The 144,179-nt window shown below is 37.1% G+C and overlaps 3 protein-coding genes across 6 annotated transcripts in view; 1 reads left to right on the forward strand and 2 right to left on the reverse strand.

Annotated features, from left to right (window-relative positions):
• exosc10 (exosome component 10) overlaps positions 1–3,014 on the reverse strand; it is an 8,657-nt gene extending 5,643 nt beyond the window's left edge. Inside the window, exons 1-6 of the mRNA XM_077717690.1 lie at positions 2,839–3,014; positions 2,167–2,303; positions 1,105–1,228; positions 911–1,015; positions 681–840; positions 406–514 (exon numbers count right to left, since the gene is read on the reverse strand). Of these exons, the coding sequence (XP_077573816.1) occupies positions 406–514; positions 681–840; positions 911–1,015; positions 1,105–1,228; positions 2,167–2,303; positions 2,839–2,937 (734 nt within the window). The 5' untranslated portion in view covers positions 2,938–3,014. The remainder of the gene's footprint in view (positions 1–405; positions 515–680; positions 841–910; positions 1,016–1,104; positions 1,229–2,166; positions 2,304–2,838) is intronic.
• A 6,711-nt stretch (positions 3,015–9,725) lies between these two features.
• LOC144202570 (contactin-3-like) lies at positions 9,726–46,103 on the reverse strand. Its single transcript, XM_077725404.1, has 23 exons — positions 45,614–46,103; positions 40,609–40,745; positions 38,811–38,946; positions 33,759–33,934; positions 31,318–31,413; positions 31,030–31,233; positions 29,895–29,997; positions 29,469–29,653; positions 27,297–27,433; positions 24,840–24,969; positions 24,034–24,184; positions 23,602–23,729; positions 22,712–22,881; positions 21,587–21,704; positions 19,991–20,149; positions 18,340–18,489; positions 18,008–18,078; positions 16,964–17,198; positions 16,080–16,189; positions 15,017–15,203; positions 14,481–14,593; positions 13,446–13,614; positions 9,726–10,576 (listed from the first exon to the last, which is right to left on the reverse strand). The coding sequence occupies exons 2-23, from the start codon at positions 40,661–40,663 to the stop codon at positions 10,479–10,481; spliced, it is 3,081 nt and encodes a 1,026-aa protein (XP_077581530.1). The 5' UTR covers positions 40,664–40,745; positions 45,614–46,103; the 3' UTR covers positions 9,726–10,478.
• Positions 46,104–60,890: 14,787 nt separating this feature from the next.
• On the forward strand, positions 60,891–116,428 carry LOC144203487 (neural cell adhesion molecule L1-like protein). 4 transcript variants are annotated; one of them, XM_077726960.1, is made up of 32 exons: positions 60,891–61,054; positions 71,527–71,710; positions 74,203–74,375; positions 76,103–76,211; positions 76,307–76,500; positions 76,602–76,724; positions 79,288–79,458; positions 79,798–79,836; positions 80,030–80,135; positions 80,230–80,411; positions 80,531–80,665; positions 81,918–82,058; positions 82,861–82,972; positions 84,617–84,783; positions 84,962–85,127; positions 85,197–85,321; positions 86,280–86,384; positions 87,152–87,349; positions 87,555–87,625; positions 87,694–87,916; positions 88,981–89,016; positions 89,514–89,629; positions 91,811–92,015; positions 92,774–92,896; positions 94,715–94,897; positions 101,136–101,159; positions 101,931–101,996; positions 102,390–102,503; positions 103,499–103,660; positions 104,625–104,801; positions 107,051–107,123; positions 115,996–116,428. In XM_077726960.1, exons 3-32 carry the CDS (start codon positions 74,294–74,296, stop codon positions 116,204–116,206), a joined length of 3,939 nt encoding a protein of 1,312 aa, XP_077583086.1. In that variant the 5' UTR covers positions 60,891–61,054; positions 71,527–71,710; positions 74,203–74,293; the 3' UTR covers positions 116,207–116,428. The 4 variants fall into 4 exon arrangements, with proteins under 4 accessions (XP_077583086.1, XP_077583104.1, XP_077583113.1 ...); XM_077726969.1 differs by lacking the exon at positions 60,891–61,054 and having other exon boundaries at positions 71,487–71,710; XM_077726978.1 differs by lacking the exons at positions 88,981–89,016; positions 101,136–101,159; positions 101,931–101,996; positions 102,390–102,503; positions 103,499–103,660.
• The last annotated feature ends 27,751 nt before the right edge of the window (positions 116,429–144,179 follow it).

Genomic DNA, 144,179 nt, shown 5'->3' on the forward strand with positions numbered 1-144,179 from the left:
CCGACTTTCAGTTTTAGGATCAAATTTAAATGAAGAGTAAAGATGTATATTACCATTTCCTAATTTTCCCCCTTTTAAATCACTAATTGTAATTTTTTTAAATCTATTTTTCTGTGTTTTTAGTTCAAAAATCATTTTGTAAAATCTAAAAATAAATTTCAAAAAAGCTAAAATAAACATTGTTTTAGATCTATAAAAAATGAATATTCAGGGCTTTTAATCCAGTTATATTAATCCATTTACAAAAACACTAGCTAAGTAAATCTAAAAATGTCCGGCCCACATGAAATTGAGTTGACGTTAACGCAGCCCGCGAACCAACCCGAGTCTAACCCCTCTGCTTTAGAGTAACATTGTCATAAGGCAGAAAAAATATATGTAATTTGATGAATTTTAAGTCCTCACATGTCCACTTTATGTTCTTGTGTGCGCTGCTGATGAATTAAGTCGGCCAGCGCGGCTGGGACATCGAGATCTTCTGGTCTCTCTTTCCGGAGGTGTTGCGTAGTAAAATCTATTTTCAAACAGTAAAAAGTGCAAGTAAGACCTTGAGAAAAGGTAGGACTATGAAATTTTTACAGATACAATGTCACCCCACATCAACAGTGCTATAAACAAGAAATATGTTCTCCCAAGGTTCTACAATATGATTATATAGTAATATTTTGACAGAATCTTACATGAAGGAAGTGGTTTCAGTGCATTGGGCTTGATGAAAATCTTGGGAATAAACGGTGTGTTACTGTTGTCAATTTTATCTTTGAATTTCAGCTGTGGCCTTTGAATATTCTTGGCTTGGAGCAGTCTGAACGTCTCAGCGCGACCACCAGAGCCTGAACCCTGGAACATACAAGCACCATTTTAGTTTGGGGAGAGACAGCATCTTGTATCGGGAGGATATGAGGCCAACCTTGCGATTCCAGCTGGAAACGACAATCTTTGGAGGCTGATAGCCTGTGGGCATAACAGGTTGCTGGCTCCTGTTCACACCATCAGCTTCATCCAGAAGAATTCCCTGAAAATTAGGTATCAATTATCAAACTGTTTGTATAGCATAAAAATGCATGTCACAAAAATCAACCCAAAAAAAATTGTAGCACATACCACTTTTTCCAAGATCACATCATTAGAGTCCACAACCAGATCAAAGCTCTCCTCCAATCCAGTGAGCTTATCGCGGTCTCTCATCAGAGAACGGCAATTGTGATGTTGCATGATTTGGCTCATGCTAGACAGAGAAACATGTCAGGTTACTTTTACATGAAAGTCTATATCAAACATGGGCAAACTACGGCCCGCGAGCCACATCCGGCCCGTTAGGCTTTTTAATCCGACCCGCCGATGTTGTCCAATTTTTTTTTAATTTTATAATTTTTCCCAAGATGGCGCCATCACGCGGAAGCCAGTGGCAGTAGTTCTGTCTACTCTTATTTGTTTTTCGTGTTTTGCAGCCCTTCTATCTTTTTTTTAAAAATTACATTTAAATATTTCTTAATACTACATACTATATGAATTCCTTTTTACTTTACACTGTTTATTTAATGATGAGTGATGAGTATGTTAATACTTTAGTCCTTTTTTTCTGTTTATGTTTCATATGTACTGTTAACGGGTGCAGTTTTTTTTATATGCATCGTATCTAGTGCTAACTCGGCCCGTCTGTCAAAAAGTTTGCCCAACCATGGTCTATAGCCTGACTTAAACCCCGTAGACATGTATTTTACCTGCTGATGAGCATTATGAGAAAGGAAGACCTTACAACAAATACAGTGTAACTGAGACAATAGATATGAAAAAGCACAAAAAAACGAAGACTGAATTTTGGGATGTGAATGTGGGTAAGCCTGTTATTAAAAACAAATGTATTACTACGAAATATCAATTTAACTGTATTTTCTTCAATCTGTAGCTTTTCTCACTCAATTGATGCTGTATTTATACATAAAAAATGTTAAATGCCTGTGAAAAGATGAAAATATTCACATTGCTCATAGTAAATTAAAATAATTGGTCTTGGTGTATACTTTTGAAGAAGAGAATACATCAAAATAGGTAACGTCTCTTATTTTGTCTTGTCCCCTCCTGTACTTTACAGCAGACAGCTGTGCCTAGACAGGTGGACCTTGATTTCTTCAAAGGAAGCACGATCATACTTGATAAACTCACCAGATCAGGAGCTTATCCCCTTGAACTTGGCAGAAATCCTGGAAACCAGGGAAGGTGCGATAGAAATCAAATTCGTCCCCAATTTGAGGTAAGCTGCCAGATGCTTTGGTGGCCAAAAACACGGAACCCAAGCCATGCTGCAAAGAAGAGATATTACTTGGACACTGTAGTAGAATGACGTCACTTTAAATGGGTATTACTAAGGCACAAGAAAATACACATGTACAACAACTATGATATCAAATGAGAATCAGCTAAACAATCATTTTATGAATAAAAAATAAATAAAACATATACTTAAAATGATTGAAAAGTTTAAAGTCTGCTTTAGATAATGTATAAATGACAACTTGTCCAATTGCAGGTTTATCTCAACACGTTGTTGTTGTTTTCCCCCTAATATGTTGAATGTATTAGTTATAAATATTTAGGGTATGCCACCAAAATTCTGAACACTTAGCAATTTGCAGTCCTGGGATTAAATATCAAAATAAAGATGTAAATTGTAGTAGCGTCCCTCAGTACCAACAACTACGGTTATAACAATTTATATTTGATTTGATAGAGGAGTAAGGATATGTTTGTTGAAGTTTAGAACGAGCTAACGTGTAAACACGTTGCTAATCTTGACTCGGAACCTGTTCCATTAAGAGCAAATGAATAAAAACGTACTTTGACAAAAGCATCCACGTCTTTGTAACCGGGGCAAAACTCCTTGGACACATCGTTTTGGAGTTTAAGATCATCGTTTCGTGAGTTTGAAGAGTCCATCGCAGAATGTGATTTCCATAAAATACATGTGCAACAATGGGCTACAAATACTGACGACTTCCTCCTTGTTTTCTTCTTCTACACTTTCTACTTTGCATTTCCAGTAGACTCAACATCCGTTAGCACTGATAGCGGTGTGGCATGTAACTACATTAAAACACAACTGGAGTTGGATGCACAAAAATCGTCTGAAGTGATTAAAAAATAAATCTACTGGCCTATATATGGATATTTTAGTATTCCAATTTCAATATTTTCTTTGTCTATAACGATTTAGGAAGCATTTTAATTTGACATGAACAGGTCTCACCTTTGACTGCAGTAAGATTATGGGTCCGCAGGGTGGCAGTGTTTACGTTTAATATCTGTTACTAAAACGTATGCACAGTACACGCGCTTTATCCTCACTTAGGTCGCGGGAGGTGCTGGATCATATCCCAGCTGACTTCGGGCCAACGGCGGGGGAAACCCTGAATCGGTGACCAGCCTAGCACAGTGCACAAGCAGAAGGACAGCCATTCAAACGCATACCTCGGGGCAAACCAGAATACCCAGAGAAAACCCATGCAGGCCTGGGTACAACATGCAAACTCCACACAGGTGAATTGACCTGGATTTGAACCCAGGACCTCAGAGATGTGAGTCCAACGTTCTAACCACTCAGTCGCCGGGTCCGTTTAATACCTCTTACTAGTAAATTATGCACATTACACTGGGCGCGCCGTCCTCTGAATGTTAAATTTAAAATATCAGCTCTTGCGTGAACTTTAAATGTTCTCTAAGGTATTTACGGGTAGGGTTAGGGCAAGCTTATGAAATTCAACAAAGCCTTCATAAATTCGAAAGCAGTTGCAGGGATTTATGACGTAGTCTTATCTGTTGACCTAACATTTAGGCAGCAGGTCCTAAACTCTTCTTTAAATCAATGGCCTATATCTTATTTTTTTGCCTTTCTGGCTTTATGAGAGACGAACAATATTGTTTTCAACTCTCTTTGATTGGAGTTGCAAGATAATCCTTACAGGTAGGTGGAACTTTTCTTTGGACCGTATTTTCGAAGATATCCGCCACAGGTTTTCAATTCAGTTGAAATTTGGGATATTTGCAGACCATTGCATTGATGGGATGCTTTTTTTCCTCCATAAATGCTATCAGGTATTTTTATTTATTTATTTTTGATGTAAGAGAGGATGCTTCGTCATTTTGAAAAAATATTTCATGATCCCCAAACATGTTTTCAATTAAATGGATAAGAAAGTAAGTCTTTTTTCAAAAATGTCTAATTGAATGGTCGCCTAAGAATGGTCTCTATGGTCACAATCCAGAATTCCAAAACAATACAATAAACAAAAATTCAACAAAAAAAATCCTGGACTATCGAAGCCACTCCACTTTTTCATGCTGTCTGTACTGCAAAGAAAGTTTCAGTTTCCTTCCATAGTGATGCTGTGGTCAATACAAGGTGAAGAACCATTGCTAAGTATTGACATAGCTGCTCGTTATGGATGATCTGTGGTGTGTGGGGAGAAACCTCTATTTTCCTGACTTCCTTTCATTGATCTCTCTACAGGGTCCTTGCCTTCTTATTATCTTAAAAGCATCTCTGCAACACTGCCTGAATCGATATTTCTCAGTAACTTTATATGTCATACTGTTGTTTTAGTCATAACTATGTGTATCCATAAATTTTGTGCTTTCAAAATATTGTAGATTTGTACTTAGACCATACATGGGCAAACTACGGCCCGCGGGACACTTAGGGCCTGTTAAGCTTTTTAATCCGGCGCGTCGACGTTGTAATATTGTTTTTTTTTCCCAAGATGGCGTCATCACGTGGAAGCCAGTGGCAGTAGCTCTGTCCACTCTTATTTGCTTTTTGTGTTTTACAGCCCCTCTGTCTTTTTTTAAATGACATTTTAATATTTCTTAATACTTTCCTTTTTACTTTACTTTGTACTTTTTACTTTAATGATGAGTGACAAGTATGTTAATACCTTATTCCTTTTTTTCTGTTTATATTTCATATGTACTGTTAACGGATGCACTTTTTTATATGTTATCGTATCTTGTGCTGGCCCGACCCATCTGCCAAATTTTTAAAGTCAATGTGGCCCCCATGCCGAAAAGTTTGCCCACCCCTGGCCTAGACCTTATATTCATGGAATGGGCTACACGTTTTGAAAATTTGGTATTGAGCCAAAATAGGTTTGCTAAAGCAGAAGAGAATGTCCTCAATTATTTGCCTGGTACAAGCCAGAACCAGTCAGTTTTATATTATACAATATTAAGGACTTCATATCTTCTGTGGTATTACTTAAAAAAAACATTTCCTGAAGTAAAAGATAATAAAACTGATCATGCTGAAAATGACAATGTCAAATAATACTTCATGTATGGTGTGTTATAATTCCTTATTCAAAGAAACCACTTGATTTTGTGTTTTTATTAACTGCCTCATTTAGAAAACACAAATGCACCAAACAATATTATACATGCACAGCTTCAGCATATCAAGATCAGCTAATGACTTTTCAATGTGAAAATGCTACTGCCACAATCTCTCAGAGATCATTTGAATGGCAAAAATACACGAGTCAACAAAAAGGCCAAGCATTGTTGAGCAACTTATCATTTTGTTGCATTACAAACAGTTCACCACCAATTGAAAATAAAATTAATTGAAAGGGTTATTTTTACTCACTTACAGTATGTTTCAGGTATAACTGAAAATAATTTGAGATTTTTTTTGTCTCTCCTTTGCTTCTTGAAATTTGAACACATTTTGCTGTCACATAGTTGTAAATAAAACATAGTTTTTGAAAGCAACACTTGACCTTTGTGCAGAATAGTTGAAGAAAACCAAAATCTAAACAATCAAAGCCATATTTAAAAAGTGCAAGAGCTTTTTCAGCACTCACAAGTAAACCCATTAAAACATCGCCACAATACTGCTACTTTACAAAAACAAAAAAATGGCATCATTGCTTTGCTGTACTGAAAAAACACCTTAAAATTTAATTATTTCACCCTTCCATATAGAATTATAAAAAACAGAGATGTTTACATCAGTAAACATTGGTAAAATAATATTCCTTAATGCAATATAATGTACACAAAAGAATAGCATATAAAGGTGAAAAAGCAACAAAAGTGAAATATGTTAAAAAGCATTACAGTTTGCAAACACCATTGCCTTCAAATGTGTACCAATTGCTCTTGAGAATAATTGTTTGAGATAAACATGCTATTCCATCTACCATAGTAGCGTTCATGTGTTCATTTCCTATGCAAATCACCCCCCCCCCCACACACACACACATTAATGTTGGTTGATGTATTACTTCCTAAGTCTTAACAAATATGACCTGTGCTTGATTACTTATTTTCATGCCAGATAATTGTATTACCGTATTTTCACAACTATAAGGCGCACCGCATTATAAGACGCACCCTCAATGAATGACATTTTTTCCATATATAAGGCGCACTGTATTATAAGGCGCACTGTCTATTTTGGAGAAAATGTAAGACTTTTAAGTGTGCCTTATAGTCGTGAAAATACGGTAATTGCTATTGACTTCCAGGTATGAAGCACTCACTACATAGTCACCTCTAAAGCCAGCCATTGTTGATGTTTTGGATTTTTTTTGTATAAAATCTTGCAGTGGGGGAAGAACTATATTATGGAAGATTTTGTAAACTAAGATGGCATCTGCATATTTAACAGTATTGTTTCAGTTCAGGCGTATGTGTTTTTTTCATATCCGACAGTAGTGGTTTTTCGTTTATGGTTTTCTGTTTTTTCCATATATAAGGCGCACTGGATTATGAGGCGCCCTGTCAATTTTGGAGAAAATTTAAGACTTTTAAGTGCGCCTTATAGTCGTGAAAATACGGTAAGCTAATTTCACATCTGTTAAAGATCCTTCATTCATCAGTTCAGTGTATAAAATGAGTCACATGTTTTAATGTTATGTCGTATAGCTGACCTTAACTCCTTGGCTATCAAAAAGACATTCAAAAAATGAAATTAGAAGTGATTGGCTTAAATACAAGAAATAATGACAATAAATACCGCACCAAAAGAAGCCAATTCAACTGACAACACAACGAACGGACTGATTCACAAAGTGATAAACACAGCAGACACATTTATCTTGCCAAAAAAAAAAAAACGTTAGCGGTGAGATTACGATGATCAGACTGGCATTTTTGTTTTGTTGGCAGTGCTTGAAAGTTCTCTGGCTGAGTACAAACACTATAAAAGCGCAACTGAGTCGCTAAGCAACTGCGTCGTTCGTCCAGATGGATTTCAATACTGATTCATCTTTTCAGTGAAAGTCTTAATAATTGGACACAATGCTATTAAGTACAACCGATAAGGCTCATGTTAGTTTTCCCCAGAACTCAAAGTGACATTTTCAAATTGCTTTGGCAAATCGACGGTCAAAACTCAGGGATAATGAAATTCAGCCATTAAACCTGAGTTAGACAACTGACGATGTTTGAAAAAGTGGATTTTTATACTGGGATCGTGGGTATACCCTTCACTTGTATCTTCTATTCAATGTTTTTCTACACTTTACTACACGTTACTTAGTCCCCGCCCCAAAGGTTTAGAGGTATTAATTGGATATTATCCATGTATAGGGGATGTCAAAGTTTCTTACTCATAACTAGCAACAAGTCAAATTCTATTCAATTAAAGGTTTTGTCACCAATTATGTTCATAACTTTTCTGGATGGAATGTTTGGGTGCAAGTGAGGAGATGAAGGGTTTCAGTTTGGTGGCTTCAGTACAGTGTTCCCTCGCTACTTTGCGGTTCAGACACCACGGATTCAGAGCTTCGCGTTTTTTGGGGGAAAAAATATAAAAATACAAATACAAATATTACAGTGAGACAACATATTTTACAGTTTTTTTTGTTATAACATGAATTTCACTTTCTCTACCCATATTCTATATGGTGTACTGTATACAGGGGGGGGTAAAACATATATAAATAAATAAATAAATTAATTAATTAATTTTTTTTAAAAAATTAAATTCAAATTAAGTATTTTTGAAGGGGCATACCTACTTCGCGGAAATTCACTTATCGCGGGTGGTCCCAGTCCCCATTAACCGCAATAACCGAGGGAACACTGTATAGTTGTTGTCAAAGTTTCTTACTCATAGCTAGCAACAAGTCAAATACTATTCAACTAAAGGTTTTGTCACCAATTATGTTCATAACTTTGGACAGAATGTCAGGGTGCAAGTGAGGAGATGAAGGGTTTTAGTTTGGTGGCTTCAGTAATGGATATGTTTTTATTTTTGCAGATGATGTGGGTCTGCCAGAAGAGAGGGCCCAGGCATCTGACTAGGATGCATATTGGATTATTGTTTGATGAGGTGTTCAGGGCACAGCCCACTGATAGGGGCCATTGGGGACAATACCTGGCCTTCCTGGTGAAGCATCTCGCAATACATTATATGCTTGAAGCTAGTAATTTTGGGCTAATTCAATCAGAATACACTTCTTAACGTGTGACACTTAAATGCAGAATTAAGTCTTAGAATGCTATCTTGTTCTATTCTTTAGAAATAATAACATTACATTATAAATCATTAAATCCAATAAGAACCTAATGTATATCGGAATGTAGTAAGTAAATGTTATCCCAAATTGATAGAGCTGTCATCTATTATTTTGGTGCTTTATTATTAATTTTTTTTATGTGGAAAAAGATTGAGAATATTTCTCCTAACTCTCTTGAGTACTCTGAAAAGTATCATGAAACTTTACAAAAGAATCATGCGGCATTAAGTTGCCTCAAGGCTTAATTTTTTTGTTGTAATGAATGAAAAAGGTTAGGTTAGATAAGTTCAAGTAAGTCTGCTTTTTTTTGTTGAAAATCCACAGCCAGAATGCTTCAATGCAGACAAAAAAAAAGCTCTTAACACACAAAAGTACATTTAAGAGCAGATTTGCAACAGATGATGATGACTTTTTTTGTGTTTATGTTGTGATTTTATATATTAAACTAAAGATGTAATTTGTAGTTTGAAAAAGGCAACGTAAGACAAGCAAAAAAGGACTAACGTGTATTGATAATTTATAGAATACTGTACCATTACTGTAGGTTGGTTAAAACATATGATTATACTGAAAGAGAAAACATGCTATTAGCATTAGCATCAGTTGACTGACAGCCGCCAATCAGACAAACCATTTTAAAAGACTTATTACATCTACTCATTATTTTTTTTATTAATTCAAATTTGTCAAAAGTTTTTACTTCTGCCTAATCCAACAATTTATTCATTTTATTATAACCTTACAGGAACTCTAAAGTAAAATTGGGGTCAACAAAAGTTACTAGGAGTGTTTTAGTAGACTTGAAATAGTGATAATGCGTGTTAATGTTTTTGTTGTTGTTGTTGCTAGTAATGTAAAAAAGAAACTGTATAAAGGGAAAAGGGAAATTGCATATTAGGGGTCCAACTGTTTCAGTACTGGCGAATAACTATAACTCTCTGACCCAATCTCCCTACAGATTCTGTCTTGGTAAATGCAAAGTAAAAATCCAATCCATCAGTTTATAGAAAAGCACAAGGACTGCTATGATGTATAAAAACCTTGCGGAGTTAAACCAGGGGTGTCAAACATACGGCCCGTGGGCCGAATCCGGCCCATCTGGTGGTTTGGTACGGCCCGGGGAAGAAAGCTGCATTGTATAAAAAAATATATGAATTTTCTTTTTTTTAAAATTGTAGTTCTTGTATTATCCGCTGGAGGCGCAGTGTTTTAGTACGTGCAGACAACATGAAAGCAACGCTGCAGCTTATTTATGTTCTTATGTTATTCTCTTGTTCATAATTTATTGTTCATAATGTAAAAGGAAAATTCTGTTAATAAACATTTTGATAATTTACTCATCCTTTGCATTAATTATTAGTATTAGTGACTAATACAAAGGAAGAAAGTGGGCTTATTGTTAGTTCTATGTAATTTTGCAATGAGTTTACTGGTCCGGCCCGCTTGATCTCAAATTAAGCTGTATTCGGCCCGCAGACCAAAGGGAGTTTGACACCCCTGAGTTAAACGGTGAGCTCCATAATCAAATCATATAAGGTAAATTGACTTTTATGAGTTGGAACCTGGGGAGGTACAGCATGTCAAAATAAAGATGCCTGAAGTGTTGCTCTCTTCTCTCAATGAGTTTGAAACTGAAAAACATTGGCACATGTCTAGTATTGTGCTCATGCTTGCCAATTAGTGGAAGGAAAACTCCTAAAATATTATTTCTCACTGAGGTTTTATGAAATTCATGAAGATTTTCATTAATAAAAGTCTTAGGATTGGACGGTAGTGAAAAGCAAGGCAGGGACCACTGTTGTACATGAATAAAAGTAAGGCATCTTCATCATTCTAGAGTAGTGGAAAAAAAGAAAAGGCTGAAATAGAGAAAGGGGTGGGCTTCCACTCCTCTTTCCCATACCCAGAACACTAACACACCTGACACTGTTACTTAAGAAGAAAACCAAAGCAAATGCATCACAGTGTCGACCTGATTGTTGATATTGCAATGGCAAAGAAGAGGGAGGACAAGGACCCTTCCGCATTCAAGGCTCTTGAGCCACGAGCACTCATACCTGTAACACACATAAAGGAAGAAATAAATGTACGGAAAATAAAGAATAAAAAATAAAGTAAGTTTTTTAAAAATATGAAATCCAAGGCAACTCTATGATGAAACAACTGATTAGTAACACAAATGAGAATAGGGCTTTTTGAGCATTTAAAATGTGTCTTGTCTGGTATACTTTCAATGTGCTAAATGCAAGACAATTGGTCTTGAGAAAATGGGAATGCTTCTCTCTAGTAGGACTAGCTCAGGGGTGGGCAAACTTTTTGGCCCGGGGGCCACATTGACTTTAAAAATTTGACAGATGGGCTGGGTCAGCACAAGATATGATACATATAAAAAAGTGCATCCGTTAATAGTACATATGAAACATAAACAGAAAAAAAGGACTAAAGCATTAACATACTCATCACTCATCACTAAGGTAAAAAGTATAAAGTACAAAGTAAAGTAAAAAGGAATGCATTAAGAAATATCAAAATCTAATTTAAAAAAGGATAGAGGGGCTGTAAAACACGAAAAGCAAATAAGACTGGACAGAGCTACTGCCACTGGCTTCCGCGTGACGGCGCCATCTTGGGGAAAAAAAACATAATTTGGACAACGTCAGCGGGCCGGATTAAAAAGCCCAAAGCCGTATGTGGCCCGTGGGCCGTAGTTTCCCCATGATTGGACTAGCTGCACAGAGTTACAACATTATTAAAATTCCCACCAAGTGTTTCCATGTTAAATTAAACATTTTAAAACTTAAATAAAACCTTCTGGTGCAGCTTTACGTGCCTCGATTTTAGATGTGTATATACTGGTTCCATGTTCAGAATGATGATATAAATTATATTTTGCTCTTATCTTGGTCAGTCGTTGATGGAAAAGACATCCAGATTGATTTTCACATCAATATTAAGATATTATGTACTGTTTTTCTGATCAATTGTCACAAAAGTATTCTGAATACTGAAAAATCCAAGTTTTGAAATAGTTAGGTGTTTCTCCTAAAATAAGTTGAAGGCATTCAGAAACTTGTCTGAGTTTGGCTGACTTTAGCAGCTTTGCACATCATGAATGCATCTGTGAGACACTTTGTCTCTTGAGCTCTCCTGGAATGAGTGGGTGTATAAGAAGCACAAAATAGATAGGAATTGTATAACTCCCAGCTTGACACCACAATATCACCAATTTAATATCTACCCATTTGCAAAAAGGAATGACTTACAAAAGCAGTTACAATCAAATCACATGTTCATTTTGACCTATGTAATGAATACATTTAACAGTTAGGGGTGAAGATCCTATTAAGCACTTTATTTGATAGCTGAATATCTGAATAGCTTGGATTTGAACTGCCTCCCACACTCACATTTTTTTTGCATAGCTTCCACCTTTCATCAGTATATAGTATATTTTACCTGAGGATACGCCAAAGGTTCTCTACAGGGTTCATTGTCAGAAGAGTATGGGGGCCACCTAGGAATTTCTTTACTTTGATGGCCATGGCAGCCTATTGCGCACATGTACAGTATTTCTTGAGGCATAACACGGTGCGATACAGTGTTCCCCCGTTACTTCGCGGTTCAGCTATCGTGGACTCAGACCATCGCAGATTTTTTGGGGGGAAAATATACAAATACTACATTGAAACAACATATTTTACAGTTTTTTTTTGTTATAACATGAATTTCACTCTTTCTACTCGTATTCTGTATGGTGTACTGTATACAGGGGGTAAAAAAATAAAATAAATTGGGAATTTAATTCAAATTAAGCATTTTTGAAGGGGAATCCCTACTTCGCAGAAATGCACTTATCGCGGGTGGTCCCGGTCATTATGTGTAACTTGGCTGTAGAAAGCTTTGTCACTTCGCACTATGAAAGAAAGTGGTCAGGTAAAAATTCCTAAAACATAACTCCTCTTCTACTTATTTTACCCGGCATGGTAGTCATTTCAATCAACTATTTTCACTCTTTAATATTCAGTTGCAATTTTATGGATATACTTTTATACAGTGTTCCCTCGCTTATCACAGTTAATGGGGACCGGGACCACCTGTGATTAGTGCATTTCCACGAAGTAGGGATTCCCCTTCAAAAATGCTTAATTTGAATCTAATTCCAATTTTTTTTACCCCCCTGTATACAGTACACCATATAGAATACGAGTAGAGAGAGTGAAATTCATGTTATAACAAAAAACGCCTGTAAAATATGTTGTTTCAATGTAATATTTGTATTTTTTTTTCCAAAAAAAAATCTGCGAACCTCTAAGTCCGCGATGGCTGAACCGCAAAGTAGCGGGGGAACACTGTATATATCTATACTTTCTGTGAATCATTTGTGTAGACTGAAAGTTTCCTTCTCTTCTGTGAACACAGAAATGTGAACGATAAATATGTTCCATAAAAGTTATTGATGCATGAGGTTTTTATGACGGTATTATTTATTTATTTAGTATTATTAGTATAACTCTCTCAACTGCAGTTTTTGAAGGCGGGAACATAAAAAGCAGCTTAATATGCAAGTCCCGTGTATAGTCATATAGGATAGTCATTTTATGGGCTATAGAGTAAACCCACGAAAAACAGACAACTTGTGAGGCAATCTTCAGCCAAATTCAAACTGGTTTGAGCAGGATGAAGACTCAATTCAAGCTGTGAGTATGAGCGCAGGGTAAAATGTTACTCTATCAATAAGGAGGGAGGGATTTCATTTTGAAAGCAACAGGATAAACTGACAAACTTACCCTGATGTCATGGTCAACCCGCTCAGTGTTAAGAACCACAAAAGATTGCAATTTTTTTTGTGGGCGAATAAAAATACTGCAATAAATGTTTCCCTTTCATGCAAGAGAAAAGTCTACTTCATATAAAGAAAGTGCTTACTAATCTGGTGGACTCGAATGGCATCTGAAGCAGGGCCCAGGCCTCCTTCACTCAGGGACTGAATGTAAATGACGTATTCGTCATCGACCTCAAGGAGAGTCAGTTCAGCTGTTGAATTGGTTGTTGTGAAGGTATTAACATATTTGTGTTGACTTCTCCTGTATGAAAGCTGAATAAGAAAAAAAGGTGGATGAAATTAACATGTCCAATATACTGTATGCATACATCGTTCAAAGGTAAGAATGTCAACAATGAAACGAGGTAAATAATGTCAAAATGTAAGCCACAATTCATGTCACCTACATCCTAGAAAGGGAAGACAACATGGGGTCTAGTTTTCTTACATTTTCCTCTTATAGTTTCGATTTAGCTATAGCTCAGAAATACTTGATAATTATGAATGTTTAAAATAGTAGTCAAAGTTGGCACAAAAACAGGCTGCTGCTGCTAAGAGGAAAATAAGAAAAAAGAAAAGAACCAGACCTTGTGCTCCCAATCTGCGTTTTTCCATTAGCATTAAGTGAGTCAACATGGTTAGAGACATAAACCTTGCATTTAATATATATAAATATATAAAAAGCTAATTTATGCAAGTTTATTTTTGAACATTAAGTACTTATTTTGCTACTACCATGCAACTGTGATTAAAAACATTGTATATACAAGGTTAAGGTATTACATTAGCTGTATTTTCAATTGAAATGTATAACTATAATTTGAATCAGATATTTGTTATATTTTTGGGCTGTTTTGTGCTTTGCATTTTCAAAAGAATCAAAGAATATTGAATATGTCTCTTAGTATTACTTGATTGCAAATGTTTTATAGTTTTAATTGTATGCTGGGAAGGTTATATTTATTACATTTTTTTACTTAATATAATTTGGATTTTTACTAAGTAATTTCAAATTTATAATTTGGATTTTTATTAAATAATTTCACATAATTTCATGTCATTTCACGTAATTTCAAATGCATGTTTTCAGAGTCGTCAGTTTTGATATAAACTCTATAAAACAGTATGTAGTAACTCACTTGGTAACCTATAACTTCTGACTCGGATTCCAGTGCAACCACTGGTTCCCAATAAAGAGAAAGTTGGGATCCAATTAGGGTCCATTCAACATCCATTGGTGGTTGAGAAGGTGCTGTGGAAAAATATATTTTCAAAATTAGTGATGCAAAGAAAAAACATTACAATTACTATCATTCAAAATAAAAAAAATTACAAATTTGTCAATCAAGCGCACAAATGTAACATATAAGGATGTGAAGGAAGATGTAGCCTAAACGCTAAAAGGGTGAATACACAAGGTACAGAAGACAGAAGGAACATTTCAGCCAATTATCATCAACTCGTAGCCAAATAAAGATTAGGCTTTTCTTGCACAGGGAATGCAATAAACAGTCAATATTTGACTTTGGCTTTCTCTGACATAGCCAAGCACATCAAAGACAAAACGAAGGGACAAACAGTACACAAAAAATCCTCCACAGTTTGCATCTCAAGATAATCATCCCCGTGTAAACAAAATCAGGCAGAAGAACAGCAGGGTGTCTCAAAGACTTACGGGGTTTTTTTGTGGTTACATTGATTGCAGGAAGGAAGGGGCCAGTGCCTGCTGTGTTAAAGGCGCTGACAGTCAGAAAATACTGTGTTACCCCTGCTAAGCCACTAACTGTAATAGAGGTGTGGTTCCACGGTACCCGAACCTTCCCCATGGTCTCTGGTTTAGTGTCATCTTCCCAGTACACCACCTAAGTCGGACATAAATTGACATTGAGTGAGTCAAATTGGACGACTTGTACTCGCAGGAAAATATAATGGTTGAAACCATCTTGTTTTAAACACGACACAAAGCCATTAGGACTGTTTTGGAGTTGTTGGTGTGTGGCATTGTTAAACGACAACCACCGACTCTATTCTTTGAAGGCAGATCACAGCCTTGTAGTTATCTAGCAGCTTGTTTGATCTGTCATACTTCATTTTACTTCACTTGGAAGAACTTATTTGGTCAGCTAAGAAAAGAGCAGCATGTCTGAACAGAAAGCGAACATTTGAAATATGCTGTGTACAGGGATTGTTTGATTTCTTGACTTATTAAAACACAAAAACATGTTATACCTTTGGTCTAAAGATCAGACAGTGATACTACCAACAGATACCAAGATTATGGTGTGCTTCTGTTTGTTTATGTTGAGACTTAACGTTTTTCATTTACGTTTTTAAGATTTGTTGGTAGGAAATCAATCTGCTATATCTGTTTAGATTGTTTTTGAATTCAAAACCTTTGTGTGTAAGCAGTTTTGTTTTCGTAATGGCGCCTCTTGAGATTTTTACAGGAGAGCCAGATATTATAAAGCCACAGACGGTTTTACCTTAATTGACAACCAATGAGAAAAAGTCCAGGCAGGCAAATTTCTTTTGTTCTGGAGCAAACAGGCTCTAGTACTATAGCCAGTCGCGATATTAACCATCACTATACAAATTCAGTTATAGCGACAGCACAATGGATTCAATTGTTTCCATGGGAATGCAGTTTTGAAGCAAATAACCTGGTTGATGACCATAATTTAAATTGCATTGCATGCAATATCATTTCTGTTTTTCCAACTAAAATGAATAAAATTTACCTCATAGCCAAGAACCCTTTCAGGGGAGAAAGAGAGGGCCTGCCAATTCACCTCAATCTCATAGGCTGAGACACTTCTGGCCCAAACCCCTACTGGCAAACCACTTGGCTCTGAAACAGACAAGAGGAGGCCGACTGAAAAACTACTGTCTTCTTATATATCAGCACAAAGAATAAGAAGTTGTATTGTGAATAGCATCAGTAGTATCCCAAATACTAGGCAGAAATAATACAATAACATTAATGTTTTGAAGAGCCTTAGTTAAATTTGCGTGTTAAGTATCGTGACCGGACGTTTGGTCGCCGGTCAAATGTACTTAGATATTAAACAGTTCTTAGATATTAAACTCTCTCTCTTAGATATTAAACTCTCTCTCTTAGATATTAAACTCTCTCTCTTAGATATTAAACTATCTCTCTTAGATATTAAACTCTCTCTCTTAGATATTAAACTCACTCTCTCTCTCTTAGATGTTAAACTCTATCGCATGAATATAATTTTGAGAGCTGGCTTCAACAGTAAACTTTCTGTCACCATTTGACCAGCGACCAAAAGGGACCAAAAGACCGGTGACCAAAAGACCGGCAACCAAAAGACCAGCGACCAAAAGACCGGCGACCAAAAGACCGGCGACCAAAAGACCGGCGACCAAAAGACCGGCGACCAAAAGACCGGCGACCAAAAGACCGGCGATCAAACGTTTGAGGACTGTTAAGTATGACTTTACATTTCCAGGCAATTTTCTTTGCATTTAAAAATGTACAAACCCTCAATTTACATATCAGTCTGTGCATCAACTTCATGTTTTGCTTTCATGATGTTTGTTTTCTCCCGGCATTTAGAAATTGATCGATAAAGTTTTTTTTGGGTTAACATTGGCTTACCAATCTCTGCGGAGTAGATAGTGATCACAGGGCTGAAGGGACCCTGGCCTTTGCTGTTATATGTGCCAACCTTGACGTGGAATGGGGAGAAGGGTGCAATGCTTTCATTGCGATACACATAACGGGAGGCGCCAGGGGCAGAAGTAGCCACGTGGGTCCAGGTGACTTCTCCAAAAGCTCGGAAAGCGATGATGTAACCAAAGCTTTCACCATTCTGTAGTTCTTCGGGGACAGGCTGAGATTGAAACACAAAACTATAGTGATATTAAAACATATACAAACAACTCACGTCAATCCAGTCGATGTGATCAGATAGTGTGACCTTCAAATTGCTTTTGAGACCCACCTGACAATATGGAATAAAGAAATAGCTTTGAACCTGTCAAGTGCACAGTAGTGTGTCTTCTCAAATGAAAACATTGTTTCTGGCTAGATAAGGGGGCTTAAGAAGTTTAGGAGACTTAACATCATAAAATAAGTAGAAAGATATCGAAAGTTTAAGAGGAATGAGACATTTCTTGATGGATTTGTCAATTGGAGTCTTTCATATGTTCGTATAAAGTTTCAGTAGATTAGTTACATGTACATATCAGCAAAACAAAACAACAACTCTAGTGTTTTTACATCTTGTCATGTAACAGCAGACCTGTATTTATGCAAATTACACATTTGCATGACCATTTATTTCTCTACAGAATTGATAAGGCTCAACATAATTGAATGATAAGATGCAGATGGAGCTATGCATCTAGTAAGTATCGATTTAATAACATACGGTAGTTTTGCTTCAATCCATTGTTTAACATAAAAAAAACTAAATCAATATGAGTGCTTAGTAGTAGCTTTTCAAATGAGTTGTAGCTTCAATACAATATTGCTAAGTAAGCTTTTTGTGCTATTGAACTGCAACATACTTTGCATAGTGCTGTTAACTGAAAATTAGCAAAGAGACCACCAAAGCCTTGATGTTCATCATACCATTATTGTCACACTTCAGGGATTTACAAGTTGTTAAGAAGAAACAATATAAGATGGACGATTTACCTCCCATGTGATGACTAACTCTGACCTGCTTCCGCCCCCTCCTCCCACGTCACCTGGTGCTGCATCAGGCACTACAAAACAGATAAGTCATCACCACCTCCGCATAGGAACAAGAAAAAGACAAGAAGCAGTGGCACCTGTTTAGGCTTTAAGATTTTGACAATTGACAATTTTCTCCCAATTAAAAGGGAATGTAACAATTTTAGTTAGAAGACTAGTTAACTCTTTAGGAAGTATTTGTTTTCAAGGCATCCCACATGAGAGGAATGTTCCACGTTTTCCTCTTGTTGTAAAATGCCATTTTTTTTAATCCTGGAAATTACTTCATGTACCTGAATCTTCTGTCCTTGTCTTGACTGACACAGGGCTGGGTTCTCCAACTCCGACATTGTTTCTTGCCAGTACCCGAAACTCATACTCCACCCATGCGTTGAGATCCACCACAGTGGCCGTCAGTGTGCTACCATCAATTATTTCTGGGACTGAAAACAACAGAAAACGCATGAAGAGGACAATACAATCACAGAAATTCATAGGAAAACTCAACCACAGTGATATACAAGAACCCTGAAATTCCCACTACATAAGGAGGGTCGACTTCACCACACCATAACTTTAATAGTAGTAATATAAGGAGGGCAAATTAATTAAGCTTGACATTATTATTATTACATATAACTTGAGTTAGTTAATTCAGAGAACATTATAGCTGATCAAGGAGATCAGAAAAATAATTACACAAAGGCGTAGTTAACTGTGATCGAAGGGGGGTGCTCGGACGTTTGGTCGCCGGACGTTTGGTCGCCGGTCTTTTGGTCGCCGGTCTTTTGGTCGCCGGTCTTTTGGTCGCCGGTCTCTTGGTCGCCGTTTTTTTGGTCGCCGGTCTTTTGGTCGCCGGTCGTTTGGTCGCCGGTCGTTTGGTCGCCGGTCGTTTGGTCGCCGGTCAAATGGTGACAGAGAGTTTATTGTTGAAGCCAGCTCTCAAAATTATATTCATGGGAGATAGTTTAATATCTAAGAGAGAGAGATTAATATCTAAGTACAATTTAATATCTAAGTACAATTTAATATCTAAGTACAATTTAATATCTAAGTACAATTTAATATCTAAGTACAATTTAATATCTAAGTACAATTTAATATCTAAGTACAATTTAATATCTAAGTACAATTTAATATCTAAGTACAATTTAATATCTAAGTACAATTTAATATCTAAGTACAATTTAATATCTAAGTACAATTTAAGATCTAAGTACAATTTAAGATCTAAGTACAATTTAATATCTAAGTACAATTTAATATCTAAGTACAATTTAATATCTAAGTACAATTTAATATCTAAGTACAATTTAATATCTAAGTACAATTTAATATCTAAGTACAATTTAATATCTAAGTACAATTTAATATCTAAGTACAATTTAATATCTAAGTACAATTTAATCTCTAAGTACAATTTAATCTCTAAGTACAATTTAATATCTAAGTACAATTTAATATCTAAGTACATTTGTCCGGCGACCAAAAGGGACCAAAAGACCGGCCACCAAAAGACCGGCGACCAAAGGACCGTCGACCAAAGGACCGTCGACCAAAGGACCATCGACCAAAAGACCGGCGACCAAAAGACCGGCGACAAAAAGACCGTCGACCAAAAGACCGTCGACCAAAAGACCGGCGACCAAAAGACCGGCGACCAAAAGGCCGGCGACCAAAAGACCGGCGACCAAACGTCCGGTCACGCGAAGGGGAGGGCACATTTTGAGCATTATTGTAGTTGTCAAAATTGGCTTCTTACACAAGGAAGCAATATCCTTAAGAAAATGAAATGACATTGGTGACTTTCACACACGTGTTAAGTGCTTCTTGCTGACCACTCCATTGAATCACATAGTATCTCCAATAGCCTGAGGGTTACCTCACATGAGATGTCTGAGAAGGTGTGCAATTAAATATAGCTTTCTTTAAAACCTTTCCTACCTGTGTTAACCTTTTGCCAGCCCACAGTGAAAAGTGTCCTTGTTTGAATGATATAATTGATGAGGGGACTTCCATTGTCCTTTCCAGGGCTCCATGTTAGCTGGGCGCTATTGTCTGTCACCTCCTCCACTGTCACAATGTCTGGTGGGTTGGGCGGGCCTGGATCAATCACGAAAGACACATTAAGAGACACACACACACACACACACACACACTCACACAACCAAAGGCAAGCCTACTCAACATGGCTATGCAGATGTGTACTGACACAACTCTAAAGGTGTGGGCATGAATAAAATATATTTCCCAGTTATTGTCAGCCCATACCTGAAAGCATTAACACCTTTAAATCAATAGTAGCCAAGGGAAATATGTATTAAGTTTTGAGTTTGGGGACAGTTGATGCCCTTCAGATGAATTAAATTCACTCAAAATGCTATTCTTCCCATTTATTGTGCTCCTGGTAATTGATCGATGAAACAACAGATGCAAATAGATGCCAGGAGTCACAAAAAATAATTTAAAAAGATGTTAGAGATGAAAAAAGGCTTTCATTGTAGAGTAGGATCTACATTAAATCATTTAATTCTATTACTACACATTTTGAGAAGTGTTTCAGCCTCTTCTACTCTTTCCTGTTCTAATGAAGGTGTCAGCTCATCAGAAATAATAGACCACTAGAGAGCTACGAGGTTCACCGCAGAATTACAATTAAATTATACAAATAAAAGAAAAAACGCATACACCAAAGTGGCTCTTAAAGAGAAGCTAATTGTATGCTCAGTATTAAAGGCTATCAATCTTTTTTGGGGGATTTAACAACAGATTTTGTGGCATAGTTACTCAAATTATAAATTATATAGGAAAATGCATACTGAACAGATAGTATTTCAGTATCAACCATTGTTTTCCAGCCTAGTGACATAGTACACTTTGATTTAAAATGGCTACACTTTACCAACGCGGCAATTCGTCACTCCTACATTAAGAATTACTATTTTAGGGCCTCAAAACAGATTTGAATCTATTACCTTTGAATTGCTAGGAGGTCCGTTAAACAGGCTTTTAGTGTTACCCCAGTTTTCTTATTGCTATAATTGGTATTAGCTATAGGTTTAAAAGTAGTAAAAAGTTTTCCACATTGAATGTCAGCTGGCAGCTGTACTGGAAAGTCATTTCGGAAATGACACATCACTTGGTTGCCTCTTGCTTCACAGTTCGCTGTCTTATATTTGAAGTCATTCAACGTGTGTGGAATGACACAATGATGACAGCTGCCATCAGCACGATGTACCATATCAATAATGTAGAGTCACAAGGTGGATAGACTTCACTCAACATGGATTTCATTGTTTCTATTAAAAGGAAGACTTTTTTTGACCTTCAAGATGCTTGATTTAATCACAAGATAAATTGGGCTTTATCATTTTGCAGCAAAGCAGATTGTGAACACACAGTAAAAAGGATCACTTGGTAGCGCTTCCTAAAAAATTATAGTGGATTTTTAATTTTTGTCTTACAGATGTTCCTAAATGATCCTGTGGTCGGAGCCCCATTTGAATAAATATATCCAGAGCAGTGGAGATGTTCTTTTACCTTTCACGATCACTACAGCCACAGCCGAGAGACTTTCCACATCTGTGTCCACCACACAGATGTATTTGCCAGTATGATTTAGCTGAATATTCCTGATCATCAAGTCTCCTGCACTTCTCTGCCAAAGAGGAAAGAAAGCATGATTTTGCATGAAAGATCATATGACAGCTTAATTAATGGCACAGAGTAAATTTGGTGTGGAAAAAATAAAGAAGGCAAAAAGAAGAGAAAGATTTGCAGTTGCCAAATAATGTTTCAATTTGACTTAAAACGTTTGATATGAAAAAAGTTTATGTACATTGATTGCATGTTAGCTTTAGAATACATACTATATATTCATATATATATATATATATATATATATATATATATATATATATATATATATATATATATATATATATATATATATATATATATATATATATATATATATATATATATATATATATATATATATATATATATATATATGTATTATTTGGCATTGGCAAAAAACTGTAAAAGTTGTGCCAACATGGTTTAATTATGAACATTTGATTCCTTGAAGCAGCAAAATTAAGTTGATAATCTCTCTGAGCTTAGGACATTCAAGCATTTCTGGGATAGCAAGTCTATGTTCAGATAAGAAATCCCCCCGGCAGACCCCGCGCCCCCCACACACACAGACACAAACACATAAAAAGAATGATTAATCTGGAAGTGTGTGAGGGCGTTCCGAAATTGTACTGTCATTTGGGGCTATGCCATTCATTCGTTCTTTTGTAGGGCACCTTTAATTGTGTGTATTCACTTCAAAGTAACATCTAAAAAAGACAAGCGCATCCAAGCTATTCAAGAAAGAACTAAACACAAAACCAAAAGGTGCATTTTGACAAAGCAAAGGACACAAATTCATTCATAAGATTAAAATGGAATCTAACGGGCTCCTCATCCCACAGTTTATAGGTTAAATCAAGAAGAACTGAAGCACATCCAATAAATTGCACACTAACTTCAAGAACTGTCTCAATGTCAAGAAATGTCTTCAAATGGACAGCATAGATGAAGTGCAAGCACGTATGAAAAGTGGTGCCAATTGCCCGTTCATGCATTCTAAGAGGAACACAGCCGAAGGTCACTCACCCCGCCCACCAGCTCAAAGTGACCGTCATCACTGATGATAAGCTGTCCGTTGAAGGCCCATGAAAAGGAAACGTCGAGAACAGGATCGCTGGTCACCTGACATGGTAACACGATACTTTCGCCTACTATGATTTCCATGTCTATTGGGCCTTGGATGAATGTAGTTGGATCTAGGACAAAGAAAATATATGCAATAGAAGTAGTATTTTGTTGTTGTTGCACATTTTGTATTACAAATAACTTTTGGTATATGGCAGTACCTTTTAAACCATTTCTTAATCATAAAATATTAATGTCAAGCTTGTTTATTCCCCTCTGCAGGTCTTACAATAAATACATATTCTTTGCTGCAAAATGGCTGATAGAGTGATGAAACCAAAAGTATATGCAAGGGCTCAACATGAAAACTAGTTGGTTTGTCTATTAGAGCCACCAAAGATTCTCAGGTTTTTCAACAAAGTTGATCACATTTCATCAAGATTAATTGATTGGTTGTTAAATTATTTACCGGTTGGGCTAAATAATACTTTTTGTCTCAATCGGAGGTATTTTTTAAGGATCCTTGTTTGTTACCTCATCTTGTTACATAATTTATTTTCCTGATATAGTCATCAATTACATGTAAATGTATACTAAATGAAGACTAGTCCTAAAATGTACTCCTAACCAGAGAAAAAAATCACAATAGTGATTCTTAACAAAGTTATAATTACAAACAGTAACTTTTATCCACCTTTTGTTTAATTTATATTGTTAAAAAACTTTGTGTCCTTAGGAAACTTTAAACAAAGCTGAATTCAGTTGAAAGTTATTATAGGGTCTACAGAAAGGGGTTTAATAGCTAACTATCTGTGTGATGCACGTAATTTTTGCTATTAACCCAAGCATACCTGTAACCAGAAGCCTTCCAGTTGTACTTGACATGCCAAATCTATTCCTAGCGAAGCATGTGTAGCTACCTGCATCTGACTTGCTCACATTGGCAAGCCTCAGTGTTCCCTCTGATGAAAGAGTGATCCTAGAAGAGTGTAAAAAACACACACAGCAGTTTTGGAGCCAAATCCAATTAATTCCAAGTGACTTTATCATGAAATAATGTTAAGAGTTCAAACTAGAGTCCAGAGCCTGAGAAAGCCAGAAAGCACATGTGTGTGTGCTTACAGGGTTTATTAATTAATTGCAGAATTATTGTTGCCTTGAGGTGCCAAGTTAGCCAGTGGAGTAGTAGCGCAATCGTTGGGTGATCTAATCATGACTTTGGGCTGAATATACATTAAGGGATCTGGTTGTAGTTCATTTAAATTAGTTTATTTAGGGGTTACCTGTTATTGGTGAGAATGGGGAGGTTTCCTTTCTTCCATAAAATGCTGGCCAATGGATATGCTTGGGGTTTACACTCCAGTGTAACTGTACTTCCAGCCTTGGCCTTTAGCAGAGCTCGAAGAACAGTCCCAGTGAAGTCTGGAGGGGAGGCTGAAAGCAAACGAAAAGTAGACTTCAGGAAAGAACATAAATTGGTACGTTATTTTGTGCAAGGATAATGTCTTGGAATGAGATTAATTAGTAAAGGTCAATTTGTTTAGTTTGTTTGGATAATGCTCAACTTTCTGAAAGTATGTACTCTGTATCTGAAATGAAATTGCTTGTAATTTCTAAAATCCAATAAAACAAATGAAATCCATCCAATGATTTATCCTTGTCAGGGTTGCTAGAAACTATCTTCAGGCGAAGGGGGGATGACACTGTAAATTGGTTGCCAGTCAGTCTTAGGGCTGACAGATAACCAGTCGTACACACAATCGCACTGCAGCGAGTGGGAATCGATCCCACAATGCCTACACCTGAGTCAGGCGAATGTACTGCTACTGCATCAGCAACTCATTAAAATAATTCTTCACCACACCTATTTATTTATCAATTTTAAACAATCAAATGTTGGCATTTGAGTCTTCTTTGGGCGGTAAGTATGAAACAATACATTTTAAATGTGTTTGACCGGCACAATACATCCTGACTGACCCCATTATCCACTAAGCCTGACCACCTTTCAGAATGTCAATAAAATGACCTTTAAAATCTGTAGCAGCAATGATTTGATGATTAAAAGGATAGATAAATGCCACCTTACCCAAAACCATTAGTTCAGCAGCAAAATATATAATGCTGTGCTCGTTTTCAGCTACACACTGGTACATTCCGGCATCGGAAAGCGTTAGCACAGACACGGATAGAGTACCGTCCTTCACAAGGAACCTATCCTGTGAGGGATGAAAGAAAACAATTATTGCCTGACACTTAAGATAGCTTTTGCTTTGCTCAGCAGACTCCAGGAAAGCTTATTACAGTAAGCATCGTATTGGGCATAGATCAACAGCAGATTTAGTAATATGGAATGAATCAGTTTTAAACCACATCTACGCCTGCCAAATATTGCCTTGTTAACTCTAACGAAGGCGGCCCGACGGACAAGAGTTTAGCACGTCGGCCTCACAGTTCTGGGATTGAGTGTTCGATCCCAGGGCAGTCGTCACTGTGTGGAATTTGCATTATCTCCCCAGGCTTACGTGGGTTTTCCTCCCACATCCCAAAAACTTGCAGGGTAGGCTGGTTGAACATTCTAAATTGCCCCTAGGTATGAGTGTGAATGGTTTTCTGTCTCCTGTGGTTGACTGGTCTACCCCCTGGTGCCCATTTTTAACTGGAATAGGCTCCAGCCACCCCCGTGAGCCTTGTGAGGGTAAGTAGTTCAGAAAATGAATAAATAAATAACTTGAATGATCATATTGTTATCATTTATCACTTATTTTGGGTCTTTTGCCGGGAAAACGCACCTTATGGAGAAGCACTACCAATTTCGTTATATGCAGTTTCGGGGTATGATGACAATTAGGCTTATGTCAAGTCAATGATGATGACAAATCCTATGTCTGATTGTTATTGAGATTCATTTACACAAGCCAACCCTGTTCTCATCATCAACTTTACCACGAATTGTAGTTTGGGGGACTGAGCAGTGAAAGGACAGAGGGAGAAAGATGGAGAGACAGAGATACATAGTCTAATGCAAGGGTGTCAGACTCGGGTTGGTTCGCACGTCAACTCAAGTTTATGTGGGCCGGACCATTTTAGATATAATATTTAGATTTTTTTCTTATAAATGGATTTAAAAAACTGGATTAAAAGCCCTGAATATTCAGTTTTTATAGATCTAAAACAATGTTTATTTTAGTTTTTTTTTAAATATGTTTTTAGATTTTACAAAATGATTTTTGAACTAAAAACAGAAAAAAAATATTTAAAAATTACAATTATTGATTTAAAAGAGGAAAATCAGGAAATGTAATATACATCTATACTCTTCATTTAAATTTTATCCTAAAACAGAGTCGGTCGGCACTCATGATTTACTTTCTCGGACCGCATGAAAATGATGTGCCAGGCCAGATTTGGCCCCCTGGCCACCACTTTGACACCTGTGGTCTAATGTATTCAGCCCTCTGTTGAACATACAATTGCAACATTTTATTATTGTAAGTATAAAATACTTTTTGGCCTGCGATTGGCTGGGCACCGATTCAGTGTCCCCTGCCTCTGGCACTAAGTCAGCTGGGATAAGCTCCAGCACCCGGCGCGACCCTAATGAAGATGAAGCGGTTCAGGAAAAATGAATGAATAAATTATTTTCACCAATTAAACTCAATGCAAAAATTAAATTATAATAAATAAATCTGCCGTGTTAAAGAAAATCATGCATAAAGCTGTTGCTCACTATACAGTATATTACACATGCTGTGCCAGGAAGGTTTATTTCAAACTGGATTAAGCTCACTGTCCCTTAATCAGGAAAGTCTTGAATATGCGGCATGAATAATGAAGAGCAGCAAGTGACTCCATTCAGATGAAATGGAGTGAACTCTGTAGGGACCACAGTGCTGCACTGTGTGATCTGCTGAGGTAGACAGGGTACCATGTCTCATCACTCGGTGACATGTTTACAGTCTCTTTCCATCGTGCTCTCAATTGTACTTGGGAAAGCTCCAATGTTTCTGACATCAGGCGTTAAAAGATATACAACTAAATCAAAGAATTATTTTAAGAGAAAGATAAAGTATCTAGAACAGGGGTGTCAAACTCCCTTTGGTCTGCGGGCCAAATACAGCTTAATTTGAGATCAAGCGGGCCGGACCAGTAAACTCATTGCAAAATGACATAGAACTAACAATAAGCCCACTTTTTTTCCTTTGTATTAGTTCCTTATACTAATAATTAGTGCAAAGAATGAGTAAATTATAAAAAAAAATATTAACAGAATTTTCCTTTTACATTATAAACAATATATTATGAACAAGAGAATACCATAAGAACGTAAATACATGTCAATTCATGTTGTGTGCACGTACTAAAACACTAGCGGATAATACAAGAACTACAAATTTTAAAGACAATTCATATTTTTTTTATACAATGCAGCTTTCTTCCCCGGGCCATACCAAACCACCAGATGGGCCGGATCCGGCCCGCGGGCTGTATGTTTGACACCACTGGTCTAGAATGAAACATTGGTGAGCACAAGATAAAAATTTACCCTAGAGAGGAGTTGCTGGCCATTCTTCAACCACGTGTGAATAGGTTTGGGTTTGCCACTGGCTCGGCATTCCCAGTTTAAATTCTCCTCAATAGCTAGAGCTGTGTCCTTCATGGTCTGAATCCACTGGGGCTTGGCTGAGGGAATACAAACAGGACCAGATATTTGTATGGGGCAAAAATGGTGTCACTACATTAAAAACAGGTCGAATAAAAGCACACTCAAACTGAGTATAACCAGTCTACAATTTGTCATAGCTTTCACAACATTTCAACCATTTCGACCACCAAATTATTGGAAAAACATCCTTAGGTCCTTTCCAATAGCATATCCAGTGCAATTATATCCCACATGCAAATTCACAAGCAAACATACAGCATGCATCACAAAAAAACAGTAAAAACGTCATAAAATAACTGAAATATAAGATTTTCCCCTCCAGTTCATCTAGACTGTATAGGAAAAACAAGATTTTATGACACTCATTAAATGACCAAAGTGCATTTTTCATTCATGTCACTCGGGGAAAATTACAGATATAAAAGCAAGAGCATTGCACAACTATCAGGCACAACTGATTTGAAGTCTCCTCAATAATTGGATTTGCAGTAGTTATTTACACACGGCAGTTTCTTAAGGACTGTGCAATATGATGCAAGGAAGTTCAAATGTAAGCTTCTATTTTCTAGACACTGTACAAGAGCTGCATCAGGCGTTAAAACTGCCACATCCTGATTTTGGTGCAGTCATAAAAAATGGCAACTCATTGGGAATTTGATAAACTGCTCTGGGCCAAGCTGGGTTTTCTGGCATGGTAACATTTTGTTATTGAAGATTGACAATTTGATGGCAGATTGTCAATATAAAGTATTCAAGAAAAGATGATTAAGTCATTTTACTTGACATCAGTCACCAATTCATGCTTGGTTTCATTTACTGGAGCTCTCAAGATCCATACACATTTCCAGATAATGGTTTTGATTCAAAATAGTGAAAAATAGAAAGAGAAGTTGCAAGGCGTTGTGAATGCATCTTTATTGTAAAGCCAGTTGCGCTAAACAAGATTATTTTTACAGTTTAGCTGAGCGATAGATAATTAAACATTAAGTAAGCTTTAAGATGGTGATATATTTACTTGAAGTCAACCGGTTAATAAATAATGGGATAGAGGTTGTTGGGGTAATTTGTCTGTTTTTCACATTTTCCTTTTTTTAAACCAATTTTAATGTGAAGTAGCATGTTTATTGAACTTTAGATTAAATTAATGTTTAAAAACAGCATTTTAGGTATACACAGGCTATCTTCCTCTGATTTCTATTAAAGATAATGAATTTATGAAGGATCCAATTGCTATTTTACAATACTTTATTCGTGATTGTGGCTCATTTTAGAAAAACGAATGTGATTATGTGTGTGCAAAGTCTTGGCTTGTTTCCAAATATATCATATAACTGAGAAAGTCAGTATTACTTCATACATAACTTTAAACTAAGTAATGACTTAACTCAACTAGCATTAAATTTCATGGGAATCTGTATTCATTCATTCATCTTCCATACCACACATTCTCGAAAGGGTTGCGGGTTTTGCTGGAGCTTAACCCAGCTGTCTTTGGGCGAAAGGCAGACTCCACCCTAAACTGGTCACCAGTTAGGCGCAGGGCATACATAGAGACAAATGACCATCCGCACTCCCATTCATACTGCTACCAGCGGGAATTGACCCCACGCCTGCCCGCACCGAAGTCAGACGAGTGAATCCTCTACACTAGGGGTAGGGAACCTATGGCTCGGAAGCCACATGCTTCTCTTTTGATGGGTGGATCTGAATCTCCGCTAACCTGTGAACTAAAATATGGAACCCAGATACTACATCTATTTTATCTTCATTTTTTTGCATTAGACTCTTCTGGAATGCATACTGTCAATTATTAGCAACTGCATAAGAATGTAAAAAGTTGTTTTTTCCTCTTTAAAAGTGGTAAAATTGTTAAAAACATAGGCACCCATTTAAATTTATTTTGACTTTTAAATTCGGAGAATGGCTCTCAAGGAATAACATTAGAAAATATGAATTGTTTATGGCTCTCTTCGTCAAAAAGGTTCCCGAACCCTGCTCTACACCATGAGGCGACTTAGGAACTTGTATGATTTTAAATTAAATGTAGAGTACCATAGAAAGCCAGACGGCCAGTGGCTGTATTCTTTCCCATCTTGTTTTCAACCACACACTCGTATCCGCCATTATCTTCTTGCTGGAAGCTGGGGATCTCCAACACTGCATTGGCATACTTCATTTTGACTTTGCTGGGGAATGGAACTCCATTGGCCCTCTTCCAGGTAATCTCTGGGACAGGACTGTGAGGAGACAGCACATACTTTCATTTTAGTTTTAATAGCGGGGCCTTAAGGTGATTGAAGTACTTAATAAACGTAGAAGAAACCGTCAACAAAATAAATCAGTTGGACAAGTTTTCAGACCCGCCAAGGTTTAAAATTCTCCATTGACAAAAATATAATTGACAGTACATTTTTTTCTCCACTACTTTCTCATTTAATGGCAAAGGATTGAAAACAGGCATCGAGGAATCCAGCTTACTTCCCAAGAGCGAAACACTCCAGCGTAACTGTTGATCCTTTTGCTGCGGGTACATTGTCTGGGAAATTAACTTCTATTTTTGGCTCGTATTCACCCATTACTCCTGTGAAGAGGAAGCATTCGTCCATTATTCAGGACTTACAAGTTGTATAGTTTGAATCTCGGACGGTAAAAAGCAACATAGGAACAAAAGACATATGGATAAGCGCAATGTATAAAGTCACTTGAGACCATTCGCAACAATGTTGTGTGAAATAATTTAAATTTAGTCACAAGTGGCATAGATTTTGAATGCTGGACAGCGTGTCTATTTTAAACCTTTGATGGAACTGAAGGCATGTACACTAGAGTGCAATGGGTGGAAAGTAAGTGGTCGGTGACAGCAAAATTCATTCTAAAAGTCAAGCGATGTATGACATATGTTTAATTCATTACAAAGCCAATCTGTAGTCACTATTTTTGAGACAGTGTTCCAGAGGAGAACATCACCAAAGTGCCCCTGGAGATGTGACGCCAATAGTTTTCTTGACCTAAGAAAAAAACCAAAGGACAAACTGCTATTTCTTTCAAAACGACTTCTTAATTAGTGATTTAACTTAAGAGGGAAACAATAACAGAAACAAAAAAGCGCATTTTTTAAAATTTTGAAAGTGAACTGTTGGGTTTATTCTGTATTACTATTATACACATATGTGTAGTAATTCATTTCTTTGTTAAATCATTAAAACATTCTTCCCAATTGTTCGGCTTAAGGTCATAACCAGCCACCTGGTCTACTCTCACATGGACTTCTTATCCAAGGGTCACTGGCCAATAACAAAGATGTTGTTTCTGCCACTTCCATAACACTCGTGACGCACTTCGGGCTTCTTTATGTAATTGTTATATGATTGTTAGGTCAAATGAAGGCGTGATTGTTTTTATCCAAATGCCTTAAAGCCGGGAGGATACTTTTGAAGACATCCCCCCTTAAGGTTCTTATCTGTGATCTAATCTATTAAATTAAATGTCAATAATTGAATACGATGTCTGTCTGCAGTTATTGATAATTACAAAGAAGGGTAATTATTAATGAACCCATCATGAACACAAAGAACACCATGCAACAAAAGAATCAACCATTTTTCCTTCTTACCATCTGTCCTGAGAATGAGAGATGTAGGTGAGCTATGAACTTTGCCCTTTGTGATACTATTCATCACAACACAGGTGTAGTTGCCTACGTCAGATGGCTCCACTTTGGCGATATAAAGGTTTCCTGTCTGCTGAGATACGAAGCGGCGATTGTCTTGCTGGACAAAGTATGGGTACTCATTAAAAACCCACGCATATGAAAGATCTAGGACAAGAGTGGATATATATATGGATCAATACAATGTAAGACTTTAGTTAAGATCACTTGAACGAAAGGTTTGTTTTGAACCTCCTGAGGAAGTAGGCGTTCCGCATAGCAACACCACTCCTTGTCCCTCTCGGACCGACACACCACTTCTGGTGTGCACTTTGAAATGATCCAAGTCTGCAGTAGAATAAAAAGACAAAAGGGACATGATGACAGGATATGACATACAGACTGTGAGAGCGGAAAAGAAACAGGGGTAAAAGCTTTGAGCAGCACACTGACACAAATCCATTAAAAAGGATTGTTGGGGGAATTGCACTTCAGCCATGGCTGAGCAATGCAAAAAGGGGGAAGAGTAACACAGATAGACTTCACTCCAACTGAAAATCTCTCTTAAAATGGCACCCATGAACTGATAGAAAGGAGATGTGCTAGACAGTACTATTCAATCCTTTGTACTTTCTGACAAGTTCAGAATATATAGAACAAAGCGACATTATACTTGCACATTTGTACATTTGCAGCAAGCTAGGGGTGTCGCCAATCACTGCACTTTTATTAGTTAGGGTTTTTAAACCAAAAAAATAGGTATAATAAAAATAAATACCTTATGAAGTGGTGAACACATATCAAGACTACTACCGTATTTTCATGACTACAAGGCGCACTTAAAAGTCTTAAATTTTCTCCAAAATAGACAGGGCGCCTTATAATCCAGTGCGCCTTACATATGGAAAAAAATAAAATGTGCCATTCATTGATGGTGCGCCTTATAATGTGGTGCGCCTAAAATATGGAAAATACGGTATTTAGCTTCTCCAGTCAAGTTTGGAATAAAATAAGGCTGAAAAACAACAAAATCTGTACTGACACTTATCCAATCCAATCCAATCCAATCCAATCCAAATGCAAAAAAATATATTGAATAAACAATAGTACTTCAACCAATAGTGGCCTCCACGCAGAATAAAAAAAAATCCTAAAAAAAAACGTACTGTATTTTGACGACTATAAGGTGCACGTAAGTCTTGTATTTTTCTCCAAAATAGACAGGGCACCTTATAATCTAGTGCGCCTTATATATGGAAAAAATTAAAATGTGCCATTCATTGAGGGCGCGCCTTATAATCCAGTGCGCCTTATAGTCGTGAAAATACGGTACTAGATTGAAAAGTAATAAGTCGCTAACAGGGACAATAAATGTGTAATTATCAATAACTGAGAAAAAGTCTATTGCATGGCATTCTGTGAATTTGCCTTAAACACTGATTTCTTGTATGCTCCCCTTACTAGCCCAAGACACTTAAAACAATTGGAAATTGGAAACAAAATAGATCAAGAGTAAACTTTTGTTGATTTATTTTTGGTTAGCACGATTAATTGTAATGACTTCAAACTTCTAATTGAAACCACAGCATTTGCATTGTCTAGTCCTTGTCGCAGTGGATTACTGGTAGCAACGAAATATATTTGCATTAAAAGACATCTAAGTACCCATCAGTGGAAATTAAGAAGTGCTAATGGAAATACTGCTACTAAAAAAAAGGCTTGAACCATTTATATGTATGTGTAATATTTTCTACAAAACCTCACTTTCAACAAACCGTCCCAAAAGACAGCAGTTGATTTGCTTAATGATTGAAACGGTGCAGGGTTAAATGGTTTGAAGTGGAGGTGATCTGCATTAGAAGAGTTCTCACTAAATGAGTGAAAAATACAATAATGTGCGTTACCGGACGTTTGGTCGCTAGTCTTTTGGTCACTGGTCTTTTGGTCACTGGTCTTTTGGTCACCGGTCTTTTGGTCACCGGCCTTTTGGTCACCGGCCTTTTGGTCAACGGTCTTTTGGTCAACGGTCTTTTGGTCGCCGGTCTTTTGGTCGCCGGTCTTTTGGTCGCCGGTGTTTTGGTCGCCGGTCTTTTGGTCGCCGGTCTTTTGGTCGCCGGTCTTTTGGTCGCCGGTCTTTTGGTTGCAGGTCTTTTGGTCGCAGGTCTTTTGGTCGCCGGTCTTTTGGTCGCCGGTCAAATGTACTTAGATATTAAACTCTTTCTCTTAGATATTAAAATCTCTCTCTTAGATATTAAACTCTCTCTCATGAATATAATTTTGAGAGCTGGTTTCAACACAAACTCTCTGTCACCATTTGACCGGCAACTAAAAGACCGGCGACCGGCGTCCTAGCACCAATAATGTGTACTGTTTAAGATATAACATGTGTTTGGCAATTGACCTAGTCCCAGATGACCCAACAACATAGCATGCCGTGGATATAAGAACTCATGCCACTTTTTTTTTAAATCGTCATGAAATTTAAAGTGATGATTCAGAGGTCTTCACATTTAAGCTCCCCAACACACATGAACATTTGATGCAGCTTCACACTAAGGCAGTGGGAGTCTGATAAATATTGCAAATAATTGCAGCATGTGCCTCTGCATTATTTGCTGACTGAGTGCGACAGCTGCACCACCTCTGAGTGACGAGCCCCATAAAGTGACACAAAACGTCAGGAAATGACTTACAGGCAAACTTGAGATGTGCTCGCCTACTAAGGATTGCTCCTGCAGTGTTGTAGGCCATACATTGGTAGACGCCTACATCCTGGTAGCGGTCCAGGTTGCTTATAATGAGGTTGCCCCCTGACAGACGCCTCCGTCGATCCAGGCTCAGATTTATGAAAGTACCATTCAGCGACCATCTGTGGGGGCAAAGATATACCTTCAGTGTGTAGCAACAGGAACCATTCATTCCCTAAAATCGAAAAGGTAGTATAATGCAAGCTGAATAAAAACAACTCAATTATAAATAATACAGGTATACCTTAGCGAGAGTCAGGTTGAAATTCTAATTAAATGTTAGGATTAGAATCTCATCCATTATTTTCTGAACAGCTTTATCCTCATTAGGGTCTCAGGGGGGTGCTGGAGCCAATCCCAGCTGTCTAGGGACTGCCCTATTATGATTTCCAAAAAGACAGCCTCAAAATACATATTTTTTATGAACAATGTAAAAAAAAAACTTGAAAAAACAGTTTTTAAGACTTACACGAGGCACTGTAATTATTTTAGCATTAATTGATATTTATTGTTTTCTTTTTAACCTCTAAAATAAAAGTCACTGAGAAAAAAGGTTATAAAGCTACAAGAAAATCCACCCGTTCATTTATTTTGGACATCATTTTGGCTTCGTTACAGATCCGGTATAAATATATATTTAAACCTAATGGTAAAATAAGAATATCAAACAACTGGTGCTAAGTGAGCTAGAAAGGGAGGGCACTTCATCTTTTTTGAACTAAGTGAAAAAGTTCAATAAATATCAAAGACTATCTGGTATTATAGCCCTCATTTTTCTTAAATTCCAAAACTGACTTTGTAAAAGTTCAAGGCCTATTTTGAATGTTTCCTCGTTAAAATACAACTTATTTTCTTTTTTTGTGTTGTGCTTCCTCTTTATGTGTAAATAAAAGACATTGAAGACATAATTGCAGGCTTTAAAATGCTTTCAAAAAGCTTTTTCATGAAAAATCAGTTCTTAAGGAATACATTCAAAACATTGAATGTCAATGAGTGTTTAGAAAAGCAGGTTTGGTATGTATTTAAGTTAACCTTATGACCCTACACTGAGTAAAATCCCATAATAGGCAGCAAAGGCAAATAAGACTTCACAAATGAATAGAGAAATTAAACTTTAATTATCTTATATTCAAGCGAGTTCTTATTTCTATTAACCTTCAAAATGGTCCCAAACAGAGCAGAATTAATTTAAACGCATCAAATCATAAGAAGCACTAATAATGAGTGTTTATTTTCACGCATAAGCTACACTTATAAAGTGCATTCATGCAAGACTGTACTGCATTTGTCAATTGTTCTTTATCCTTTACCAATGTAATTATTTCTTTATTTACTTTTTTTATATTGTTTTATTTATGGGTTTGATGATTAAGTGTCTTGAGGACTTTGCTGGAGTAGTACAATCCATCAAAATAGGTTCTTTCAAGGTCCTTAAGCACTAGCAGAATAAGTACTTAAGTGTAGTTTATAGTTCTAAAAATATAGTACAGTGTTCCCTCGGTTATCGCGACTAATGGGGACCGGGACAACCCGCGATAAGTGAATTTCCGCGAAGTAGGGATTCCCCTTCAAAAATGCTTAATTTGAATTTAATTCAACTTTTTTATAATTTTTTAAATTTTATTTATTTTTTCACTCCCCTGTATACAGTAAACCATATAGAATACGGGTAGAGAGAGTGAAATTCATGTTATAAGAAAAAAAACTGTAAAATATGTTGTTTCAATGTAATATTTGTATTTTTTTTCCCCCCAAAAATCTGCGAAGCTCTGAGTCCGCGGTGGCTGAGCCGCGAAGTAGCGAGGGAACACTGTAATGCAAAGATAATATCCAAAGAAAATGCATTCCATAAGCTTTACTGTTACAGTTGTTGCCTATCTCCAGAATGAGAACCTTCTCAGTTTCATGTACTGCTCCCGTTTAATTGTTTCTTGTGTTTTGGAGCCCAGGTGTGTGGCTATCTATGTCTATAGTCTCTTGTGTCGTACAACCATCCCATCTCATCAGTAGGGTATTAAGACACATGCGATCCAAGAAAAGGGTGCAGAGATATTGCTTTGCTGCCAATTTGTAATATCCTTCTCTTTTGCTTTTTCGTACACTTCATTTGATAGGTTTTGTCTTATTTTTGATTTGCTTGTTTCTGTTCTTTTTGATCATCTGCCTTGTGTTGGTATTGAGTGCCTTTTTTTATTTATTTATTTTTTTGCTCGTACTATTTTCCTTAAGGAACTTCTCCCATTGTCTCAGTTATCTTATGCAGATGCCATGTTAGTTTATAAAATCTTCCATCATATAGCTCCTCCCCCACTGCAAGATTTTATACCAAAAAAATCCAAAACATCAACAATGGCTGGCTCTAGAGGTGACTGTGTAGTGAGTGCTTCATACATGGAAGTCAATAGCAATTACCGCATTTTCACGACTGAGGCGCACTTAAAAGTCTTAAAATTTTCTACAAATTAGACAGTGCGCCTTATACATGGAAAATTGTCATTCATTGAGGGTGCGCCTTATAATGCGTTGCGCCTTATAGTTGTGAAAATACGGTAAGCATTTTTGAAGGGGCATCCTACTTCGCAAAAATTCACTTATCGCGGGTGGTCCCGGTCCCCATTAACCGCGATAACCGAGGGAACACAGTATTACTTTATAAATTTTTTGTTAATTTGTTTTTGTATTTACGTGTGTTTTGGGTTCAATAAATATTGTAACACGCCTCTTTGGTTTGAGTTGTTTGCTTCTGTGTTTTACCTTACTTTCGCCTTTGTGAACCATAACACTCAGTCAGCAAACATTTGGCTGACCTAAGAACACTTTGTTTTTTTTCAGATGTGGACAGGTAACAAAGTACTTTTATTTTCCTGCTTTTAAAATTCAGTTGCAAATGCTGTTCCTTTCACGCTCAGCTTTCTTTTAAGTTATACATTATGAATATTCCACTTGACGTTGCCAAAAGCAGTAGTTTTCAAACTCTATACAAGTTCCATTTAAAAAAAATCTTTGCTTTTCAAGTACTGCGATTGTTAACCAATTTAAAAAAACAAGTCTGTAGTTATTACTAAAGTATGCCGTATTATTTTAAGTCACTTAAATGCACTCGAAAAGTACTGTACTCAATTCATTATCTAGATGCAAGCCAAAGACTAAATAAAGCATCAAAAGTGAAGTTCATGCTTGTGTTTCATTCCAAAAACATCTTAAGAGCTTTCATGCACCCATCATCTGTAATAATTAACCTCAAGTGGATCATAGAGATGCGAGAGCCTATCCAGGGCCGACTACAGGCAGAAAGCGACATAGTACAACGTGAAGCAAAAATTGCAAAACAACCGTTCATGGTCACATCCATTCCTAAGGGCATTTTAGAGGGTTTAATTAACCTACTTTGCACAGTATGTTTTTTCAAACCTGAAGAAAATCTACCTAGAAACAGATGAACAGATAAATTCCACACAGGAATTGAACACTTGAGGCAGTGTGCCAAGCAGTCATCCACTATGGCAACTCTTAAAATAAATGGAGTCCATCTTGCATTATTTAAAACCTAGCGCAAGTGTTTTTTGTTTTTGTTTTGTTTTTTTGTTAATGTCATGCTTTTGCCCCCCGTGCTGCAGCAGTGTTCCTATCATGGAAACTTTATTTTTCTGATTGAGTGACAGGACTGTCAGATGGAAAGGAAGGGAGATGAAAAAAAAGGAAAGCGGGGCAATGGAGCAATAGGGATTCATTTACACTTCAAGAGAAAAAGCAGAGAGAAGCTGAGGTGCTCCATTCACCTCTAATCACTACATGGAGATACCTGGTCTCAGACACAGACTGAAAAATAATGAGCCTACATAAAGCGCTGCGCTATCATTCGGCTCATCTGTACTGCAGTAATTCAATGCCCAATGCTGGTGACGTTTATTTTGGCACATTGGTTCTCAAGCGCTTTGGTTTCTGTAACCCCTCACATGGGGAAACATTTCCCAAGGGCCAACTTTCAAGCCTAATACTAATTGGTCATTTTAGCATCAACCACAGAATCTGATTTGATCAGTTCTAGCAGATTTCTGCTTAAGCGAACTGTAATGAAACATGACTCATCTCATAAATTTGAGATGCAGCATGTAAACTCAACATTTTGGCAATGCAGTTCAATAATGAGAAAAGACAAAACAAAAGGAATCAGAGTAACTTAATTCATAACAATTACACTCGGCACAAAGAAAGAAGACTCTGAAGAGGCACAGCGATCTGAAATAATTAAATTCCCGCTGTATGTAATCAGAATCTCTGATTTGAGTAAATTGTAAATTATTTCTGGGTGCACAGAACGCAAATTAACTTCAGGGCGCGCTTGACCGAGTGTAGATTAACCATCTTCATGCTGTGATGCGATAGCACATCTAGAGGGGCTGCGTTCAAGTAGAGCCCCTTGTGACACTGATGGCCTGGGGCACACATGGGCAAACTACGGCCCGGGGGCCACATCCGGCCCACGAGGCGTTTTAATCCGGCCCGCCGACGTTGTCCAAATAACGTTTTTTTTTCCAAAAGATGGCGCCGTCACACGGAAGCCAGTGGCAGTAGCTCTGTCCACTCTTCTTTGTTTATCGTGTTTTACAGCCCCTCTATCATATTAAATGACATTTAAATAATTCTTAATACATTCTTTTTACTTGACTTTGTACTTTATACTTTTTACTTGAATGATGAGTGATGAGTATGTTAATACTTTAGTCATTTTTTTCTGTTTATCTTGCATATGTACTGTTAACGGATGCAGTTTTTTATATTTATCGTATCTTGCGCTGACTCGGCCCATCTGTCAAATTTTTAAAGTCAATATGGCCCCCTGGCCCAAAAGTTTGCCCACCCCTGAGTCCTATTGACCTAGGGTGCTAAATGCTGTGCAAATAAAAACATTCTAATCCTTCTTTTCAACACAGAATGGTGACATATTTGAAATAAAAGTACTATATACAAAAAAGAATGTATATAATCCATTTCTACCTGTACTGAGGAGGTGGGGTACTCTTGGCATCACAAGTCAGAGTTGCCTCTTCATCTATGGAGTCCACTGGAATGAACAGATCGCCTGGTTCCATTCTCCATCTTGGACCAGTGTACAGCCCGCTGTCCAGACTATCTATGAAGAGCAGGATGACTGAATATTAGCGTAGCTCTGCAGAGTCTGTGTTTGGTGAACTGCTTAGCAGTGCCTGTGTGGCTCTATTAAATTAAACTGAAGAGGTAGTGACATACTTAGAATTAATTGATCCACAAGATACATGTGAAGTGACACTTAATTGAAGATTAAAATGCTTGCATGCGAATAGCTGGGTTTACCAACCCAACTCTCAAGTGTAATACTCAAAAATGCATTTATATTATTGCATTTCTGAACATTTGAATGTGGAAACTTTCAGTGTGCAGTAGTAGTCATAAAGTAAAAAAGCATTGAGTTCACTATGTTTGCATGGGCTATCATTATTAGAATCAGCATTGCAACTTTTGCCTTAAAGACTGTCAAAAGAGTGTGGTATGAATAACAGTTTATCGTCTTGATGACCAGAGTAGTGTTTCAATACGTAGATGGTCTAGTCTAAATAATGTACTCTAAGAAATGTCACTGTCAAATATGTCCAATGAAATTGAGGTTGGAGGTGTATTTGGTCATTTACGACACTATGATAAGAGGTGTTTTTAATATTTTGCTTAGCACATTTCAGTTTCGTTATTGCTTCAATATTGAAAAATATATTGTAATCCCCGAAGCCTTGCAGACAAGACCATCGTCTGTTTCAGAAACAAAACCAAATAAAGTAAAGAATCCTTCTGCTCATGTCAACTGCAGGGCAAACTTCTAATGTTTATGTTGTCTGCCAATAAACTATATAGCTGAAAAAATATTCTTCTCTCCTGCTGCTTTTTCATGAATCAAATATAATATTTCCACATCTAAACTGCATGTCTGTATTATAATTTGGTAACCCTTTTAACATTTCTGTGTCATCTCACCATTCATTCTCAATTTATGATGGGATTTTATCTTGATTCAGTCATTAGTCATCGTACTGATATTACCATGTTGGCCGCCATTGATGGCAACAGACTTGAAAATCATTTTATTTGGAAGGGGATGAGAATAAATGATTGCTGCCAGCTCTTCAAGTTTAAATATGTTGGATGTCTTTCACCTTCAATGACATCCAAAAAATTAATGGTGTTTTTTATTTAGGTACGTTGTCTGTTTCATTCACAGCGATATTGCTCCAATCACATATGAGTGCATGATATTTCAATGGAATGAGAAGAGGTGCTTTGCTTTGATTTGTGGTGAACAAGGTTCACCAGATTCACACTCTCAATGGTACTTTTTCAAATACTTTGTCTTTTTGTGCATCAGCAAAATTAAGACGTATGTCCTGTGTCACACCAGTCATAAAAATAGAGCTAATAAATAACTGGTACTTGGTATAGAGTTAAGGTTCACTGTTTAATTTTTTTGTATTCCTTAACATGCCCAAAAGCAGGTATATTTGTATTGCTGGATGTTTGGTTTGCATAGACGTAAAACAAAAATAACGGATTCAGCTGTACAATATATACTAATAGAAGTACGGTATAATGGTAAATGTCTGCTCATTGGCCAAATGGAAGGACTAGGTTAGATTTTTAACTGCCATCTCTCCATCCTCTCTGACTAAGACATTAGTTCCATCTTCTTGGCAAGCATCCTGCACCTGTAAATGTCTGAAGGGGGAGAGAATCATTATACCTATAAAAAAGATATATCAGTATGGTTTACCTGTCAAACACTCGATGATCGATAACAGAAGGAGCTGTTTCCATGGCAACGTCATCTTTGGCAACCAAGGGCAAAAGACACTTTCATCCAATAAGCTTCAAAATGGCACTTGTGATCTTGTTGAGCCAATGCTTGACCTGTTCCAAAAAAAAAAATAATTTTGTTATGTGTTAAAATGCAGATTTAATAACCAATCATGTGTGCAATTCTTAGTTTCATGCGATTCTATAACCTACCGTATTTTCACGACTATAAGGCGCACTTAAAAGTCTAAAATCTTCTTCAAAATAGACAGTGCGCCTTATAATCCAGTGCGCCTTATATATGGAAAAAACAGAAAACCATAAACGAAAAACCACTACTGTCGGATGTGAAAAAAAACACAAACGCCTGAACTGAAACAATACTGTTAAATATGCAGATGCCATCTTAGTTTACAAAATCTTCCATCATATAGCTCCTCCCCCACTGCAGGATTTCTTACAAAAAAAACCCAAAACATCAACAATGGCTGGCTCTAGAGGTGACTGTGTAGTGAGTGCTTCATACCTGAAAGTCAATAGCAATTGCCGTATTTTCACGTCTATAACGCGCACTTAAAAGTCTTACATTTTCTCCAAAATAGACAGTGCGCCTTATAATGCAGTGCACCTTATAATACAGTGCGCCTTATAATACAGTGCACCTTATAATACAGTGCACCTTATATATGGAAAAGATGTCATTCATTGAGGGTGCGCCTTATAGTCGTGAAAATACGGTAATCTGGGATAGGGAGCAAAGAGGAGAACCAGACATTTTAAGTAGAATGACAAAATGGAATGTAACTTTGTATATGAAAATACCATGAAGATACATGCCATTGCATTTCCTACCTTGGTTATGGTCACCGTGTACCTAGAGGTGTCTTAAAGAAGGTGGTGTAGACTTATGGGGGGTAATTGTTAAACTATTTGAGGAGTAACCCATGCCACAGCTCATCTCTGTCACTTGTACAAATTCAGATTCTGGCAGCCAAAAAAACTTGGCCCTTAACACGGGACACTATCCAATCAATTATAAATGTACCCATATTGGCTGAATGTGTCTTCCTAACATTCTGTTGTAGAACTGGACAACCCAATAAGGATGCCATTTCACCCAGGTTTGTAATCAAGGACAAGTGTCTGCCTGCTTGGAGCATGTGTTTGCAAATTGCCATGTGCTTGCTTATGGCAGGAGGGGATTGAGGGCAGATGGAATGAGTAATGATGCAATTATGAAATGTCAAACACATACACACAAAAACACTCATGCACACACCCACATGCACCCAATAAAAAGTCATGAACATGAACCATAGTCATAAGGCAAGTGAGTGGGATGTCCATAAGAATGACATTTAGTTTTCTCACTGGAAACTACATAAAGGAACCCACCAGTTACACTAATAGATGTCCTAAGCATTGATTTTATTTTGGAATCAATGTGTGCAAGTAAAATGCTGCAAGTATTATAGTAAGGCCTTTGGAATGTTTCCTTGTTTGAGTTTGCTGTTCCAGGGGCGAGCTGCCATTTGAATCATTTCAACAGCCTATCAGGCATGGCTGCCATATGACAACATATTCATAAACTTATGAGTTCTGCAATGAAAAATGCTATGCCCAGTTAACAGAAGCCTGCTTTTGCCTTTGTGATTTCAACAAGTGTCTTTTTAACACAGTGTCTTCTAACTACTTTGCCATGAGTTAAATTTTTCTTACCACCAATTTCAATAATATTCACCATATTTCCAATGTAACCTTCATCTCCAAAATTCTTAAACAGTCTGTTGGCTTTCAACTCCATGACCATCACATCACAAATACCATCTACAGCAGACATGGGCAATTAATTCCACAAAAGGGCCGCAGTGGGTGCAGGTTTTCGTTCCACCCTAGAAGAGGAAATCTTTCCACCCATCTGGTATCTTAGAAGTCCAATCAGTGGATTGCAGTCAGGTGCTTCTTTTTTCAGCAGAAATCTAATTAGTTAAACTGTCTGTTCTGGATTTGGTTGGAACAAAAACCTGAACCTACAGTTGCCCTTAAAGACCGGATTGCCCAAGTCTGATCTACTTGCTGTTTCAATCCGGCAGCACAGAAACAGCTTTACTCAAATTAAATAATGACCTCTTTGTAGCTTCCGATTTCTGGTTCTCTCTCGATGTTTGTTTTCCCCAACCTCACTGCTGCTTTTGTGACCATTTCTCTCAGTATCCTTCTTTTTTCTATTGCTATCACCCACACACCCAATGCATGGTTCGCCTCCTATCTTTCTGAGAACACACAATTTGTGAAATTTATTTTCCACAAATCCAAATCATACCATGTTTCGACTAGTGTGCCTCAGCGGAGCTCCTCTTTGTCATTCACATTCTCCCCTTTTCTGTCTCCCGTACCCATCTCACTTCCATCGATTCTAAAGCATTTAGTCACTCTTCTCCCCTAGTTGTGAGACTCTCTACCCCCTGACCATTGCAATACTACTTGTTCATACAACTTCTTTCTGTTCAAATTATTTTAACCAATTAGGTCCTTTGTTTGGTTTTGTTCTATGACTTCCCAATTTATTTTTGACTTTATTTAGCTTTTTATTCTGTACCATTGTCAATTTCAATTTGTATTTCTTTTGCGGTGTCCTTGAGTGTTCTGAAAACTGCTTCAAATGAAATATATTATTATAATTGTTAAAATTACAACATGCATGCGTGTTAGTCAGAATGATGTTAGAATGAAACTGCTGTGCAGAAAAATTCAAACAGGCCAGGTGTGGCCATCACGAGAGAAACGAAGGCATGGTGTACCACATCGGCCATACCCAATGGAGTATTATCCAGGCCCCAGGACCCAAGGGGGCTCCTGAGCTCATCCAAGTCGCCCCACCCATCCATCAGGAATAGGAGGAATGAATAAATGAAACTGAAGTGAATGCATTTTTATATTTTTGTGTACACTTGCATATAGATGTGCTGGAAAAGAGAAAACAATCTGGTCTTTGGGTGGGGTTTAATATCCACCAGGCTCGCAGATAGAACTCAACACCAATCTACTAAAATGTGAGCACAGAGCATACACGCCCACCAATGTGCTACTCCACACATACACCCACTTTCCATTGAGTCGACATAAGCCTTGATGTGTGGCTCATTTGTGGTCTAATCCCAAAAGAGCCTGGTTCAGAGCACTACTTATAGAGAGTCTAATTGTTTGTCAGCTGCCTTGGATGTCAAGTCAGACACGTGGAGTCTCAGCCAGGATTTTCTACGCAACCTTTCATGTGTGCTCTGGCCTTTTTCCCCCTTCAAAGTTTGCCAAATTGGATTTTTATGCCTCCTTCCTACTTGGTAGAATCCTGCGTGCTGTAACTCAGTGATGGGAGCACAATGTACAGTCAGTTGGCACCTAGAGACTGAGGAATGATGCGTGGAGGGCACGCTGGGTAATACACTCCCCGCCTACTTTGCATATGTATGAAGACTCGGAGTGAGGGGTTGACAAAGATGGCATGTTTGGACAGATTTTATTTCGTCGTTTCATTTTAGGAACCATTAATGAATTTAAATGTGCCACTCAAATTTTGATACTAAAATTATGGTAGCAGTAGCTGGAGAAGGGTAGTGAGTGATTCACAGGTCCACGGTTGCCAATGCTTACCACACACCACAGACATTCTGAGTTTGCACTGAATAATGGTGCTAATGAAGATTCCAGTGCAAGGTGGTGTGAAAACTTTACTGCAAGAATTACTCTGGATTTTACCTTTTAATTTTTATATGATACTGCAAAATAGAAGGTGATATATATATATATATATATATATATATATATATATATATATATATATATATATATATATATATATATATATATATATATATATATATATATATATATATATATATATATATATATATATATATATATATATATATATATATATATATATATATATATATATATATATATATATATATATATATATATATATATATATATATATATATATATATATATATATATATATATATACACATACACACACACACACATAAATACACATGTTCAAAACATCATAAGAAATATAAACAGGTACTTTCCAATTGCGCGCCTCCTCAATGCAGTACGTGAAGTATTGCAAAATCTGAAGTGATAAGAGGCTGCTTTTTGCCACACATCTTGCCTTTGTATTTGATCAAGCACTACAAAAATTCAACAGTATTGCCAATAAAAACATGATGATTGATACTTAAAGAAAAATAATAGATTACCTATATAAATCACAGAACACAGCAATACTGGTGACTATTAACTGTTCGCTACTACACTCCCAAAATGACATTAAGCCTAAATACGGTTGAATAAATCTGACAGCCCCAATTAATTCTAGGTATTATCTTTGTGAAGGCAGATTTAACTGAACAACACGTGCATATTGGACCTCATTCAGTTGAGTAGGAGGTGGTCCTTCATTGTACTAGCATAAAATCATTTGTAATGCAATCCACTGAGACCGGGTTGGGCGTGAAATGTGTAGCTGTTGGGTTTCTGCCACATATTTGACAGAGTGATCACAAGTGAGGCTGCAGTCAAGCATCACACCAGGTAGGCACCCCGGATAGCCTGGACCACTCTGTCACTAAAATAACCCCATGAATCACCTGACTCAAAAATAAAATGCTATCAAAGAATGAACATTTGACCCTTTCTTATGCAAAAAGGAAAACAAATATCGATGAGGGAATAACACAATTTTTCCAGCCAATAATAAACTATTTTTACATGATCCAAGTCATACAAAAATGTCTTTATGATAGCAATTCGAGAAGGTAGACAATAACTGATGGACCTTATTAGATGTGATACTATGATTTATCACATTGTAAATATTTTAGCATACAAACGCGTTCACAATAGCCATGCACGCGCACACGCTTTATTTTGTCGCCTTTTGTGTGTGTGTGGGTGCGTGTGTTTGCGATTCTTACCCCCTATCTTAGAGTGTCTTGGATCCAGCAGCGAGCAGATTCAGATCTCAGGAGAAAAGCGACACATGTATCCTCCACAGAAACCCCTTTAAGAACATTTCGCTCACAATGGCAAGGTCGTTCATACAGGTGAAATTGGGCAGGGATGACACGCGCTTCATAGCTGCTCCCACCTCTTCCTTCGCTCCTCATCACACACATGCACACGAAAAAATGACTACAAAAAATAAAATAAAAAAGGAAAACACCACACACACACACGCAATCTCACAGCTCTCAAGCACGCAAAACACCCACGTTGCTTGTGGCGCTGAATCACATTGAAATCATTCCAGGGTCTCCAATCCAACGCGCGCTGCTTTCAAATCGGCCTTGGAAGAAAAAAAAATAGGTGTTTGGGGGGTAGCAATCTTGCAGAGGTGATTTATTATGCGCATCAAGTCAGCGCCCCCTGCGATGAGGAGGAGAAAGGAGAAGTGGGCAGCACAGCAGCAAGGCTTCGGAACAGCAGCATGGATGTACGTGCACCCTCCCACCTATAGGTGCTGGTGGGAAAGACACCTGGCGGAACTGCGCCCCCCTGCGTTAAATCAAATCACTGCCACCAATCATTGAAACCGAGGCCAAGCGTTTGCCTTCCTCACATTCATCTCTTCATTCATTTTCTGAACTGCTTATCCTGACAGAGGATGGGAGGGGGTTTGGGCTGCTGGATCCTATCGCAGTTAACTAGGGGTACCAGGTGGGGGACAGTGGATAGTTCCCCCGCCTAGTGCTCGTAGTTGGCTGGGATAGACCTGGGGTGAGCAAACTTTTCGGCCTGGGGGCCACATTGACTTTAAAAATTGGACACATGGGCTGGGTCAGCAAAAGATTTGATACATATAAAAAAGTGCATCCGTTAACTGTACATATGAAACATAAAGAGAAAAAAAAGGACTAAAGTATTAACATACTCATCACTCATCATTAAAGTAAAAAGAATTAAGTACAAAGTCAAGTAAAAAGGAATGTATTAAGAATTATTATAAGGTAATTTTGAAAAAGAGGGAGGGGCTGTAAAACACGAAAAACAAATAAGAGTGACAGAGCTACTGCGTGACTGCTCCATCTTGGGAAAAAAACATTTTGGACAATGTCGGCGGGCCGGATTAAAAAGCCTAACGGGCCGGATATGGCCCGTCGGCCGTAGTTTGCCTGGGGTACACCCTTGTGAGGATAAGTGGTTCAGAAAATGAATTGGCAAAACAGGTTTAGGCTTTACACATCAAAGTCCATTCCGAAAATGCTTTATTTAGTACTGAAAAGAGATTTTTTTTAATCATGATTAATTAATAGTTATCATCAAATCATCTTTTTATCAAATGTGGACAAAAGGGGAAATTTACCAAGATTTATTCTTAGAAAAGAATGTTTTATACTTGGCTGGGTGGTCTACTTTGTTGTTACCGTCTGGGGTCTCTTTGGGACTCATATGGAATCTCATTTCATTCCGGCTGTATGACTTACAATAACTCTCTGTAGGTTTATGAGATGTGAATGGCCACCATTTATAATGTGGGGGGGTTAGACATAGCAACAAGGACCTGACTACCATGAGCATGTTACCTGCAGCCCAAAATAATAAGATACCAATTACTAAATACACAAACATGGTAGAGTGGGTGCTTACTCATAAGTGTATCGTTGCGTTCAAGCAGACTATGCTTTGAATATGAGTGGGTGTAAGACTGCACGGAAATTACTTTATGCTTGGAAGAAAAGAATGAAAAGGAATTGTTCGCTATGCACCCATGCATGAAAGTATGAACATCTTGAAAATATGACTAATATTACTCCTGATGTTAAAACCAAAAAAGCTCCTCTAAGTTTCATTGATGCTAAAAATGATTGTGTTTTAATTGTTTTTTGTTTGGCTCTTTGACATACCAGTGGGAAAATACATACTTTTCACCTTCATTTTACCTTTGTTTCCCTCTCTTATTATGTATAAGGCTTGTGGTTATATACAGAGAAACCTCTACCTAGGAATGCTTTTACTTAAGAAATTATCAGGTTACAATTCCCCTTGATATGCAAATTACAACACACATTACTCATACTCATATCTAGGGCCAATTTAGAGTGTTTAACCAGTCTATCGTGCATGTTTTCAGGATGTGGGAGGAAATTGTAGTACTTGGAGAAAACCCATGCAAGCCCAAGGGGAACATGCAAACTCATAGTGAGGACCCACCTGGGATCAAACCCTCAAGCCCAGAACTGTGAAGCTGATGCTCTAACCACTCAACTGCTGGTTTTACAACAGCCTACAGTAATTGTGTTACTGTTGGTTTCAAATTTCTCTACACACAGGGATCCCTACTCAACATCCATTGATAATTATCTCAGCTCAGGATAATTTCATGTGAGCAGGGAACTATTCTTATAGCCTCACAGAGAAGAAATTTGACATTTCCTCTAATTACCTGTAATTTATTCATGGCCTTGAGCCTGGACAATTGCGTTAGAATTCTTCCAGAATATTTTAGTACATTCCTCCTGAGCCCTACAGAGTAAACATCTTAATAGAAAGTCCTAAAGGTATCATTTATTTCCCTAAGTGTGCTGATATCTGTTCCGTCCGTGTTCACTTGCAATGAACAGCGGCAATGCCATTAAACTAGGAAGAAAAACATTGTTTTTGCACCATTGATCGATCCACTATATAGTTGATAAAGTTTAGGTACTTCTAATTGTTTTTCAGATTCATTCATTCAATTTCAACATCGCTTATCCTGGTTAGGCTGGAGTCGATCCCAGTAGGCTTTGGGGTAAAAGGCAGACTACACCCCAGATTTGTTACGTGTCAGTCTTAGGGCATACAAAGATACTAAGAACCATTCTCACAAACAATCATACATTTTCAAGGTTTTTATAAATAATTTGTTATAGGTCATCAATTTGCCATTGGTGCATGGCGTCATGAGCCCCAAGAGCTCCAGCCAACAACGGCCCACTCTACTTCCACTATCTTTTGCCAGCTTATATTTGATTGACCTCTTTTCTTGCAGTCCTTCTGGGCTCCAATCCATGGCTACTGTACAGTCGTCCTTTGGTCTTGACTCAGTTCTTTCTTCTGGGTCCCTTGCTGATTTCCTTGGTTTCTTCCAGGTTCGTCTTGTTGAATCTCCGTTGCTACCAGCGCAAAATTGAATAACCTTCTCACACACTTGGGTTGGAATTCATCCAGAATGTTCTCCTCTCGTTTCGTCAGCTTCCCAGTCTTGTACAAAAGCACTGATATCACCAGGATTCTGTGCAGGGCGTTTTTGTCTCCTTGCTGAAGTCTCCAGTTGTCAAAAATTTGCTCACATGCATGTATTAGGCACTGACGAGGGTTTTCTCTCCATTTGTTCACCTTTGTTTATCTGTTATTTGTTCTTGGCCTGATACTCCGGGCCTCACTATATTCTTTAATGTGAAAACTGACAGTTGATATCTCTGAGCCTGCTCTTTTTGCGCTTAATTGAGCAATCCATATCTGTCTTAAAGAACACACAACATTGATTCTGATGTTATTTTTATTTGATGGCCCTAACGTAAAATGGCTAACGAGTGACGACGCCCAACCCCAATGCCAACCTTATCGTTTGGGAGATTAATGGCTAACTGAGGTCCCAAGCTCCTCTAAGTATAAATGCTCTCTCACCACCTGTCATTTCCAGACAGTTAACGTTAAAAGGCATTCACTATAAATTGCTGAACAACTAATGTTACGTAAACTAATTTGTAAATTTGTTCATGTCTCTAATCTGTGTCAATTATTGATAGCTAACATTAATAGCTGGACATTAATGTCACTGCTGACTACATTTTTAAAGATGAGATTTTTTAAACAGTTTTCTTAGAAGAGAAAGATGAGGTTGGTGAGGTATCACTAGTTTGTTCCTAATTCATGTTCAACCACATTGTTTTTGAATGTTTTTTTGCTTATTATGCATTAAACAAGATTCTTCTCAATTAATTAAAATTGGGCTCTATAAAAACCTCTAGTTTTTTAGTTAGTACAATCTTTCATGATTTATTTAAATTTATTTATGCCCCCAATTCAAAATTTACCCTGTCTACTGCCTGTTCTAGCACCCCGGCAATTGTTGAGCTTAAAGGATGTGAGTGATATTCAGTTTAATTTCCTGTACATCTTATTTTCACAAGGATTGCGGGGGTGCTGGAGTCTATCCCAACTGATTTTGGGCACTGGCTGGGAGACATCCTCATTTGGTGGCCAGCCAATTGCAGGGCACAAGGAGATGGACAAACATTTTATCTTCACAGTTATAGCTAGGGCCAATTTAGAGTATTTTACATGCCTATGCTGCATGTTTTTTTTTAATGCGGTAGGACACCAGATTACTCGGAGTAAACCCACATAAGCCCAGGGAAGAACATGCAACCTCCATACAAGAAGGTGGGATCAAACCCTTGATCTCAGAACTGTGAGGCCAACATTCTAAACACTCATCCATGAGTGATAATCTGTACAATATTTGGAGGAATGAAATGTCATAAAGCTTTAAAGATTTTCATAATACCCTTCTTGAAGTACACATCGGCAGATCTGAGTTAGTTTTATACGAACTAAGCTAGTGAACACCAATACATGTGTAGAGGGACTCCATCATGTTGATTACATGTAGTAAAATCTAACATATTAGATGCCCTATTATTGATTTCTCATTTAAACAAATGAGTTTATGTGCAGCTATGTATGTCACTTGTGTCCTTGTGTATATACAATTCATGGCGGCATTTTGAATCATAGTTTTGTGTGGCTATCAAAAAAATCTAATGTTATCATCAGTGGTGTAATGGCTACTAACATTTTCTCTAGAACATGTCATACAAGATAATAAGCACAAGATTATACTGTTGTTTGATATAAAATCTGACATCTTATCTATTGGAGAATCCTTTGCTCCTTTGTCAGACCATCTACAAATGTAGGGTCACAACTGTGTTTACTTCTCAATGATTAAAGAAGGTCAGATGTTTTTTATCCCTATTTTGGGAATTATAAGAACACAGGATAAGGTGCCCTGGCTGGTCAGTGCATACACTAAAATACTTATAGACCATATATATGTAGAACATTATCAAGTAAAAAATGTATTTCATTAATTCATTTTTTGTTCCGCTTATCCACACAATGTTCGCGGGGTGGCTAGATGTCGCAAAGAACTGAATTAGTGGCGAGCCAATCGCAAGACACATTGAGAGAAACAACCAACCATGCTCACGCTACATCCTTTGTTGATTTACAGCGATCAATCAGCCTATCATGCATGTTCTTTGGTAGTGGGAGAAAGCCGACACACATACACACTCAAACATACGTTTAATGTAACTTTACACAAAACTGAATTCTAATTTAGTTTTATTTTTTTTAACTTTTGTTCTCCGGGTTGACTCCACCCGGATGTTCAGCGGGAGTTTTTAAAAGGGTGCCTCTTTTCTACAGAATCAGAAAACTCTTGCCACTTCGCTAGCATGTCTTTGATATCCTTTGTAGCCAGGCGACCCCCCTCTTCGCTACGGAGTTCCCGCAACACCTCCAAATGTTCAATCTCCTAGAGCTCGATTAAATCCTGTGTCATCAGTTCTTCGTAGTGCTTGGCAATTAGATCATTCACATCTGCCTCGTTAACCTACAGCCCCAAGGAATTTCCAAGGGACACCACGATATCATCCATGACAATGAGCAAGCTCTGTGACACGTACCCCACTCTCATATTTTACAATTATTTCGCGCTTAATGTTGATTGTCAACATTCGCCTGTTCTTTGCAAAACTCTAAATTCCACCTGTTTGCTTTGGATCCAATGTTGTTCACTTTGTATTATGCATTGATTAGCAGGGAAAAAACATGGGGAAATGCAAGCACCGCCCAGTGCTCGTAGATATCTGTTATACACGAAAGAGATGTGGCAAAAAAGACGGTGCGCTACAATGATAAACAGCCTCTGATGTCGTAGTCACCTGGCTTTCTCGCATCTCGAAATTTTTCTCGTATCTCAAGCTGCTCGTATGTAGAGGTGCTCATATGTAAAGGTACCACTGTAATCAGGGGGGTCCAAACTATTCCACAAAGGACTGCAGCGGGTGCAACATTTCATTCCAACCAAACAAGCCGATTTTCACCAATCTGATGTTTTAGAAGTGTAATCATTTGGTTGCATTCAGGTGCATGACATTGTAGCAAAAACCTCATTGGTTAAATTGTAAGTGCTGGCTTGGGTGGAATAAAAACCCAGAAACCACAGCGACTACTGAGACCGATTTGCAGACGCCTACCCTAAGCCATTAAAAAAAAGATTTCAAATCACATATCATGTATTGTAAGAGGCACAGTATTTTTCCCAAGAATTCATTTTCACTTGATATGGGAATGTAGCCTGTCCCATTTAGCAAGAGAGTGATGAAGGAAAAGTGCAAATGTTTGCAAGATCTGCAAGAAGGGAGCGTCCCGATATTTAACCCAGTTTTGCAAAGCGAGACTCCGTCACCTGATTTGCTCACTTTGCAGATTGGTTTGCAGACAGCCAGAAGAAAAAAAAACACATTTTCTCCAACTACAGGATTAAATCACTCATTTTAGGAGGCAAAGAGATGAATTATGATGTGTCTGATCGTTACTTTTTGTTCGCTATACCTGTTATGGCATTTCTGGACTTGTACTCAGATATTCAAAAGTTTCTTGTTTTCTTTTCTCCATGTAGTAATTATTTACTGAAAAAACATTTCTATCCATTCTGTTTGTGGTCATTGTTGTTTGTTCTTGCAGACTTGCATGCACTCCATTTGATCCCCTGAGCCCTCTGACACACATTTCAACCGCATAGTTAATAGCGCAATAAATTATTAAGTCCTGAAATGAAATCTTTATCGAATCTATTGGTAGACAGAGAGCATATAACCTACTTTATGATATCATAAAATATTCATCAGCCATGCTTTGAACAGGTAAACCTACATTACACTCAGTTCTCTTCTACCTTGCTTTACAAAGTCTCCAATCGTTATTTTTCTATGATTTTTTCACAGCACAATACAACTCAAATCAGTGCAGTAAAATCAACACAAGCATGTACATTATGCGTGTTCGGGCTCTTTGGGTTTCTATTTGTGTTTTCTTCCTTTTTTTTCCTATTGCCGATCTTGCGCATCCCGTTTCTGGGGACATTAGCTCATTAGCCAGACTGCTTTTGAAAGGCTTTCAGGGAAGACTAATGAGCCAGTGTACCTTATATTGCATACTGCATTTTAATGTTTCATGGTACAAGAAGGATCCATTATATTGAATTTGAATTTATTTTGTCACTAACTACCACATAGGCCACTCAACCCTTTTCCATAATTACTGAATTCTTCTTAAGCTATAATGACACTACAGACTAACTCTGATGTTGTTCTTTATTTGCACAAATACAAAACAAACCAAACAAATGGTGAATATATCAGCTAAAACTTAACAATGATACATACGTAGTTCGACATTTGGTCACAATGACACACTATTATAATGTGCACAAACCAGACTGAGGCTTGAGCTTACCCTTTAAAAGGGGACAAATGTGGTGAAGTTCATAATGACCATTTGCGCTCAATGGCTATTCAGCGTCTTCCTCTTGTGGTGTTATTGAAAAAATGTCACAGTCTAGTGTTTTTAACTCGAAATTGGTATGGACCCACTCCATCCCAACAATACCCCTTCACCGCAGTGCTCTTTTGCTATTTGTGAAATGTATTGATTGAGCATCTTTTTTGGTTGCATTTTACAATTAAACACACTTGTGTGTGGGGACTACTTGCAATTTCTGCTTCAATACCTGCAAACCAAAAGGCATCTTCACACAAGTGAGTCGTTAACAGTTGAATAGCCACCAGTGACGTGCCTCATCTTCACTTTAACACACTTTTGAAGCTGACAATTTAAATGATGAGTCCTTCAAGTTCACAGAAAATGAGGCTCTTATTCTTTGCAACAGTGGGTCACCCTGGCAGTAATTTGGGTGCTTAGTATCTTACTTAAAGAGCCTTTAGCTCTGTTGGTATTGTGTCTCAAGAGCTACATCAGGGCTTATATTATGCCACAGCTTTTACTGAGGGTCCGGAAATCAAGATAACACAGCACCATAAGTTAAAATAAATGAGAAGCCAGTGTTGAGGAGTCTAAAAAGAATAATTTAATTAGTATAATAATCTATTTTAGTATAATTAACCTTTCAAGTCCTTTGGTGTGGCATAATAGTTACTCAAATTGTGGATTAGGACTGACAATGCAGACAAGGCATGGTAAAATTGAAGTCTCAGTGTATGATCCTGGACAGCAAAGGGTGGCTGAGCGAGGGGTCAGAACTGTAGGGAGCTGGGGCAAAGGTACAAAAGATGAGATGTACAGAATGATCAGACAGGTGTAGGTTTCAGAAGCCATGGAGTCCAAAAGCCAGAGCAAAGAAAGAAGATGCGTAGACAGACAAGGATGAGGTCCAGGGATGAGAACAAAAGGGTCATGATAAGGCAGGCAAACAATAGACAAGAGAAGAAAATGAGAAGCCAACCAACTGAAAGCCAAATGAGATGATCTGGCAACATGGGAGAATTCTGTCTGACTTAGGTAGCTGGGTGAAAATAATTGGTGACTTCAGATGTCTAGTGCAGGACTTGTGATAAGGTCAGGCACACTGATCCCCAGCCCGGGGCTCAACGACTTGATATATTGCAAACTGCAAATTTAGTTTAAATGTCCTTCTTTTTTTTTGAGTATTATACATGTTTTTGCTCAACTACTGAATTGCTTAAGCTTTTGTGAGCAATCTTTCATTACGTTCACTCAGTGGAGGTCCGTGCATTTTCTAGTGACGCCTTCAGCAAAAAATATTTTATGGCTATAAAACCTCTACTGCAGCTACCGCTGCGACACATTACAAATAATCAATAATAGCCATATTTTACTCACCAAAACTCATTTTTAACGGATTTAGTGCTGAAAATGTTCGTTCCCGGTTGTGACAGGCTTGTCCAACCTTTCTTAATGATGTCCAGAATCTGATTCTGATTGGTTAAAGCAACAGTCTCATCGACGCTTGTTTAATGTAGCAGAGCCTGCAGAACTGATTGTGAAGGCCTTGAGGCAGATTTCTGACCCTGGCAACATATAATGGCTGACATGTGATTGGTTAAATGCTTCAATATGAAAACAAACATCTGGAAGCAGTGCAACAAGTGGGAAAAGCAATGAAAGGAAGCTAACAACCAATTTGGAATTGTTTAATAAGTATTCATGGACAAATATAATTAACATCAGTCTGTGTTTCAGATATTTATTTTTTAGACCAACAGAGAAGGCTTTGAAGGCCCTGACGGCACACCACTGCGTTCACTGCATAAACTCATGAGATAGTACCATTTGGCCAATAGCACCTTCCTTGATGAGAATTGAACGACAACTGAGGAACTATCAGCCAAGAAATTATTGGATTCAATTCACCTTCCCATTTCTAGGTAACTGAGCAATACGGCCTTCAATATCAGTTTTGCACAACGATCATTGTTTTTCCCAATTGCATTTTTTTCTGGAGTCTTCTATGATATTGCTGCTCTCTTCCAAGCTGGTTTGCCACCAGCTGGTGCCTGTCTTCTTTTTTCTTGTTCAGACAGCCCTGTTTTGCCACCTCTTGTGTTCATTTCTTACTAATCTTTTGCAAAAGGTGCTAGTGATCTGATGAGGTGCTTTGACTAAAGACAAGTAAAGTTAATGACTGATTGATATGCAGGACGTTCATTATACCAGCTTCACAACAGTAGCAATCTACATTAATTGGCACGTTAAACCAGCACTTGCAAAGGAGATTTACTGTTACTACAAGGCAAACACTCTTCTTTAAGCTATTTTTTTTAAATACAAAAGTTCTATTAATCAGTTTTTTCATGTCAAAGGCATATATCATTTTCTAGTCCTTTCACATCTTATCCAAGACGACTAATAGTAATGTTGGAAGAAAGATGCATCTTTTGTTACCATTTTCAATCAGTTATGTCCTTGTTTGTTCATTTCTTTTTTTTTACAAGTACTTCTTTATTTTTTAAATCTATTTTACTTTCCCATTATGCTTTGTTTTTAACCAAAAGTCTGCCCAACTGGGTGCCATTCTTGTTTGACTTACACTTTTAACAAGGCTGAGAATCTGTCCCACAGAGACAGACAAGTGTAGTTTACAACATTCACAACATGTAGGTGGTGTGTTTGCACCCTTTATGTAAGCACGTATGAATATTTAAAGAGTAAAAGTGTCGCTGATGATGATACAAATGTACTATCACCTAAATATTCATTACCTATAAATATTTTATCTTTCGTTTCATGAGAGACGGTGGAGGCAAGAGAGTTATGTAGAGACAAAGTAAGGATGGGATTTTCTGTGTACCTTTACCACATTTGTACAGAACTCATGCTACAGGCTGGCCATTTTCAGCATTGAAAACTGTGTACTGCCTCATAAATTAACTCTCATTTCAATTTTCATTTCATGTCAGCAAACATTAGAATGTAATAATTTGCAAAAGATGGAATTTGTTGTCGGACCATAACCACTAGACCTACCAGGCGTGGACTGGGTCCATGGAAACGATGAGCCCTTAATGAAAGTGGTCATGACAATGTTTTCTATGCTGATTATTTACTCAGTAGGGGTTGGGCTATCTGCTAAATAAACCGAAGAAACGTGTTGCAGCTTGAAAGCCACAAGCTGGCAAATGCTGGTCTAAAAGAATAGAACTCAAGCCCCCTGCTAAATTGTAATAACTAAAACCAACCAGAATCCGAATTCCAATTTTTTATGAACATAATTGATTTCTGGTGGATGAGTGGTTCGCAAGTTGCAGTTCTGGGATCAAGGGTCCAATCCTAGGTTCACTGTGGGGAGTTTGTATGTTCTCCCCAGGCTTGCATAGGTTTTATCCGGGTATTCCGGTTTCCTCCCACATACCAAAAAGCATGCATGTCAGCTGATTGAATACTCTATATTGCTTGTAGGTATGAGAGTGAATGCTTGTCTGTCTCCTTCTGCCCTGCGATTGGCTGGCCGCCAAAACAGGGGTGTCACCTGGGATAGGCTCCAGCACTCCCTGCGACCCTTTTGGGGTACAGAAAATGAATGAATAATTGATTTCTTTCCTTTTTTGTCTTCTATTTAATATACGCTGCTACAGAACAACTACCTAGGTGTCTTTAGCTGCCCTTTTCAGGAAGATGACAATTACCTCGTTCAGACACATGCAGACTTCACATTTTTGTACTCCACCACCTTTCCAACTGCTAACTGTCATTTCACCACAGGAAATCGCACCGCTGGGATCAGTTTAATGGCATGATGCCATGTCCATTCGCTGTTCAAACTCCCCCGCGGCACTGTCTGCCAGCAGCGTGGACCCAAACAAATGAAACTAAGCTTCTCTATAGCACCAACTAACACAAACAACAACAAACTAAACATAACACACTGCATTTTGACACAAAAATAGAGAAAACATTCACTTTACATGCATTGACAGTTTCAACTCGCAGCACAGAGGGAGAAATATAACAATATTAGCTTGTCTTTACATCTCCATGTCATTAACAAATCTATTGACCCAAGAACACACGTCAACTGCTTCATGAATTTTACTGGGCAGATTTTGTCAAAGAAAATTCCATCTCTTTATGCATCAGTGGCTGCCTGCCTGATCTTCTCTTCACTTTTTCCAGAGATGGTTATACACACTACGTTTTTTGAACAATTTTGTGTGTGTGCATATATGTGTGTGTATATGTATGTATGTGTGTATATGTATGTATGTGTGTATATGTATGTATGTGTATATGTATGTATGTGTGTATATGTATGTGTGTGTATATGTATGTGTATATGTATGTATGTGTATATGTATGTATGTGTGTATATGTATGTGTGTGTATATGTATGTGTATATGTATGTATGTGTGTGTATATGTATGTATGTGTGTATATGTATGTATGTGTATATGTATGTATGTGTATATGTATGTATGTGTATATGTATGTATGTGTGTATATGTATGTGTATATGTATGTATGTGTGTATATGTATGTATGTGTATATGTGTATATGTATGTATGTGCGTATATGTATGTATGTGTGTATATGTATGTATGTGTGTATATGTATGTATGTATGTATGTGTATGTATGTGTATATATATATATATATATATATATATATATATATATATATATATATATATATATATATATATATATATATATATATATATATATATATATATATATATATATATATATATATATATATATATATATATATATATATATATATATATATATATATATATATATATATATATATATATATATATATATATATATATATATATATATATATATATATATATATATATATATATATATATATATATATATATATATATATATATATACATACATGTGTGTGTGTGTGTACTTATCTTGCACTCGTGTTCAATAAAATTAATTTATAACCAGGTCGAGGTTCAGACCTCTATTGATGATCAATACTAGTCTCTTCCTAATGAATGCTTTCTCTTTCCTCTTGTCGATGATAGAACGATCTCTTGCGATTAAAAGCAACATGTACTATATTAGCTTGTGTTGAAAAATGCCATGTTGTAATTGTAGGCATAATTTACAATGTACCTGTTTAAAGGTGAACATCTGTTGCAATATTTCCAACTTAACTTGCAAACACATGGGTTATGCAATCATCTACACTTACGTTAAGGCTTTGTTTTATGATATGGATGTATTTTAACTGACTGTACACCAGGCATTCATGACAAAGCTTTAACAGGAAATTTAAAGACATTTTCAAATTAGCAGAGCATTGACCAAAATAAACTCCTCTGACGCTTCCAAAATGCACATTTATATAGTCATTTAACATTTTAATTTCAATTCTTCCCTAAAGCACCATTATTCTAATGAGCACCACTGAATGGGGATTATGCAAGTCTTTTTTCCATCCGCACATTCAACATCCTCTCGAGTCAAATTAATGATTGGGAGCTCCTGGGCTCAACCGCACTTATTAGTCAGCACGCGTTCCAAGTCAGTCTCCATTAAGCATCCATCAGCTTGCTGTTATCTTGTCATCAATTTGCACAACACATTAAAGATTTGATATCAGACACTTGATTGTACTAGTCGACATTATGCAGTCAGTCCTCAAAACCCAGTGCAGCTCTTCTTTTTGATATCTTTCCTCAGATATAATGCAGATGGTCTGTATTTTCCCAGTTGGAGATTTCCAGACATTCAATTCATTGGTGGACTGACTGTATTCCTAAAAGAACTGAAAGAACACTTGATGTCTTTATTTTATCCAAGCAGAAAGATGTGGTATGATATGGTCTTTCTCTCTGTGTAATCTGCATCTAACTGGTCACCAGTATAGGGTGTAGTAGTGCCCTTTTTTCCTGAAGTCAGCTTGTGTAAATATGAATACATAGAAGCAAAAAATCTTGATGAACTTGCCTCCTGAATGCTTTCACAAAATTCCAGGAAGCACACTTGGTCTGCATTCAAGGCAGTCAATATTTAGAATTTTAATGGTAGAGCTAGGGTTTGCACCATAACTAATCATTTGATTTGAAATCAAAGTAAATGTCATTTTCAAATGCACAAGCCTCATAGAAGATATGACTCAGTCTTAGCTAATGTGGATGAGTAGTTAACCCCTTGGCCTCACAGTGGGGGATCTGGGTTCAAATCCAGGTCGGTCCACCTGTATTTAGTTTCCATATTCTCCCAGTGCTTGTGTGGGTTTTCTCCAGGTACTCTGGTTTCCTCCCACATTCCAAAGAGATGGATGGTAGGCTGATTGGACTCTAAATTGCCCCTAGGTATGAGTGTGAGCGTGAATGGTTGTTTGTCTCCTTGTGCACTCTGATTGGCTAGCCACCAATTCAGGATGTTCGCTGGGATAGGCTCCAGCACCCCCCGCGACCCTAGTGAGGATTAAGCGGTCCAGAAAATGCGTTAAATGGGAAGACTGTGAATGGGTGTCAACCTTTTTGCCCATTTTTTTGTGGGCCAGGCCATTTTGAGATGTCACTAGGGGGCATTATCATACCACACGAGACAAGAGTTGCATCAGTTAAATACCTACAAATTTTCACCATGGAAACTGCATACTTACCCACCTAGTTACCTGCTTGTATTTCTTTTATTTATTTTTTTATTCATTTTATAGCCACATCCCAAGGCGAAAGGTAGGTGACCTAAAGACCACACTGCGTTCAGTACATTGTCATTCTTGCTTGAATGTGAAGCTCTCATTTGTAGAGTCCTCACACAAACTACGAACGCAGATAATTATGTATACTGATCGTTTTAAAAAGCTGAAATACTGTACCGTTATGCTACAATCACCCAGAAACACGCTGCTTTCTTCAGAATTGAAGATTGGCTCTGATGGTTGAAACATGCATAGTTGTGAAACGCATTAGCATCAATGCTAACTAGCGTCGAGAGTTTGATGAACAGATAGCAGGGACACGCCTACAAAATCCCAGAATTGACAGGACAAACATTATTTCGTGTTCTCATTATTTTTTTATATTTGTTCAAATTTGCCATGGTTGTTTACAATACTGTTGACTTTTGCACAATCCAACAATTTTAATTTGACTTTAAACAATATGAATACATACACCCCGCTTATATTCTTTCATTTTCTGATGCACTTTATCCTCAATGGGGTCGCAGGGGGTGCTGGAGCCGATCCCAGCTGACTTTGGGCCAGATGCCGGGGACACCCTGAATTGGTGGCCAGCTGATCGCAGAGCAAAAGCAGGCGGAAAACCATTCACGCTCACACCCTTTCCTAGGGGCAATTTAGAGTGTCTAATCAGCCTACCATGCATGTTTTTGGAATGTGGGAGGAAACCGGAAAACCCACGCAGAACATGCAAACTCTACACAGGTAGACAGACCTGGATTTGAACCCAGGTCCCCCGCTGTGTGGCTGATGTGCTAACCACTCAGTAGCCTGAAATATATTTTAGTTTATTCAGAATATGGTAGGTATGCAATGGCTGAGAAATCAAACTCATAGTAGGTCAAATACAAAAATAATGTGACAAAGTTATGGACCAAACCTGAAACTGTTTTTCCTTTCTCTCTAGATGTGTGTGATGCGCTTCATTCGTATGACCGACCATCCATTCACCCATCCATTCATCCATTTTCCGCTTCCTCATAAGGGTTGTGGGGGTCACTGGAGCCTATCCCAGGTGACTACACCCTAGATTGGTCGCCGGTCAGTCACAGGGTACTTTGAGAAACAGATAACCACCAGCGAGAATCAGGCCGGTGCCGACGTCAGGTGAGTGAACCACTACATCCCCAGGCGGCTTAAATGTGATGTGGAATTTTATCATTATGAGGCATTGTCATAAGCATTCAAATAATGTGTCAGCAAATGTTGTTCTTACAGATCAATCGATCAGTAGTATTTTTATACTTTTTAAATGAATGGGAAAAATCATAAATATATATATATATATATATATATATATATATATATATATATATATATATATATATATATATATATATATATATTTATATATATATATATATATATATATATATATATATATATATATATATATATATATATATATATATATATATATATATATATATATATATATATATATATATATATATATATATATATATATATATATATATATATATATATATATATGCAGGTAATAAGCAAAAAAAACTATTGTACTTTTAATAGACATTTGTATTGTTTTTGACATACATTTTTATCAAATGCAGGAAATGAATGTGTGTACCCTTTTCTAATGTGCTTAAGGATTTCCATTTATGGAATGGCATCATGGAAAGATAAAAGCAGTTCCACTGACACTCCTAGTGTGAAAACTAGGCAATGTTCTACAGTTGCACAAGATCATTATTATTCTGCATCTGCATACAAATGACATAAAGAGGAAAAAGAAAATTACTGAGACTAAACCCGTTTATCCAGAAAAGACAATTACATGCATGGCTTTACAGTGCTCATCAGTCAAATGGATGCTTAAGGAAGTGAAGGAAAACTATTAGTTACCCTAAGAATCAGGACAGTTGCAGACACCATAGTCGCACAGACACTTGCAGTGAAATATTTCCCTGAAGCTTAAAGCTGCATGCCTGTCATAGTATTTAAACGTCGTCACACCCACCTCAACACACGCAAACGTAGGCCTTTGGCATGTGTGTCCTTTGACCTCTTTCACTTCCAAAATAGAGGAATGACCTTGTTGAGATGTGAGGTACAGTTGCAGTAAGTGACAGACTCTCTCACATATATACGTTGTTTGCTGTTTATAGAAAAGAAAATTGGATTATAAAAAAGTAACTTGGTCAGGAATGTAGGACAACCAAACAGGACTACGGCTCTTATTTTGGGACACTCCTCAGGAAAACTAAATCGGTAGGCAATGCTTGTTATCATTGATTCTTCCCAAGTAGGAATCTCGGGACAGAATTGTTTTTGTTTGCTTATGGCAGGTCATTCCCTTGTACATTTTGCTGTTTCATTGTCATTTACTGTATAACTAATCATCTTACCTTTCCACCATATGCAATTTGTCGACTAACAGGTAATTTATCCTTGGAAAATATGACACAATATTGGGTGAAGATTAATTGCAGTTTTAATAAATACAATCTGCTTTAGGGGGTGTTTAGATCAGCTAGGATTTAATGTTCCATTTGCATGTGTGATTTACTAATAATTGCTGTAAGAGGTTTCATGAAATAAAAAGAGGAGGAAACTTAAGTCTCTCCTTAGAGGATTATTTTATTGTCTGGGCTTGTTTTGAGCATGGAAATTAAAAGCAGAGCACATTTAAAGAAACTTTATACTTTAGTATAGTATATAGTATTTATATATACATATACACAGTCGTACCTCTACTTACGAAATTAATTGGTTCCAATACTTTTTTCGTAAATGGAAAATTTCGTAAGTAGAGGTGTACTTTATATGTAAATTCTCCAATTCGTTCCACGTTGCTCACACAACAGTGTCCCGATTTTTTATGGAAGACGTGAGGAAACACAAAATAAAGACAGAAAATTATAAGAAAATAATTTATTAATGCCTTAAAATAAAATAAAAACAATAATTTATGCCTGGTGTCACTTAATTATCTCCCTCCGTTGTGTATCCGTGTTTGTCCGGCACATGGCGGCAAGAGCCCGTTCTACCAGCGCCGAAAGCTGTCCACTTTGTAGTACATTTTAGGTGGCTCAGTGGTTAGCGCGTCACCCTCACAGTGGGGGACCTGGGTTCCAATCCAGATCAGTCCACCTGTGTGATCATTCCCAATAAGAAACATCCAGCATATGTTGCCAGATGTCAGACATGCTGTATACACCTATTTATAACAAGAAATATGATAATTGATTCTTAAAGTGCACAATTACATTGGAGTCTCACTTATTGTACTGTTGACTGAAATGGTTAAAAATAGAAATCTCATCGTTAATACTTTATTTATGTTTTTTATGTGTGGCTGTGAAAGGGTTGTAGAGTACAACAACAAAATAGAATATGTATGCTACAATGAGGAAACATAAAGTTAAGTATTGTTATCTACAAGCACCATAAATGCCTTTACAGGCTTGGATGGTGGGGGTCCATACTCAGCCTGGTAATCACTGATGATCTGGTATCCTCCTTAGATGGCAATTCGATATACAGTAAACATTATTCAACCTGCCTTTGCATGAAGAAATATGATCCACATGAAAGGAAATGGTAAGCTTCAGCTTTTCTGATTGCATCTGTGGTGGATATAAAGTATAAATGCCAGGTTTGTGTGACGTAAATGGAGTGGGAATAGTTTTCAGAAACACCAGCAGAATTTATTTTTGTGCATTTAAATGTTTTTTTTTGATGCAATGTAGGTATTGGCATCTAATTGATAGAAAATTGCCGATTAAAACTCAAACTCAAATTCAATTTCCGGCAAAAAAACGTTCTCAAGACAAGTTGATTGAATTTGAACTAGCAGTGAGACCCATTTGAAACTCACCTTTGGAAACAATATGAATACAGTGTTCCCTCGCTACTTCGCGGTTCAGCTACCGCGGACTCAGAGCTTTGCAGATTTTTTGGGGAAAAAAAATACAAATATTACATTGAAACAACATATTTTACAGTTTTTTTGTTATAACATGAATTTCACTCTCTCTACCCGTATTCTATATGGTGTACTATATACAGGGAGGTAAAAAATTGAATTAAATTCAAATTAAGCATTTTTGAAAGGGAATCTCTACATTGCGGAAATTCACTTAACGCGGGTGGTTCTGGTCCCCATTAACCGCGATAACCGAGGGAACACTGTAGTTTGATAGATTAATATCTGCAAGAATCAAAAGATTCACTTCCAGTTAACTTGTTTGGTTCTGGGTGACCAGGAGAGTGAGAGTAAAAAGTGTATGTTTGTGTGATAGTGTGCTCATGTGTGTTTGTTGGGGCAATTTATTGGGCTCCTTTGAGGACAGACAGTGCACGGTTGGAATGCATGTGAAATATTTGCAGTAGTCACTGACTGAAGAGAATACACCACAGTTAACACAGCAGTTTAAAATAGAGGGGTCACTGTCAGAAGATGATTGGGTCATCACTCTGCGCCGCACTCTAGAAAAATGCCATAACGTTTTAAATCAAACCTCCTCCTGCCAAGGCATGAAGCCTTAGTGGGTGCATTTCTCTTGCCAATGCTCAGTTAATGTCTCAAACGACGTTCTTGTTGCCACAGCGTCTGGCTTTGTGCCTCTCAGACATGCTGGCTCCGGATGACCGAGAGCGAAGGTGATAACCAGCATACGCGACAACTGTTGGGTGAAGTCAATGCCTCACACAGGGGGGCACAAATAACTTTGCACTCTGTCTGAATTTGAGTGGCTAAAGCAATGGGCTGTCATGGAGCTTTTTAGAGAAGAGGGCGTTACCCAGTGTTTAAAAAAACCCGTCAATGAATAGTGCGATTGCCTGCTTGAATGTGTTGTCTGTCTCACACACCCTTCGACCATCCCACATAACGTTGTGTGTGGGTGTAAGTAGATACAGTAAACGGTAAGTAGATAGATAATAAGGTGGCTGATATTTCATGCATTCACTGATTGTGCTATGCAGTTTTGCACTGCAACCAGAAAGATGCCCACTGTGACCACTGTAAAATTAAGAAAATGTTGGTGAGTTCAGGTGGGTGCTTGGACGTTTGGTCGCCGGTCAAATGGTGACAGAGAGTTTACTGTTGAAACCAGCTCTCAAAATTATATTCATGATAGAGAGTTTAATATCTAAGAGAGATAGTTTAATATCTAAGTACTCTTGGAAACAGTAGATATTTAGATATTAAACTCATCAATATCATCTTGAGAGCTGGTTTCAACAGTACTTAGATATTAAACAGTACTTAGATATTAAACAGTACTTAGATATTAAACAGTACTTAGATATTAAACAGTGCTTAGATATTAAACAGTCCTTAGATATTAAACTCTCTTTCTTAGATATTAAACTCTCTCATGAGTATAATTTTGAGAGCTGGTTTCAGCAGTAAACTCTCTGTCACCATTTGACCGGCGACCAAAAGACCGGCGACCAAACTTCCGGTCATGGTTCAGGTGCTTACACCTATGTCAATTTTAAACTGATTTTTTTTAGTCAAAAATGTACTGAAAAACTGTAGCTATGTGATCATTGACGAGCACTTGATAGTGTGGCGAAGTCCTAATGGCCAACACAACATAGCTACATAAAAATCAATATTCTGTGACTACACCGATAATAGTGATTCACTTACTCAAAACTAGAGGCTGGAATCCGAGAAATGACCTGTTAAAGGTTGCCAAAGTGCTTTAAAATATAACCAAAGAAGAAGCAGATGAAGAAGAACGAGGGTTTATCTCAAGTGGCTTGGATACTACATTCCTTATCCTTCAAAACATTGAAGGTGACTCAGAAGTTGTTCTCATGCCTTTATATGAAGAAGTCTATTCAAGTGCATCAGGGAACCTTTTATGTACCCTCAGCAAAAGTGTTTTATTTGCTTGCTGGCAAACTCAACCAATCGTGATCCTTTCAATCATTTGGATATTAACCACAGTTTAGCCTTCCATCCTCTGGCTTAAAAGCATTTTTAAACATTTTATTCATTTATTTTTTGGAACAAATGCTGACTTTGAGACAAAAAATCAGAACACAGTGTTAGGAAGTCTCAGGCAAGCAATGAAAACATCAACTCTGTATTCGGTCACCTCTTGTAGATATCTCTGAATTGCCGAACTGTTTTGTTTTGCTCCTAAAACCTGTGGAATAAGGAGCTCCACAGGTGGCCCTTTTGAAAATCAAGCCATGTCACTGTAACTGAACTTGTCTCATGGCACCATTTAGGCTGCTGCATCATATGAAAGCTTTTCACTCATGATAAGAGAAAAGAATTTGGCTGTGACGGCTTGGCTGCTTTGTGCTTACTCGTCCCCTCTGTTAATTCTTGGACGATCGACCACGAGTCCCCAGCAGGCCTCATAAAGCTAAAAGCCGCATCAAAAACGTGTCTTGGCATGTACACATAACTTTCTTTTCTCTGCGGCAAGTCAATCTTTTTTTTTTTTAATATTTCTTTACACATTCCTTTTTACTTTACTTTGTACTTTATACTTTTTACTTTAATGATGAGTGATGAGTACGTTAATACTTTAGTCCTTTTCTTCTGTTTATGTTTCATATGTACTGTTAACGGATGCACTTTTTTATTTGTATCGTATCTTTAGCTGACCCATCTGTCAAATTTTTAAAGTCAATGTGGCCCCCGGTCTGAAAAGTTTGTCCACCCCTGCTTTACATTCAATCATTTGAAAAGTTATAAGGACAATCACACCTGTATGGAAACATCTTTTTGAACAGTAGTCTCTGAAAGGGTTAAGGTTTAAGGAACCGGTTGTTCCTAGATGTTCCCAAACCCATCAAAGGCTTTATCGCAATCACCAAATGTATTCAGAATTTCGGATGAAACCGTGTCGTGGCATGTTAATGTTGCAGACAGAAAAGTGTCAAACTTAGACCTTTGAATCATATTGTACATATATAAAATCCTCCTTTATAAGACTAATTCTATTAGGCACTCAGACTAGAACGATCACTTTCTATCAAATGGCTTCAAAGATACAAAATGAAAATGAGGTCTTTACATATGCATAGGAATACCTTTCTCAGCACTTTGAACTTATGGTAGCTGTCTCATGTAATTTAGACCTACCTGCTCCATGAGCACTACTGGACCGGGGCCAAAACATTAATTAACAGATTAGATGTAAATCAAGTTGGAAGAAGCTGAGCTCATCATTTTAGTGAAATGGCTAATAATGTGCCTCAGTGGAATTCAACACTGTCCTAATGGCATATTCCTAATTAATAATAACTATTCTGAAACCAGCATTTTCTGTGAATCAACTAAATCATGCCTCTTATGATTTATGAAAGAGAATGGATAGACTCAAGCACCCCTGTGACCCATGTGAGGATAAGCAGTGCAGGAAATGAATGACTGTTGAATTTATAGGACTCTAAAATACAGTAAAAAAGTATTTTGCTCTTGTCTAATGGAAATGGTTGAGAACAGTTGTGTGACTCAACTTATTTTCCCCAACATGTTAAAACAGCCACAACTATTAGCAGTGTTTTATTACATTTTATCACAGAAGTTCATGACGCAGATAGTTGGGAAAATCTGTTAAATACTTTCTTTCCATTCCACATAACCTTTTAGTTTTCTTTATTTGGTATTTTTGTAGAAAATATAATAATAATCTTGGCTCCAACTCTTCAGTCGGATCTGCTAAAAAAGTGCATAGGGTTTCTCTGATCTCTCTGTTACCATAGTGCAGATGGAACATTTCTGAATAAAAAGAAAAGAAGGTGTACTAAAAAGCTGATATTTTCAGTGTTTAAAATGCAGAGTAAGTGCCCACAGTGTGTGTATGCGACAAGACTGGGCAGGTGAAGAGAGCCTTCATTACTTTCTGTAATTTGAGCCCTTTGAAAGTGAATGTTAATCCACAGGATTGATACACAGCTGCTCTTTTCAAACAACACAAAGTGGCGTTCATCACAAATAATCTTGTGATTGAACGTGAACATAATTTTTATATTATAAGTAGCACCTGAATAATATATATATATATATATATATATATATATATATATATATATATATATATATATATATATATATATATATATATATATATATATATATATATATATATATATATATATATATATATATATATATATATATGAATTTATTATTTATTAAGGAAGAACAACAATTAACTAGATGGGGAATCTTCAAATATGTGTAAACACACATTAGCAATACCACAAACGATTTGAAGTCTGCTTTTAATTTTGGAGTTATCCATTAAATATGCAGTGGAAACCAATTTATACTTTTAACTATATACTTTTGGAAATGTAATTCACCATTTACTCAAAGTACAGGAAATCCTGTGTCTAAGTGTGAGTTGTTTGTGTGAATTCCAGGCGTGATTACATGCTTGTTGACGTGTTCAGGGATTGCAAGCAGATACAAGCCACACTACACTGACAAGGAAAAACTAATGGAAATATTCTAAGTGGCCTAGATAGTTAGTTGGACGTGCTAACCACTCATGCACTGTGCTGCATTTATTTTAAATATACACAACAACAACAAAAATTGGCATTTTTGGCTACACTTTTGTTTACTCCGCTCAGGGTTGCTTTTAAAGTTGGGTAAATAGATGAGACTTAGCACCATGTGTCAAATTTGAAGACTCTTTACCCATCAAAGGATCCAAACAATTTGTATTTTACAAAAAAAGAGACATTTGAGAGGAAGTTTTAATCACAATGGTTCAAACCAAAATTTGTGTGTTGCTTTAAGCTCTTTTATATGTACCTTTCATAAGTGCCTGTGCTTGTAGAGAGTCAATCACTCATGTGCCCATGGCCACAAAGACTTTTAAATGAAACTCTTTTGTCAATGGTTGATTTTACTTGTTCAATAATGATTGATTTAACGATTTTCTAAGATGTAAAGCTATGCATTTGTGTGCTGCAGGTCATGTACAGCAGAATCACCATATTGTATCTGCAATCTTTGCTAAAGTAACCGAGATGTAATTATCCGAATAACGCTGAACAGGATGTACATCAACCTTGTTAGACAGTTGTAGTCTGATTCATCAGTCAGGATAAAGTCATAACTCACAACTGATTTTGCACAATCATTTGTAGATTTTTTTTTTAAAAACACTTTAATCTGTAAAATAAAAATGATTTAAAAGCACTGCAAAAGAATAAATAATATTTCATTACTGTATTTTCACGCCTATAAGGCCCACCACATTATAAGGTACACCGTCAAAGAATGGCACATTTTAATTTTTTTCCATATATAAAGCACACTGGATTATAAGGCGCCCTGTCTATTTTGGAGAAAATTTAAGACTTTTAATTGCACCTTATAGTCGTGAAAATACGGTAAGTGGAAATCAGTAGGACATGAAAAAAAAGGGGCTTCAAAATGGTGCAAACTGTTTTCTCTGCTGTCAAATAATGTGGGCGTGTCCTCTATGTGTACCAACAATGGGAGGGTTCTGCAATGTATAGTCATCAATTAGTTGACTCATGTTCAAAACTCGATCGTTACTGTTGCTAAAGTCTGCTACCAATTACTCTTTTGATAGTCATCTAATCACAGATGGCTACATTGCTCATCATGCAGCTTGGTGTTTGTGTAGGCATGCCTCTGTAACATTTAAAGCTAATTAAGATGGAGAGCAGGTTTTTCACTCTAAAATGTCAATGCCAAATTTAAACTTTTGGTCCTAACCAACAGGCTCTCTAGCCCTGATACAGATTTAATGTGATTATGCTTATAGACATGGCATATTTACAGCATTTATTTATTGTGAATCCAGGCTGTACTATACTATGCAGCTACAGCATCTGGATTGCTGTGATTTTCCTTTTCATTCACTTGGCAACAAGTCCGATTCTTTACTTTTGGCACACTAGTGACTTTTCTTGCTATTTAACAGATTGTATTCACTTTTTCTGTTTATCGTGCTGCGTTTTTTTGCATCGCAGATGGAAACTTGTCTTTTGACATGATGTCAAAGAAGCCTGTTTGGATGTAAGTTGTCCCGCAGGTTGGATGGGCTTCACTGTGACTTGTTGTCTTTGTGTTTAAAGCAGTTATGCACACCGCAGTTAGCAACATGAGTTTTTGAAGTGATAATAATTATCTGTCCACTTATTGGTAATTATTTCAAGATGAAAATAGTGCGCAATACCTAATAGAGCCATTATGTGTTATGTTGAATATGAAACAATGAATAGAGTTCTAGTATTTTATTCAGCTCTAACACTCCAATGCAACATCTATTTGTGGTATTTTGTCATTATGGCGTTGCATTCACAATTTATAATGTGGAACTTATATTCCGCTTTTTGCTTAAATGCTCACCCACTTGCATTTACTGGTCATTGTGTTATATTGTCAGATTTCTCATGGTGGGAACTTCCGACTGAATTGGCAAGTCGCCATTGAATTATTTTGAGATGTCGCCTCTCAAAAGAGAATAAATTCTTCGAATTTTGCTGAAAAACAAGTTTAGCCTTGATTCTCAGATGGTAGTTATAGGTTTTCCCTGCATCCGTATATATTTATTCTTTCCTACTTGTGAACTCCTGGTGATTTTTTATTACCTACAAGCAATATTTTTAAGGTACTTTTGGATGATAAATTTGAAATGATGATATGAGCTTGGTTAGGAATCATTACATAAAAACAGATTTTTATGTTATACAGTGTTCCCTCGCTACTTTGCGGTTCAACTACCACGGACTCAGAGCTTCGCAGATTTTTTGGGGAAAAAAAATACAAATATTACATTGAAACAACACATTTTAGAGTTTTTTTTTGTTATAACATAAATTTCACTCTCTCTACCCGTATTCTATATGGTGTACTGTATACAGGGGGTAAAAATATAATAATATAATAAATAAATAAATAAAATAAAAAATTGAATTAAATTCAAATTAAGCATATTTGAAGGGGAATCCCTACTTCGCGGAAATTCACTTATCGCAGGTGGTCCCGGTCCCCATTAACCGCGATAACCGAGGGAACACTGTAACCCACAAGTAATTCTGAGTTTATACCAAAATATAATAGATAATATAATAGATAGAAATTCAACAATTGAAATTGTAGTTCCTATTAGGACAACAAAATGTTTGTGTTTTTACGCAAAAAAAAAAAACATTAGAAACAAAGTAGTGGGTAAAAACAAAAGTATTTCTATTTTAAGCATGAGCTCCCATTCCTCCAGTTACACACTATATACAAGTAGCCCGGAGCAGGTCAAGGCAAAGAGCGTTCCCTTGACAAAAGCTTCAATCTTCAAAAAGAATAAACTCTGTGCTCCTTTCAATGGAGCTCTGACACATTGCATTGAAATCATGCGTATGGTGTAAATGGGTGTGCATAGTTTGTGGAAGGCATGATGGAGGGATCAGGACGACAACAACACAAAAAAAAAAAACAAGCGAGAGACATGCTTGTACTTCCTCTTTCATGGTCTCGGCAAACCCCCGCAGTGCAGTCTTTGCCCCAGACATTGTCAAAGGCTTAAATAGTCTCTTTTGCCAAGCGAGAGGCTTTGGCAACATATGTCACTTGAGCGACTCTTCTGTCACCCCTTTAGGGCACTTTTGTGGAGGGGTAAGAAGGGGAGGCGTGTTCAAGAGGGCAGGCCTGAGTTGAAGCAGGAAGGACATGTCAGATGTATCACTTCAGAGAGAAGAGTTGGAGTTCTCGCCTCTTGGTGCTTTCTATGGAATTGTAGCAGTTTTCAATGCACATGAAGATGTAAAATGACTCAAGGATTAGTAAGTACTTCTTACAAGTCTTTGCACACTTTTTTTAAACAGCTTCTATCTCCATTTAACAAAAAAATATCTGTTCATTTAAAGAAAACCTTGTGAGGGACAAAAAGCATGCAACAAGTAGCTCATACACTTTTTTTCTTAAAGCAGATTGTGTGTTGACAAAGATTAAGTGTGTACTATAGCAGCCTCAGCCTCTGCTACTTTTTATGCTCTGGCTTAGGAAGTACAATCCCTAAGACGTTAAGGCTATGATCTGCCATGTGTTCAGGTTTTGGAATTGTCTAAAAGTAAGATTTAGTTTTCTGTTTAATTGACTTTGACGACTACTATAGTGTAAAGTTGCAGCTTCATACACTCTCATGTGAATAACAAGTAATTATGTCAGGCCACAAAAGTATTCAGGACTGCAATTACTGTGTTTGCACACACGAGTGGCATGTGCCTGGTTGTATTTGATACTGTGTTGTTGTGATTGACACACGTTTAAAGGGGTCTAACCTCTAGACTAGTGACAATAACAGTTGCGGCCTTTCTGCAAGCACCCTGTTGGCTTTCCAGGCATTGAATCATTTCTTACTAGTGTAATGACTATGCAGGGCCTATCCAAAAGCCATGTGTAGGGTTTAATAAGACCATACACTTCACAGTCGTGGATGACTGTGACTGAAAGCAATCCACAACATTGTTCAGCGAGAAAATGTGTTTTAGCAACACCATTGTGACCCATGAGGCTATAAACCCAAATTCCACCAACATCTTTGTTTACCAAGATAATGACCAAAAAAGTCTATATAGTATATAATGCATTCTCAATTTGTTTAATTGATACTACATTCAAACAGCTTAATCTTTAATCGAGTCGACACCAATTACGATATTACCCTGCCTTACTAAGAAGTGGGAACACATGCCCACTCGCGTCTTAGTCCTGCACAGTCATTGTTTGACATCTGAGCCCTTCATTCTTGTGATTGCGGAATTATCTGCGGGGCGAAGCCATTTGCACTGCCAAAGATGCCACTGCACATTCAGTGTTGTGGGAACTAATCCGTGAAACGCCGGTGGTCTTAAGCCAATTTATAGGCTGATACTTGGATCTAGCTACTGTAGCAGACCAGTTGGGTTTGCTGTCATCATGCCATGCCACCAGACAGACAGCCAAGAAAAATAGGTTGCGACAAGCCTTTGCTGTGTTGTCAAACAACATCATAACAATGGGAAAAGTCATGGATTTATTTTTTTCCTATTAAGGCCATGTTTACATGAATGTAACTATATATTTTTTTTAAGATTTGGAGCTTGGACCCTCTGAAAAACAAATGGATTAGTGGTTTGTAAATTAGATTAGATTAGATTAGAACTTTATTTCATCCCGTATTCGGGAAATTTCCTTGTTTACTCAGTTGTCTTACATTGCCCAGAATTTGAACAAGAATCAGTTCTCCATCGCTACAAACCTTGTGAATTTATTTTAGTGTTCGCGCTCTGACTTAGTGTTTTATTATTTAACATCACTGTCTTGAGGTGGAATTGTCATTTTCTTTAAGTTCTCTATTGTTAGATCTACCACAAAGGAGAAATTTGCAGGATTATATATAACTCAACAATTTTTCTCACTTTTAATACAAAGACTTGTGGCAAGGCAGAAGAACCTATTAAATTTTGGTACAAATTCAGAGAAATGTCAAGGGAAGTATTTTAACACTTTTAATTAATTAGTGTGGTGGCATCATGTAAATTACAAGGGATTTGAGACATTTTATTTAGTACACACACTTTGTAACACACATGAAAGTCCTAATATTCCACAGCATTTCCTGACTTTTTTTCAATGAAACAAGAAAGACCAGTTTGGCCTTGACAGAAGTTTGTGTTTTAGTAAATAACGCCTACAATTCATTACTTTATGGTAAATGGCTAAAAAAAAAATCAACTGATCTAGCACTCCTTGCTATTATACATGCTTGACACTCATCCTTTGAATCTTTTGCGTGTTTTTGACTCATTGTCATAAAACAGGTATTCTCATTCAATTGATTTTCAAGGTATTTAAGTCACATATTTTGTATGATGCTGATTTCTGCTATTTCATTTGGTTCATTTTTATGAAATTGAGTAATGTGCAATTTCAATAACGTCCTGACAAGTAATCCCATTTTTCATTTCTCAAAGTACACATTGATAAAGGGCATCTTTATTTCCCCGAGGCAAAGCTTATTTGAAAAATCAACTGTAGAAAGAAAGTAAAATAGATCTTCAATAGGATTTTCAGTAAAGAAGCTCTGCAAGGTATGGATGACTTCATTAACTTTGAATGGCATTTAAGGGTAATAAAATTTTATTTGGTATTCTCTATTTATCTGGGAGGTTCATCTAATACTACATTTGATCACAACAGGTGCTTATAATGCTTTCATCTAAATAAATAAATAAATAAATAAATGACCTTTTCTTTGCATACCATGACCATGTTTTTAAATGTCAATCTGCAGGTCTGTTGTGCCTTACAAAGTCCAAGGATTGCCAATTGATCTTTCACAACACATATTCCTTAACTCTCTTTCCATTGGTCAACGGAGGGGGATGAGGCTGGCAGGTAGTCTCCAGCTTGTCCTTCTGCTGGCCCTGAGCACTAAGGCCAAAGACCTCAATATCCCTCCAGAAGGTAGGCAAGTTATTAGAAAGCAGCACGACACCATTATTGGAAATACATTAGGTAGACTCTTGGTGGTCCATCAGACCTAGAAATACCTTTCTTGCTGGCCTAAGCAGCACAAGGGGCAATCGTTTTATTAAATTGTTCTATAAAATGTTTCTTATTTATTGCCAACGCATTTCTTAGTGCCATAAAAGCTAATAGCAGGAGATTGTTGTGAAAACTGGCTAACTTCAAATGAGTAGATCAATAGGAGCCCTAAAGAGTTGAAGGCCTTGTAGGGGTGTACAATTTTGTCTCTAGTGTCTTTGGAAAGAGGGTGACCCGGTGATGGAGTGGTTAGCAATTTGGACTCACATTGGGGGACTTGGGTTCAAATCCAGGTTGGTCCACCTGTGTGGGTGTTCTCATCCGGGTCTGTGTGGGTTTTCTCCTGGTACTCTAGTTTATGGGGTGGACAGGTTTATTTATGCAGCTAACGATATTAAACAGGAGGATCTGATTCTGGATAATACATTGAGTGGAAGTGGAATTTTAATGTACTCGGACGTTTGGTCGCCGGTCTTTTGGTCCCTTTTGGTCGCCGGTCAAATAGTGACAGAGAGTTTACTGTTGAAACCAGCTCTCCAACTTATATCCATGAGAGAGTGTTTAATATCTAAGAGAGAGAGAGTTTATCAACTAAGAGAGATTTTAATATCTAAGTACTGTTTGATATCTAAGTACATTTGACCGGCGACCAAAAGGGACCAAAAGACCGGCGACCAAACGTCCGGTCGCGAATTTTAAAGGCGGACTAGCAGGTCTTTAAGGATGAGAATTTTATCTTATAGACAGGTGTTCAAATATTATTTTGCAGCTGAATGACAAAGGTAAACTGTTAAAAAGGCACATTGTGCACATTGGATTTTTCTTTTAAGATGATCTCTCTCTCTGGACATTCACCCACGATAAAAATGTCAGCCCCCTCTATGATTTTTAAGTGGGGGAACTTGCAATATAGTTACAGCTCACAGAAATAACTAGGGTTTGAAAACAATAAATGAACGTAGTTATGGTTTCTTATTGTGAATATTTGGAAAGCATTTTTCTACAGCTTGACAGAAAATATATGGATACATAGATATTTCATATTTGCTTGCTAAATGTTTCTTGAAAGCACGGCTTTTGTCATTTTAATCTGCTCCTTGAAATTCCGCTTGATTTTGTATGAAAGCCATTGAAACATTCCTATTCTTAGCAATCGTACACGAATCGGGGCCAAGGACATAGCAGTTGACTGCTGGTATCAATTGTTAATCCTCTTCAAATACTCCTATTTCAGTTAGTTCCTTTAAAATAAAAAAAAGCGAAAAAAGAATAAACTCATGCAAAATCAACACATAGAAACTCTACAATTGCACAAGCACAATTGCACACGTGAATCTCAAATGATTGTAATGTAATGAAATGAATTTTAGGCTTGACAGTTTTAAATAGTGACTTCATTTCCTAGTAAAAACACTTTCCAAATATACAGCCAGCTACTGCCTTTAAATTAATCAGGAAAAACTTGCTATTATAAAACAGTAATGACGAAAGTTTAGTGTGTCATACAGAGGTCAATCTTTGTTCAGGCATTGTTTGCCAAAAAGCTCTCTATTGGTTTTCAATAGTTCGCTGTATCAATAGTTAATTCTCTATATAACGGGTCTATGTTAATCTTGACATTGTGTGTTCATGCCTTCTAATGACAGTGGAGCAGCTTCCTACAATTCTATTTTACACTGCTGGGCCTATTATTGCCCTTCCTTCTGACAATAATGTGACTATGAGATGTGAAGCAAGTGGAAACCCTGCTCCAGAGTAAGTGACAATATGTTTATGCTCATACTAATAAAAACTGTAAACAGCTGTAGAATGTTCAATTCACTAACCTGCGTTATGTTCGGCATGAGCAGATACAGATGGACAAAAGATGACCTGGACTTTATTCCTCCCCAGCCTACCACAATCAGAAGTGACAAACTTGCCACAGATGGTACTTTTGTACTTCAAAACAAAAGCCTTGCCCGATTTCAGGGTAAATATCGATGCTATGCTTCCAACAAGCTGGGAACTGCTATGACAGAGACCATTGAGCTTATAGTACCAAGTAAGTAACCTTCACTATAAAAGCTCAGCAGTTCTTATCAACCACAGTCAAATGCCTATGAGGATATATTGTTAATTGCATTTTCTTCACCCTTTCATAAGGTATGCCAAGATTCCCAAAGGATATAATTGAACCAATTGTTGTTGAGGAAGGAGAACCTTTTGTCCTGCATTGTAATCCTCCAGATGGCGTCCCCCCAAAGAAGATCCATTGGATGTCCATTGGTAAGGTCAGAATTGACTTCATACTGACTTGACTGAAATTTATGACAACAAACTCTATCATATTTTTTGCTTATTATGTTACCATGAATTGTCCATTCTTTCCCATTTGTTTATGTGTAATGGTACTATATAGATGTATCCATAATGCTTTTAGCTGTCAGAGTATTGGTGCACTTCAAATTGTAATATGAGTAAATGGAAGGTACAGTGTTTTTTCGGTTATCGCGGTTGATGGGGACCGGGACCACCCGCGATAAGTGAATTTCCACAAAGTAGGGATTCCCCTTCAAAAATGCTTAATTTGAATTTAATTCAACAAAAAAAATGTTAATTTAAAAAAAAAAATAATAATAATTTTTTTATTATTATTTTTTTTTACCCCCCTCTATACAGTACACCATATAGAATACGGATAGAGAGAGTGAAATTCATGTTATAACAAAAAAAACTGTAAAATATGTTGTTTCAATGTAATATTTGTATTTTTTTCCCCCAAAAAATCCGCAAAGCTCTGATCCGCGGTAGCTGAACCGTGAAGTAGCGAGGGAACACTGTATTTTCCTAGAGAGTTTGATTTCACTTCAAACTACAATTATATGATGATATTCTGCTTTTTTATTTTCTTCTTTTGATAGTTCTAATAAATACGGTATTAGTAAAATATGAAAATGGTCATTGTAAGCCACCACTTTTTCTGTTGGGGGCACACTGATAAATGACACTAAGAAAATAGCAGTGATATAATTGGCTACTCCCGAGAAAGCTTTTAATTGGTTTGAGTAGCAGCCTTTCATGGTATATTCCTAATTTAACACAGAAAATTTAGTTCATGCTCAGAGTTGTCTGAATGTTGATTTTTATTTGAATAAGCCTATATTTAGAGAAGTAGATGGAAACTTGACCATTTAACCTAAGTTGATGAAAATAAGTAGTGGTTGCCTTATTTGCAACTGCGACAGTGTCCACTCTTCTGGGAACATTTTTACAAGTTGCTCCAGTCCTCCATCTCTATTGTATTTTATTGGGGGCCTTCCAATCTCAAGTTAAACGAGCATACCTTTGTAAAACTACATTGTATATGTACTGGAAGTAGAATACAACCTTCTGTAAACTGTTCCAACCAAGTTGGCTGGATCTAATTACTTAAAATACCAAAGTAGCTTGAAATTTTAACGATATTCCTTAGCAACTTTCAAACTCTTCTTTTTTTGAAGGAAAGAAATATGCTCATCTTTGTGCCAGTCTTACAATTTCTGACAAAACAAAATGATTTGTTGAGCAAAAGGTGACCTCTGTCTTTCCCATAGAGGACTGAGTTAAGTTTCTTTCTCTTGAAACACCCTCAAAAAGACGATAGAAAGCCAGAACTCAAAAGAAGTGCTCACTGTGTTCTTGTTTTATATATGGCCCAAATGCATAAGAATAAATGCACAGTTCTTCTCCCAAGTGCTGTGGAACATAACTCTGTACTCAAAGTGTTTTATGAGTTTGCCTTGTGTATTGACTTAGGCAATGACTTAAGGCTATGCCTTAAATGAGACTGTAAGTGAAGCTTCACTGACCCGAGACATAAATAATAGGTTGCTGAAAATCGGCACACATGGGTATAGGAGTTCACTGGGTCTATTCAAGTCAGTGTATTTGAAACGGCATTGTACAAAATTCCCAAATACAATGGCAAAAATAATGGGCTATGCTTTGCGTCAACAGTAAAAACAAGTCGGTGTTACTTAAATTCAGATCTTTAAGGCAATGCAGTTCCCACACACTTTGTTAATGACTGAATGAACCACAATTTCCCAAAAATTTGCCTGAAAAAATATCTTTTTGATTGTCTAATTGAGATCGAGGGTTCACTTCACACCGGGTTCCGACCTTTCTTGTGTGTTTGCGTGTTCTCCCCAAGCCTTCATGGGTGTTCCTCTCAAAAACAACTTAACATGTATATTAGTGTTGATAGATCAGTCCAAGTTGTTCCTACATGTAAGGGTTGTTTGTCTGGTTATGCCTTGGGATTGGCGGGAAACCAGTTCAAGGTGTACAAACAGGATTTAAAAGAGCTTTTTCAAAGTATTGCAATATATTTATGTGTATGTGTTTGGACTTGTTCAGAGACAGGTTTTTACTCCACATCCATCTTCAGAACACAGGGATTTCCTTTCTCTGTGTTAGTAAGGGCATAAGGTTAAGTTCCACTTCATTCATGCATGTAGGTACCATTAACCTAGTGACCATAGTATTAATACCGCTGGAGAAACAATGTTTCTTGAGGTTAGAGGTCAATGGGACCTGACGCATGGTACAAGTTTCAAATATCAAGATGCACGATTTTTAGACTAACAGATTTTTTTATTAAGAATAAATAAAACTGTGAATTTTATGATACAGATTTGTATTGACAACGCAGGAATGATTCTATTGCCAATTGTCAGTTTGTTTGTTTATAAAATACTTCACTCCTGCGAGCAACCTTTCCCTCGTGGAGAAAATATATCAATGCTAGATATATAAGATATAGTTTTGGTGCAGGCAGTCACTAACAGAAACGCACACTATTTTACAGGTCTTCAGCATATTGAGCAGGATGAGAGGGTTTCCATGGGCACTGATGGCAGCCTCTACTTCGCACATGCCTTACAGAAAGACACTCGTCAAGACTACGGATGCTTTGCTGACTTTTTACGCATACGCACAATCGTCCATAAGGCAGCTATGGCAGTTCAAGTTGAGCCACGTAGGTTTATTGATGTTTAAGTCAAGCCATGTAGACTTATTGACGTAGAATCTAAAACTGTACTAAAGGAGACTTGATGCCTAAAATAGTTCATACTTTTTTTAAAAATTGTGTTCAAACTGCCTTTCTACACAAGACACAAGTTTTTTTTTTGCTGGTATTTTAATTGCCTGCATGTTGATGTTTTTTTTTTTTGTTTAACTATGCATACCAAAACTCAGGGCTTGTCCTGTCTAGTTTTCTGTAGACAGGCTGTAGGAAAATATATGGGTGTTTACTTGTCATAGTAAGTAAAGCTACCATGTACTTTCCTTACAATGTTTTTTATTTCCATTGCAGGGACGACAGAGTATGATTCTGCTGACAAAAGTGATACCAGTATGTGAAGCCCCCTCACACCTTCCCCATTTTCATTTATTCAAGCTATAAAAATATATAGAAAATATCTAATGTTGAAAAAATATGTGATTAAAAATACTATAAAGTCCAACTGGAAGTTGCTAATAGATTTTGTTGATATAACCACGAACATGAATTATGTATAAAAGTAAGGGATGACTTTTGATGACAGGCCCCCCTGTGAGGACCCCTGTTCTTCTATTGCCCTCTGGTGTTCAGACAGAGAAAGTACTTTTGAAAGGAGCAGAACTTCAACTTGAGTGTCTACCTGGAGGATAGTAAGTACTATATTGTACTAGAAGTTCTGACACAGTTAACTCTATATATGCCCACATTGAGTGCTCATAATATGGAAATATCTTATTTTTGTAGTCCCACTCCAAAGGTAAAATGGATGAAGATGGGAGACAAGCTTACACCTCGAGCAACATTTGACAACTTTGGAAAATTATTGAGCATAGTTGCAATTGAGGAAAGTGATGAAGGCAAATATATGTGCTTAGCCAAGAACAACTTTGGACAGGCTGTCCACTACTTTGATGTAATAGTCGAAGGTTGGTAAACATCAGATGTTCATTATGCATGAAGGCACTTTTAGTTTGACCCTTTGCAAAGGATGACAATTGATTTTGCACACAACAAACACCGCGTTTCTTTTCATAACATCTCCCAGAGTCTCCGAAGTGGCTGACAGAGCCGCCTCACAGTCAGTTAACTGTGATCGGCTCTGATGTGCACATCAAGTGCTCGGTCAGCGGTAAACCACAGCCTGACATAATGTGGAGAAAGAATGGACACATTTTTGAAGGTGGGTGACGGGACTATATTGTTTACTGTTTGCACACAGTCTTTTGTGGCAAGTGTGGTTTTCAAGACAACAAGCAAGCATCCCTGTTAAATGTCTTCCAAAGGATTGGATTTTTTTTTTTACAGAGCATGACACAATCTATTCATGTGGGAAACTTTGAGGGCCTTCTACGCCTTCAGAGAGACAAAAAGAAAACTGTACAGACTCAGTTATCTCAGTTGTTTGCTATTTTACATCGGACCCGTTAAATTATATTAAATTGATTATTGATTGGACTATATATATATTTATTTATATATATGTATATATATATATATATATATATATATATATATATATATATATATATATATATATATATATATATATATATATATATATATATATATATATATATATATATATATATATATATATATATATATATATATATATATATATATATATATATATATATATATATATATATATATATATATATATATATATACATATATATACATACATATATATATATATATATATATATATATATATATATATATATATATATATACATATATATACATACATATATATATATATATATATATATATATATATACATATATATATATATATATATATATATATATATATATATATATATATATATATATATATATATATATATATATATATATATATATATATATATATATATATATATATATATATATATATATATATATAAATTAATCAAATCTCTGATTTATAATTAATGTTAGAGAGATAATAATTTTATTGAAAATGTAAGTGTAACCTTTAAAAAAAAAATCCAGCTGGACTCAGCCAAATTATCCTTATTTTTTCTGTCTTTTTCTTTTGTTTTTAAATAAATCAAGCCATTTTAAACCTTCAAGAAATGAGCGATTTAATATTTTAGTGTACAAAATCACTCATCCTGCTTTCTGCTATGATCAAGCCCACCAGAGAAACCAAATGCAATGAATTAAATTGAAAAATTCCACCTGAACAGTCCAACATCCAGTGGCACAAGAAACAGATATTTTGGGGGGAGTCAAACAAATATTTTCACCAGTTTTTTATATTGTATTGGTAACAATGTACAAATACTTTAATCCTTGGAATGTGTTTAAAATTGTGACTATTGGTGTAAATATTAAGATAAAAAGAAATATTAGATGTCATTGAGAATGATTTTTCCAAGCCAATTGAAAAAAAATAAAAATAATTTAATTTGTTTTTCCAGATGACCCCCTGAACAACAAACGGGTGCTTGATGACACAATCATCATACATAATGCCATGCCAGATGATAGTGGTGTCTACCAGTGTGAAGCAACCAACAGGCATGGCGTTATTCTAGGCAACATAAAAATCATGATCATGAGTAAGTAAGCTTGTATGGAGATATCGGCTTGCTAGTAGAACATGTGCTGCCGCTGGCAACGCAATTCGTCTTGTTTATAGGGTCGGGATTCAAACCTGCAGCGTGGCCATAGAGCAATAGAGCACGGCAAAAGCCCAGACTAGCACCCTGGCTGCTTGCAATCTCTCTTGAATGTGCGCACTCATCATACATGATTGATTCAGATTGAAAAGAATTGGCTGTCTAAGAAAAAAAAAAGGGTAGAGGAAAGTTTTCACACGCTGACACAAATGAACACAGCAAGACCACAAAACTTTGTTATTTTGGTGGTTTTGAGTGCATGTTTTAATCTGGTGCAAACCATCCTTAGGGGTAGGGTACCTATGGCTCGGGAGCCATATGTGGCGCTTTTGATGAATGTGTATATGGTTCTCCGCTAACCTGTGTGGTAAAATATGGTTATCGCTGGTGAGAGACCTAAGTCCCGAATGCACCAATGGGAGCGTCACGCTGGAACTGTGGCGCCGACATGATCTCTAGCGCCTTTTTAATGATAAATTTTCTTCATTGAACTCATCTACATGCATACTCTCATTGATACTCATTGATTAGCAACAGCTCAAAATGTTCTCAAAAGAATTCAGACACTTTTTTTTAATTTCGAAGTTGTGAAATGATTAATAATTGCACACATTTTAATGTATTTTTACTTGTAAATTCTTTGTATGACTCAAGGAATAATGTTTGAAAAAATGAATTGTTTATGGCTCTCTTCGTCAAAAAGGTTCCCGACCCATGCTCTAATTGTTCCATTCACATACAGATATGGCTCCTCTAATCCTGACCCAGGACTACCAGGAGTATGCAATAATAGTTGACAAGGATCTTACAATGAACTGTAGTGCCTTTGGCTCACCAGCTCCAACCATTTCCTGGTAAGACATTTCGGAGAATTCACCCAGAGGAACGTGTCGCATAATGTAGCGTTTTTTTTTTTTCCTTATCCCGGGCGTTTTAGTAAAGAAAAAACACCAGCGAGTGAGTAGAAAATGTGTGACTTCTAAGTGTGAGTCAACTATTCAATTCATACTGCTTCAGGTGTTCACGCTACACAGGCTTCTATTTGTTTAATGAGATTATCCTCTTGCCATCCTCAAAATTGGGACTAATTAGATACTACTTTAATCAGCATTAAAGCCCTTCTTCAATTTCAGTTTGTCATGATACACTTTTTCGTAATATTAGTTTGGGTCAGGGGATGCGCTACTTTAAAATTGTATTGAAGGAAACTGGAGTACCTGGAGAAAACCCGGCACAGGTGACCGACCTGGATTTAAACATAGGTCCCCCACTGTGAGGCCGACACACTAACCTAGCAATGGGCAAACTACGGCCCGCGGGCCACATACGGCCCATTAGGCTTTTTAATCCGGCCTGCCGACGTTGTCCAATTTTTTTTTACCCCAACATGACGCCATCATGCGGAAGCCAGTAGCTCTGTCCACTCTTTTTTGTTTTTCGTGTTTTACAGCCCTTCCATCTTTTTTAAATTACATTTTAAAATTTCTTAATACATTCCATTTTACTTTACTTTGTACTTATACTTTTTACTTTGATGATGAGTGATGAGTATGTTAATATTTTAGTCTTTTTTTCTGTTTTTGTTTCAAATGTACTGTTAACGGATGCAGTTTTTTTATATGTATCGTATATTGTGCTGACCCGGCCCGTCTGTCAAATTTTTAAAGCCAATGTGGCCTCCGGGCCGAAAAGTTAGCCCACATGGATTGTTGGTAATCATTAATGAATTGTTGCTAACAAATTGGACTTGTTCAGTTGACATGCAACTAAATGAGAGCTTCTGACTATGTAAATATAATGGGATCCTATAGATATTTGTGAATATGTAGTAATTTTATTCCAAAATCCCCCTTATCGGTTCCATTTCAGTATTTTGGTCGCCACCATTTTAAAATTTACTAACAGCACATCGGTCTTGCAGGAATAGTTTGGGCATCTTGTTTGGGATTCAAAATCCTGCCAGTGCCACAGAAACACAGATTGAGATCACCCCAAAAGGGAGATCAAACATTCTCTTCATCCATCTATTTTCTATTTATTCTGTCTTCATTTGGGTGCCAATTCCCATGGACATTTGAGAGTGTGTTATATACAGTAGAGATATAACCTTTGACAAAATACCATCTTGAAAACAGAGATAATTTATGAGCTTCAACAAGCCTATTTTGGAATGCATTTAGGTAAACTTAGGGATTGTTGACTGTGACACATGTCAAATGTGAAAATGGATAAAAGTACTTAATTGACAGCACAATAATGGCGGTAAAAAAGGGAAAGAATGCATGAAGGACGTCTTTACACTTTCGTAGTTACAAGAGCTCACTATTTTCTGTGATTTTTTTATTCGCAAAGTGGCTCTGTATGAATGTTCCATTCAAACAAAGAGACAACATGGTACTGTGAATGCTGTAAAATATTGCTTTTAATTTAGTTCTGCTTTTTAAGACCTGACTGTAAGAAATGCAGCAGTTACTGAAAACCTTGTCTCTCTCTCTCAGGGCCAAAGATGAGACTCCAGAAACTATTGAGAGAGAAAGATTTGTTACCCTTCAAAATGGGTCGTTAAGAATTTCCAATGTGGAGAAAAAAGACAGCGGTGAATACGTCTGTGTTGCCGATAACAGTGAGGGCAAGTCGTCTATCACGGCTGTGCTGGCAGTAAAAGGTATCAACAAGAAAATAAAGAAATTGCCTAAACACCAAAGAACAAGATTGTTGTAATGAACACAAAAACAAATGATGTCAAATAAATGGCTGTCTATTTCTTAAATTGAACGTAGTAGGTTTCTATGATGCTTGTTTGTTTTCCTTCACTAATCTTACAATAATCCTTCTGTTGTTAGACCCCACACAAATTATAAACGGACCTCAGGACATGCAAGTCATCAGTGGGACTACAGCCCAGTTGATGTGTCAGGCTGAGTATGATAAAAGTCTTGAAGACTCACTTGAAGTATTTTGGATAAAGGATGGAAAAAGAATGACTCTTTCTACAGAGCAAGGTTCCAGGTTGGTGGATAAAATACTTCTTCTTTATTGTGTACAAACCATAACTTAATCAAAGGTGTTATTGTTCAGGTACTTTGTGGGTGATGGAATGCTTCAGATAATGAACGTGAACCTGAGCGATGAGGGTGTATATACATGTATGGCCAGGACTCGTTTAGATGAAGCCAATATTGCTGCATTTCTCACAGTGCTTGGTAAGGTATTTTATACATGTTTTGTACTGTAGTACTCATATAGTATGCTTTGATGGAACTAAGAATACCGTATTTTCACGACTATAAGGCACACTTAAAAGTCTTAAATTTTCTCCAAAATAGACAGGGCGCCTTATAATCCAGTGCGCCTTATATATGGAAAAAATGTGGCATTCATTGAGGGTGCGCCTTATAATGCGATGCGCCTTATAATGTGGTGCGCCTTATATATGGAAAATACGGTATTAGCTTCTACAGTCAAGTTTGAAATAGAATAAGGCTGGAAAACAACAAAATCTATACTGACACTGATAAACGCAAACAATATATTGAATAAACAATAGTACTTCAACCAATAGTGGTCTCCACGCAGAATAAAAACAAAAAATCCTAAAAAAAAAAGTACTGTATTTTCACCACTATAAGGCGCACTTAAGTCTTAGATTTTTCTCCAAAATAGACAGGGCGCCTTATAATCCAGTGCGCCTTATATATGGAAAAAAATAAAATGTGCCATTCAATGAGGGTGCGCCTTATAATCCAGTGCGCCTTATAGTCGTGAAAATACGGTACCTTGAAAGAAATACCTCTAGATGGTGCTGTTTTTGTCTCTCGTGTATTTAGTAGCATTTGATATTTCATACGGAGAAGTGATTTAATTGTGCAGTTAATTTTTGTAATTATAGTCTTAATCCTTATAGTGTATGCTTAACATAATTTGAACAGTGCGTTAAATTGTCTTAAACAATTACTCCTTGGAAGCAGAGTGAGAAATTAATTGTATATTAAATTTATGTATGCGACCACATGAGTTGATGAGTACCTTATAATATATTTTAAATGATGCTGCCTTATAATGTTGTGCACGCAATATTATATGTGAGTGACACATTATGTTGACTTTTCAGTGGTATTCAGCATATTAACTTGAGATATCTGTTGTTGTACTATAATGCAGATGTTCCTGATGCACCCCAGAATTTAGAGATAAGTGGACTGAAGGATCTGAGAAAGGTCCGTTTGGATTGGGTCCCTGGCAGTGATCATAATAGCTCTGTGATAGGTGAGACAAAACTTTTTTGCAGTCACTTTTAGGAGGTTATTATATTGCGTTGGTGTGCTGTTTTTCCCCAAATAATTTCAATTCAGTGTTCCCTCGCTACTTCGCGGTTCAGCCACCGCAGACTCATAGCTTCGCGGATTTTTTTGGGAAAAAAAATACAAATATTACATTGAGACAACATATTTTGCAGTTTTTTTTGTTATAACATGAATTTCAATCTCTCTACCCGTATTCTATTTGGTGTACTGTATACAGGGGTGGGGTAAAAAAAATTAATTAAATTCAAATTAAGCATTTTTGAAAGGGCATCCCTACTTCACGGAAATTCACTTATCGCGGGTGGTCCTGGTCCCAATTAACCGCGAAAAACCGAGGGAACACTGTATTCTAATGTTACTGATACAAACTACTTATAAACCAAAGATGATTATAAAATAAATGCCACTGTGCAATTTATTTCGATAAAAATGTTGTATTCCACCATATATCAAGCAAATAACGAAATACTACATTAAAAAATGTGGATTTCTTAAAGGGGAAAAAAAGAGTGTACTGTTAAACAGTGTTTTTTTTCTTTTGTTTTATAAACCCACACTGTACCTCTACAATTTATATTATTAACCTCAATTAGGAACATTATTAATCAAGAAAATATGCCAGCAAATTACTAATTTCAATCAGCATTACCTTCATATTAGATTCCACATTTTCTGTCTAAAGTGACATTGTGTGTAATAATGATTCAATGTTCACTGCACTGAATTCAGAATTTCTTGTGGAGTATGAGGAAAGCCAATGGGAGCCAGGCAAGTGGAAAGAGCTCCACAAAGTCCCCGGTAGCCAGGCAACAGCCGAGCTGGCACTCCACGGACATCTTAACTACCAGTTCAGAGTGTACGCAGTGAATGCTGTTGGGCCTGGCCCACCCAGTGAGCCCACTGAGCGCTACAAAACTCTCCCAGATGGTGAGATTCACTTGCACTATCTCTCATGTGAATCTTTGCTTCCTATTCTAGTGATGTTTTCACAATTCTTTACACACCATCATTCGGTAGAAGTAAGATAAGCTGTAATTTTTTTAGACCATTTTATTTCCAAAGCTTTTTGTCACAGCATCTGTAGACACATGTTCTGTCCAAGAATGATAATTTTGAGTAATACCTTTCAAAGCTCCTGATAGGAACCCAGAAAACATTAAGATTGAAGGCCATTTACCTCATCAAATGGACATTACCTGGGAGGTAAGATTATTCACCGGTATTTTTTTTATTTTTCTATATTCTGACCCAATGAAATGTTTCCATTGTAGCCTCTATTGCCTGTTGAACACAATGGCCCAGGCCTTGAATACAAGGTGAGTTATAGAAAACTTGCTGTGGATGACACCTGGAGTGAACACCTGGTGAAAAGACACTCCTTTGTTGTGAGGAACACATCAACATTCATCCCATACGAGATCAAAATTCAGAGCAAGAACAGCCATGGGTGGGGACCAGAACCTAAAATTACTACTGGTTATTCCGGAGAAGATGGTGAGTTAAACACCAAATAGTATACAAATAATGCATGCAATTAATTTAATTTTTCATATACAAAGACGCATGCTATGGTACTATGCATGTGACCAACTCAGCACACCACGCAGATAAAATATACGACCATGAATAAAACTAAACTTGGCAATCCTAGTCGATTCTTTGATTTTAATAAGGAGAAAATCCTTGAAGATTTGGCACAATTATTAGTGTGTAATCTGCATTAGGCCACATAATCATCTATTTTCATTCCATAATACTTAACTTTACCCACTACTACATGGTAATAAATGCCCGTTTCCTAATTAACTACCATTAATGTATGCTATGATTTCTTTCTTTGGCATTTTACTTGTTTAACACGCACAAACGTCATATGAAGGTATTCCCATTTCTAACGATGTGGTAGGTGTTCGTTAGATACATCAATAATTATACTTTAATATAATTATAAAACAATACAGGGGGACATCTGATTAATGATATATACATTTAATTAATTAATTAATCTGGCGATGGGTAATTTCTACCCATTTAAGGCCACGAAATCAAAACAATTACAAGGTTATTGATTAATCCAATTGCGTAAGCAAAAACAACAGGTGTAACAATCATCGCTTATCAGGTATTCAATAATGACAATTAAGGTCGGAACTCAAAAACAACTCCATTGGAAATTAAACAAACAAGCCTCTATTCGGCAAAACTATTCCCTAATCAAGCAAAAAGAGCGTCACGAATTACGACAATATGCGAGTAATCACGGAGGTTGTTGGATAGCGATCACGCTGCATCAGCAATTTTGTAAGCGTCCTTCCAGGTCTGCATTCCAGTAAACAGTCCTTGGAACAAGGACTCGGCGATATGCTACGATCCAGAGCTCGCCCCAAACAAATTGAAGAAGCTCTTATACAAAAATGATTAAATACACACATATATATAATAGTATTACAGAATAACAGTCTTAAATGTGTTTTCTTTCTTAACTTAAGGCGCAACTAGCCCTAATTGTTTATGACTTCCTTAATTCTTTGTTTTATCGTACCCTGCCTTGTCTTCAGTTGTCTTTCGCCATTGTCTACGGGAAAATGTGTCAGGTTAAGTCTTTCCTTTCTTTCTGTTTGCCTGTGCAGTAGTGCTTTTTGCCTACCCCCCGAATGCAGCAGGTGGCAAATAACCTTTTGTAGCGCTGTGAAATCTGAAATGCTGCACTTCTGTCTCAAAATCTGTGCGACCTTTAATAGATCACGACGTGCTCCACAGCGTAGGATGTCTAAGATGTGATACTGCTGCTTCTAGTGTCTGATATTCTCTCCAGCGACCACGTAGAGCAGAAATAATGTATTTTTTTTTTGGTTTGGTTGGCTTTTTTTTCTTTTGGCTTATGTTTGGTGTTCCTCCCTTTACCAAAATATGATTTAGTGCATCATGGCTCTCATTTAGTACCACCATTAGTACCTTAAAATACAAAAATAATGCTTGCTGCAACTTTTTTTATGCAGATATGCTTCTGCATTCACAAGCTTGACTGTAGTGTTAAGAGATGTAAGTGTCTGTAGAGTTACTATGTGACCCTTTCCATTTCCTACTTTAGTTCCCACTGCAGCGCCACGGGATGTTGCTGTGGAAGTGATTAACACAACTGTTCTAAGAGTAAGCTGGACTCCGGTTCCACCTGCCACAGTGAGAGGTCACCTAAGGGGTTATCATGTAAGTTTTCATGAAGTACATTTTAAGCACAAAGTCCACTACCAGAAAATAATGTGTCCAGATGATGAAAGGAATTTTGGTATGAATTTTCTGGTCATATTTTATAAGATTCAAGATTTCCTGCTGATTTGGTAACAAGACATATTAACACATTGGTGATATAGTATACTTATATTGGCATATGTACATCAAGAGATGTCATGATATAGTAGCACCGAAACAAAACAAAAGTTAATCCATTAATATATAAGAGGTCAGATAATAGAGTAGGAAGGGGCAAACTATGGCCCGCGGGCCACATCTGGCCCGCGAGGCGTTTTAATCCGGCCCGCCGACGTTGTCCAAATAATGTTTTTTTTAACCCCAAGATGGTGCCGTCATGTGGAAGCCAGTGGCAGTAGCTCTGTCCACTCTTATTTGTTTTTTTTGTGTTTTACAGCCCCTTTATCTTTTTTTTTAAATTACATTTTAATATTTCAAAATACATTCCTTTTTACTTTACTTTGTACTTCCTACTTTTTACTTTAATGATGGGTGATGAGTATGTTAATACTTTAGTCCTTTTTTCAGTTTATATTTCATTTGTACTGTTAACGGATGCACTTTTTTATATGTATCGTATCTTGTCCTGACCCGGCCCATTTGTCAAATTTTTAAAGTCAATGTGGCCCCCAGGCTGAAAAGTTTGCCCACCCCTGTAATAGAGGGTCATTAAACCCTTCCAGGCAGTGTATAGCCAGAGGATTATTTGTAATACAAAATGAATTAGAAACTCCACTCAATCAGACCTTGAATCTCAACAGTACTAATTAGCAGTACCATGTTATTTTTAAAATAACAATTTCCTTTGCTCAATTGTTACTGTTCCATCAATGCTCAATATGACAGAAAGCAAGAGTTATAAACATCTGTTTTCAGAAAGCTACATTAGCTGTTAGAATGTGCACACAAACTCTGCATGGTAATGTTTCGCCCTGTTGAGTTCTGTCTAAAAGGTTCAGGCAAATTGTCTGTTATGTGGTTACGCCTCTAAAGTGCCAGTTTGAGGCAAGTCAGACTGAAAGCAGCATTTGACACCCAAACAGATGGCAGCCGACTCGGCAATTAAAATCAACATGAAGATAGACTTTGTTGGTCATATTTCTTGTGACATCACAACAAAAGCTGTGTTATAATTAAACTGAAGTTGTGGACCCTGTCAGTATGCAATCATGTACACTTGACCATGAGGACCACTTAGACATCACTGTGCTTCTGAATCCTTCTAAAAAGAAAACAATTTATATAATCTTAGTCATGACCTCTGCGATTGGCTTGTAATCCATTTATGGATCTTAGAAAATTAGATATTGGGCGTGTGGTCATGTATGCCAAACAAAGGCAAGGGAGGGTGTGTGATGTGCTAAATGGCCTCTGAGATTGGCTCCTTAGCTAAAGCTTGACTTACATGTGTAAAAAAAACATAAGATGGAATAATGGGCATCATTTATTTATTTTCCAAACAAGGACACAATGGACTGACACTCTTTTTCTAGTAGCACTACCAGTTTATTGAAAACCGCATATTTGGTACCTCTATTTACAAGGCCTTTCAAAAAAACAAGCACCGTATTTTCACGACTATAAGGCACACTTAAAAGTCTTAAATGTTCTCCAAAATAGACAGGGCGCCTTATAATCCAGTGCGCCTTATATATGGAAAAAATAAAATGTGCCATTCATTGATGGGTGCGCCATATAATGCGATGCGCCTTATAATGTGGTGCGCCTTATATATGGGATATACGGTATTTAGCTTCTACAGTCAAGTTTGAAATAGAATAAGGCTGGAAAACAACAAAATCTGTAGTGAAACTGATAAATGCAAAAAAATATATTGAATAAACAATAGTACTTCAACCAATAGTGGCCTACACGAAGAATAAAAACAAAAAATCCTAAAAAAAAATGTACTGTATTTTCACGACTATAAGGCGCACTTAAGTCTTATAATCCAGTGTGCCTTATATATGGAAAAAAATTAAAATGTGCCATTAATTCAGGGTGCACCTCATAATGCAGTGCGCCATATAGTCGTGAAAATACGGTAAATTGGATGAAAAGCAGCACTATGTTAAATTAAGATGGAGAGATAACTTCTCTTTTTTTCAGCACCATTTCTATTGTGCCTCCTTCTTACAGGTTCACTGGCTCAGAAAGCGAAGTTTCTTGAATCCTGACAGAATCTTGGATGAGCGCCACACACTGTCATTCCCCGGAAAGAGGACTCATGCGATTGTGCCCCGACTTGACGCATTCTCAGAGTATACACTCACTGTCAATGTCTTCAACAAGAAGGGAAATGGACCTAGCAGTGATCCTGTCACCTTTACCACTCCAGAAGGAGGTGAGTTGTTGATGAAAACTATATGTAGATACAGCTTCTAACAACCCAGTTTACTCTTGTTCTCACCGTTTTTACCACAATATAGAATGACTAGTTCTTTCTGTCTTTTACGGGTACGGTAAAATATACTATAATGCCACAATGTGGAGGAATAAAATGAATTATGATTAGTGTATTTCCACGACTATAAGGCGCACTTAAAAGTTTAAAATTTTCTCCAAAATAGACAGCGCGCCTTATAATCCAGTGCGCCTTATATATGCAATAAACAGAAAACCAAAAACGAAAAACCACCACTGTCGGATATTAAAAAAACACAAACGCCTGAACTGAAACAATACTGTCAAATATGCAGATGCCATCTTAGTTTAGAACATCTTCGATCATATAGCTCCTCCCTGCAGGATTTTATACAAAAAAATCCAAAACATCAACAATGGCTGGCTCTAGAGGTGACTGTGTAGTGAGTGCTTCATGCCTGGAAGTCAATAGCAATTACCGTATTTTCACGACTATAAGGCGCACTTAAAAGTCTTAAGTTTTCTCCAAAACAGACAGTGTGCCTTATAATGCGGTGCGCCTTATAAAGAGGTGCGCCTTATAGTCGTGAAAATACGGTACATGGCATCTATATACTTTTTGCACAGAAAATCACTTTTTAGGACACACTGCATGACACTGAGAAATATCTTTCATGTGGAATCATAATTTTTGATAACATACATCATTTGAAAGAAAACTATTTGTTTTATTTTCAGTTCCAGACCAAGTACCCATTCTGACAGCCTCCAATGCCCAGAAGGACTCCATCCGGCTTGTATGGGGTCCACCAAGGCTGGCAAATGGCATATTGACTGGTTATCTCCTGCAGTACCACCTCAGTATGTTTTCACACACACACACACACATAGACACACTAAGCTGTTGCTTTTCAAGATAGTTTGTAGCCCATTCGATTTTATGCATTAACATGGTGTTGCACATTGATTTTTTTGGCTGTATAAGGCATATTGTGTACATTGTTACACATGTAGAGCAATGGCCTCACCATTTAAGGTGTATTTATGGTATAGTATTCTATTTAATGATTAAATAAGCGACTGAAAACAAAAACCCTCACCCTTTAAAACTGGCATTGAAGATGAAAACTATTTCCCATGTATGTTTTTTATGATCATGAAAATGTTACCAATGGCACTCATCATTGTTTCTTGGGGTGAATGCACATATTTTTCTGGATGAGGTAGATAGGTGCTGACATTTTTTGGCTCAAAGTTCCACTTTTTAAGGAGTCAACTTTGCATGATCTACCCTTTTTTTTCTGGGCCACCGACAAAACTCAGAAGTTATGTATGCTGATGATATACCTGATGCCACCACGACCCAAAATAGTGTTGGCATGCATAAATCGTGCTTGGATGCGCGATGGCACTGTTTCCCACCTTAATTCCCATATAATTTATATATGTATAAATCTTACTATCAGTGATCTACCAGTAGTACCTTAGCAATCCTCTGGTAGATCACCATCTATGTATTGAGCACCCCTGGTCTAAATATATAATTTTATTGGTTAACTGAAAAGCACTTTTAAGATTAATATACTCAAAAACTAGAGGAATTTATATAAAAGTAATTATAGTGAGATTTTTATTTATTTATAGGAATCTACTGATTTCCCAAGTGGATCACTCTTCTGTGTGGTTGTCTATAAAATAAGTGGGCACAAAAGAAAACCTCTCTAATTTATAAATGAGTCAATTTAAAACGCTAGATGGCAGTATTTAGTTCTGAATTAGGCGCGACCAACACCCCAATGACGACTTCTTAAATCTAATAACGGTTCACATCATCTAAGACTGCAGATTCTTTTCCTAAAACAATTATTCATGTCTGATGTCCTCCCCCATTCAACAGCTATTCGCAGGCACAAAAAAAATGTTAGTGAGTGAAGGACTTGGCTTTTTCCCACTCTCATTGGCTAAATTGTTCAATGTATTGATAGGATGACACCAAACAGAGCAATCCATTATTTTTAAATTAGCAAATGACTATCCTTAAAGAGTTCAAAAGCACATCAAAGCTTCTAAAGCAACAGTAAGCTGTTATGACACAGCCTCAGCCCTCACCTGCATTTGTACATATATTGGCTTCGACATTGCTTTGCACACTTGGCACACATGCGCTGCACTTTGATCTATAATGCATGTCGGGTGATATGTTTGACTGCTCGTGATTGCCCCTATATTCCCACTTTTTGTGCACCGCCCACCCTTTATGCAAATGTTGCTCCTTTCCACTACATTTTCCAAGCTTTCTTCAAGTTTTTCCTGCTTTGTTTATCCACTTTTATAATGCCTACTTTCCCGTTTTGTTTCCTCCACTCTTCATCAACTGCTACTTGTTAAACCTCTACTACCCCCTTCTTCTTTGGAGTTCTATATATTCCACCCTCATCTCCCTCTTGACATCTTAATGTATTCCTGCTCAGCTCACCTGTCACAACACGTATCTGCGACATTTGCTTTCCGCATGAGTGAGCGTGACACCTACTCATCCTCCCCCCCACCCCGCCATGCAGCCGCTGACCCCTATTTCAGAGTTGTTCCATTACCATACAACATGTGCTTGCAACGTAGGCCTATGCTAAGTCCCTGCTGGCTTGAGCCACATGAACTGAAGTAACATATCTCTTGTAGTTAATGAGACCACAAAGGAGGTGCTGGATTCCCGTGAAATGAACATCACCGGGCCTGACACCACCCACTGGCAGCTGGAGGGCTTAGAAGGGGGCAGCCTCTACCTCTTCCATCTCAGTGCCTGTACTCGAGCAGGGTGTGGACCTCTACTGGCGCAGGAGAGCAGCACTGTCACTCCAGCTCGTGAGTACATGAATAAGACACGTCTACTGTATAATGGTACAGTGGATTAGGGTCTTTCCATGGATCCAATGAATCTGTTGTATCAATAATTGTGCTCCAGATCTGATAAGGCAGGTGTGAATATGCCTCAAATTTACAGTGGTTTTGTTTTTCAATCCCAAAACACAAAAATCTCCTCTGTTGGTACAACCAATGTTGGAGATAATATCTACCCTTTCATCTTTTATGATATTCTCATCATACAGGGGTTGCCAGTTAATTGCATTGCATATTTTTGGTTTTCAATTCATCTATACCAGGGGTGTCAGACTGTTTGTTTGCGGGCCGTGTTAATGTCAACTCGATTTCATGTGGGCCGGACCATTTTAGATATAATATTTAGATCTTTTTTTTTTTTATAAATGGATTAAAAGAACTGGATTAAAAGCCCCAAATATTCAGTTTTTCTATAGATCTAATACAATGTTTATTTTAGCTTTTTTATATATATTTTTAGATTTTACAAAATGATTTTTGAACTAAAAACACAGAAAAAATGGATTAAAAAATGACAATTATTGATTTAAAAGGGGGGAAATCAGGGAATTTAATATACTTCTATACTCTTTGTTTAAATTTTATGCCAAAACAGAAAGTCGGCACTCATAATTTACTTTCCCGGGCCAGTTTTGGCCCCCGGGCCGCCACTTTGACACATGTGAGTTAGCGTGTTTTTCTGATCTATACCTAGTATGTGAGGTCTGGAAGGAAATAGGCATTCATACACTAAATCCTTAACACAGGTGTTTAAAAGAAAATTATCCCACTTAAAGGTTACAATAATTGCTGAATTCAATTCCATTGAATGACTTCTGAATGTCCATTTTGCATTATTTTTACACTTGTAGTTGGCAATTGCAATTAGGTTTTTATCAGGTGCATTCCAAACCACTTTAAATGAGAATAAAAATTACATTTCATTGTAAATCTCCCCCAAATGCTATTATCGACAAATAATCCGTCCAGGATGTACTCCGCCTCTCACACAAAGTCGGCTGGGATACGCTCCAGCTCACCCACAACAATAATGAGGACAAATGCTTTTCAAAATGGATGGCTGCAACTCTTCTGAAGGGATACATGTAATGAATGCATTATTACAACTTAAGTGTTCATCAAGCTGTTGCATACAAAATACAGTGGAAATTTTCAGAGGGTGAGATAAGTTAAGCTAATGTGGGAGACAACAAGCACATCTTTAACTACATTAGTCGTAAATGTTTGGCTTTTGTTAGCATTCTGTTAAACTCAATGAGGTAATATGCCATTTGAAAATATCAAATGTGTGTAGCTCAGTTTCAGTCATAGTTGAAATCTAAGCTGCCCAATTTCTTTATGCTCTTGTGTTAATTGAATAATAATGGCTGCATTAGTGTTGGTAATTTGTGGTTCAAATTGTGTATAATTAGAGAATGATTTAAACTCAAATGATTTGTTGCCTCACCTTTACAAATCCACTTTGGGAGCCATGATAAAAAATGGTGATAGGGTTTTACAAAACTATTTTGTATAGTTGGTGTCATAGTCTCACCACTACTTATGTGGGGGTAAGCGCTAATTGTTTATTTATTTCTTGACTTCCTGATAAGGACTGTTACATGTGAAGAAAAAATTATTTGTGTGGAGTATATGTAATTTGTTTAAAGTTATAATCTAAAACAAAATCTTGTAGTTTCTAGGAATGGACTTAATTTGAGGGGACAAACGATTTAAACTTAATAGACCAGCCAATCGCAGGACACAATGAGACAAACAACTATTCGCGTACACCCTCACACTTAAGAACGATCTGGTGTGGTCAACCATGCATGTTTTTGGAATGTGGCTAACTCCATAAATGGAGGCCATAACCTGCTGGGAATTGAACCATCAAGCTCAGAACTGCGATGCAGATGTGCTATTCACTCCATCTCCGTTCCGCCTAAGCCAGGGGTGGGCAAATTTTTCAGCCCGGAGGCCACATTGATTTTAAAAATTTGACAGATGGGCGGGGTCAGCACAAGATACGATACATATAAAAAAGTGCATCCGTTAACAGTACATATAAAAACATAAACAGAAAAAAGGACTTAAGTATTAACATACTTATCACTCATCATTAAAGTAAAAAGTATAAAATACAAAGTCATGTAAAAAGGAATGTATTAAGAAATATTAAAATGTAATTTTAAAAAAAAAAGGTAGCGGGGCTGTAAAACACAAAAAACAAATAAGAGTGGACAGTGCTATTGCCACTGGCTTCCGCGTGACGGCACCAACTTGGGTAAAAAAAAAATTGGACAACGTTGGCGGGCCGGATTAAAAGCCAAAGCGGGCTGGATATGGCCCGCGGACCGTAGTTTGCCCATGTCTGCCCTAAGCAAAGATATACCTTCAAATTGCGATAACAAAATTGAGTAACTAGCCACAGGGTTCCTTATAATAGTAAACAATCATTAACAGTTTATTTGTACCAACATTCAATATTTGTAATAAAGGAGAAGCACCGCAATAGGCAACTAATTGTTTGCATTTATTGACCACACAAACAAATACATCAAGTAAACAGTTTTAGTATGTAGTTTTAGTGAGTAGATTACACAATCTCCATTGGTCTGTTCTTCCTAAAACCAGTGCTAATTAATCCAGAGTAGTATAATTATATTCCTGATCATAAAAACACTGTTAGGATTATTACTCGACAAATCAGACAGACCTCAAAGCACTTGACTATTTCTTGTCCTATGTAATTTAACCAGCTTCAACAAGAACAAAGTATTTAAATCAATTCCATTCAAGATACACTGTAATTTCAGTACAATCGACCCTCAAGCAACAGAGAAAACAAACCCTTCGACACACCAGGTCTAAAATACGAACATAAAAAAGAGATATGTGTCCTCTATTTAAAAAAAGGTTATTCATACCTCATGGCTTTTAGGTTTCCTTTGAGAGGCTCGCCATTTTCTCCCTGTCGTAAGATTCATTGTTTGTAAATGCAGCTTGGTGGAGAGATCAAACTGATTCTGTTTGGGGAGTTTGATCCCAAAGCATTTTACTCACTATGTAATTTGTGGCTGCCAATAGCATCTAGCAGAAGCACCATGAATTGGTAGACAATAATAGGCAGTGTTTGAGCCAGTGTGAGGGGATGAAAAGAGAACACAAGGGAGCAAATGTGTCCCCTGAAAGGTTTTAGGATAGTTATATGGCAACCATATAGTAAAAAAAGTTTTTTTTAAAAGTTTGTTTGCTTATTTGTTTCATCCTTTGGGCTTTTTGAAAGTTTTGCAACTGTCCAAGTAAGCACATTTTAAAAGAACTACAAAAATATTTAATACCGTATTTTCACGACTATAAGGTGCACAAAAAAAGTCTTAAATTTTCTCCAAAATAGACAGTGCGCCTTATAATCCAGTGTGCCTTATATATATGGAAAAAATAGAAAACCAAAAACGAAAAACGACCACTGTCGGATATTAAAAAAACAAAAACGCCTGAACTGAAACAATACTGTTAAATATGCAGATGCCATCTTAGTTTACAAAATTTTCCATCATATAGCTCCTCCCCCACTGCAAGATTTTAGACAAAAAAATCCAAAACATCAACAATGGCTGGCTCTAGAGGTGACTGTGTAGTGAGTGCTTCATACCTGGAAGTCAATAGCAATTACCGTATTTTCACAACAATAAGGCGCACTTAAAAGTTAAATTTTCTCCAAAATAGACAGTGCGCCTTATAAAACAGTGCGCCTTATATATGGAAAAAATGTCATTCATTGAGGGTGCGCCTTATAATGCGGTGCGCCTTATAGCCGTGATAATACGGTACATAAATATAGGGGAAAATGATGGAATGCGGTATTAAAGGAACTACAAAAATATTTAGATAAATAAATATAGGGGAAAATGATGCAATGCGGTATTAAAAGAACTGCAAAAATATTTAAATATATAAATATAGGGGAAAATGATGCAATGTGGTATTAAAAGAACTACAAAAATATTTACATAAATAAATAAAGCGGAAAATGATGCAATGCGGTACCACATGGAAAAAAAGTAGTAAAATGATTATGTAGATTTTTAATTTAGACATAAACAAGCCATTTCTTGAAAAATAAAAAGACTTTAAAACACATATTTTACTTCCAAATTGCAGAGAAAATAGCCACAAGTATCCCACAGGCGTTGGAATATTTGCTCCCTTGCACCACATTTGAGCCCCCTGGTTCTTATCATCAATGTGTTGGCTGATAGCGCTGAAAGTAGCAATTGCTGATAAAAGGGTTTGTTGGCAAAATGCAATCAAAAGCTCCTCAGAAATCAGCCAACCGTAGAATCACAATCTACTTTAGTGTGACATAGCAGTGACCAATTCACACATCAGCCCCCCTCCTTCAGCATTGTATAATTAATGATATGATATGTTCATGATATATTATCAATGTGACATAGCAGTTATTCAATAAATTATATGATATTTTGGGAAAACTCTGTTTACGCTGCTTCAAAATATCTGAGAAAATGAAGTTATTTCACATTAGGAAAAAAAAGGCAAAAACATGCTACAAGACACTTGATAATGTAATGGTTCATTGTCCTGACTCCAGTGCGTAGGATCGATTCCTTCTCAGTGGCAGTGCGATTATGCATGTAAATGGTTGTCTCGCTCTGTGTCTATATCTGTAGTCCCTATTCCCCCTCTGGACATGTCCAAACCATCAAATTCTGGTCTATCTAACCTTGTCTCCAAAATATCTGACCTTAAATATTCCCTATTGCACAATTCTAATCCTATACAACGTGGTACCTCCTAAAGAGACCCTCAGCATTTTAATCTTTGCTGCTTCTAGCTTCACCACCTGTCTTTTGCTCTCAGATACTGAGATAGTTGTATATTTAAGCAGAAGGCTCTGAGTACCTTTTTATTTTAGTTACTTTTTCCTCACAGTGTTGAATGACCCCACTACTATGTATACAAACAACACTGTTGGACCAAAGGTAGATTAACCAAAGAAAAATGCCAAACATGTCTGAATCCAATCAGAGGGCTTTCGCGCACACCCACGATTTTATCAAGAGGAGTTAGAGTGGTATCTAAGTGGGTTGTTGACTACTGACACTTGACAATTGAAAATGCTTTTATTGTCCGTATAAAAGTATAATGAGATTTAAAGCGGCATCACAAAGTGCACAAATAACAACAACAAACAATAAATAATGACAATGAATATTAAATACATAATCAATAAATGATAACACAGAACAATAAATAAAGAATAAGTGAGTAATAATAAATAATACAAAATAATAATTATAAATAATAAGTAAGTAATAATAAATAAGTACTGATAACATAATAAGTATAGTAGTCAACATAATAAATAAGTACTCATAACATAATAAGTATAGTAGTCAGCATTATAAATAAGTACTCATAACATAATAAGTATAGTAGTCAACATAATAAATACGTACTCATAACATGATAAGTATAGAAGTCAACATAATCAATAAGTACTCATAACATAATAAGTATAGTAGTCAACATAATAATTACGTACTCATAACATAATAAGTATAGTAGTCAACATAATAAATAGGTACTCATAAAATAAGAAGTATAGTAGTCAACAAAATAAATAAGTACTCATAACATAATAAGTATAGTAGTCAACATAATAAAAAAGTACTCATTACATAATAAGTATAGTAGTCAACATAATAAATAAGTACTCATAACCTAATAAGTATAGTAGTTAACATGAATAAGTGGTCACATAAATAAGTAGGGACAAAAGTGACTGAAGTGGTTACCAGTCTATGGAGTTTTAGTGCAGTAAAACATAAATCTTGATTAGGTCCTTCTTAGAGCAGAATCCGAGTAGATTATGGTGACAGCTCTTGGGAAGAAACTGTCCTTGAGTCTGTTTAGTGTTTTTGTTTCATTCATTCATTTTCCATACCACTTATCCTCATAAAGGTTACAGGTGTTTTTGTGTCAGGTCTGTTTAATTAATGAATCACTAAACTATCTCAAAATGGTTCCAAACTTTGTTAAACTTTTCCTACTTCTAGAATATCTTGCATAAAATCAGCATTTTCCTCTTTCATTTATCTATGTTTTGTGGTAAGAACATACACAAGTCAAGATCTGTATATTGCACGAGTACACAGCAAACTTTGACATATTCATATTTTGTATTTGTTGACAGCAGCTGTAATCTCTGTCGATCACAGTATGTATGGCCGGCCGTCTTGTAGCATTTAACATGGAAATAGTTCAAATGTGGATCCTACTCCTATCTAGTCAGAATATTTTCCCAGTACACAAGATTCTTATCCTTTTAGAGTTTGCATTCCTGACCCTTTTTAGATTGATCGAGTGTGTTTCTTTCACCATCTTCACACAACATTCAATATCAGATAGAGCACCTACATGTTTTTCGCCGTGCAAGAACACAGTTTGAGGACTGAAATTCTTTGTAACTTTTGAGTCAATTTTTTTCTCAGATACACTGATAGATTGGAGGATATTTCAGCTTCAGTTGTGTTTTGCTCTTAGGTTATCTATGTACAGTGTTCCCTCGCTACTTTGCGGTTCAGCCACCGCGGACTCAGAGCTTCGCAGATTTTTGGGGGAAAAAAATACAAATATTACATTGAGACAACATATTTTACAGTTTCTTTGTTATAAGATGAATTTCACTCTCTCTACCTGTATTCTATATGGTGTACTGTATACAGGGGGGTAAAAAATAATATAAACTATATATATTTTTTGAATTAAATTCAAATTTTGTATATTTGAAGGGGAATCCCTACTTCGCGGAAATTCACTTATCGCGGGTGTTCCCGGTCCCCATTAACCGCGGTGACCGAGGGAACACTGTAGTAGCTTCTTTAAAAAGATCTGCTTGCTTTAGGTCTTGCTTACGAGTTTTCTTTATCCTCTCTAAATTTCACAAAAAGGGTCATTCTAACATTGGAGACTTCTTTTCTCATTCCAGGCCACAACTGCTCTCTTTCCTTTCCTCGCTTGAACGAAAACACTGCTGCCCATCCTCCTCCGTTAGGTATATGCTATATCTATGTCAACTTGATATACCTGAACTTTGAACAATGAGATTTTGAGCATGGGATTTCTTAATTCTGTTGGGGTCGGATGCCAGTTGCTCTATAGACAGAAGTGGATCTCACTTTGCACCCTTTGGCACTGCATCGACCCTTTACAAGCCCGAATCCAGCTCTGCTTCATTAAGTCGAGGGGACCGAGATTGCCTTTTGAAACTGCTATCTGAATGTATTTCTGCTGCAAGCTGCACTCTTCTCAAAACTGCATGGGGGATCTTATTTGCTTTGGCTAATCCTCTTTTCCTGCCTCCTTTCTCTCTTTTTTTGCCCGGTGGTGTTTTCCTTTCCCTCTCAAACACATTTTTCCGCCTCTCTATTTCGTCCTTTTCTATCAGTTCCAGGCCTGTTGAACGTAAGCTCTTATGCGAGTGACACCTATGCTAAAATCAGCTGGACTGTCAGGGAGGAGCAGCAGGACTCGCAGCTTTACGTGGCTTATAGGAACAACCGTAAGCTTCTTTTTTTTTGACTGCTCCACATTGACAGAGGTTTTCGTTGACATTAATACAAATGTATCCTAAATGTTAATTCAACATTTTCCCAACATTCCTCACTGTTAGTGCCTGAATATTATACATGCTCAAGATACGGTGGAACCTCTTAAGATAACATGATCCGTAGAATGCTTTTTCACTAGATATACTCAGTATTTGCACCATAAGATGCTACTTTTTTTGACCCATCGCGTCGAACCCTGTGGCTCATAGTCCAGCAAATACTGACTGATGAGATGCAACTCTTTTTGTGTACAAACATAACACAATGTGTAAAGTTTATACTCCAATGACGCCTAAATAGTTTGGTTCTTTTTTTTTTGGTTACCGTATTTTCACGACTATAAGGCGCCCTTAATGTCTTAAATTTTCCCCAAAAATAGACAGAGCGCCCTATAATCCAGTGCGCTTTATATATGGACCAATACTAAAAATGTTATCACGATAAAATAAAATCAGTCGATAGAGTACACCATCCTCTACAGCTCTCACAACTACGGCAAGCAGCCCCCGATTCTAATATTTTAACGGTGCATCTTTTATGTGGGTCAAATACAGAAATAGCATTCGTTACTGACACTGCGGCTTAAAATGTGATGCGCCGTATAGTCGTGAAAATACGGTAGTTAAGATTTGGATTTGATTTCTTGATGTGTTGTGTCTTTCGTCTTGTCCTTGTGAAGGCCAATTCATGTCATCGGTTTCTGCCTCCTTTCCTGTCATTAATGACAATAAGCTAAGCTGCCAGACAATAGTTGGCTGAACTGAATTATCTTTTAAAATATTTCTGCTGTAAAAATAGTTTTGGAAAATATATATTTTTAGAAATTTTTAATTTCGGGATGTTAAACTTTGGAGGTTCCACTCATGCGACATATCTCTGTTTTTCTGCGAGGACAATTATTTAAGACTGGCTGCTTGTACACTTGTTGTCCTTGGCTTGTGTGTAGGTGATGGTAACTGGCGCATATCCAAGGCGGTAAACACTTCTCAAAGCTTCCACGTAATTGATGGGCTCAAACCGGGGACCGTGTATACTGTGCGCCTCATGGCCAAGACTTTGCTCGATAATGCTAGCATTTTCGAGGATGTTATCCAGACGCAAGTCACAGGTAAGTTGTGGCAAAATAGATTCTAGCTATTGTGTCGTCAGTAGAGTTGTAGTGCAAGCAGCGTTTGGAGCCACCTAAAGACATCAGTGAATTAAGCATTTGCTTATGCCATTTAGTGAAGAGAATATCATTGTGTTTTGGTTAATACTTGTTTATTTTGTTAGTCCTCGATGATAATCCATATTCTGCTATAGTTTCACTCAGGATATTGTATAACCTAATTCCTATAGGCCAAGGGTGTCAGACTCGGGTTGGTTTGCGAGCCGCTTTAATGTCAACTTGATTTATCGTGGGCTGGAACATTTTTTTAAATAAATGGATGAAAAGAACTGGAATAAAAGCCCTGAATATTCAGTTTTTTATAGATCTAAAACAATGTTTATTTGAGCTTTTTTAAATATATTTTTAGATTTTATAAAATTATTTTTGATCTAAATACATAGATAAAATAGATTAAAAAATTACAATTATTGTTTTAAATGGAGAAAAATCAGGAAATATAATATACATCTATAATCTTCATTTTAATTTGATCCTAAAACAGAAAGTCGGCACTCATGATTTACTTTCCCGGGCCGCACAAAATGATGCGGCGGGCCAGATATGGCCCCTGGGCCGCCACTTTGACACCTGTGCTCTAGGCTTTGCGCTTGTGGTTTTAACAATATGGCTTTTTAAAAAATATTTTCATTTCAATTACAATATTTTAAATTTAAACTTTAAATTGTAATTCCACAATATTTTATATTCCATATGTTGGTGGTAATCTTTTTTTCACATCAGAATGAGCATTTAACATGACAACAATCTGCCACAAAAATGCAGAATTGTTATTTTGTTCTCTTTTTTGTGTGTTTAGGGGAATCTGCATGCACAGAAATGCACAAAAATATTTGTTCATGTGAAGTGTATAGGTGGAAATGTTAAATGATGAGTTTAAATGATTCTTTGTTGTTTTACCCAGGTGTGGCAGTTCAGCATAGAGGCATATCCACCAAGGGCTGGTTCATCGGGACAATGTGTGCCGTGGCGCTCCTAACACTTATTGCCCTCATAGTGTGTTTTATGCGAAGAAACCAAGGGGGCAAGTATGCAGGTACGCTGACGCCTGGCAGACAAGACATGCTCTCCATGGACAAAGGTCAGTTAGTCTTTCACTGGAGTTTATTGTGTCATTTTGGGATGTCAACCAAAATGTTGCTACCCTGACATTGACATGTCCATTTTATAAGATGAAGGTCATTTTGGTTGACCTCCTAAAAATGACCATCAGCCATAAAGTCGCCCCTCTTTGCATCATCCATGCATGTTCCATGTTTGCATGATATTACATCATACACCAATAAATAACAAGCTTGAAGACAAAGCTTTGTTCTGGGAGATTAGGAAGACTAAAAACTGGACTTTATATGCAGAATTAGAAAAAAACAGCAAAATGAGACAATACCTTGAGTTCCTTACATTACTGAGCATTTTTTAAAACATTATAACTTATTTTAATGATTTTATGATGATTTGCAAATGCTTCTGTGGTAATAAAGAGACAAATAGCGGTCTCATTAGTGAAAAGCCTTACAAAGATATTTGTTGCCAGATTTATTATTTGTTCTATTAACATAGTACATTAAGTACACTGTAGTGCACATATTTAGTCTATTATTCCTCAAGGAGAAAAATATAATAATAATAAATCATAATAATAATTCTGATGGCAATAATAATAATAGTAATAATAATAATAAAATAGTAATTAAAAAAACAATAATAAAAATAGAATAATAATAAAAAACAATAATAATAATAAAATATTAATAATAATAAAAAACAATAATAAAATAATAATAATAACAAAAAATAATAATACAAAGAATAAGAATAAACAATGATAATAATAATTATTATTATTTTGTGTACATGATTTACAGCTACTACTGTGTTTGATCACTATTGAAAAAAGGGAATCATTCTATTACATGTCAAATTTGACTATTACATGTCTTGATGATGTCCTATTGAGCCCAATCACATAAATTCTAATTGAAATTTGTTGAATTGGACTTAAAGAAGTTTAACGGTTTGAATGGATCTTCTTGAATCTCTACAAACGCTAAGTTATCATTTTAGGATGAGATTCATTCTTTAGGGAGTTCTACATATTTCATTTATCTACCTAATGCCGTTCATTCGTTAGTATGGGGTCCTACTAAAGTCTCAACAGAATAGGCTTTGACAAGCTCGGTACTGCATGGCAAAAACCATTTGCATACCCGTGTAAAGCGTTGCTTCTGAATGAAAATCCTGGATGAGACGATTTTGACTTCTCACCTGTGCCGCTGCTCCCTCTGGGCCTCGGTACTTTCTTGTTGCGGAGAGATACTCATTCTCCTCACATATGCTTTATTTCCTCACAAGCTGTCTTCGCTCTTGCAACCCACCTCAGCGTGGGTAGCTTTTGACAAGTATTGAAATTTTTCACAAGCACTTTTGCACCACCACCATCACCACCGGCAAACACCTTTGCCCATCCAATTCTTTTCACATAAAACTTTTCTGTTGAGTTCAGCTTCAAGGCAGGGATAGATGAAAAAAAAAGTAGAAGAAGAAGAATAGAAACTCCTCAAACTCCACTTGATAGAATGTTTGCACACACCATATTATTATTCCCAAAAGCTTTTTGCATCTAGCTGTTGAAAGCTAACTCTAACATGGATGCAAATGCTTTCATTTAGATTTTTTTGTATTATTTTAGCCTGAGTGTAAAAGTGGTGCTTGAGTCATTTAGCAGACACTACCTTGTAGAAAGATAAGACGTTTAATTTCCCCTGCTGTTCTTCAATTCCCAGTAACACATGCTCTTAGGCCAGGGGGGGGCAAACTTTTCGGCCCGGGGGCCACATTGACTTTAAAAATGTGTCAAATGGGCCGGGTCAGCACATAATACGATACAAATAAAAAAGTGCATCCGTTAACAGTATATATGAAACATAAACAGAAAAAAACGGACGAAGGTATTAACATACTCATCACTCATCATTATAGTATGAAGTACAAAGTAAAGTAAAAAGGAATGTATTAAGAAATATGAAAATTTAATTTAAAAAAAAGATAGAGCGACGGTAAAACACGAAAAACAAATAAGAGTGGACAAAGCTTCTGCCACTGGCTTCGGCGTGATGGCGCCATCTTGGGGGGAAAAAAGAAGAAAAAAACAATAAAATACATTATTTGGACAACATTGGCAGGCCGGATTAAAAAGCCTAACGGGCCGTATGTGGCCCGCGGGCCGTAGTTTACCCATATTTGTCCTAGGCTTCTATAAAGTATTGTAGGTGTGCACATTTTTGCACCTGTCTATCCTTGGAAAATTAACCAACTGTGATGTTTTTGCAGTGAAAGCAAAGGAAGAAATAAACCCCGATGAACAATCACAGGCACTGAATGATGACACCTTCTGTGAATACAGGTGAGTTGCAACTTTTGGTTATCAGAAAATGGCCAATGACTACTGTGTACAGACCTGGACTCGCTTACTTGGATTTAAGTAAGGATTTAAGTAATGACTTTACTTACATGCAAATGCTGTACCCTCCGAGTGACAACAAAAATGTCAAAACTTTTTTTAAACATATGACTAATGAGTAATGAAACAACGACACACTCATTTTCTTTCACTGTCAATTCTTTCTTCTCACTTTTCAAAAAAAGCAAAGCGTCTGTTCTCGAGCATTACCAGGACGAGCCTAGAAGACACTTTTCAACTTTCCGTCATGAAATTGGCTAGGTAATTATACAGTGTAGAACAAACTAGTTGTATTAGAATCCCATAGATGTGCTGTGCACCCTATAGTTAGAGACAAATCCTTTCATTTGAGATGAGTGTAGATTTGCACTGTAATTAATTAGTGTGTTGATCATGATACAATTAGTTTCATGAAATGCTTTAAAATGTGCATGTACTACAAGGGGTTTTTTTTGCCTCTTTGGGTTGTGTCTTCATTTGCACTGAATATATCCATGTCTACCTCATCTCTCTTGGCAAACTAATTAGGTCTCTTTTGAGACTATAAGGCGGACTTAAAAGTCTTAAATTTTCTCCAAAATAGACAGTGCGCCTTATATATGGAAAAAACGGAAAACCAAAAACGAAAAACCACCACTGTCGGATATTAAAAAAACACAAACGCCTGAACTGAAACAATACTGCTAAATATGCAGATGCCATCTTAGTTTACAACATCTTCCATCATATAGCTCCTCCCCCACTGCAAGATTTTATACAAAAAAATCCAAAACTTCAACAATGGCTGGCTCTAGAGGTGACCGTGTAGTGAGTGCTTTATACCTGGAAGTCAATAGCAATTACCGTATTTTCACGACTATAAGGCGCACTTAAAAGTCTTAAATTTTCTCCAAAATAGACAGTGCGCCTTATAATAGAGTGCGCCTTATAATACGGTGTGCCTTACAATACAGTGCGCCTTATAATACAGTGCGCCTTACATATGGAAAAATGTCGTTCATTGAGGGTTCGCCTTATAATGCGGTGCGCCTTATAGTCGTGAAAATACGGTATACTTGATTTACTAGTTTAAATCATTCTATGGCCATGATTACAACTCAAAACATACCTTGATGATTTTAAAAAATATTTTCTACTGTAACATTCATGGCAGTTGCGCCACATTAACATTAGTCACCAATAATTGTGTGCACTGTTGACAGTTATGTGCAATATTCTTTTAGCTGAAATATATAGCATCAATGCTACCCTTCAACATAGCACATTTTTAGTACACAAATAGCAAAACAGAGAAAGAGAAAATGGTACAAGAAGAAACCATCTCCTCTTTCAGCACCATAGACAGCTCCACTTCATGTCAATATAAAGCCAAGTGAGGCCAGTTTATTTTTTCAAGCCAAGTGCTGAGGTCAGGGATCTTAGCCTTTGCAATCCACAGGCAGAAAAGGATCAATAAGTTGTGCAGAAATAAATCATATATTCAAGTGCGCAAACCATTCACACCAGCAATCTATTTGCCACGCGGGGATAGATATGGGTCAACCAGGGCAAATATGGCTGGTGCACTGGGTGAATTGGTTTTAAAAGTTGAATTCAACTTAGAAAAGACCATGATAGCAACCGCCCACCCATATGACATAGTGAGAGAACAATATTGTCACATTGTGCGGGCAAAGCAGGCGAGAAAAGGGAGATGGATTTAAATGTTGGGTACAGGAAGTCTAGGCAGGGTAGTGGTAGCTCAAAATTTTAAGGTGTCCAAAAACTAATGCAGGCCTGGGTGGGATTTCTCCAGGTACTCCAGTTTTCTCTCACATCCCCAAAACATGCATTGTAGGCTGTTTGACACTCTAAATCAGGGGTGTCAAACATACGGCCCACGGGCCCGATCCGGCCCATCTGGTGGTTTGGTACGGCCCGGGGAAAAAAGCTGCATTGTACAAAAAAAAATGAAATTTCTTTAAAAGTTGTAGTTCTTGTATTAACCGCTAGGGGCGCAGTGTTTTAGTACGTGCAGACAACATGAATTGACATTTATTTATGTTCTTATGTTATTCTCTTGTTCATAATATATTGTTCATCATGTAAAAGGAAAATTCTTTTAATAAACATTTTGATAATTTACTCATTCTTTGCACTAATTATTAGTATAAGTGACTAATATAAAGGAAAAAAAATTGGGCTTATTGTTAGTTCTATGTAATTTTGCAATGAGTTTACTGGTCCGGCCCGCTTGATCTCGAATTAAGCTGTTTTCAGCCCGCAGACCAAAGGGAGTTTGACACCCCTGATCTAAATTGCCCCTAGGTCTGCATGTGAGCATAAATGGTTGTCCGTCTGTGTTTGGCTGGCCACCAATTCAGTTGGGATAGACTCCAGCACCCCCCTTGTGAGGATAAGCGGTTCAGAAAAGGAATTCATGAATGCGATTGAAGTCAATTTTCCATATAATGTCCCTTTCAAAACTGAAAAACTCATTTTTTTCCCTCAAGAAAAGCTTTTTATAATGAATATAGTTTCTTCTAGTGTCTTTGTTAGTTCACGTTTTCTTTGGTCGCTACAATGCTTACAGAAAGGTAAATAAATGGGAACTTTACCTGAGATTAGGGTTTTGTTTATTTGTTTTGTTAACAATGATGTGGTAACACACACAGTTATGCACACCTACACAATCTCACCCCAGTATTCCAACACATAAACCCGACCCCACACAAAAGAAATCAACAAAAATAGCCTTTTCTATCGTCCTCCATTCTGAGCACAGTGAGTCACAATTGCACGCAGGCTGCCAATTGCGTTCCCGTGATGCTTGCCAAGACAATAATTCAGCAGGAAGAAACGTGGTGTCTTGGGTGTCTTCAAACTGTTCATGCGCTGTAGTTCCAAGATGTGATAAGAAGGTTTTTTTTTTTTTTTTGCAGCCCTGAAGCAATTTGTGTGCATGAAAGTATTGCTGGCCATAGAACTGACTGCTGTGCACATCCTGACATGGTTCATACACACTTTTGGTTGTTTTAGATATTGTTTTTCCTCTCTGAGGTTTCACCTAGAAGGTCAGGCTATGACACTAACAACTGTTGAAATGTAATAATCGTATCTGGGAAAAAAAATGAGACCACTAGGATTTGGGCCCAGTCTACTTCTACCTGTCACCTCTTTATATGTTGTTATGTTCAGTTTTTAGTGAATCTGTATTTTCATTTTCAAACATTATTCATCAATATGTACCAGAAGCAGCATTTTCTAATCCAGACATGGGCAAACTATGGCTCGCGGGCCACATTCGGTCCACTGGGCCTTTTAATCCGGCCCGCCGACGTTGTCCAAATGTTTGTTTTTTATTTTTGCTCCCCAAGATGGCGCCGTCACGCGGAAGCCAGTGGCAGTAGCTCTGTCCACTCTTATTGCTTTTTCATGTTTTACAGAGACACTATCTTTTTTTAATTTACATTTTAATAATTCTTGATACACTCATTTTTACTTTACTTTGTACTTTATACTTTTTACTTTTATGTTGAGTGATGAGTATGTTCATACTTTAGTCCTTTTTTCAGTTTATATTTCATTTGTACTGTTAACGGATGCACTTTTTTATATGTTATCGTATCTTGTGCTGACGCGGCCCATCTGTCAAATTTTTAAAGTCAATGTGGCCCCCGGGCCGAAAAGTTTGCCCACCCCTGATCTGATCTCAGTGTTTGTCTGAACACTTTCACTAGTCTTATATTTATGTGCTTGCTGTATATATATATATATATATATATATTTTTTTTATGTATCAAATGTCTAAAGAAATTTGCGCCAACGTTTGGTATTGGCTAATGAGATATATAATGCAATATGACACAGTTTCCTAAAATTATAATACTAACATTAACTCACTCACGCTGACATTGTACTGCAGCTGTTTTTGTCTGAATCATAATGTCAAAATCCAAGCACACGTAGAATGTTGCACCTGTGACAATACTGGTATAATTTGGTATTTTTCTGCCAAGTTGTAGCTCTGAGAGCTATTAATTGACAGACATTTCTGTTGGGCTATGCGAGGGATGTCAAACCCATTGTTATGGTTGTTGGTATTTTAGAGGGCAATATGTGCCAACCCATAGAAACGCTGATGGCCTTATATTATTACAGGAAAAAAATATTGCTGGGATCAGTTGGTTGCAACATCTCAACATTTTTGTAATTGATGACAATCTGGGATTTTGGTATAAAAATATGGCGTCTCGGCACATGATGCACATGCCCTTACGGCCATAGCAAATAATCCAATGAGGACATTTCTGACCCCTTGTTCGTTAATTTGACGCTAAGAGGCTGTATTGTTTTTTCTATAAGACTCACAGTAAGGCGAAAATACTGTTTTGAGTATTTAAATAGCTAAAAAATGAGATACATTGCAATTTGTTGTCCCATTTGAGTTAATTTGGCAAATAAAATGGATCCTTCAGAGAAAACCACTACTCATTCAATGGTGACAGTCTCCCATAATTTGAATGTTGAATTTTTTAATATAAATATTTATTCAGCCTCTGTGTATTGCTGGAAGGAGTATTGGGAATTCAGTGAAGAAGTCGAACTGCGCCTATCTGTTTAGAATGCCTCTCATGCTTGGTTTCATGAAGCTGTTCTGACTGCCATCCCCCCAGAGTGCCCTTAGTCTGGCTATGATTTTGTTTTCCTGGCTTTAAAGCCCAATCCGGCCCTCTCTTATGCCCTTTGAGTCTCTGAAGGCAATAAGCCACCCACTGCTTTGTCACGTGTCCTGAGAGCTGACAAAGGGTAATTATGCTTCAGACGATTTCTCTTAGGAGACAGCCCTCTGCTGTGCTGCCCTGTAGTCCAGGGCAAGAACAGCAGGTGTCATGGCTCCGAGTCTGCTTCGAGCAATGACATGGGTTATTCAGTTTCTTTTTTTCCTTTTTTTCCCCACCATTAGCTTAATTTAAATACAATACTATATGTGGCTATATTATTTGCCCACTTTTTAAGTGATTTGACATTGAACCCCCTTCTTAAACTTATGTCAAAAATAAACAGTTTTAGGAGATGCTCGGACATTTGGTCGCCGGTCTTTTGGTCGCTGGTCTTTTGGTCGCCGGTCTTTTGGTCGCCGGTCTTTTGGTCGCCGGTCTTTTGGTCCCTTTTAGTTGCCGGTCTTTTAGTTGCCGGGCTTTTGGTCGCCGGTCTTTTGGTCGCCAGTCTTTTGGTCGCCGGTCTTTTGGTTGCCGGTCTTTTGGTTGCCGGTCTTTTGGTCTCTTTTGGTCGCCGGTCTTTTGGTCGCCGGTCTTTTGGTCGCCGGTCTTTTGGTCGCCGGTCTTTTGGTCGCCGGTCTTTTGGTCGCCGGTCTTTTGGTCGCCGGTCTTTTGGTCGCCGGTCTTTTGGTCGCCGGTCAAATGGTGACGCAGTTTACTGTTGAAACCAGCTCTCAAAATTATATTCATGAGAGAGTTTAATATCTAAGTACTGTTTAATATCTAAGTACATTTGACAGGCGACCAAAAGACCGGCGACCAAAAGACTGGCTACCAAAAGACCGGCGACCAAAAGACCGCCGACCAAAAGACCGCCTACCAAACGTCCGGTCACGGTTTTAGGATGTTGTGAAATGTCAATCAGTTGAAGGTGGATCCAACACAATCTCAGTGGCAGGAAATCATATGCATGATAAGATCTATTCAACTAACAGAGCAGTATAAAATAGCACAATAATAAACAGTGCGGCCAAATCGGCAGATAACTTAAGTTAGACCCAAAACGCACTTTACAGGTCAAACCTTTATACTACAAAAATGACAATACTAACAATCTGAATTGGATAAAGGAAAAGAATGGAGATATAAGATTATATCATTAGATTTTTTCCGTAAAAAACTGTAAGAAACAGTGTCAAAACACCTTTGGCGGTAACAATTACCTGATGACTCATAATATTTATCAGGAAATGTTTACTCCTTCCTTCAGGATTGAGAGCTGTTGAAGTTTATACCCAATAAACCTTCGTACATTACACTCCAATCTTCCCCCATACACCTGATGTTTTTTCTTTGCTACCCTGGAACCAAGTCAGTATGGGTTGAATGGCAAGACAAAAGTAATTACTGTGAACCCGGTGATGTGCCTCCCATCTATCTATCGCTTAGAATCTTATGGGGGGGGCCAGGCCGTAGGAAAGCTTTGTTGCACCACCAGCTGGGGTTGACTTATACCGAACATCCCGAAGGAGTCTTGAGTCTTGCATTGCAAATCTATCCTTTTCTTTTTTTTCTTCTTTTTTTTCTTTTTTATCAGCGCATTCAAAGTCACTGTGGGCGGGCAGCGGCATTCGTGGCATTATACCGCTCTTTGATAACAGCCACTTTTCTTCACCATGCAACAATCATCATCCAAAGGAGGTTTGATAAGAGTTGAAATGTGGACCATGTGTGGCCTGCATGGTAAAACAGGCTAATGGAATTGAAAAGAAAAGGAAAGATAAGATTGCTTATTATAAGTCCACATGAAGGAGAACTTTGTAATCTTGACATCCCTTTTGTGGTAAAGAGAAAAAAATAGGAAAAAAGTGGTTCACCATGGGGTAGCACTATAATTTGCCACCAGTCTTCAAGTATGTAATGCTATAACTATACTATCATAAGAACTGCTGTTTATTTTCTATTGTCAAAAATAAGTGGAATTTTCATTGTTCAAGATGTTTAGTCCATTACTCGAATATTAAAAATGTTTCCCCTCTTTGATTTGAGCTACCTAAAAATGGTCCTATAGTATTGTTAATAATAATAATTGAAAATGATTAGTTAGGAAGAATGCACAGTGCTGACTTTGCATTACTGCCTCACTATTGTATTATATTTCCTTATGTCAAAGCTAATTTCGTACCTCATTAATATCCAGATTCATACTTGATTTCACTGTATAAACTGAAACCCAGCACTTGGGTGGGCAAACTTTTCAGCCCGGGGGCCACATTGACTTTAAACATTTGATAGATGGGCCGGGTCAGCACAAGATACGATACATATAAAAAAGTGCATCCGTTAACAGTGCATATGAAACATAAACAGGAAAAAGGACTAAAGTATTAACATACTCATCACTCATCATTAAAGTAAAAAGTATAAAGTAAAAAGTAAAGTAAAAAGGAATGTATTAAGACATTTTAAAATAAAAAAAAAGATAAAGGGGTGTAAAACATGAAAATCAAATAAGAGTGGACAGAGCTACTGACACTGGATTCCGCATGATGGCGCCATCTTGGGGGAAAAAAACATTATTTGGACAATGTCGGCGGGCCAGATTAAAAAGCCTAGTGGGCCAGGTGTGGCCCGCGGGCCGTAGTTTGCCCATGTCTGGGATAAGTGCTACGAAAAATGAAAACCCTTGCATTTTGCCCTTTAATAATAGATTGGATTCAAATAGCACTTTTCCAATCACACAACGCCAAATGATGAAAAATGCCAAATTAATATTAAGTCCTTGGAGGCAGGTTTTGGGGGATTTTACGTTAATGTTCTCAAAATGCTGTACTATCTCATTCAAGATGCTCCCAAGTCAAAACAAAACTCTTACTGAAAAATACCATCCACCTCTAAAAATAGCTCATTTTGTCTAGTGAATACTTAATCAAAAGCACAAGTGTGGTTTCGTGAATTAGAAAGCAGGACGTCAAGAAGAAATATCCTGTTTTGAGGTGACCTCTTGTCTTCTAGTGATACACCAACAAAGTTGGCCAGTTGCCTGCTATTAAATTGGCATCTAATCTCCTCAGCCCTAGTGTCCACCCCCTGGGAAAACTGGGAATGACAGGCTGTTTGTCTGGGATTGTATATGGCCTTACCTCTATCTGTATTCCTCTCCTTTTCTCATTCTCAGCCTTCAACACCTACCATGTGCACACACCCACATAGCACACACACACACACACATACGTCTTTGGTTATTTTGTGTGTGTACTTGGAAAGAAAGACACATGCAATTTCCATCATGGACTCTAAAGAGATTTCAAATTGCCTTCGGTCCTGGATCCTTAGCAATTAGCAATTAGAGAAGTGATTGTAGCAAGCCCTTGTCCATGCACCCCTGCTTGCAACCCAGAATGATGCATGTATACTATAAACATCTCCCTTCAGAATGTGGCCATTTCCTGAAGCCTGACATTTTTGTGTTATTTTTTTTTCATTTGAATGTTTTGTTCTTTGTGACATGTTTGCTTATAAAGTAAAGACCTTTCCACTTGACATACCGTGTTTTCATGACTATAAGGCGCACTTAAAAGTCTTAAATTTTCTCCAAAATAGACAGTGCGCCTTATAATCCAGTGCGCCTTCTATGTGGAAAAAACTGAAAACCAAAAGTGAAAAACCACCACTGTCTGATATTAAAAAGACACCTGAACTGAAACAATACTGTTAAATATGCAGATCCCATGTGTAGTGAGTGCTTCATACCTGGAAGTCAATAGCAATTACCGTATTTTCACGACTATAAGGCGCACTTAAAAGTCTTAAATTTTCTCCAAAATAAACAGTGCGGCTTATAATACAGTGCGCCTTATAATACAGTGCGCCTTATAATACAGTCCACCTTATAATACAGTGCGCCTTATAATACAGTCCGCCTTATAATACAGTGCGCCTTACAATACAGTGCGCCTTATATATGGAAAAATTGTCATTCATTGAGGGTGCGTCTTATAATGCGGTGCGCCTTATAGTCGTGAAAATACGGTATGTGAAGATTCTCGATTGGTGCGTTTTGATGTCTTTGTTCATGTATTGCACTACTGACCCTGGTCTGTTGTTGATGGCAGTGACAGTGATGAAAAGCCACTGAGGGGTAGCTTGTGTTCCTTGGATGGCGATGATGCGGTTGGGGACAGCGTCAGCAGAGACAGCCTGGTCGACTATGCTGACGGTGGAGGAGAATTCAGCGAGGATGGATCCTTTATTGGAGAATATTCAGGACATAAACAAGGGGGCTCTGTCAGTGAACATAATGGAATTGGCCCAGTCACTACATAATGCTAAGTCTACTTCCAAATTCTGTCAGAAACTGATAAATGTTAGGCTTTCCTCAAAATTATATTTAACAGAAAAAGTTGAAAATATGAAACAATATACATATATTTTATCACACATTTTGCTACAAAAGTTTAAAGACAATTTTGTTTGTATATACTGTAAGAGAAGTTACTGATTAGTTGAATTTTGGATTTTATGCTAATAATTATATGACTTTTTTTTGTTTTTGATATTTTTTTTAACCTGGAACTCAACTTCTGTTGACTCATTTTGTTTACATAAGAACAAGAACACAACTTCAAAGTCTCATGGCGTTAAGACTAAAAAGATTAAAAGTCTGGTCCATAGTTTCAATGAAAATATGTCTTATGAATGGGAATGAAGTGTATTAGGGTGCTTCATTAAGTATTTCACTTTTTTTCATAAGAGGGGGGACACTATCTAGCTCAGGAGTGTCAGACTTTAACGTTAACTTGATTTCACATGGGCCGGACCATTTTAGATATAATATTTAGATTTTTTTCTTTATAAATGGATTAAAAGAACTGGATTAAAAGCCCTGAATATTCAGTTTTTTAATAGATCTAAAACAATATTTATTTTATCTTTTTTAAATATATTTTTAGATTTTACAAAATATTTTTGAACTAAAAACACAGAAAAAATGGATAAAAAAATGACAATTATTGATTTAATAGGGGGAGAATCAGGAAATTTAATATACATCTATACTCTTCATTTTAAGTTGATCCTAAAACAGAAAGTCGGCACTCATCATTTACTTTCCCGGGCCACACAAAATGATGCGGCGGACCAGATTTTGCCCCCAAGCCGCCACTTTGACACATGTGATCTAGCTGGTCAATCACAAGACACACAACTCTCCATGCTAGGATGGTAAGAATATATACATACACATTTTGAATTTTAACCCAAAAATTGTATCTTTAAGGGTATGATCCAGCCCATTCTAATCAAAATTCTAATGCGAACGAGAGGGATGGATGATTGATAATACAATTGGCAGGCCTGAAAACAGTTTCTTCAAAAGTTTTCGGAACAAACATTATATTCCTATATTTACCTTTGTGAATAATAGGACAGAACATTGACATTTTAGTCAAATGACATATCTATATATGGAAAGAAACGTCCGACTTGGGGAGTCAGGAAAGAAAGAAAGACAAACAGACAGACAATTTTCAACCAAGAAAACCAAATAGAGAAAGATACTCCAAATTGGCTATTCCAAAACATTCCCTTCTAGAAATCCTTATTTCCCAGCCACTGACCTTTCTTTGGTCTTTGCATACATAATGCATATTGCTAAAATATTTATCAAGGATATACTTTACATGGTTCCTATGAAATAAAGTACTGAATATTTAATTAGGTTAAATCTATTTTCTTTGTTTAAGATTTTTAAAAGGTTAGATTAACTAAAATTACATAACATTAAAAAATATTTAACTCTAAAATAGTATGATGCAGATGTTGACGTGAAATATAGTCAAATGCAATAAGACAACTATTAAATTATTAGTCTCTACAGACGCATTACCTTAAAACATAGGAAAATATGATGCTAGCCTTGAAAAAACATTGAAATTACCCTGGAGATCAAATGTTTCAAGCCTTTTTATGGCAGTTGTAACAATAAAAAATAATGATTAACATAGAATATTAATATAAAATAGATTCAACACAACACTAGTTCAATTCCAGACGCAAACACTTTTTGCTGCCAAAGTTAGTAATGCTCAAAGTTCCCAGGATTTTCATGTACCGTATTTTCACGACTATAAGACGCACTTAAAAGTCTTAAATTTTCTCCAATATAGACAGTGCACCTTATAATCTAGTGCGCCTTATATATGGAAAAAACTGAAAACCAAAAACGAAAAACCACCACTGTCGGATCTTAAAAAAAACACAAACGCCTGAACTGAAACAATACTGTTAAATATACAGACGCCATCTTAGTTTACATCATCTTCCATCATATCGCTCCTCCCCCACTGCAAGATTTTATCCCAAAAAAATCCAAAACATCAACAATGGCTGGCTCTAGAGGTGACTGTGTAGTGAGTGCTTCCTGGAAGTCAATAGCAATTACCGTATTTTCACGACTATAAGGCCCACTTAAAAGTCTTAAATTTTCTCCAAATTAGACCGTGTACCTTATTATACAGTGCGCCTTATATATGGAAAAAATGACATTCATTGAGGGTGCGCCTTATAATGCAGTGCGCCTTATAGTCATGAAAATACGGTAAATTTTAAGTAGGAAGCCTTTCACAACTGTATAAAAATCTCACTGTTGCTTGCTCAAAATAACCAAAGAAGAGCTCCCATAAAAGAGTTGGTATTGTGTATAGCACTCACTTGCTCATGGAAAGATAAAGGTCATAGCAAGAGATAATCCCTGAATTGTCAAGAATGACACCCTCATTCTTTTTTTTATAAATGCTTGGTAACGGCCAGATACTAAAACCCAGAACAAAAATCACAAACCATTACCCCGGTCAATGCTGTCATGAGCATCACACACTAGGGTGTTTTTTTTTTCCAGAGAACATGCTGGTGACATTTCCATCAGTCATGGTTGATAAAGAGCATTTGGTCATGATGTGGACATCAATTTGATTTTTTGCAGTATGGCAGTATGAGTTCTAACCGGACATATTTTTCTGTATTACACTGCAGTGGACAGGCGAACTGTATATTTCAAACATTTTGAAAAAGACAAAAAAAACATGAATGAAAATTGCCAGAATAGGAACACTAATTCAAATTTCTTTGCAAAAGTAAAGCACGAAAACAATCCAGACCACCCCGATATTAAAAATTCTAAAAAAATATTTAAACAGTCAATCCCCCTTTGAAGATCACCAAAGGTCTTTTAGTCAATCTGATTATTTTCATTTTCTTTTCATCTTATAATAATGATAATAATGATAATCGGACATAGGCTTTGTCATCATCATTGACTCAACAAAAGCCTAATTGTCATCATACCCAGAAACTGCGTATGACTAAATTGGTAGTACTTCTCCATAAGGTGCCTTTTCCCAGCAAAAAAAACCAAATAAGTGATAATTTCAGACTCGTAATTTGGCATTCTGCCATTATTGTTACATAACTCACTGTCTTTCACTTACCTTCAGTCAGCCAGTAGGAGGCCCAACGTTTTTTCATGTTACCTCACCTCAAGTTATTACACAGAAGGGATTGTGTGTCGTGCTACCGCAAGTTTAGAGTGCCATTTGGATGTGGGAAAAAAATTGTCCTTAAGCCTATTTGTCCATACTTTGTGAGACCTAACTTTGACCTATCATCTGAACCACCTTATCCTCATTAGAGTCGTGGGGGTGCTGGAGCCTATCTCAGCTGACACCGGGCCAGAGGCAGGGGACACCCTGAATCGGTGGCCAGCCAATCGCACAATTTGATTATATTTTTATCTAATATTTAGGCAAAGTGGATTAGATAATGCTGAGTCGTATGAAATTGATATGTTTTCATCCTAACACAAAGCGGCACGAAGCACTCCCAGGCCGTGAACATTCTATCTCACATACGCACATAAATGCATAATTTGCAAACATCAGTGCACAATAGGACTGTCCGGTGAAAGGTTTGGCAAGTGAGTGTCACAAACATGAACATCTCATCCATAATGCACTCGGTTGGGTTCATAGCAAGGCTAAGTGTGAGTAACAGGTGGAAGCCAAGGCACTTTCCTATGCAGCCAGTGAAAGACTGCAAAGGAAAAACCTGACTGAAGATTTAAAGTAGTATTACACAGCACTGTCTATTAAAAAGGACCAACAATCTACTACAAAAAGTCACCAAGGACATTTTCAACAATGGTAAGATGGGTAAAGTCTGGTGGCAGAAAAGACAGTTGAGCAGTTAAAGTTATTTCACATTCTGCTTTTTACTACCTTTGAATACATTTAGAGATACAAGAAAAGAAGGTTATTCTGAGCATGTGACCTTGACTGTGAATTTGAGTTGCAGCACATTTTTTGCATTGAAAAATCTCAAGGGATACCACCATTTGAAAATCTTTTAATTTATAATAATTAAATATGTTGCCTATATTAACAATAGTCATTCTCATCAAAGTTTTATCGGCAAAAATCACAAAAAAAACTCCAGAATTACTCCAAAATCTAATTTTTTACACTGACCTAAAGTTACCAAAAGTTGATGTCTGCAAAAATAAGTAATTTGATGTTTTTAATCACATAATTTTATGACTTTTCTACAAATATTACTTAAATCTCTTAATATTAAGCTAAATAATTTAGTGCTCATGTAGAATTCATGTCGCCAAAAGTTGACGCCCTAGAAACCAAACAACCTCTGGTTCATTTTAGAGAAAAATAAGGAACAAAAATGAATGTTTCACTATTATAATCTTGTAAAATTATAATCTATAATTTTACATTCCTCATATTTGTATTTTATCCTTACAATAGTTCAATTGTAATCTTGTTATGTTCCTATTAGTTCAATATTACATTGAATTGCTTCTTGCAATTTCCCATGGTGCACCTGACCATTGCTCATGGCATACCAGTGTTGGGGAAGACTGCTCTAAGTGGGCCCCATTTTGTCAAGATAAAGGTAGGATTTTTGGATAAGGACACAAAAAATAAAAAAAAACTCTTTGTGCTGAACATTTTCTTCTCAAAATCAGTCTTGTACAGATTTTAAAATAAACCAGTACTGTGAATGAGGGCCTGAACTCATATGTTTTTTTCCACTGCAACTGTACTGATGTAAATGTGAATTCTGTCCATTCGATGTTTCCACAATGTCAGAAGCCTTGACCACTTGCCAATTTACTGAAGAAAAAATAATGTAAAATTTAATCCTGAAGGCTCCAAGGATTACTTCATGTAAGTTTTTTCCCCTTTTATTTCACTAAAAAGTACTCTACTGCTATTTTTTCATTCTAAGAATTGGACACTGTTTTCCAATTCTATGATAAAACGAGAAAAAGCGGGTCCTTTGTAAGATAAAAATGTGATGTGCACTTATGTCTCTTTACACTGGTACGATTCCATTCTTAAAGAGCTAGAGTGGGTGCAGGTTTTTGTTCCAACCGACCAAGAGGGCAGCTTTTCACGAATCTGGTATGTTAGTGGTGCAGTGAGGAGGAGTTCCAGGGTGGAGACCTCGGGATCAACCCAGGTCGTGCTGGGCAGACTATGTAAAACCTGGGAATGCCTTAGGATTCTTCTGCACAAGAAGAACTGGTGCTCGGACGTTTGGTCGCCGGTCTTTTGGTTTGCCGGTCTTTTGGTCGCCGGTCTTTTGGTCACCGGTCTTTTGGTCGCCGGTCTTTTGGTCGCCGGTCTTTTGGTCGCCGGTCTTTTGGTCGCCGGTCTTTTGGTCGCCGGTCTTTTGGTCGCCGGTCTTTTGGTCGCCGGTCTTTTGGTCGCCGGTCTTTTGGTCGCCGGTCTTTTGGTCGCCGGTCTTTTGGTCGCCGGTCTTTTGGTCGCCACTCAAATGATGACAGAGGGTTTACTGTTGAAACCAGCTCTCAAAATTTAATATCTAAGAGAGAGAGTTTAATATCTAAGTACTGTTTAATATCTAAGTACATTTGACCAGTGACCAAAACATCAGCGACATAAAGACTGGCGACCAAACGTCTGGTGACGGCAGAACTAAGTGTTGGTAGAGATGGAATTCTGGACTTCACTGCTGAAGCTATTGCCCCCGCGACCCGACCTTGTTGAAATGGGAAAAAAATAGATAGAGATCATTTCTACTTTGTTCAGTGCTTGCACGACTTTAAAAAGAAAATGAAAATTTAAACAAACCCTTCCTACAAACAACTAACTTTTATTACTGCATAAAAATAAACTCCCAGTTCTCAAATGTTTTACCTTCCCCGACCAGCCATCCCTGGGGGGTCCACTTCCCTTGTTTTTATCATTCTTCTGTCACTCTAACAAAGCATGCCACTCACCTTATTTTCAAATTCAATTTGTTTCACTCAAATCCAAATATAATGAAACGCCTCTGCCTCCTCAGAATCCTTTTAGAGGGCTATTATTTCCCTGCTCAACGATTTAGTGCAGACGTTTTAAAATGCCAGCAAGCAAAGCTGTGAATGTGTGTGTGTGTGTGTGTGTGTGTGTGTGTGTGTGTGTGTGTGTGTGTGTGTGTGTGTGTGTGTGTGTGTGTGTGTGTGTGTGTGTGTGTGTGTGTGTGTGTGTGTGTGTGTGTGTGTGTGTGTGTGTGTACATGCCACGTGGGTGTGAGTGTTTCAAAGCAGGAGGAAGGAACATTATGTCATGTAAGAAACTAATGAGACATGCAATTTTAATATAATTACAAAGTCAGATGGCCAATGTCAGATAAAAAGGTTTAGTAAAGACAAGGTCCAGGACAAAGTGGGGCGTAGGAACGTTCACTTCCATTGTGACAGTTTGTACTTCCACAATACTAAGTCATTTGGCGGAAGAAAAAGCATGGAGCCTGATGATGTGAGACTGTTTTAAGAATACTATAGCCCGGGCCCTTTTAGGTCAAATATTAATTTGATAAAATTTTAGTCTAAGCAAGATTAGATAGGAGACATCTAAGTGAAGTTTGTGAAATAAGTGACTTTCTATTTGGTTGTTCTTGGCTTAGAGGAGACATGTGCAAACTACGGCCCGCGGGCCGCATACAGCCTGCTAGGCTTTTTAATCCGCCCTGTCAAGGTCCAAATAATGTTTTGGTTTTTTTCCCCAAGATGGCGTCTTCACATGGAAGCCAGAGGCAGTAGCTCTGTCCACTCTTATTTGTTTTTCGTGTTTTACAGCACCTCTATCTTTTTTTAAAATACATTTTAATATTTCTAAATACATTCCTTTTTACTTGACTTTGTACTTTTACTTTAATGATGAGTGATGTGTATGTTAATACTTTAGTCCTTTCTTTCTGTTTATGTTTTCATATGTACTGTTAACGGATGCACTTTTTTATATGTATCGTATCTTGTGCTGACCTAGCCCATCTGTCAAATTTTTAAAGTCAATGTGGCCCCCAGGCCGAAAAGTTGCCCACCCCAGGCCTAGAGTTTTTGGAAAAATGGCACAGCATTCCGTAAACTCTATTGTAAAAACACTTATGTGACATTGACAAGGGCGCAATAAGAAACATACAAACAAGGGAGATTTGAATGCACAGACATGGATTAACGAAACATGGAGAACAGGTGGATGACACACAAGGCAACATACACACAACTTAGACACATAAGGGAGGTGACAACAGCTGAAAATCAATGGACAATGACGACAACAAGTTACGTACGAAGACGGAAAATCCAAGAAAAACACAACATAAAATACCAAAACTACATAACTCTAACAATATTAGCATTTCATCATTAAAAATATCATTTGGCCACATAACCCTACTGATTTTTTAGTAGCAACAAAAATGATTTTAAAAAAATGCCATTTTTAAGAAGAGGAGGAATTTTTAAATGAACAATTTTTTATATACTCACATTTGACAAGAAATCAACCTCTAAATTATGTTGTTAAGCATTGCAAGTAAATCAATTGAATGATATATTTTAATTGAGAGATGGAATTTTATAGACTGCTCTGAAAGAGTGGTTGGTACGTCAGTCTCACAGTTCTGAGAACGAGGGTTCAATCCCAGGGGGATCCAGCTCATCCTGTTGGGAGTTTGTATGTTCTACCCGCGGCTTTGTTTTTTTATTTGTTTTTTGTGTGTATTCCAGTTTTCCTCTATGTGCACTGTGATTGGCTGGTGACCAATTTGGGTAACAATCGTTTTTGTGTGATTTTAACATGTTTGTGGAATAACTCTGCCATTAAGGGCTAGCCCATACATTTGTTTATCCCTTTATTGATCTTTAAATCGGAAAAAAACTTGTTTTGGGTGAATATTCTTGAGGTATTAGGAATCAATGTTAACCTCCACCAACCAATCCGGATTTTAAAAACCATTTTCCTCCAGTAATTGGTCATCTGTCATGATGTAGCCGTTAAAGGCTTATTAAAAATGAAGTAAGGATGAGACGAGCAGGCCAGGTTATTAGAAATTCAGAAAAGAAAAAAAGACTGACAATTTTTATCTGTGCAAAAACAACTATTTTCAGCGTGTTTGTTCTTGCATTGTGCTTTGAAGGAAACACTACTTGAATTATTCATTACACCTTTATTAAAACTGAGATTTGCATAACACACGGGTGGAGGAAAATGCATTAGGGCTTTTGAACCTCGTGTAAATGTCAAAGATTTAGCCTACCGCTGGACCATCAAACAACTAGGGAACATGGACATTTTTTAACAACCCTAAAAAGAAACCTGAGGCCAGTTTAAAACTTAACGAATAGTGTCAAAAAATACTTTTAGGTCATCATGCATATTTCAGATGCGTTGAAAGAAGTTGACCAAATAAAGCCTGACATGTCATGCCAATTTCAACACTAGATGCATACAGGGAAATCTAGTTTTGAAACTGTGAGCCAGATATGAGTCAGTGTGATTCACTTCAAACTCTGATTCAGATAGCTCACAACGAACGGAAGCAGAAATCCATTTAGCAAAGTCACACACACACACAAAATACCCACTAACAAAACGCAGCACAAGACAGATCAGAAATTAGTTGACCTTGTCGTGTGTGATGTAGTCAAGTCTGCTTGTGATTCTCAAGACATGAGCTATGCACAACAGCAGCATCTGCATTATTTTATATATTTAACTGTTCCCACGGACTGTAAAAATAATAATAATGAAAATAAACAGCTATAAAGTGCACTACAGTGATTCATCTTCACCACATATTAGGGCACTGAAGGAAGTGAATACTGCAAATAGTAAAAACCATTACAAACTGTCAAACGCCAATTGTCTTATCTTTAATCCTTATAAAGCGTGATTTATGGGTGTGTGTGTGTGTGTGTGTGTGTGTGTGTGTGTGTATGTTGAGATTCTCTTGCTACGTTCGTCCAAACCGTAGAACGTAGAGAGTTGAAATTTTGTATGGTGGCCAGAAACGGCTTTCTGATCCTAATAAACAAGATTATTTCATTCCTTCTCCTTCGTTAAGTGTGTAAACTCAATCTTTTTTTGTTAAACACCCATTTTTCAAAAGAGATTTTTTCTAATAGCGCAACAATTGTCTTTTGGTTCTAAACAAGCTAGGGAGACCAGCAAACTGGACCCCCCTGCTGCAGTCTATAAATAAGATTTTAGGCCCTGCAAACAAGTGATTATATTTTCTCCCCTAAAAAAAAATTGGATGTACCCAATCAAATCCATGCATTGCACAAATATCCTAACAGGAAATAAACAATATCTGAGAACTCTGACTTGACGCTCTGAGGGATGAATAAAGGTTCCAATGTGGAAAAATAGTAATTTTCTGTAAATTATTGAGTAATACTTTGGGTTGCAGGATTTGGGACACCTAACTTCCAGATGCATTGAATTGAATGCTTTTTTTTCCATTATCCAAATATAATGAGATTTTAAAGCTTCACCACAAAGTGCACAAAAATGAAATATAACTGTTTGGTCATACATAAAAACAAATTGGAATTCTTGTTCCAGGGAAACTTGTTGCTTTTTGTGGAAAACTAGCATCGGACACTAAGCGTTTGGTGTGTGTTTCATCAACAATGTCAAAAGCGCCAATATTAGCATGACAATACTTATTTAACCATGCCAATTTGGTTGTATCATTCATGCATGAAGGTGAACTATTGTTATGCTGAGTAATGGCAATAGCAAAACACTACAACCAGAGTAAAAATAATAATAATGCTAGGAGATGGACATGAAAGCCTTGTATTGTGCTTTTCATTAAATTCCATTCTGTGGGATTACATATATCATAACCTTTACTTGCCCTTCCCTTTACCAATGGGAATATATCATCCCTTCACAAATTGCATGGCATGTAAACACGAGCACACATGCCAGAACAATAGGCACAGCTGGCTATTATGTATTTAGTTTAGCCACACTGACTAATTGTCTTCCTTTGTTTTAGCTGTGTGCCAAGCCCTCAAGGAACACTTGAACTATCTCAGTGTTTGTGCTGCAAAACAGCAGTTACACACTGTATTGTGTAGCTCTTTGTGTTTTTGTCTGTTTGCTTTGTAAAATTGGTACTAATTATGGTAAATCTTTTCTTTTTCATTCAGAAAAACATAACAGCAACATATAAACCCAACACATTTGGATGGCAGATTCCACCTGATGCATTCGATCGTTTGACGTTGTTTTAATACAGGTGTGTTCGATAATAAAGCAGTTTTTGGAGGATAATTTTCATAATAGTCATTTCATCTCCTCTTAAAGCAGGGGTGTCAAACTCCCTTTGGTCTGCGGGCCGAATACAGCTTACTGCATTTTCACGACTATAAGGCGCACTTAAAAGTCTTAATTTTTCTCCAAAATAGAGAGTGCGCCCTATAATCTAGTGTGCCTTATATATGGAAAAAAAGTAAACAAAAAAACACCACTGTCGGATATTTAAAAAAAAACACAAACGCCTGAATTGAAACAATACTGTTAAATATGCAGATGCCATCTTAGTTTACAACATCTTCCATCATATAGCTCCTCCCCCACTGCAAGATTTTATTCAAAAAAATCCAAAACATCCCCAATGGCTGGCTGGTTCTCGAGGTGACTGTGTAGTGAGTGCTTCATACCTGGAAGTCAATAGCAATTACCGTATTTTCACGACAATAAGGTGCACTTAAAAGTCTTAAATTTTCTCCGAAATAGACAGTGCGCCTTATAATACAGTGCGCCTTATTATACAGTGCGCCTTATATATGGGAAAATGTCATTCATTGAGGGTGCGCCTTATAATGCGGTGTGCCTTATAGTCGTGAAGATACAGTAATTTGAGATCAAGCGGGCCGGACCAGTAAACTCATTGCAAAATTACATAGAACTAACAATAAGCCCACTTTTTTCCCCTTTGTATTAGTCACTAATACTAATAATTAGTGCAAATAATGAGTAAATTATCAAAATGTTTATTAACAGAATTTTCCTTTTACATTATGAACAATATATTATGAACAAGAGAATAACATAAGAACATAAATAAATGTCAATTCATGTTGTCTGCACGTACTAAGACACTGCGCCCCCTAGCGGATAATACAATAACTACAATTCTTAAAGAAAATTCATATTTTTTGTATACAATGCAGCTTTCTTCCCCGGGCCGTACCAAACCACCAGACGGTCTGGATCCGGCCCGCGGGCCGTATGTTTGACACCACTGTCTTAACCTAACCAAATCATGTTTACTGGTAATTTCCCTGAACGCCATCATATTCAAAGTGTTAACTTTCGAATCCAATGGAAATGTCTGATGTTTTGTGTTGAAGAACACATGCTCATTATGACGAAAATGGGATATGATTTTGCATGCGCTTATTTTCTAGTGGCAGCAGCATTATTTTCTTTCGTGTTGTTGTTTTAACTTCTTCTGAGAGGAGTTTTTTTTGCTTGTTCTCTTTTTTTTTTATATCTGTCTCTCCCTGAATGCGTAGTGTTCAATTCAGCAAGTAGCAAACCTCTGATGAGAGGCAGTGTTCTTGCTTCAAGCTGTTTGCTTGTCATAAATGTTCATTAAAATTAAAAAAAAAATGACAACACATCACCACACAACTGCTACTTTTTCAACAAATTGAAAGACAACACTACTCATGGGCATATTTTATTTCAAGGTAACAAGTAGAACTTTTGAGTGTAGATTTTTTCCCCCCAAGTGTGGGTTGCTCATTGTAAACTTTATGTGATCAATCCAGCCTATTTGCATTACATTGCTGCCAACATCAGAGTAAAGCATCCTCACCAGAAGGTGCGGCACTGTATAATATGTCAGACCCTATTTGTGTTCATACTTTTCCATAATTGGCATTCTATTGTGTATTAGAGACAGCACCAGTTTTTTCTCATTATAATACACAACAATCCTTTCATTCAACTCATTTTCTGTACCTCTTATCTTCACTAGCATCGCGGCTGTAAATGCACGCTAAAGCTCCTACCAAGGGAAAATTTAGAGTGCTCACCCAGCCTATCATTCATGTTTTTAGGACGTGGGAGTACCTGGAGGAAGCCAATACAGACACGCAGTAAGATCAGAACCCACTGGGGTATTGATTCCTCTATCTCTATCTCAGAATTGTGAGGTAGGGACACGAAACATTCTCCCTACTACTACCTCCATGTAGTACATGAAAATAAGTTAGGTTGGGTATGAGACATGTCTGGGCACTCATGCCTAACTTCTTCACATGTTTTCACGCGCCATAGCTTGTTGGTGTTGTACCGATTATTTACGCTTGAAACACAGGGAGAAATAATCACAATAGTTATTCGTTGTTGATTCTTCAATACAATTTTACTGGTATTTAAATACAAAAACCTCATTATATACAATTACACCCGTTTAATATACAGTCATAACTTGTGTTATGATTTCTTTTTACAACTTCGAGAGGTCCTTCTCAACTATTCAACAGGACAAACAATGAAATTTCAATAACATACCTTCCTTGCTATGACCGTCATAGACACTCTACAGCAGTGGTCTCAAACCGGTCCTCAAAGGGCCGCAGTGGGTGCAGGTTTTCATTCCAACTCAACAAGGATACCTTTTGCAAGTGCAATCAGTTAATTAGAGTCAGGTGCTACTTATTTTAAAGACACCTGATTGGTTAAAATGTCGGCACTGGATCGGTTGGAACAAAAACTAGGACCCACTCCGGCCCTATGTGGAACCGGTTTGAGACCACTGCTCTACAGGATAACGGTGTCGGTAGGTAGCGTGCTGAATGTTATATCCATGTGCATGACCTGAGACTTGCACATTCACGCTCGTAATTCAGTAGTAAATAAACATTATAAACATTATCTTCTTTCTCACACGCTAAACAGTGTATATATTGCAAACCACAAACTCAACCCGCGTCTACAACAATCAGCATAGCTTGAAACACGGGGAGAAATAATCACAATAGTAATTTGCTGTTGCTTCTTCAATCCAACTTTACTGGTATAAAGAAAATCTCCCGTGTTGGTGAAGCTTATTATATATAAGGCATCAATAATGGAATACCGATACACTTTAATATGTCATACTTGCTATGTGGATCAAGACATAAATAATCGAATACCGATATACACTTAAATATGTCATACTTGCTGTGTGGATCAAGACATTAATAATCGAATACTGATATACACTTAAATATGTCATACTTGGTGTGTGGATTGAGGCATCAATAATCGAATACCGATATACATTTTAACATGTCATACTTGCTATGTGGATCAAGACATTAATAATCGAATACTGATATACACTTAAATATGTCATACTTGGTGTGTGGATCAAGGCATCAATAATCGAATACCGATATACACTTTAACATGTCATACTTGCTATGTGGATCAAGGCATCAATAATCGAATATCGGTATACACATGTCATATTTGGTATGTGGATCAAGGCATCAATAATCGAATACCGATACACATTTTAACATGTCATACTTGCTATGTGGATCAAGACATTAATAATCGAATACTGATATATACTTTAATATGTCATACTTGGTGTGTGGCTCAAGGCATCAATAATCGAATACCGATATACACTTTAACATGTCATACTTGCAATGTTGATCAAGGCATCAATAATCGAATACCGATATACATCCCCAACATGCAATCGTTAATAAATTAAACACTTTAGCATGTCACATTGGCTGTCTCATCTGAATTTTTCAGACCAAATCACTTCATATCTTTTGCGTCCATTATTCTTCATCATGCCTTGTAGCCTCCGTATGACTTCACCAAACCTAATTTGTCTTCCACTGTCCATACGCGACATGCAGGGTGACACAGCAGGGGTGCCACATCCTCACTAAGTGGCCACTTAGGCTCATCTGAAATCCATCAACGTTTGCCTACCTTGGCTTATTCACTCTTCAGCCACCTTCTTGACTTCACATTTTCTGCTTGAGAGTTATCTTCTATGACACGCACAATTAATGAAGAGTCTTTTGCTGCCTTCAGCCTTCATACTTATGCGGCTGCACATGATGCCTAATTAAGCTCTTTAGAAGGTGATGTGTAAAATCTAATTCGCATATGTTTTTTTATGTCTATGGGTGACTACATATTTTTGAATTAGTATTTTATTTTGAAGTAATATTTCATGTTGTATGAACAATAGATGAATTTGTAAAAAGTATGCTTGTTTCAGGCTTTTAATGAGAAAAACAATTATGGACGATTGCTACCAGTGTGGTTTTGTTGCCCTTTTAGGACAGGATGGGGATCATTAATCAGCAACAGAGTTTAGAGTATAGTCTTGGTTTACTAAGACATTATTTGTATAACTAATAATGATGACTAAAGAAAACTGCAACGGTATAACAACAAAACCGTGAACTGGACTTTTTGAACGTGTGTCACTTCTCTCAACGGGCATCTTAGGCTCTGCTCACATGGCAAAAGATTTGGGTCAGCTGCTACTGTGCGCCTTGGTGAATCAAGATAGTGTGGGAACTAATGTTCCCTCTAAGCTGCACGCATGCGCAATTGCGCACTACTCTCGTCTTCTCTGCGCAGCAGCAATCACATGCCATGCAGTAAATAAAAACCAAACTTTTTTTTTGACCCCTTTCCCCATAATGGCACCGTTTACACGACAGTCAGTGGCAGTAGATTTGTCCATTCGTATTTTGTGTTTTACAGCATGTTTTACATGAAAAATTAGAGGGAACATTGCCATGCACCTGCTTATGGCAGGTGTGTTACTGGTGTGTCCATAGCGAGCAATGATGATGTCACTCACACTGGTACTCAGTGCGCTCAGGGAGGTTGTCTGGAACATTGATGGGGACCTGCACTGTGTTTCAAATTCTGCCAAAACAATGCATTACATCACATAGATAATGCCACCTCTTGTTGCTAGGTAGAATTGATATGGTGCAATTATTGCCATGTGATTGTCCCCCTTAACACAATCTATATGCTGTTTCCTTGGCAACTTAGGGCAGTAATGTAATAAAGAGAGAAATGCAGCCCAAGAGCCCATATGCATGTGCACACATTTATACACAAAGACAGACACAACTACTCACTGACTTACAAGACTCTTGAATTACCAGTAGAATGGTTATGACCACATACATTCTAATTTAAGGATCAAGATTATTTAAAAAAAAAAACAAGGTTATACTACACTTTTCTTTTGCACTGGCTTTTCTAAAAAGAAATAACTGTAATCCACAGTTGAAAAATATGTTTATAGAGGAACGGGTGGTGGACAGACGGCAATTCTTGATGGCATGGCACTCTCAAGGACTAAAGGCAGTTTGCAAATATATGGAGGCACATTTTCTTGTTTTATTGAGTATACAGGAATTATCATACTGCAGCTGTAGAGTAGCTTTTTCTTTACAGGTTTTGTTCAGTATAATTTTGCCACAGAGGAGTAGATTTTATAACTCTTATCAAAGACTCAATATGTTGAAGCCCTGAAGCACTAGTGTAGTGTAACATCCCATTAAATGTAATGAATTACCTGCTGCCGTGCATACACAGTATTCCAGTCGACCTGTTGGGCTAGTGAGTGTTTTGGGTTGGTTTATTCCCACTATTGCAAAGATCAGTCATGAACAAGATGGATGAAGATGATAAATCTTTCTGTCATTTCTATTATCTTTTATTGAGAAGCCGTGCATTTGTCTCCCCAGACACTAGGCAGCTCAGTACCGTATTTTTAAGACTATAAGGCGCACTTAAAAGTCTTACATTTTCTCCAAAATAGATACACTGCGCCTTATAATCCAGTGCGCCTTATATATGGAGAAAACAGAAAACCAAAAACGAAAAACCACCACTGTCGGATATTAAAAAAACACAAACGCCTGAACTGAAACAATACTGTAAAATATGCAGATGCCATCTTAGTTTACAAAATCTTCCATCATATAGCTCCTCCCCCACTGCAAGATTTTATACAAAAAAAAAACAAAAAAAAAACATCAACAATGGCTGGTTCTAGAGGTGACTGTGTAGTGAGTGCTTCATACCTGGAAGTAAATAGCAATTACTGTATTTTCACGACTATAAGGCGCACTTAAGTCTTAAATTTTCTCCAAAATAGACAGTGCGCCTTATAATACAATGCGTCTTATATATGGAAACATGTAATTCATTGAGGGTGCACCTTATAATGCGGTGCACCTTATAGTCGTGAAAATACGGTAGTTTAAAGTTTTTCAGAGGGCCTGCATGCCATTGAGCAGAGCGTAATTAAAAAAAAAAAAACAACATAGCACATCCTAAAAACTGCAATATTTTTTTCTACTCATTTTGCTATGTCGAGGAAAAACTTTCCTGAGAGTTGAACACAATTATCTTTGTTCAGAGGTGTGCTATACAGTCATAATTAATGAAAGAGAATGAGGCATGTGTTAGGCTCATGTTCAAACATTCGGAAATTTCACCCTAGCTTTTTCCATATCTCCCTTTTATACTGCAGAAGGAAGTATTGGAATTTCTGCCTGCATCCAGAGATTCGAGAACCTTTCTCCTTAGCACGGTGGCAAAAGCAGAATCTTTTATCGGCCAGCCGTTTTTGTGACATCTGGCTTTTTAGATGAAGGGGAATTATGGGGCCATACGCAATCTGAGAGAGCAGAGATGCACCGATACACAGCAGCCACTATCACAGCAGCTGTAATTTGGACCATGCATTATTCAATAGTGCTTTAAGATCTGTGTGGCTTTGAGATTATTTACGTTTTGAAAAGCGGTGGCAGGGCAATTGCAAACATGTCCTGCAGAGCCCAATAGTAATATTTCAGCGTGATGGCATATACAAGTTTGGAAAATGTCCTACTTACCAGTATACAGGGCATTGCAAATGTTATATGATATAACATATGTAAGACTGCATAGAACATGTAGAAACAAGATTTTTATGCCATCGAAAATCACTCTAGCACAGGAGTGGGCAAACTTTTCGACCGGGGGCCACATTGACTTTAAAAATTTGACAGATGGGCCGGGTCAGCACATGATACGATACATATAAAAAAGTGCATCCGTTAACAGTACATATGAAACATAAACAGAAAAAAGGACTAAAGTATTAACATACTCATCACTCATCATTAAAGTAAAAAGTATAAAGTAGAAAGTAAAGTAAAAACTATAAAGTAGAAAGTAAAGTAAAAACTATAAAGTAGAAAGTAAAGTAAAAACTATAAAGTAGAAAGTAAAGTAAAAACTATAAAGTACAAAGTAAAGTACGAAGTATAAAGTAAAAAGTATAAAGTAAAAAGTAAAAAGTAAAAAGTATAAAGTAAAAAGTATAAAGTAAAAAGTATAAAGTAAAAAGTATAAAGTAAAAAGTATAAAGTAAAAAGTATAATGTACAAAGTAAAGCAAAAAGTATAAAGTACAAAGTAAAGTAAAAAGTATAAAGTACAAAGTAAAGTAATAAGTATAAAGCATAAAGTAAAGTAATAAGTATAAAGTACAAAGTAAAGTAAAAGGTATAAAGTACAAAGTAAAGTAAAAGGTATAAAGTACAAAGTAAAGTAAAAAGTAAAGTAAAAAGGAATGTATCAAGAAATATTAAAATGTAATTTTAAAAAAGATAGGACTGTAAAACACAAAAAACAAATAAGAGTGGACAGAGCTACTGCCACTGGCTTCCGCGTGACGACGCCATCTTGGGGAGAAAAAAAACATTATTTGGACAATGTCGGGCCGGATTAAAAGGCCCAGTGGGCCGGATGTGGTCCGCGGGCCGTAATTTGCTCTAGCATAATTTTCTGATGGTAAAGGAAACACGTGGTACAAATTTTTGTAACCCATTGCTTCAACAATCTAGCATAGCGTCCATTGAAAAAATTAAAAAAAGGCCTGTCAGCTAATGGTGAAAGGTAGAACGTTGGGTCTCCAGCTCGAGAAGACAGCAGTCACTTTTGTTATGTTGTCCTGTACAGAATGCCTTATCGGATTACTTTTGTAATTGTATCTGTGTGTCCGGAGCTATCTTACATTCATTATGGTAATTGTCATGGCAGGCAGCGATGACTCTCAAACACACTGTTCACGAAGCTTGGCCCACAAACTGCGGCCCCTGATCTAACACAAATATGTTGTCCATGTGCGCGTGTTTGAATCTATTTGTAGCCGAGCTACTGGCCTTCCTTACAAATATGACTCAAGTTCCTGCTGGCCTTCTTTCGTTAAATCTTTCTCTTACTGTCTTCATTCTTTCTGCTTTTGTGTGTGTCAGAGCTATAAGCATCTCCCTATCTCCACATGAAGGCTTTATCAGGCCGGAAGATAAAGCCTGCAATCTGTTTTCATCTATAAATAACGTGCAAATCATGATGTGTGCCAATCAAGGTGTTGTCAGTTGGTGTCCTTTTGACTAAATAAAACAAGGGTGTTAGACTCGGGTTGGTTCGCGGGCCGATATAACGTCAACTTAATTTTACGTGGGCCGGACCATTTTAGATATAATATGTATTTTTTATATAAATGGATTAAAGGAACTGGATTAAAAGCCCTGAATATTCAGTTTTTTATAGATCTAAAACAATGTTTATTTTAGATTTTTTTTAAATATATTTTTAGATTTTACAACATTATTTTTGAACTAAAAACATAGAAAAAATGGATTAAAAAATGGCAATTATTGATTTAAAAGGGGGGAAATCGGGAATTTTAATATACATCTATACTCTTAATTTTAATTTGATCCTAAAACTGAAAGTCGACACTCATGATTGACTTTCCCGGACCACAAAAAATGATGTGGCGGTCCAGATTTGGCCCCCGGGCCGCCACTTTGACACCTGTGCAATAAAACATCACAATGTTTAATTAGTCACGATTATTAAATATTCTGGACCGACGTCAAACCTTTTTCATCACAATTTTAGAAGAAGCACCAATTGTGAACATTTGATAGAAACATTTGATGACAATTAAACATCTTTTTATGATAAAGTTATCCAATACATCTTTTTAGCATTGTCATATAATTGTCATTAAAAACATGTTTGACAATGAACTATTTTTGTTTTAATCATCGGTGATTAAGCAGCACAGCCGCTGAAATTGGCTCAGTAAAATACATTTATAATAGGAGCTGGTGTTTGTTGAATAAGTATGATTTTAACTTGGAATTCTTTATTTCTGATGGCAGTTAAAAGTAAGCCCTTTGTTAATAAGATGGGATCTCTTGTGTATGCTTAACCTTTTGATAGGGAGATTTAATAATGTGTAACATGTTCTTTATCTACCAAAACAGTGCTATTCTTCATGCACAAAAATATCATGTGTTTCCATGGAAACAGTGTATGTTAGACGTGGAGGGGTGCGTGTGTAAGGTTCCATGTCACTGTGAAGAAATGTCGTTCAGGCAACAGTGTTGGCACTCTCCCGGCTTGTTAAAAGTTAGCTCAACTTTGGATCATTAGACCGTGTTTTCCACCTTGCAGTCAAATGTGGATGACGGTTAGCAGGCAGTAGAAAAAAAAGTGGATTTTCTTTTGCATGAGAAAAACACAATAGTTTAGATGCCCAAGCATTTGTGGAAGAGTTTGCCCATCCCTGTTCTAAAGTCACCTGGTTGAAGATCTAACTTTAAGTGACCCTCATCTTAAGGAAATTCATACATACTCATTGATTTTTTTTAGTAATGGGGTTTAAAAAATACTTTCTTTTCTCGTGACCGGACGTTTGGTCGCCGGTCTTTTGGTCGCCGGTCTTTTGGTCGCCGGCCTTTTGGTCGCCGGTCTTTTGGTCCCCGGCCTTTTGGTCGCCGGCCTTTTGGTCGCCGGCCTTTTGGTCGCCGGCCTTTTGGTCGCCGGCCTTTTGGTCGCCGTCCTTTTGGTCGCCGGCCTTTTGGTCGCCGGCCTTTTGGTCGCCGGCCTTTTGGTCGCCGGCCTTTTGGTCGCCGGTCTTTTGGTCGCCGGCCTTTTGGTCGCCGGTCTTTTGGTCCCTTATGGTCACTGGTTTTTTGGTCGTCAAATGATGAAAGTTTACTGTTGAAACCAGCCCTCAAAATTATATTCATGAGAGTGAGAGCTTAATATCTAAGAGAGAGAGCTTAATATCTAAGAGAGAGAGAGTTAAATATTTAAGTACTCTTTAATATCTAATTACTGTTTAATATCCAAGTACTGTTTAATATCCAAGTACTGTTTAATATCTAAGTACTGTTTAATATCTAATTACTGTTTAATATCTGGGTACTGTTGAAACCAGCTCTCAAAATTATATTCATGAGAGTTTTATATCTAAATATCTACTGTTTTAAACAATACCTAGATATTATTCAGTGCTTAGGTATTAAACAGTACTTAGATATTACATAGTGCTTAGATATTAAACAGTACTTAGATATTAAACTCTCTCATGAATATAATTTTGAGAGCTGGTTTCAACAGTAAACACTCTGTTACCATTTGACCGGCGACCAAAAGACCGGCAACCAAACGTCCGAGCACCTCTTTCTTCACTGGCTGATTTGAAATTTTGTGAGACTCACTGGCAACTTTTTTTGTAGTATCTTAGAGTCAAAATGTTATTCAAACCTATTTCCATGTGCTCCGATGGTGTTATTTTCCAAGAAAATCTAGTTTATTTATGCTTCAACACTGGTTTGTACTAGGGATATTGGCTACAGGCCTGAATGTACTGTATTTGTCAATACTACTTATCTTTTATATGGATGCGTAACACTTTCTCAAAACAAAGACTGACCCAAACACCCGCAAAAGTCAGGGTATATTAGCATGATCAACCTCCATTTACCCAAGACCAACTCAAATGTCCTCAGAGAGGTTGTATTTCAGCCAACCGCAACTTGAAACACAATCTCCGCAAGGCTGATCTGTAAAATGTGCTGCCAGGGAAACCTTCCCCTCATAAAAAATGAATGGAGGACTAAAGTGGATATCATAAAGCTCAGGCCCATCACAAAGCGTGTAATTTTGGATTGAGACAAACAAAGAATAAATGCAACTGACTTTAAACCCATTTTCCGTGTTTTTAATGTCTGACGATTTCATTTAAAATATTTGAATTTCCTAGGCACAGTTTTAAAAGTTTAAAAGCGGACTGATAAACAAGACACAAAATGTCATCCATCTATTATGAATATACGTCCCTTGTGACTTTCAAATAAATGGGAAAAGAAGGGCTGGAAACAGACAAAAGATGAATTATGATTTGAGCAAAATACTTATGCTATGGCTGGCATTGATTCTATAATCAGTCACTATTTTGTTTGATATTCGAGAATGCAAGATTGCAATGCAAGATTTCACTTCCCTTTTTGTGTTTTTGTATTTTTTTCATATATTTCAGAGCAGATGACTAATGATGCTGACAAATCAACAAACCACAGCCTGGGGAAAGATTTGATTTATCTCTATTATTAACCTATGCCATTTCCTGCAGGACTTATTCAGATTTTTTTGACTGAATCCAACTTATTTTTCCCAAACCATTTCTTTCACAAGAGCCATTTTCAATTGGACCCTGTTTTTGATCTATAGCTAACGGATAAATTTGCTGTTCACACAAATGATGGAACCTACAGGGTGCAGGAATATGAATCATGTCATTCATAAATGGAGACCACCCACACCATTGCAGTTATGGCTTTTACTAGTAAAAGAGCATCCATAAATAGTACATAGTATGGCTCCGATGAAATTGCTTCGATGTTGGCAAGTAAGTTTGCAATTTCACTGAAGTAGTGAAACATTTTCCTCAATAACTACCTTGACTTTTTAGCAATCCCTAAATATTAGAGGTGGTGGGGGGGGGGGGGGGGGGGTTTGCAAACCTGTATTTGGAATAATTGAATGGCTTCCCTCATGGGAGGGCTAATAAATTATTAAAAGAAAATTTACAAAGTGAAAAGATAGTACCAACCAGATAAATAGATTGTTGAGGAATGCATGAATTGAACTAAAGGGTAACTAATTCCCTTGTGAGAAATTAAATATTGCAAAACAATGTGTGTTCAAAGCGTGAATGATTTTGTTCAGAAGTTTTATGGCCAGAATATGTGGTGCTTGGACGTTTGGTCGCCGGTCTTTTGGTCGCCGGTCTTTTGGTTGCCGGTCTTTTGGTCGCCGGTCTGTTGGTCGCCGGTCTTTTGGTCACCGGTCTATTGGTCGCCGGTCTTTTGGTCGCCGGTCTTTTGGTCGCCGGTCTTTTGGTCGCCGGTCTTTTGGTCGCCGGTCTTTTGGTCGCCGGTCTTTTGGTCGCCGGTCTTTTGGTCGCCGGTCTTTTGGTCGCCGGTCTTTTGGTCGCCGGTCTTTTGGTCGCCGGTCTTTTGGTCGCCGGTCTTTTGGTCGCCGGTCTTTTGGTCGCCGGTCTTTTGGTCGCCGGTCTTTTGGTCGCCGGTCTTTTGGTCGCCGGTCATTTGGTCGCCGGGCTTTTGGTCGCCGGTCTTTTGGTCGCCGGTCTTTTGGTCGCCGGTCTTTTGGTCGCCGGTCTTTTGGTCGCCGGTCTTTTGGTCGCCGGTCTTTTGGTCGCCGGTCTTTTGGTCGCCGGTCTTTTTGGTCGCCAGTCAAATGTACTTCGATAATAAACAGTACTTAGATATTAAACTCTCTCTCTCTCTTGGATATTAAACTCTCTCTCTTGGATATTAAACTCTCTCTCTCTTGGATATTAAACTCTCTCTCTTAGATATTAAACTCTCTCTCTTAGATATTAAACTCTCGCCCAAGAATAGAATTTTGAGAGCCGGCTTCAACAGTAAACTCTCAAGATTTGACCGGCGACCAGAGGGGACCAAAGGAGCGGTGACCAAAAGACCGGCGACCAAAAGACCGGCGAGCAAAAGACCGGCGACCAAAAGACCGGCGACCAAAAGACCGGCGAGCAAAAGACCGGCGAGCAAAAGACCGGCGACCAAAAGACCAGCGACCAAACGTCCGGTCACGGAATATGTAGGCGCAGCCGAGTTAAGTTCTGTTGGCTTCACCAGGCCGGAATCTGCAAATCTTATCGGAGGAGCACTTCACAACTGGATGTGAAGCGGTTGGAATGAGAATCAGCATCTCCAAATCAGAGATACTGGTCCTTAGACCTTTCTGGGTAAGGGCATCTGATTAGGATATCTCCTAGTCGCCTCCCTCGTGAGGTGTTCTGGGTACATACTGCTGGGAGGAAGCTGCTGAGCCATATGTGTGTGTGTGTGTGTGTGTGTGTGTGTGTATGTGTGTATATATATATATATCCTTGTTTGGTGTATGTGTTATATTCTATTCGCCCATCTTTAAACTTCAACGATGATTTTTTTTTCTTTAACAGTAGCGTGGCCTTAGAGATCTTCATAAAAGAATTCCGGACGCTGCTATGAAACAAGTTGAGGATTTTTTTTATATACTGCAGGTCAACTGTCTTCATTTCTCTAAAGCAGTGAGAGCTTGTTCTTTGTGGCAGCTGCAGCCAGAAATATTCCATTGGAACCACGATAAATCAGAGTACCTCCTACAAGAACATGCCAGTTTTGTATTTTATTAGTTCTTAATTTTATTGGTATATTTTTTTCATGCAGGATAGAATTTGAATTATTTTTTTTCAAGCACTAGGAACTTCATGAGAGTATGGCCTATGTCAGATTATTATTAATAGTATGTGAATTTTCATTTGGTTGACACAAATCAAAATTTCCCATTGGTAGGTTGTTTTAATGTATGTATTTTTCAAGTATTATAATTATTTTTAGCTTCTCAAATCATATTAATAAAAAACAAGTAGGTTATTCAGCTCAATTCTTGTGTAATGTAAAGAAGCAAGTTACGCAGTCAAGCATTTAACATAATGCTGATGATTTTATTTTCAAATAACATGACACTGAAATACTTACTTAAAAAGTCTTCAGTATCATTTAATGCCTATTCTTAACCAAACCCGACGTAACCTTTTGACTCACTTCACTTGACTGGACATAACCTTGAGACCCAACTTACCTTGAACCACCTTAACCTTGTCACTTGAGTTGATCTGCTCATAACATGAAAGACTTGACTCTTGCTTGAAACTCAGACCAAATGACTTGCAACTTTCTTTAGACTCGAATCAGAGGGACCTGTGCAATCAACTGGCAAAAGGTACAGTCATCAAGTAAGCACCGATAAACAACCCAGTTGATTGGTGACTCATGAAATAGGTTGACGTTTTGTATGATATGATCCATTGCAATGAAATTCAACTGTACAGACAATCTAGGGCAGGGTTGTCAGACTCTGGTTGGTTCGCGGGCTGCGTTAACGTCAACTCGATTTCATGTGGGCCGGATCATTTTAGATATAATATTTAGATTATTTTTTTTATAAATGGATTAATAGAACTGGATTAAAAGCCCTGGATATTTGTTTTTTATAGATCTAAGACAAAGTTTCTTTTAGCTTTTTTAAAATATTTTTTTAGATTTTACAAAATGATTTTTGAACTAAAAACACAGAAAAATGGATTAAAAATGACTATTATTGATTTAAAAGGGGGAAAATCGAGAAATTTAATATACATCTATAATCTTCATTTTAATTTGATCCTAAAACAGAAAGTCTCATGATTTACTTTCCCGGGCCACACAAAATGATGCAGTGGGCCAGATTCGGCCCCCGGGCCGCCACTTTCACACCTGTGATCTAGGCCCTCTTACATGTCTTCATCTGAACTAATTCTCTTTGGTACAACACCATTTTTCCACAATGCTAAATTATGTAAAACCAAAATATAAAAAGTAACATCCCTCAATAAGACAATGTTATTCATGTCACGATGCACAAAGCTATTCTGAAAAAAAAAAATAGGACTTGGAAGTGGGGAAAAATAGTACAAAAGCACCCCTAAAAATCTACCGCAAAGAGAAAATGTCCTTGACCCACATATTTTCATCAACAGATACATCATTCAAAGCATAGGGCTGAATTTCAAATCCCTTACCACATACAGAGAAAAGGCTCTTTTAGGTGGGCTTTTTAATAAGAGCACGGAAACCAGCCTAATTATGGTGAACCTTGCATGTTATTAAAGTCCAATCACCCCATGTTGAAGCTTCGAAAATACAGTTTCTCCTGTGTGTTGTTAGCTTCACCACAAGAAAGGGATTGAAATGAGATGCAGATCACAGTAGGAGATTCCTCCAAAATCCATGAATGCGAATCTAAATAAGATAGGCAGGTGTATATCTTATATGAATCAGCATGGCTACCCAAATCGCAGCAGTAAGTCACAGTTTGATTCGCAATCTCTTCTTGGTCTGCTGTTGCATGGAGCAAGTGATTCAAAACCTGTGTACCATAAAAAATCACCTGAAACTCTAAATGAACCAAAGTCATTGATTTTAAGAGTTTATTTTTCTGCGAATACACATTTTTTGTTGATAGATGTTCACATTCTAGCACAGCCATGGGCAAACTACGGCCCGCGGGCCACATCTGGCTCGCTAGGCCTTTTAATCCGGCCCGTCGACGTTGTCCAAATATTTTTTTTCCCAAGATGGCGCCGTCACCCGGAAGCCAGTGGCAGTAGCTCTGTCCACTCTTATTTGTTTTTCGTGTTTTACAGCTCCTCCCCTATTTTGAAATTACATTTTAATATTTCTTAATACATTCCTTTTTACTTTACTTTGTACTCTATACTTTTTACTTTAATGATGAGTGATGAGTATGTTAATACTTTAGTCCTTTTTTTCTGTTTCATACGTACTGTTAACGGATGCACTTTTTTATATGGATCGTATCTTGTGCTGACCCAGGCCAACTGTCAAAATTTTTAAGTCAATGTGGCCCCCCAGGCCGAAAAGTTTGCCCACCCCTGGACTAGTGTTTTAATTTTCCTTTTTTTATATTTGACCGTCAATCACCAGTAGACAATGTATATGATGTGGGTTTTTTGGGGTGGTTAACCTATGTCATAAACCATCTGATTGACTACACCGTCGGACGAAATTTGGTCTGATGATCCTTTAATTAAATAATTCGAATGTATTTTTTTTAGATTTAGTCAAACTTGAGTAAAACTAGACATTCACTCTTCAAAAATTGCCGCACTACGCCAGTGTGAATGAAAACAAACTGAGATGCATACACTCCCTTGAGTTGCAATTTTTCTCCCTGCCTGTCAGATAGAGATCCCAAAGTGCCTTTCACCATTTTGAAGTCCAGCACAGCATCTCAGTTGGTTATCCTTGAGGGAATTTTTCCACTCCCAGTAAAATCCTTTTACCGCTCCAAACCATTGGTGAGAGGGTTGGGGGAGCAAGGTTTTTCATTCGCTTTTGTACGGACAATATACCGTAATTTATGGATATTCAGGCTTTTCTCTCCATGGAACTCAGTGTCTTTTTCAACTAGGTGGCATATTTTTGTTTCTTATTTTAGGAGAGTAATTGGCTTCATGTTTTCTCATTGAAAAATGTGAACAATTACGCACATATTTCATACATAATTAGTATAATTTTATAGGGATTGGGGTGGTATTGGTGGAAAAGTCTTTTATATGTTAAATGTGTCTCTACCTATGAAAAATACAACTTGAGCTAATTAATTTTTTAAGTAGATGTACCAATGTATATCTTTTTTTAATGGCTTCCAGGTAAATTAAGATGTAAGAAAACAGAATGTTTAGAAAAAAAATACTGTCATAGTGATTATAATGAAGAATAAATTAAACTGTTGCTGTTTTTTTTCCTGAAGGCAATATAGGTAAGCTTTATGAGTTTTTTTCATTGCACAAACACTACATTGTATGCATCTCTTACTTTGAATGAGGATAAAAAACAAACTATTCACACATTGATTTTTTCCCCTTTCTCTCCAGCCAAAACACCCATTAATGGCTTAAAAGGACAGTCCAAATCCATTTGGTTGACCATGCAGCAAAGTGGACCTAAATGGCACATCAATCAATGTAAGTAGTCAGTGTGGTATTTGTCAACTATATCCCAAGAAAATATCTTTTTTTTTATCACCATCATGCAAATCAGGAAGAGCAGATGAGTAATGAGTTTTTAAAAAGAAACAAGGATGTAACTTGGCTTTGACTTGGATAACAAATTTGCAGTGAAAACCTCGAGAGGCATCTTAGCTCAGTCATGTTTCCCTGAGCTTGAACATATTCTTTAATTATGTGCTGTCCCCATTGGCAGACACAAACCATTTGTGAGCAATGGAACTGTGACATTTCAAAATGAAGGAAGGCACTACAAGCAAGGCTTACAGTGAAATTACCTCCTTATGTACTATCTTTACTTGCATAATGCAACGGTAAGCATTGCTTAACTCTTAATTATTGCCATGTCTTGTTTTTTTTGTTTTTTGTATTTGTTTGTTTAGTTTTCTACCTGAGGGTACAACTATTAAATGTACCGTATTTTCAGCACTATAAGGCGCACCGCAATACAAGGCGCACCCTCAATGAATGACATCCATATATAAGGCGCACTGTATTATAAGGCGCACTGTCTATTTTGGAAAAAAATTAAGACTTAAGTGCGCCTTATAGTCGTGAAAATACGGTAATTGCTATTGACTTCCAGGTATGAAGCACTCACTACACAGTCACCTCCAGAGCCAGCCATTGTTGATGTTTTGGATTTTTTTTGTATAAAATCCTGTAGTGGGGGAGGAGCTATATGATGGAAGATTTTGTAAACTAAGATGGCATCTGCATATTTAAAAGTATTGTTTCAGTTCAGGCGTGTGTTTTTTTAATATCCGACACTGGTGGTTTTACGTTTTTGGTTTTCTGTTTTTTCCATATATAAGGCGCACTGGATTATAAGGCACACTGTCTATTTTGTAGAAAATGTAAGACTTTTTAGTGCGCCTTATAGTCATGAAAATGCAGTAACAATTTCTTGGTAA

Source organism: Stigmatopora nigra, chromosome 1 (genome assembly GCF_051989575.1).
Source record: "Stigmatopora nigra isolate UIUO_SnigA chromosome 1, RoL_Snig_1.1, whole genome shotgun sequence".
Classification (NCBI taxonomy): domain Eukaryota; kingdom Metazoa; phylum Chordata; class Actinopteri; order Syngnathiformes; family Syngnathidae; genus Stigmatopora; species Stigmatopora nigra.

What these genes read in the sequence shown, in the direction of transcription:
- LOC144202570 (XM_077725404.1), bottom strand. Translation starts at nt 40,663, where the DNA reads ATGACGTTGCCATGGAAACAGCTCCTTCTGTTATCGATCATCGAGTGT. An exon ending in CTGGCAAAAGGTTAACACAG is followed by an intron (nt 18,490 to 19,990) that starts GTAGGAAAGGTT and finishes TGTTGTTTTCAG; the next exon opens with TCCCAGAAATAATTGATGGT. An exon ending in AAAGGGTTCTTGGCTATGAG is followed by an intron (nt 15,204 to 16,079) that starts GTAAATTTTATT and finishes TGTCCGACTTAG; the next exon opens with GTGGTGTACTGGGAAGATGA.
- LOC144203487 (XM_077726960.1), top strand. Translation starts at nt 74,294, where the DNA reads ATGAGGCTGGCAGGTAGTCTCCAGCTTGTCCTTCTGCTGGCCCTGAGC. An exon ending in CCTCAATATCCCTCCAGAAG is followed by an intron (nt 74,376 to 76,102) that starts GTAGGCAAGTTA and finishes TTCTAATGACAG; the next exon opens with TGGAGCAGCTTCCTACAATT. An exon ending in TGCCCATCCTCCTCCGTTAG is followed by an intron (nt 101,997 to 102,389) that starts GTATATGCTATA and finishes CTTTTCTATCAG; the next exon opens with TTCCAGGCCTGTTGAACGTA.